Source organism: Colletes latitarsis, chromosome 7 (assembly GCF_051014445.1).
Source record: "Colletes latitarsis isolate SP2378_abdomen chromosome 7, iyColLati1, whole genome shotgun sequence".
In the NCBI taxonomy this organism is placed as follows: Eukaryota; Metazoa; Arthropoda; class Insecta; order Hymenoptera; family Colletidae; genus Colletes; species Colletes latitarsis.
This window is the reverse complement of record NC_135140.1, coordinates 2230169-2351308: the sequence shown is the minus strand read 5'-3', so window position 1 is coordinate 2351308 and position 121140 is coordinate 2230169. Positions and strand designations below refer to the sequence as shown.

Genomic DNA, 121140 nt, shown 5'->3' with positions numbered 1-121140 from the left:
AAAAAAAAATCACAAAAAGGGCCGTGAAATTGACAGTCTAGACAGCAATACCTCCTTAAGGGATGATAATATTTATTTTCTTTCAAATTAAATTGTTATTACTTACAACATTGTAAGTAACAAAAACCGCATTTTTAGAAACAAATCCAATAAAGAAAACTGATCATTCTTGGTTAACCCGAAAAATATGAGCGTTAAGGGGCTAAATGACTTGTAATATTGTGATCATCATAAAAACTGGTGTGGCATCGTTGATACTTGTCCGAATTTCATCTTACTTCAGCTTATAGTTTTATCGAACCCCGCACCCTACGTCTGACAGGTGCAGGAAAGTTCACGTTAACACTTACGGTGAACGTGTTGGCGTGCTCGGTGAAAGCACGTCACGGTTGCTGACCCAAAGGTGACGTAGGATAGTTGGGGATGACGATAGTATTCCAGTCATTGGTAGTTTCCCATTTCATTGATGCCGTGCTCCCTATCATTACGACTTCCTGCTATACAACTTATACGGTCCACAGTTCGTTTCTTTCTTATTATGTTTCAGAGAATTTTAGAGTAATATTTCTTTTTAAACGACGAATACAAGCATTTGTTAACTGACATATTGTTGTCAATGTTTGTTCTTAATTTAAGAACAATTTAATTGCATTGATGTCCAAGCAATTGCAAATCGTTATAGGCAATAAAGGTGATCCTATAAAATATTAATTCATTTGTTAGTTTGTTGTTTCGTTTATTTGTTAAAGAACGAATTTACTGTATGAATATTTGTTTCCTGCCGGATTCTGTACTCTCTAAGAATATTGTTTTATATCTTGTAATAAAATGTTTAAACTTCAATAACATGCTATATCATTTAAAAGATGTAATAATTTTCTACATTTTATTGTATTTTGTTGTTAAATTAATATTCTATAAAGAAAGTCGTCGCCGTTAAAAATAAAACATCTTCATAGGTACGAATATTTTTTTCAGATACTGTGATATCGTAGAAAAAGTCTATAAAATACAAATAGATGTATGGGAATATACATAATGACAATATACAGGTTGTTCGGCCACCCCTGGGGAAAATTATAATGGGAGATTCTATTGGCCTAAATAAGATGAAAATCAAGAATATTAATTTCTTGACTGAGGCTTCGTTAAAAAGTTATTAAAAAATCAAATTAAAAAATTCCAAATCATACTAAAAAAATTATGTTTAGTTACAGGGTCCAATTACAAGTATTTTTTGGTGAATAGACATACTCCGAATTCCACTGCACTTTCGAGAAAAAAATTCTTTACCGAAAATCTAATGTGAGGCCAGAAATGGTTCTCTGAAATTTAATGCGATCTTTAAAATGTCATAATTTTTGAAAGAATTGGAGGATTTTAATTTTTCAAAATGCAAACAACGCGTATTTTAGTGGAGAATATGTAGAAATTCTAAGAATATTGAAAAAGTTGTTCCTTGACACCGTAAAGTGAGGAAAACCCCTTAAAACTGGTCCAACTTTCAAACGGCCATAACTCCTACAATTGCAAAGGTATCTCATTGAAATTTATTTGCGAAGTAAAGCTCATAGGTATCTACAAAAAAGTATTAGTCAATTTTTCTGTAGGGCGTCAAGCAAATTTATCAAAAATGAAAAACGAATTTTTAAGAAAAATCGACAAAGGGGGTAGGTGCTTAAATTTTTCGGCGAAAAAAGAATTTCAAATCGTTCTGGAAAAATTACTTTCAGTTGCGGGGTTCAATTATAATCATTTTTGGTGAATACACATGCCCCTAAAATCCTACTCACTTTCGAGAAAAAAATTCGAGTAGGTACTGAAATTTTTAGATGAAATTAAAAAATTTAAAATCATACTAAAAAAATTATATTTTGTTACAAGACTCAATTACAAGTATTTTTTGGTGAATAGACATACCCCGAAATCCTATACACTTTCGAGAAAAAAATTCTTTACCAAAATTATAATGTAATGTTAAGAAATGCTTCCCTAAAATTTCATGCAAATATTTAATATGTCATAACTCCTGAACGGATTGGAGGATTTTAATTTTTCGAAATGCAAACGGCGCGTATTTTAGTGGGGAATATGCTAAAATTCTAACAATATTGAAAAAGTTGTTCCTTAATACCGTAAAGTGTGAAAACCCTCTAAAACTGGTCCAATTTTCAAACTGCCATAACTCATACAATAGTAAAGGTATCTCATTGAAATTTTTTTCTGAAGCAGAGCCAATGGGTATCTAGACAAGAGTATTAGACAACTTTTTTGTAGAGCGTCAAACAAATTTATTAAAAACGAAAAACAAATTTTTAAGAAAAATCGCTAAGGGGGTAGGTGCCTAATTTTTCCGACGAAAAAAAATTTCGAATCGTTCTGGAAAAATTATTTTCGGTTTCAAAGGTCGATAGCAATCATTTTTGGTCATTAGACATACCTTCGAATTCTTACGCATATCCGAGAAAAAAATTCTTTACTGAAATTCTAATGTGAGGCCAGAAATGCTTTTCTGAAATTTTATGTGAATCTTTAAAATGTCATAACTCCAGAACGAATTGGAGGATTTTAATTTTTCGAAATGCAAACAACGCGCATTTTAGTGGAGAATATGTAGAAATTCTAACAATATTGAAAAAGTTGTTCCTTGACACCGTAGAGTGAGAAAAACTCCCTAAAACTGGTCCAATTTTCAAACGATCATAACTTCTACAATAGTAAAGGTATCTCATTGAAATTTATTTGCGAAGTAAAACTCATAGGTATCTACAAAAAAGTATTAGTCAACTTTTCTGTAGGGCGTCAAGCAAATTTATCAAAAATGAAAAATGAATTTTTAAGAAAAATCGACAAAGGAGGTAGGTGCCTAAATTTTTTGACGAAAAAAACATTTCAAATCGTTCTGGAAAAATTACTTTCAGTTGCGGGGCTCAATTATAATCATTTTTGGTGAATATACATACCCCTAAAATCCTACCCACTTTCGAGAAAAAAATTGGAGGTGTGAAATTTTTCGACAAAATTAAAAAATTTCTAATCGTTCTGGAAAAATTATTTTCTGTTGCGGGAGTCAATTACAATAATTTTTGGTGAATAAACCTACCCCCGAAATCCTACTCACTTTTTAGAAAAAATTCATTATGGGCGGAACTTTAAACATTAATAACTTTTTAACGAAGCCTTCATCAACAAATTAGTATTCTTGATTTTCGCCTTATTTTGACCTCCAGAATCTCCCATTAAAATTTTTCCCAGGGGTGGCCGAACACTCGGTATTCATGTAACAATTGCGAGTCTTACATGCGATGGTGCAAAATGCAATGGAACCACGGTATATTTCCAAGGAGGAATTATTATGTTGAAACTGGTCGGTGTGCACGCCGGCTGACTCTGATCGCCGGCGCGCGACTGTGCCCGCTCCTTTCTGCCCGTGCAACCTTCAAAGGCCACAGAATGCGTCGATGAATGAAGTAGGAAAGTTGCTGAATGCCGACCGACCGGATGTGTATACTAGGTGGCTAAGAAAACGAGAGCTCCGATGTCAGTCGACGACGAATTAGTTTTGCGTCTCCTCTCGGCAATGGGAGGCCGCTAGACATTGCGTCGGCAATTATCAATCATGTTGTCTTCGTCGTGACGATTTAGATACATCTGAGTTCATTCTATGGAACGTTTTCGCCTCGGTTCGTCTATTTTAATAAACCATCGAATTTCACTTTTCTCTATATTGTCAATTTCCTTTGATAAACATCGCGGAAACAAAGAACACAGGTCAAGATTCGTTGTTCCTTTTACTCTGATCAATGTGCAAGATAATATTAATATTAATAATAAAATTACTTTTTGATCAATCCTCATATTACATAATATGAAAAAAACAGAGTTATAAATTATAAATTATATCAGCATTAATTGAAAATATCGAATGAAATGATAAGTCGAATTATAGGTTATGCACGTTCCATGCACGGTGATATCATTGGTGACAGTAATAGCGTATAATTTTGTTGGATATTTTCATGTATAATATTTCAGAATTATTTGGTATATTAAGTGGAATAGATTAGAGCAACAGTAATTGGATCTTTTACCTTAAGTGATGTTGGAAAACATAAATAAGGAAAGGAACGTGCACATACGATATACAGGGTGTTCGGCCACCCCTGGGAAAAATTTTAATGGGAGATTCTAGAGGCCAAAATAAGATGAAAATCAAGAGTATTAATTTCTTGACTGAGGTTTCGTTAAAAAGTTATTAAAAAATTACAAATTATTCTGAAAAAATTATTTTCGGTTGCAAGGGACGATTACAGTTATTTTTGTTCATTACACATACCCCCGAAATCCTGCGTATTTTCGAAAAAAAATTCTTTACCGAAAATATAATTTCAGGCCAGAAATAATGTCTCTCCGAAATTTTACCCATATCTTTAAAACGTCATAACTTCTGAACAGATTGGAGGATTTTAATTTTTCAAAATGCAATCAACGCATATTTTGGTGAAGAATATGTAGAAATTCTAACAATATTGAAAAAGTTGTTCCTTGACACTATAAAGTGAGGAAAACCCCATAAAAATGGTTCAAACAGCCATAACTCCTACAATAATGAATATATTTCAATGAAACTTTTTTCTGAAGTAGACCTCATAGGTATCTACAAAAAAGTATTAGACAACATTTCCATACAGCGTCAAACAAATTTATCAAAAATGAAAAACAAATTTTTAAGAAAAATTGACAGGGCCTAAATTCTTTGGCGAAAAAAAAAATTTCAAATTGTTTTGGAAGAATTATTTTCGGTTGCGGGGGTCAATTACAAACATTTTTGGTGAATAGACATACCCCCGAAATTGTAACCATTTTCGAGAAAAAAATTCAGTAATTGGGCAAATTTTTTGACAAGATTGAAAACTTTCAAATCGTTTTAGAAAAATTATTTTCGATTGCAGGGGTCAATTACAATCATTTTTGGTGAATAGACATACCCCCGAAATAGTAACCATTTTCGAGAAAAAAATTCAGGAAGTGGACAAGCTTTTTTGACTAAATTGAAAACTTTCAAATCGTTTTAAAAAATTATTTTTGATTGCAGGGGTTAATTACAATCATTTTTGGTGAATAGACATACGCCCGAAATTGTAACCATTTTCGAGAAAAAAATTCAGCAAGTAGACAAATTTTTTGACAAGATTGAAAACTTTTAAATCGTTTTAGAGAAATTATTTTTGATTGCAGGGGTCAATTATAACCATTTTTGGTGATTAGACATACCCCCGAAATTGTAACCATTTTCGAGAAAAAAATTCAGTAATTGGGCAAATTTTTTGACAAAATTGAAAACTTTCAAATCGTTTTAGAAAAATTATTTTCGATTGCAAGGGTCAATTATAATCATTTGTGGTGAATAGACATACCCCTGAAATTGTAACTATTTTCGAGAAAAAAATTCAGTAATTGGACAAATTTTTTGACAAGATTGAAAACTTTCAAACTGTTCTGGAAAAATTGTTTTCAGTTGCAGGGGTCAGTTACAATGATTTTTGGTCATTACACATACCCCCGAAATCCTGTGCATTTTCGAGAAAAAAATTCAGTACGTGCGGAACTTTAAAAGTTAATAACTTTTTAACGAAGCCTCCATCAACAAATTGGTATTTTTGATTTTTGTCCTATTTTGGCCTCTAGAATCTCCCATTAGAATTTTCCCCAGGGGTGGCTGAACACCCTGTATTTTATTTGGTCTCGACTGAACAGAAAATATACATATTTGCATACAAACCTTAACCGAAGATACATGTACTCGCCAATGATTAACTCTGATCCACGAATGTTCGTACTCTTTGCATTAAACGAGAACTCGTATAGAGATTCGAAATGCTTACAATGGCTGTACGTCGATTGAATAATTTCTAGTGAAAATAGAATTCGCAGGTGCAACGTCTATTAACAGTGCACGCTATCCGAGACGGTTTACCTTTCTATACCAAACACGGATAAACTATACATGTAAGGCATTAAAGCCTAGCAGCCGGACATGGATAAATTGGCAATATGACTCACGTGTAAATGACATCTAATTGGGTCATTATCTCACAGTTGCTTCTTAAAGTGGCGAGAGACGCAATAAGAAGCTTCGTTGATCGCGAACGTTTAACGCGACATATTACTTGATACGTGCGTTAAAAAAAAAATTCAATCAACGCAAGTCTATCGCATTCCTGTGTTCTACGTGAGATACTGTTCACTGTGTGTCCAGCCTCGCGTACCATGAAACAATGTACATGTTTAACCAACCTGTACGGTGTTTATCGTTACCGTTTCGTACTATGGGGTCGCGCATATCGTTCGTCTCTTTTGATAATCTACCAGTACTCGCATTACCATAGATTGGTAACAATTAATCCTTTATCTTTCTTCGTCTCGTTAAATCGTTCAGCAAAACAAAGAAACGTATCAACTGTCGCGACGTTAGTCGAGACGACCGTGATACTTGTTTTATCGTCGGGTCGATTGAAAATATCGCTTCACATTGTTTTCGCTCCGCGAAGTGGACCGTGGGAATACAACAGAGTGAGCGGCACATAGTATTTCAGGGGAACTCGTGGTAACCGGCTCTCGGTAGCTTTTCTTACCGTCATTCATGATACTATGGTACGGCAATAGGATGATTGCTTGACGGCCAGTGCTTAAAGTGGATAAAGTCTTCTATAGTAATTTAACTCGAGCAGGGTACAGGGGTGCAGAGACCGGGCCTTTCGGAGATCTCTCTTTTTCTTTTTTAACTTGGCAATATAAACGGTAACATAGAATCGTTTTTCCATCCGGTATGCGTGCTACGTTGAACGATTATTTCAAACTACTGCTCGTAATTACACAACTTCTACACCCGGGAAAATGAAATCATCGTTGCAATTGTTTCGCGTACGGTCCGCTAATTGAATCCTCGATTGTAATTTCACGCGTTCCTCTTCAACGGACTCAATCGAACAAACTGATTCGATCGTAAAAATGATAATTGTTGACAACGCACTTTACAAAATAAATTAAACACAGTTAGAGAATGTCAATTGTCGATGAAAAAAAGTACTCTACAATTTTAAAATTCCATAAAGTGTGTTATACACGTAGTAAACAAAATAATCGTAGAGACATACATACAGGGTGTTCGGCTACCTATGGTAAAAATTTTAATGGGAGATTCTAGAGGCCAAAATAAGACCAAAAGAACAATACCAATTTGTTGATGGAGGCTTCGTTAAAAAGTTATTAACAATTAAATTCAAAAATTTCAAATCGTTCTGGAAAAATTATTTTCGGTTGCGGGGGTCAATTATAAGTATTTCTGGTGAATAGACATAACTTCGAAATCCTACCCACTTTCGAGAAAAAAATTCGAGAAGATATGTCGACGAAATTAAAAATTTTCAAATCATACTAAAAAAATTATATTTAATTACAGTGGTCAATTATAAGCATTTTTGATGAATAGACATGCCCTGAAATCCTACCCACTTTCGAGAAAAAAATTCGAGAAGATATGTTCGATGAAATTAAAAATTTTCAAATCATACTAAAAAAATTATATTTAATTACAGGGGTCAATTATAAGCATTTTTGGTGAATAGACATACCCTGAAATCCTACGCACTTTCGAGAAAAAAATTCGAGAAGATATGTTCGATGAAATTAAAAAATTTCAAATCATACTAAAAAAATTATATTTAATTACAGTGGTCAATTATAAGCATTTTTTATGAATAGACATGCCCTGAAATCCTACCCACTTTCGAGAAAAAAATTCGAGAAGATATGTTCAACGAAATTAAAAAATTTCAAATCATACTAAAAAAATTATATTTAATTACAGGGGTCAATTATAAGCATTTTTGGTGAATAGACATACCCTGAAATCCTACGCACTTTCGAGAAAAAAATTCTTTACTGAAAATCTGATGTGAGGCCAGAAATGCTTCTTTGAAATTTCATGCGAATCTCTAAAATGTCATAATTCTTGTACGAATTGGAGGATTTTAATTTTTAAAAATGCAAACAACGCGTATTTTATTGGAGAAGATGCAGAAATTCTAACAATATTGAAAAAGTTGATCCTTGATTCCGCTAAATGAGAAAAACCCCCTAAAACTGGTCCAATTTTCAAACGATCATAACTCCTACAATAGTAAAAGTATCTCATTGAAATTTGTTTCTGAATCAGAGCCCAAGGGTACCTACAAAGAAGTGTTAGATAACTTTTCTGTAGAGCGTCAAATAAATTTATGAAAAATGAAAAACAAATTGTTAAGAAAAATCGATAGGAGGTGCCTAAGTTTTTCGGTGAGAAAGAAAATTTCAAATTTTCAAATCGTTCTGGAAAAATTATTTTCGGTTGCAGGGGTCAATTATAATAATTTTTGGTGAATAGACATACCCGCGAAATCCTGCCCACGTTTGAGAAAAAAAATTCGTAAAAATGAGAAAGTCGACGAAATTAAAAAATTTCAAATCATGCTAAAAAAATTATATTTAATTACGGGGGTCAATTACAATCATTTTTGGTGAATACACATACCCCTGAAATCCTATCCACTTTCGAGAAAAAAATTCAGTAGTGGCGGAACTTTAAACGTTAATAACTTCCTAACGAAGGCTCCATCAACAAATTAGTATTCTTGATTTTCGTCTTATTTTGGTTTCTAGAATCTCTCATTAAAATTTTTCCCAAGAATGGTTGAACACTCTGTATAAGGAACTACGGGAACAGTTTAAGGTGTTTCAGCGATCGTGATTCCTCCCTCGTCCATTAATCAAGTGTTTGTTGCCTTCTATAATGTTAATAGAAGATTGCAAGACTATTTTCTAGCTGGATAATGCACGTATCCAAACAGCTTTCTCGATAATATCGATAAAAAATAAATAGAATCTTCTTAGACAGATATCTCAAACGAAACTGTAAATAACTTAATTAATAGCGTCGTCCCTGATCGGCTATTACATGTAATAAGAAATAAAGAAAAATGTTCCTGATTACTGAATGAAAAGTAGTTAAAATTAATAGTGAGTCTATGTATTTTTACAGTCTAGAATGCAATTTTAAGGGAAAATTTATTTTTCAGATTTCTGAAGAAGAATATTTTTTGTTTATAGTTTCCATATTATTCTTTCATATTGTAATATATAAACGCACTGAACTGTTACTTTATCTGTATTTCAAATCTTTTTATCTTGTAACGTTTCTCTCGTAATTCGCCATGTTCCATTGGTATTAAGCTATTTGTAATTTTTTTTGGAGACGAGAAACGAAAAATGAAGACGAGCTGTGTTAATTATTTTGTATAAAAAAAATAATTTTGAAGTCCACGTATTATTAACATGTTTTCTACAGTAGATAACCTGCCGTATAGAGAGGAAAATTTAATCAGGGCGCGATCGACAAGCGGGGCCCACGACACGTTCATCGGTTGAACATTTTCTTTAGAGACTGACAACCGTGCACTTCGGTAGTTATCCTTAACCGTGAGTTTTATTACTTCCGTGAAGCTGTCAATGGTCGCCTATTATCCCCCTTCGCGCGAGAGAATAACTTTTTTCTAGCATTGCCGGGCGGAGAAGAAGTGGTAGGGGGCGGGAGGGGGCTCGCCTGGCTGATTTTGCGGTCCCGTGCGACGTCCCTGAGATGGCAGAATGTAGTACCAACAGATTGACAGATGTACTCGCCGCGAACTGACCCCTTCGTAGTGATTTAGTTATCTCTCTATCGACGTCTTGCCAAGTCGTACGTTTCGTTTGTAACCGAGAGAGACAGAAAATAAAAAAAAATAACAGTGCTGCTGGAAGTGTATTAGAAGGTAGCGTGCGCTCTCCGCTGAATGAGCTTCTGCCGGTTCGGAATCCTTTGGGGGCGAGATATTATGATTAGGTTAGTATGTTTACTTTGTGCCCACTTTATCGGTATTTCGTGAAAATTTCGCACCTTGGACAATTTACTAACGAGTTTTCGGTGATGTGTGCGACGAACAAGGTAAGATCCGAGAAAATACCGTTAGTTTGGCGAAATTATCGTTAAGTGTAACGTTTTTTTTCATTCGGTGGAAGCTGATCGGAAGAACATTGACCGAGTTCCCGGTTCGAGAGTAGAAGTTATATTCTATCGAACTTTTTTTGTATTCATAATATTGTCTTATTCTCGCAGACGAACCACGAATTCATTTTTCTAATATGTAGCTACACGGCGTGATATTATATTTTTATAATACCTGTTGGTAGCAAAATTTTCTAACTTATTACATAATGGTAATTATAAGGTAGAGAATTTTTGTTAAATATTAAAGAAGAAATTAAGTTAACAGCGTTCGTGCTTTCTAAATCTCGTAAATATTCAACAGATTGCAGGAGATAAAACGATATTCGTCGTCAAATCAGCTTACAGAGTCCGCTAATAAACCTAGTATGATTTCGACCGGAAATAGATCATACGGCCGTTCGTGACACGTACGAGCAATCAGGATAGATGTAATCGTGTTTGAAGTAGCAGTTTTGATACCAGTTCAGCTTGTACAGTGCATTGAAGCAAAGAAAGATCCCCTTTTTTTTTTGTATGCCAAAGACCTGGCAATACTCGCCATTTTTAATGCCATTTTGCTCGTTTAAGATTAATAAAGATAACAGATGTTTTCTGTGTGTATCATATACGAATCAAACGTGATATACGGGGTGTTCGACCACCCCTGGGAAAAATTTTAATGGGAGATTCTCGAGGCCAAAACTAAACTTACTTAAACTTCGTTAAAAAGTTATTAACGTTTAAAGTTCTGTCGGTACTGAATTTTTTTCTCCAAAATGCGCAGGATTACGGGGGTGTGTCTATTCACCAAAAATGATTGTAATTAACACCTGCAACTAAACATAATTTTTCTAGAACGATTTGAAATTTTTTAATTTCGTCGAAAAATTTGTCCACCTACTCGAATTTTGTTCTCAAAAATGCGTAGGATTTCGGGGGTATGTATATTCACCAAAACTGATTGTAATTGACCCCTGCAACTGAAAATAATTTTTCTAAGACGATTTGAAATTTTTTAATTTCGTCGAAAAATTTAGGCATTTAATTAGTTTTTCGGTAAGGAATTTTTTTCTCGAAATTGCGTAAGATTTCAAGGGTATGTGTAATGACCAAAAATGATTGTAATTGACCCCTGCAACTGAAAATAATTTTTCTAGGACGATTTGAAATTTTTTAATTTCGTCGAAAAATTTGTCCACCTACTCGAATTTTGTTCTCAAAAATGCGTAGGATTTCGGGGGTATGTATATTCACCAAAACTGATTGTAATTGACCCTGGCAACTGAAAATAATTTTTTTAGAATGATTCGAAATTTTTTTTTCACCGTAAAATTTAGGCACGTCGATTTTTCTTAAAAATTTATTTTTCATTTTTAATAATTTTGTTCGATACCCTACAGAAAGGTTGTGTAATACTTTTTTGTAGGTACCCAAGAGCTCTACTTCAGAAAAAAGTTTCATTGAAATATATTCACTTTTGCAGAAGTTATGGCTGTTTGAATATTGGACAATTTTTATGAAGTTTTTCTCATTTACCGGCGTTAAGGATTAACTTTTCGAATTTTTTTAGAATTTCTACATATTCTTTACCAAAATACGCGTAATTTGCTGTTTGAAACATTAAAATAATCCAATCCGTTCAGAAGTTATGATGTTTTAAAGATACACAAGAAATTTCAGGGTAGCATTTTTGGCCTCACATTAGAATTTCGCTAAGGAATTTTTTTTCTCGAAAATGGGTAAGATTTTGGGAGTATATGTAAGGACCAAAAATGATTGTAATTGGCCCCCACAACCAAAAATAATTTTTTCAGAATGATTTGTAATTTTTTAATTTAATTTTTTAATAACTTTTTAACGAAGCCTCCATTAACAAATTGCTATTCTTGATTTTCGTCTTATTTTGGCCTCTAGAATTTCCCATTAAAATTTTTCCCAGGTGTGGCCAAACACCTTATATAAAAATTTAACACGTTCTTAACACGTGGATGATACGATATAAAAATTAGTCGCGTTTCTATCCTATATAAATCAGTTCCTTTTATGCAGAGCATACGCATAAATATTATATAATGGCATTAATAAGCTGGAATTAACGATCATGTAACACATTCTGTAACTTGAATGCGGAGCATGTTCTTTCACGCGTTTTGATCGAAACGACGCAATTTTCCATCGTATGAACTTGATTTACGTTGTGGTGTAGCGATAAAAACGTGCTTACCCATCGTTGGAATGTCGCTTACACCTGTGAATTTGAAATCGCAATTTAATTATCGTCTCGGCAATGTGTACCGTTTTCAATGCTCGCAACGTTACAATGAAATTTAAAGAAATTAAAAACGGATACACATATAATATTTCAGTCATAAATATTTTACAACTACAACAAATATGGTACAATCGATGATCTAATCTTAGTGGATTAAGGAAAACTTGAGAAATAAACAATAAGGTGATAATTCATGAAATAAAAACTTATTTTTCTATCACTTAATTTTGTTTATATGTATATGTGTAGTACTTCCCCTTCGGGTTTGGATAAACTTCCGGTAATACTATTTGATATTTTTTGGTGCATCGTATAAATTAATATTTAATATTTAAAAAAAATTGCTATCTTGTTAACAAAAGTGAAATATGACAGGAATTAAAATAATTATACCTGTTATACGTATTATTACACAATTATATACGTATATTCAACTGCAGTTATCAGTAGCATGGTATATCTTTAACTAAAATTTTAAGTACACTAACTGTATATAAATTATAAACTATATATGAGTAATATAATGTCAACATAACAAAACTAATGTTCAAGATAGCAACTTTAATTAAAACTTAGATAATACGTATACATTTGTTATGTGTACATTCTTTACCCATTATACCTTCCTTTGCTGTATATTTTCAATTTTTTCGTTCCCAAACTTTGTCTTTGGTCATTCAATACTATTTCTATGCTTTTAATATTTTTTAAAATTTATTTTAATTACATGCTTTAAATATTTTTTCTTTTCTGGCCTATCCTTCCAATATTCAGTTACTTTTATCCCATTTCCACATCTGCATTCACCTAATAACTTTTTAATCTTGATTCGAATCCTCTACCCACATACCTTGGCTCTTGTTTTGTCTATATTATTCTATATGTTTTGTTATATTTTGATGTTTTATTTTTTCCTCTTTGCCTTTTTATCCTATTTTCTTCTCAGTCTCTTCGATAAACCACTGTTATTTTCTCTAATTTTCCCCAGCATTGCTCTATCTATCCTTCCCACGTTCAGCCCCATCCTTTTTCATTTTCACCCATTTTTCATTCTTCCCTCTTCCTCGTCCTCCTTCCTTGTTTCGCTCTTCCCAAAGCTTTCGGTCTTAATTCTTCGATTTTGCATCTTTTCCACGACTGTACGAAAAGAATTTTTATGTATTGTTAATGGAAAACATACAGAATTTTCGAATTTTATACGTACAATTTCTCGTAGAGGTAGAATAACGATTATACACTCCAGGACAAAAAGATAGCACACCTTATATTTTCTCACATTTTGTGTTAAGAGCTGATTAAGATACATATTTTCTTCTACTGATAACTCAGAGCATGTTTGTGTATACAATTTACGAAATATCGTCCACAACGTATACCTCGTCAGGATTCTAACACAAAAAATGTAAATATTACTGTTCACAAGCGGGAAAAAATGATAGCACATGTGGTAAATCTACGCTTTCCAGTTACACTGAAGCTTGCGAATTGCGAACATCAACCTCGGAACATAGTTAATAAAGTCCGTGATATTATTTCATGTTGTATAGTTGTTCAAAAAAGGCGAAATATTATCAAAAATGGGTCGCGGAAAGAGATTGAAGGCGTGTGAAATGGTCACTATAATAAAATTGAAAGAAGAACAATATTCAGTGACAAAAATAGTAAAAATTATGAATAGAAGTCGAAAAGTAACAATGAATTTCTTGAAAAATCCGGAAAACCATGGTAAAAAGAAGAGTTCTGGACTTCCGCAAAGTCTAACTGCCGGGGAACGACGTGCAATACTAAGAGCAGCATCAAATTCTAAGATGACTGCAAGGCAAATTGCTCAAAGTGTTGGTGTAAACACTAATATAAAGAATGTGAGTCGTGTTTTACAAAGATGCAAATACATAACACGAAGAAAATTGAAGAAAAAGTCTTGGTTAACTGTGCAACATAAAATGAATCGATTACACTTTGCGGAAAAGAATATTCGTATGCGAATGAAATGGCGAAGAATAATATTTACAGATGAAAAGAGGTTTAATTTAGATGGACCCGATGGTCTGAGTTACTATTTTCATGATATGCGAAAAGAGGAACAGTTTTTCAGTCGTCGGCAAATGGGAGGTGGTGATGTGATGATTTGGTACAGTATCGGATACTATAGTAAAATGGAAATCAAATTTATAACAGGATAAATGAATAGCAAAATGTATTTGGAAATGATTAAGGAACAAATAAACACGTACACCACCAGAATTGCTGGAGAGAAGTTTATTTTTCAACAGGATAATGTCGCAGTACACACTACAAAAGTAGTAAAAGAGTACTTTTCTCGAGAAAAAATTCGCGTTTTGGATTGGCCAGCAAGGTCACCCGACCTTAACATTATTGAAAATTGTTGGGGAAATCTTGCCCGAGCTGTATATGGAAATGACAGACAATTTGGAAATATTGCCGAATTAAAAAAGTGTATTCAAAATGAGTGGGAGCAATTAAAGCGAAAAACTATTAAAAAAATTCCATAAATCTTTGCCAAAGAGAATGATGGCTGTTATTAAATGTAAAGGAGAAGCCACAAGATATTAAGCATTAAATATCATTCGTTGATTTATTGTTATACATAATTTTAAGTTAAATGTGCTATCATTTTGTCCAACTATATTGCCTTAAAAGTTCTTTTTTTTTAAATAAAATTGTATAGACTGGAGAAATTCAATTCATTTTCATTTGTGTATGTTTATAGAGGTATTTTGCAAGAATGTATAAAAACAAAACCTTGGTTGTAATGTTAAATAAATAAAAATTACGTTAATTTTAAAGTGTGCTATCTTTTTGTCCGGGAGTGTAGTAGCTGCTCGAAAATATCATTCCACAAAAACATTTTGGCGCGACAGTCTAAAAATACCATACATTCTTCTTTCTCGTTCCGAGAAAACCGTCATAAGTCAGATAGCGACACGTTATTATTACGCATTACGTGGTGACATATAAAAAGAGCGGAATCAGATTGCGACGTTCCTTTGATAACTTTAATAACGTTGCTACTGACAACTTCCGGGGGAATTATGTAAACAAAATACATAACGTTTCGCTTTAAGACACAGCTTTACTATCCGAGGATCGATCGAAATGAAATTATTGTCGTTAACTGTTTATCGTCCGTCTTGTTGTCGGAGAAAGAGCTGAGCATGTTCATTTATTTCACGAAAGGAGCTGTGCCCATCGTTTGTGTTCTACGAAAAACAACGACTTCTGCCTTGTTGTATAATTACGAGGTCTGTTCAAAAAATAACCCAACTATTTTTAAACAATTTTTTTTATTTAATGTACAACTTATTGCTTGTTGTCTCCTTCAAAGTACGCCCCTCCTTTATTCACATACTTGTTCTAGCGATGTTTCCATACGGTGCATTCCTGGAAAGCTTCTTTTGGAACATCCTTCGATGCCTGTGACGAATTTTCTGTCCTCAATTGAGTTAAAACGGCGTCCTTTCAGCACTGATTTTAATTTTGGGAACAAGAAAAAGTTGCAGGGAGCAAGTTTTGGGGAATAGGGAGGTTGGGGGAGGACAGTCATCTGATTTTTGTCACAAAACTGGCGAATTAACAAGCATGCATGTTTAATTTTTCGGTAAAAATCTCATGATATGACCCAATTGATACTCCAACCTCTCTTGCAAGTTCTCTGATAGTCAGACGACGGTTAATACACACAAGGTATGGCAGACTTTGTACCAAATTAAATAGAAATGTTAATTAAACATTAAACATTAAACATTTTATTAACAACAAATGTATATAAGCTTGTATATTGAGAGCTCGTGACAGACTGTCTCAATACTTTTGTTTTAATTAATTCAATAAATAAATATCAAATAAAAACAAGTGAAATATATACAGGGTGTTCGACCATCCCTGGGAAAAATTTTAATGGGAGATTCTAGAGGCCAAAATAAGACGAAAATCAAGAATACCAATTTGTTGATGGTGGCTTCGTTAAGAAGTTATTAACGTTTAAAGTTCCGCCAATACTGAATTTTTTTTCTCGAAAGTGGGTAAGATTTCGGGAGTATGTCTATTCACCGAAAATGATTGTAATTGACCCCTGCAATCGAAAATAATTTTTCCAGAACGATTTGAAACTTTTCAATTTCGCCGAACAATTTAGGCACCTACCTTTGTCGATTTTCCTTAAAAATTCGTTTTTTATTTTTAATAATTTCGCTTGACGTCCTACAGAAAAGTTGTTTAATACTTTTTTGTAGGTACCTATGGGCTCTACTTCAGAAAAAAGTTTCATTGAAATATATTCACTATTATAGGAGTTATGACTGTTTGAAAACTGGACCATTTTTATGGAGGTTTTCTCATTTTAGGGGGTCAAGGAACAACTTTTCGAATATTTTTATAATTGCTACATATTCTACACTAAAATACGCGGCGTTTGGCTTTTTGAACATTAAAATCGTCCAATCTGTATAGAAGTTATGGTGTTTTAAAGATTCGCATGCAATTTACGGGAAGCATTTTTGGCCTGAAATTATATTTTCGGTAAGGAATTTTTTTCTCGAAAATGGTTAGGATTTCGAGGGTATGTCTATTGACCAAAAATTATTATAATTGGTTCCCGCAATCAAAAATAATTTTTTTAGAACGATTTAAAATTTTTTTATTTTGTTGAAAAATTTCACACCCTCTCGAATTTTTTTCTCCAAACTGGGTAGGATTTCCGGGGTATATCTATTCATCAAAGATGATTATAATCGACCCTTGCAATCGGAAATAATTTTTTTAGAACGATTTGAAAAATTTTTTTTTCGGCGAGAAATTTCACTACCTACCCGAATTTTTTGCTCGAAGGAGGGTAGGATTTCGGGGATATGTGTATCCATAAAAAATGATTGTAATTGACCCCCGCAACCGAAAATAATTTTTTCAAAACGATTCGAAATTTTTGAATTTAATTGTTAATAACTTTTTAACGAAGCCTCCATTAATAAATTGGTATTCTTAATTTTCGTCTTATTTTGGCCTCTAGAATCCCCGATTAAAATTTTTCCCAGGAGTGGCTGAACACCCTGTATACATTAATCTTCCCAGCCAACAGCAACTTGCAAATTCTTAACTCCAGCGCGTTTCCATAGATGCCTTCGCGATCATTTTCTAGCAGGCACCACAAAGGTCTTTGATTTTCTGAATGTGAATGTCATCAGTTCAAGTCGAAGGCCTTCCTAATCGAGGATCATCTTTGATTGATCGACGACCATTTTTAAATCTGGTAAACCATTCGTAACACTGCGTACGAGAAAATGCATCATTTCCGTAAGCTTGCTTCAAAAGTTCAAACGATTCCGTGAATGTTTTCCCCAGTTTTACGCAAAATTTCACGTTGGATCGTTGCTTTCGTAACTCGGACATTGCGAAAATCGCCACGAACAGTGAAGCACGTTGCACTCAAATAGCAATAACTCGGAAACTAAACAAGATGTAAACAATTTGTAAAAAAGTCAGTTACGTGGAAGATTATGACAATTGCAGTACTGTCAACTGTTCGTTGCTATGACGATATGCAAACACAGTTACCGAAGAAAGTGTCCATACACCGCAACACGTTCAGTTTAAACAATAAAAACCTTGATTATAGAAGGCTAGTTAACTATGAAAGGCACACATGCAGTTAGGGGATTAACTCAGCTTTCAGATAGTATGAATTTTATTGTAACTTAAATAAAAATACAACAGATAAATTTCAAATGCCGAATGAAGTAAGAAAATCAGCGAGAAAAAAGTATTCATACAGAATTTTGTTTGTATGTGAATCAGTCATATTTATAGTAATTAATATTTTGTAGGATATCCGATATTATCAATAATCGCCTGTAATCGCCTGGGCATGAATTCAATTAAATTATTTGTTACATTTCTCTCCATTTTTTGCCATTCCTTTTGCAAAGCATTTGTTAAATCATTTTTATTTGAAATTTTATATTTTTGCAAACGATGTTTCAATTCTTGCCATATATGCTCAATTGGATTTATATCCGGTGATTGCGGAGGAGTTTCCAGAACGTGAAGTGTATTGTATAAAAGCCATTCTCTAATTAAATGAGTCTTGTGGATGGGAGTGTTATCTTGCTGAAAATAGTAATTATCAGAAAGACCTAATTTCCGTGCGCTGTCTTTCAAATTTGATTTTAAAATATCTAAATATTTATATTGATTTACTATTCCATCAATGAGATGCAAGTTTCCCAGGCCATTTGCGGCCATACAGCCCCATACCATAAGGCTACTTCCACTATGTTTGACTGTAGGTCTAATATTTTTGGGCCTTAAAGATTCTCCCTTTTTTCTGTACACTAATTTTCGTCCATCTGAACCCCAAGTATTAAACTTGCTCTCGTCTGAAAAAATAACTTGCTTCCAAAAATCTAACGATTTATTTATGTAAATTTTTGCGAAATTAAGTCTTTTTTCTCTATTCACCTTATTGACGTAGGGGTTTTCCTCGCTACTCGTGCGAAATACCCTGATTCTTTAAGTTTGTTTGATATCGTTTTTGGACAAATTTTGTTACCAGTTCTTGCTTCTAATTCTGCTGCGATTTTAGGTGCACTTTAAAATGGATTTTCTTTTATTTTCTTTATAATAAATCTTTCATCCCTTTCAGTTAACTTACGCGGTCTCTCGGAACGACGCATATTTTCAATTAATCCTGTACTTTTGTACTTATTAACTATATATTGTACACTAGCATGACTCCTTTTTACCATTTCACCAATCTCGCGACGTGATTTCCCACTTTTCCATAATTCAATTACAATTTTTCTTTCCTCTATTGTAGTTTCCTTATTTTTAGCACTCATTATGATACAAACTATGATTCTTTAACAAACCACGTTAACAATTGACGAAATGCTATGAAACAAAAGAAACAAAAATAAAAGAAAGATGAGATTCTCCCAACATTTTGAGTTTTATTGGTATATTTCGCCAATAGATATTACGTATGAATACTTTTTTCTCGCTGATTTTCTTACTTCATTCGGTATTTGAGATTTGTCTGTTGTATTTTTATTTAAATCATAATCAAATTTATACTATCTGTAAGCTATAATCAGAGTTATTATTGTTTAACACCAGGTTTACGGACACTCGTTGCGCATATTTTTATTATAATTCGCTACGTTGATAGTTGCATTAAAATGCAGATTTTTTTTAATTAGAGTATACATCCATATCATTACATCAATTCAATTCAACATAAATTGCAAATAAATAATATTTATGAGTCCTATAATGTTAAGTTTAGAATCTGAATGCGTCAAATTGACGCGTACCGTAAACCTAGTGTTAAACTGAATATATTGCGGTGTATGGATACTTTTTTCGGTAACTGTAACTAAAAAAGTTCGGTTATTTTTTGAACAGACCTCGTATATCGTAAGATAGAGAGAAGTTTCATTTGTTATTACAGAAAGATTATAATAAAGTCTATCGTGGAAATTATTAGGAGAGGGTTAATGTCTTTTTGAGCGATGAATGTCACAAAAGCAAAACGAAAGTTTGATTTGTGCAAATAACAAACAAAAATTAGATGTAAACGTGGAAAATTAATTCAAGGCCTACAACATTATAGTTAAAACGAAATAAATGTATACGATGCTGGAAATACAGCGGATATCTGGCGCACCAACAAGTTCAAGATTTACAATCTGATTTCCAAATCCTGTTTGCCCTTAGGTTCATTAACGGGCAGATTTATTGTTGGAGGCGTACACAATTGATTTACTTAAAATTTTCTGCGTAACTGGATTCTACGAGTGGAGCACATTGATTTATATAGCCGACTCCAGTAAATTACTTCTACTTGTATTCGAATAAGACACAGACATTAAAATCTTCTAAACAAGAAACTTTCCTATATTATTCTTGTCGCGTTGTGACTTGTTTCTGTTTTTTTTAAATACAGTTATTTATTATAATTATCTTATATCGTAGTACTTTTATCTGAGGTATTACTCGCGTCTTGAAAATATTCCCCATTACGATTTTCCTTTATTCTGTTCATTTTGTTTACAAAACAGTTGACTCCTGCTTATAAATTGCACAATTCTTACATCACTCATTCACGATAAGAGTGACGTAAATCAAACAATATACATTTTTTAGGAGAGGCGTCTTACACTTGTCTTTTCGAGACGTAAATAATGATCCCAAAATTTCTCTAAATTAAGAATATAAAATATTAGATAGTTAAATATTATATGTCACAGTGAATGATAAAGTTAATCATAGCAATTTAAATTCCATATATCACCATCCATGTTTGATTTTTTATTTGCTTGGTACAGTTTCAATTTGCTACAATATTAACGATACAAGACAGGGAGAAATATTCGTCGTACGTTAAATTTTCGAGTTATAAAATACAAGATGGAGAATACTTTGTTTTGTAGTTCAAATGTAGTTCTGTGTAAATTATTTAACTATTTAAAGATTTAGTTACGAGTATAAATAGATAATTTATTAAATTGTATTTTGTTCTGGTATTTGCTCTTCTCATTTTCGAAACTTTTGGAACGATCTTCGTAACGTTGAAACTTTTTGTAACGTCAATTAACAGTTTGCGAATCGCACACATTTCGTGAACATCGTGCAATACCATGGCTTAATTTAAACTTTTAAATAATATTCATCATATACAGGGTGTTCGGCCACCCCTGGGAAAAATTTCAATGATACATTCTAGAGGCCAAAATAAGACGAAAATCAAGAATACTAATTTGTTGATGAAGGCTTCGTTAAAAAGTTATTAACAATTAAATACAAAAATTTCAAATCGTTCTGAAAAAATTATTTTCGGTTGTGGGGGTCAATTACGATCACTTTTGGTCATTACAAATACCCCCGAAATCCCACGCATTTTCGAGAACAAAATTCCTTACCGAAAATCTAATTAGGTGCCCAAATTTTTCGACGAAAAGAAAAAATTTCAAATCTTTCTGGAAAAATTATTTTCGGTTGTGAGGGTCAATTGCAATCATTTTTGGTGAATAGTCATACCCCCGAAATCCTAACGATTTACGAGAAAAAAATTCAGTAAGTGGACAAATTTTTTGACAAGACTGAAAACTTTCAAATCGTTTTAAAAAAATTATTTTTGATTGCGGGGACCAATTATAATAATTTTTGGTCAATAGACATACCCTCGAAATCCTAACCATTTTCGAGAAAAAAATTCTTTACCGAAAATATAATTTCAGGCCAAAAATGCTTCATGTAAATTGCATGCGAATCTTTAAAACACCATAACTTCTGAACGGATTGGACGATTTTAATGTTCAAAAAGCCAAACGCCGCGTATTTTAGTGTAGAATATGTAGCAATTATAAAAATATTCGAAAAGTTGTTCCTTGACCCCCTAAAATGAGAAAACCTCCATAAAAATGGTCCAGTTTTCAAACAGTCATAACTCCTATAATAGTAAATATATATTAATGAAACTTTTTTCTGAAGTAGCGCCCATAGGTACCTACAAAAAAGTATTAGACAACTTTTCTGTAGGACGTCAAACGAAATTATTAAAAATAAAAAACGAATTTTTAAGGAAAATCGACAAAGGTAGGTGCCTAAATTGTTCGGCGAAATTGAAAAGTTTCAAATCGTTCTGGAAAAATTATTTTCGATTGCAGGGGTCAATTATAATCATTTTTGGTGAATAGACATACCCCTGAAATCGTACCCACTTTCTAGAAAAAAATTCGAGTAGGTGTGAAATTTTTGGACGGAAAAAAAAATTTCAAATCGTTTTGGAAAAATTATTGTCGGTTGTGGAGGTCAATTACAATCATTTTTGGTGAATAGACATAACCCCGAAATCTTGCGCATTTTCGAGAAAAAAATTCAGTACGGGCGGAACTTTAAACGTTAATAACTTTTTAACGAAGCCTCCATCAACAAATTGGTATTCTTGACTTTTGTCTTATTTTGGCCTCTAGAATCCCCCATTAAAATTTTTACCAGGGGTGGCCGCACACCCTGTATACAACTATTGAAGAACGAATTTCTTTGGAATTTCATATTATAATTAGCTCCTTGATGGTTATAAATACTATATTTACTAATATTTCATCGATTATAGTTGTATCGTACAGTTGTTGAATTAGGCCAGGACTGTCGAACTTCATCGTTTGGCTGTTTCACTCTCATGCTTGTGACATTTTTCTGATTAAAGTAAGACTGAACACAACATTATTGAGATTATTTAATAAATGTTAGTAATTATTCGTTACGAAATAGAATTGTTAGGGCAAAATGTAAAAAAACATTGTTGTACCGGAGCTTGACAAGATCGTGTGTTTATCCGACCTCCATTCAGCTTCAAGCATCCACCCACGCAACTGTACAACCGTGCACTACGCGACGCGTGATCCGCAATATTTTTATGCTGCTTGCCGGTTGATTGCCCCTCCGAGCATGTTGGTGACGTCAGTACGCTCGATGAGTCACTACGTGCAAGCAGAGCACGCTATAGCAAACGCGCAAGACAGTGCACGAGCGTGATTCGCATTGCTTTCACGCGTATGTATTTGTTAGAACACACGCGTGCATTTACGAATGCAAAATGATGTATCGAGACGCGTGAAACGCGTTGGATGTTCGCGTGTTCGTTCTCGTGTTTCCGGAACGCTAATCAGAGCTGTTCCAGTACCTTACTCGTACGAATATTCGGAACATTTCGAGTATCTCAAATGCAGCAAGGATCAACCGGTTCGGTCGGTATTGTAGGAAGCTGAATCGATCGGGACCCAGCGGATAATCGAGAACTACGGACGGACGCGGGAAGTTATTCGTTTTAAATTAACGGAAGATTCCCCAGAGAAACGTTAATAAAAATCTTTTTTTTTCAATTGTATTATTGTTCTACTTGTTATGTATCATGTTCTTATTAATACTCTCGCTCTCATTACTGCATAATCACCTTGTTAATTTGTTTTATTTTATTCTACTTTTAGGTGTAATCTATATAGTTGTATTCAGTTGTAATCTCGTACTTTATACATTCTAAATAATTATGTATATTTCTTTATCACTTATATATTTTGTTCTAATATATCAGAATTTATTTGAAAATTGTTGTACGTTATAGTAAAATACACAAATAAATACGTAAGGTAGCCTTTTGGGGGCATTTGTAGTTGGCTGGATTGAAATAAAATCGAGATGAAAGGAAAAGCGGCGGTTTAATGTAACGTTGAATCGTTTTATCGCGAGGAGAATTCCAAAAGCCATGGTAACGAGCAAAACAGAGGCGAATCGAGACAATCATTGCGCGGCAAGACAATCGATTACATGACAGTCGTATATCATTGCGTATATTAATGCGGAGCGTTGGAATACACGCGTATCTCGGGGCGTCTGGATACATACTACGTACAATTTAATTCGTTCGCAAAGGTTCTCCGCGATAACAATGCGAGGATGCAGAAAAGTATAGGTAATCTTACGAACAGTCGACGTTGTTGAAGGAAATATAGGTTAAACAGGTTGTCGCGAGACTAATAAAATTATAAATACGATGTCGAGTTTTACAATCTCGGCATGTACTTAAAACATGGTGTAGTCATGTATGCTAGAGTAGCGTTTTCTATACTCTTAAAGAATATTATACGTAATTGTAACCAATAAAAAACTAAAGGGGACTCGATTTAATCTAAATAACAACAAAATAACACATACTTTCGTTCATCGTAAGAAAGCAATAAGGTAGAATACTACCGCAAAAAGAAATTTAACTCTGTTCTTATAGTATAAATTTCTCTCTTTTCTATAATCAAACTACTAATTAGCGGTGGTTTAGACGAGTTGCAGGTCTCTTTTCAGTGTTAATTAGAACCGAGGTGACCTTGTGGCTTCAACCCGGAAACGTACAAACGAGAAAAAATTTTATGTACCCGATGTGCAAGCCTGGAATTTCTTATATTCGTGCAGGCGCAGTATTTTTAAAATCGACTTTTAAAGACGGTGTGTACAATCAATTATACGGTCTATGCTTTCAAAGTAGATTTGCATGGTATAGTAATTTACAAAAGAATGACTCAGTTTTACCTGGAACGCACACTAAGATAAAAACTGGAGATCGTATCAATCGCAAATGATAATATTCAGTGGTTTCTCTTGATTACTCGTAATGTTCTGAATGTAAAATTTTAAATCGCTGAAAAATAACCATAAATAGAAGAAATTTTACTATCCTATTAGCGTTGCATCACCGACACACGCTGACGTCATTCTTCTCCACGGTCGCGAACAAGTCAAATTTAGTGTACCGATTCTATTCCAAGTAAACATACATACTATTTCAATTTCTTCGATATCCAACAATAAAAGCACTTAAGGAGGTATTGCTGTCTAGACTGTCAATTTCACGGCCTTTTTTGTGATTTTTTTTTTAATGATAGATAGGCTGTTTTGTACTGAGACTTTGTAGATATATTTATTCATCTTATAAGCACGTACAATATTTTTTTCATGGAAAAATATTAAAAATCGTGGGAATTATAACTTCTTATTTAATGGCTCCTTTGGAAAAGGTGCTCCAATGGCTTCCAGGATTCCAGATAATTTGAAACAGAGGGGGTTAAAGTATCTTCATAAGGAAGGTTGTAGTTATAGCAGGAACTAGGGAGAAGTCAAAATCCTGGTAAATAAAGAAATGGCGACGCTTCAAGTTTCGAATTTCTATTTGTTAATCGTTCTTTTGTCTTCAGCGTATTAAAAAAAATAGTAAAATTCAATATTTTTTTAAATCTCTAGTTCCAGCTATAAAGGCATGTCTGCTGAATATTCTCTCCAAATTTGAAGTAAATCGGTTTGCTAGATCTTGAAATATCATGTAAGCCAGTTTAAATGCGTTTTTTTAAACAAGAAGCTATAACTCTCGCAATTTTTAATATTTTTTTATGAAAAAAATACTGTACATACCTATAAGACAAATAAATATATCTGCAAAATGTCACTACAAAACAACTTACCTATCGTTAAAAAAAAATCACAAAAGTAGGCCGAAGAAATGACAGTCTGGACAGCAATACTCCCTTAACGGAAGAAATGTTTTACACACGAACACGTGGGAACAATGTTACATACATACATATTCCAGGATTTTAGAGGAATTGAGGAGAGCTACGGAAAGTTCAAAAATATATTTTTACCATTTGATTGCTGATTTCGATGCATTTTAATCTTAAGGGGTTAGGTTACTCTAGTGGTATGGAAAACAAGGCAATTTTTTAAGCTACAATGAAGAAAAAGTAAGCAGTCAATTATGCTGAGACTTTGCACTGTATTTAGGTATAAAAAATATTGAAAAAAACCTTTGGCAATGTTTAAAAAATATTTATAATTAATCCTACACAGCGCCATGTTCCCGAACCACTTCATTTTTTGATGCCTAACTGGTGTACAGGATTATGGTAAAATGGTTGCTGTCTACAACAAAAACCGAAATATTCCATTAACTATGATAAAAGTTCTTAGCATTGACGATGAAACATTTCAATTTGTATAAAAATGAACAATATGGCAGATATTTGAAACCTAAAAGCGAATTTGATCAAAAGTCGAGTTTTTATTACTAATATTTTGCAGAATTATTAGACAATTTTTAAAGAAACGGATCGTCAATGCTTAATAAATATAATAATAAAGATAACTGTAAATTTTCAAAGCAATTGATTAATTAGAACTGGAGTAATTCTGCACACCGTTTTGTAGAACGTAGTTCCGAGGAAAATGCATTTAAAGTTTGATATACGCTGATATAAGCAGATATACGTCATTGTTTGAGGCTCTAAATTTTCAGCAAAAACATTGTTCCGACACTTGGACCTTTCGCATAATGATTTTAAGGCTTCAAACTATTATTTAAGCCAAAAAACAAAATATCGAATTTTTCAAAATTTTAGTTACCTAACCCCTTAATTGAAAAAAATTTCTCAGAACTACTGTTAGATTATGCCACAAGGAATTTTTTAAAATTGTTTGACAACCGAAGCGACGAAATTAAATGGTCCAATTAACGGTTGCTCGCGCGGTTTCTTTCACGCACGAATGGAAAAGATAAACGCGAAGATACAGAAGCGTTTCGCAGCCGAAACGAAATAATGGATATCGTAAACATCGAATTTATTGGTATTTTTTTTGTTTGTTGTGTGTGGGGGATTTCCTAGGTTATTGGCGCGCAATTGCACAACGTGTGAGCAAAATTCTAGTTCCACTTTGGCGCTGGTTAAGCCGCCTTAAGATTTTCTGCAAACACTCTCTCTATTATCACGTTTCCGCCGACATGTGTCGACACACCTCTTTAAACTTGATAAATTTACACGATTGATGCTCCTGCCGTCTAATTGCCGATGTATTTTCGCTTAATTTTAACTAGCTTCGCGGCATAGATCATTATTATAATACATCAATTTACAGTCTATGTATAAGGTACGATACACAAATCGTCCCCTGTGTGGAAGGTTCTGTTTCTAAAAACCTTTAAGTAAGATAAATATTAGTACCTTGTTTACAATTCTTGGAAGTTAAACGAAGGACGAAAACAATAGAACCATCTATTAAATGTCGACATTTTATTTGTAATCAAAGAAATCCTTTTTACGCGCGAAACATGTTTTAAGGAAACATATTCTTTTACAAAACATGAATATGTCTATGGTAAATAAGTAAATACCTAAACTGAAATGCACGTAATTTGATTAAATAGGACCTCTTATCGTAGAAAGATATTAATTTGAATATTGAAAAAATACTATTGTGTTCGATGAAACGTCGCATACGTTGAGAAATGTTATCTAGTCGGCGTCCAACAACTGACTCGACTCTCTCGATATCGTTCGCGCGACGTCGTTGCATAATTCTGAATCGCGAAATTCTGCGGTCCCATGTGCTGACGTTCGCATCGGAAACACGTGGTTGTGTTGCTCAATGAAGAAACCGGAATACCGGAAGACCTCTGGGCCCAATAACGATACGCAGATCGTCGACGAAACGATTGTTTCTCGGTTTCGAGGATCCCGTTGCACATTCGCGTCGGTTCTACGTCGATCTGCTGTACAGAGACAGATGTACAAGTGCCTACGTGTGGGTTCTACAAAGCCAAGAGTGGGGGGTTATTGGTGCCTCGTGGCCTCCCCTATATAAGGTTTGCGCTCACCCGTTGCTCCTCGGTTGTTCCCCAATTCGGGCAACTTCTCAGGACTTGGCAAGCCGCACACCGTAAGTCTATGCTTTTCTTTACGTATTTAGTTTGTAGTATATTCTCTGATTACTTGTTATATCGTACTTGTATTCTATCTTCCGTTTTGCTCGATTCTATTCTTCCCCGTGTTTCGATCGCGCTTGAACGAGAACGATCCACGACATTCTGTCGTAACGCAACTCGGGGTTGCGGACCTATTACAGGGAAACGTTTGCGAATGCAATTCCAACGGATCTATTCGATTAATGGAGACAAAACTTTAGTCGAAGTTCACGTCTTATTTTTACGCGCCTGTGTTTCTTTTCTAAGAAATATGGTTTCGTAGGTGTCACGAGTCCACGAATCACGCCGCTGTATTTATAGTATTTTTATCGTCGATTTCGCTGGAATTCTTACTACCGAGCAGTTGATTTTTCTTCTTATCGCGCGCAAAGAGCAACAACTTTCGAATTCGAGAGAAACTATTCGTACAATATACATATTCTTGTAAACAATTCTGACCGCGAATCATCGCGAATTTATCCCGTTTCACTTCTTGTTATCGTGTTTGAGAAAAAAAAAAAATCTACGACTTTATTTAGTTTATTCGAGGTTCACGTCGAAACCGCTAACATTCTTACGACGATTATTCGAATATTTTACGAACGAACGGATACGTTGCCGTTTATTCTATCTTTCTATAAAGTTTCTTGTAATTAACGTACGAGAATCTCCAAATGTATTTGTAACCGTGTCTATACGTATAGTTGAAATCTGACATTCTCTCCCATTGTTTTCTGCGAATGATATAGAGAAATTGCCCCTTACCAAAGGATTTGTCGGCGTTTACCTCTGTTTTTCAATTAATTACGTTGTTTTAAGGGATGACGGCGAAAGAGGACAGACGCTGTTCTTGCTTGCCAGATCTATTCAGAATTGTCGATCGAAGGTTGCAAAGACGCCTTTGTGAACGCCGAGAAGGCAATTGTGCATTATCTTTTATGTTCTATTTTATTACATATGTAACCGATGTCTTCACGAATTAAAGACCTTGATGCTGTTCACAGTTTGTCTTTTTATTACCTTGTTGTAACGCTTGGAGGCAGAAATGAACAAACACTCGCTCGTCTTTCGTTTGCGAAACTGAGGCAATTGCTTGTCGTATCCATCGTTCCGCGTTGCTTGTTACGAGCAACGTAATTGAGCTATCGCGAATTGAACAGTTTAATGCTGGCCGCCCCGCGGCCTATTGTTTCGTTACATTCTTAAACCTTTCATCGATGTACCGAGCAAAAACTATAACCGAATCGTTCATACGGATCGGGAAATACGATCTTTGCGACGTTTAAATGTTTTATTAGCGAGTCGAGAATCGTGTCCATCGTCGCATTCAAGAACGTTGCGTTGTATAACTTAACATTGGAGAACGTTCGTTAATACAAACATGTTGTTCGGATCGCGAATGATTGTACAGAATGTTCTCAGAGATAACCGAACAAAAAATGTTATACACATTATGTGTTTGCAATGACGCGACGGTATTTTCATTTTACGTACGTTTTTCTACAGCAATGGGTGATTCTAGAAGCTAAAATAAGACGAAAATCAACAATACCAATTTGTTGATGGAGGCTTCGTTAAGAAGTTATTAACGTTTACAGTACCGCCCGTACTAAATTTTTTTCTCGAAAATGGGTAGGATTTTAGGGTTATGTCTATTGACCAAAAATGATTGTAATTGACCTCCACAATTGAAAATAATTTTTCCAGAACGATTTGAAATTTTTTTTTCGTCGAAAAATTTAGGCATCCAACCCCCGTCGATTTTTTTTAAAAATTCGTTTTTGATTTTTAGTAATTTCGCTTGACATCCTACAGAAAAGTTGTCTAATATGTTTTTGTAGATACCTATGAGCTTTACTTCGCAAATAAATTTCAATGAGATACCTTTACTATTGTGGGAGTTATGGCTGTTTGAAAATTGGACCATTTTTATGCGGTTTTTCCCATTTTCCGTCATTAAGGACCAACTTTTCGAATTTTTTTACAATTTCTACGTATTCTTTACTTAAATACGCGTAGTTTGCCGTTTGAAGCATTAAAATCATCCAATCCGTTCAGAAGTTATGACGTTTTAAAGATACACAAGAAATTTTCATAGTGACATTTCTGGCCTGAAATTATATTTTCAGTAAGGAATTTTTTCCTCGAAACTGAGTAAGATTTCGAGGGTATGTCTATTGACGAAAAATGATTACAATTGACCCCTGCAGCCGAAAATAATTTTTCCAAAAGGATGTGAAAGTTTTTAATTTCGTTGAAAAATTTGTCCACCTTTCTGAATTTTTTCTCTCGAAAGTGAGTAGCATTTCGAGGCTATATGTATTCACCAAAAATAATTGTAATTGACTCCTACAACTGAAAATAATTTTTCCAGAACGATTCGAAATTTTTGTTTTCGCCGAAAAATTTACCCCCTGTCGACTTTTGTTAAAAATTCGTTTTTGATTTTTAGTAATTTTGTATGACGCCCTACAGAAAAGTTGTTTACTACTTTTTTATAGGTACCTATGAGCTCTACTTCAGAAAAAAGTTTCATTGAACTATATTCACTATTGTAGGAGTTATGGCTGTTTGAAAAATTGAACCATTTTTGTGGGGTTTTTCTCACTTTACGGGGTTAAGAGACAACTTTTTGAATATTCTTTGAATTTCTACATATTCTTCGCCAAAATACGCGTTGTTTGCCGTTTGAAGCATTAAAATCCTCCAATCCATTCAGAAGTTATGACGTTTTAAAGATTTGCATGAAATTTCAGGGAAGCATTTCTGGCCTCACATTAGAATTTCACTAAAGAATTTTTTTCTCGAAAATGGGTAGGATTTTGGGGGTATATGTAATGACCAAAAATGATTGTAATTGACCTCCACAACCAAAAATAATTTTTTTAGAATGATTTGTAATTTTTTAATAACTTTTTAACGAAGTCTCAGCCAAGAAATTGATATTCTCGATTTTCGTCTTATTTTGACCTCTAGAATCTCCCATTAAAATTTTTCCCAGTGGTGACCGAGCACTTCGTATATACCCCAAGACGACGTTCCAATCACATCGTTGAAATTATTATAATTCTTGATATATCTATACATAAAATCTACAGAAATTTATTTTTATTTTCTAATATTTGAATTACATTAAATTTATTAGATAGATAATGTTAGTATCCATTAGAACGCATCTTTAATTTAAGAAAATATGAGAACTCATTTCTGGAGATAGTTTATGCCTGATTTTCTTTTCTTCTGTTTGTTTTGTTGCTGAATAAAAGCGTTGGCACAAATCGTGTTTTGTTTTTCTAATATAATCGCGTGTAAATCGGAAACAGGAAACGATATTTCATAGGGAAGGGACTCGTTCGAAACTCTTCAAAATTTGTTGTCTCTTTTTTGCTTCGAATGACCTGGCAAACGTGTATGTAAGATTAATCGGTTAAGTTCTGGCACACCCAGTATATTGACGATAATTTTTCCGCGCATCGAGCAAAGCGGTCCGCGCGAATTCAAAGTAATTAAAGATCCAGGATCGCCATGCGTGGACATCGGATCTAGAGCATCGTATTATTCTCGGAGTCTTCGCGACGTAACTGGTTGAAACCACTTTTAATCGAATGAAACGGTAAACTTTTTTAAATAAAAGTTATTCAGTAAACTTCTAACTTGTACATTATTTTCTGTTCAGAGTTCAGTCTCCATATTAACGCTTTAATTCTGCTACGAAAGTTCAATTTCACCGGTGATTCGATTATGAAAGATTCTGGACGAACTTGTATCCCTTAATAAATATTTTAAGGGGTAAAATATACAAATTTCGAGGGTGAACGCAAACGTTTGACCACTTTTTCAATCGATGTGAATGTTTAAATTACATCTTTCTCCCGCGAGATTGTTTTTTTTTTTTATACGTATATTATAATCGTTGCTAATAAAGTTTGTACGGCAACCATTAAGTGTTTAGAAGGAAAAGATAGTGGTAGAAATTGTCACGGTCCTTCGAGCACAGATGGAATAAGCCTTGCTCCAGTGACGCCGAGGTCGTCATATATGTATTTCCATTTTTCATATTACCTTACACGAGGAATCTCAGTTTCCCGCCATCGTCGGTCACACTTTGTCTCTTGTCTCGCAAATTAATAGGTCAAGTAACGACGAATCCGCTGCCGGGTATCTGTCTTAATACTTCGACGTCTTAGCGACTGGCAATAAAAGATTACAACGGTCGTGCAAGTTCCTTTTTCTTTTTTATCGCTGCCGATTATGGAAATAATAACGACGCGATCAAAGTTTCATCGATTCCGTTTAAATTACAGCACACTTGTTTATCTCGTGCGTACATGTATCGTAGTTCCGAGTAACAAACGATTTGCTTCATTTGTCGGGCATTTTGCAATTATCTTTGTATACAAACAGAGGATTATGGCAGATAATAAAAAATGAATATTTCATTGGTTTCAAATGTAGCATAAAATATATCTGCGAGAAACCGTTCCTCTCGTTAATTGACCGTAGTAGTAGCTTCATTAATTATTATATCGTTGTGTACGATCGTAATTACAAGATCATAAATCAATCGCGGACTCTCGTAGAATGAGTTAGAAACGTAATTCATTTCTACGCGACCAACAGAAGGAAGAGAGTCGGCGATTCGTAAGAAACACCGATTTAGCACTTTGAGCACGGACGATTATGATATTACTACGCCATTTATATTTTCTGACTGCCGGCAGTGGCAACTGGTAATACGGCCATTACGATATATGTAGAATGTCCCAGTAAAAGATGGTCTACGTAAGCGGTGATTTGTGTGGTAAGACGTGCGGTAATTCACGTAATTCTAAATTTCTATCTATAAAGAATATGATTTATTCAACGAGGTCTTCGATCGGACATTCCATCGCTTAAGAAGATATAGCTGTCTAGACTGTCAATTTCACGGCCCTTTTTGTGATTTTTTTTTAATGATAAGTAGGCTGTTTTGTACTGAGACTTTGTAGATATATTCATTCATCTTATAAGTATGTACAATATTTTTTTTATGGAAAAATATTAAAAATCGTGGGAATTATAACTTCTTATTTAATGGCTCTTTTGGAAAAGGTGCTCCAATGGCTTCCAGGATTCCAGATAATTTGAAACAGAGGGGGTTAAAGTATCTTCATAAGGAAGGTTGTAGTTATAGCAGGAACTAGGGAGAAGTCAAAATCCTGGTAAATAAAGAAATGGCGACGCTTCAAGTTTCGAATTTCTATTTGTTAATTGTTCTTTTGTCTTCGGCGTATCAAAAAAAATAGTAAAATTCAATATTTTTTAAAATCTCTAGTTCCAGCTATAAAGGCATGTCTGCTGAATATTCTCTCCAAATTTGAAGTCAATCGGTTTGCTAGATCTTGAAATATCATGTAAGCCAGTTTAAATGCGTTTTTTAAAACAAGAAGCTATAACTCTTGCAATTTTTAATATTTTTTAATGAAAAAAATACTGTACATACCTATAAGACGAATAAATATATCTGCAAAATGTCACTACAAAGCAACCTACCTGTCGTTAAAAAAAAAATCACAAAGAAAGGCCGATGATATTACAGTCTGGACAGCAATACTCCCTTAAAGGGCTATTTTACTCTATTATCTATTCTATCGCAAATCTTCGATAAAATCGATTGTTTGTTACATTTCCTTGAAGAATATGATTTGTGCATGATTGTGGAAATCCAATTTCCAAAAATCTTTTAACAATTAAATTTCAAAATGTTCTCATTTTTTTGTCATTATTGACTTTTTATTTTTATTTTCGTAACTGCTACAGTCAAACAATTGAGAATGTATTTTCATTTTTCATTTCATATCTGTAGAATGGCTGAAACTATGGAAACCATAAAACGACATTTTTTTTGTTTTACTACGTTCCAGAACGCGCAAAAATTATTATTAATATCTTACATTGAAAAAGTTTATACATATTTCACAAATGTCAATGAATATGTGTAAAGAATTGTCAAACAGGACCTAAAATCACGTTAACAATAGAATACCTCCTTAACAAGCATGGAATTATATTAATTCATTTTCCATATGAAATACTTCATGAAATAATGGTGTTATTTCGAAATCGTATCGAAGTATCGTATATGAGCAGTTTATTTTGAAAGTGGCGTAAGTCCATTTATGTTCGACTCGAGATATTGAAGGGTTTGCGTTGGATTAAATTTAAAAATATGGGTAACAGATGATATAGTAGAATAATGTTTTTGGGTTTCTAAGAGTGTCAAATTTATCATCACAATTGGCATAATTAACATTGTTTAAGAAATAATATGTTTTTGATGGCTATGATTGGACTTACGCCACTTTCAAAATCAATGAAATGACGTTTTCAGTTCTTAAGAAAGCACAATTCCATAGGAAAATAAACCCTTGAAATAAAAATAAATGTGTACACTTTTATGGTATAAAATCAAAAAAATATTCAACTTTTATTCTTGGTTAAATAATTTTTACATTAAAAATTAATATTGTTTTATTAATTATTACTCAGCCTTCTCCAGTTCTGGAAAAATTATTTTCGGTTGCTGGCGTCAATTACAATCATTTTTGGTCATCACACATACCTTCGAAATCCCATTCACTTTCGAAAAAAAAAATCGAGTAGGTGCTGAAATTTCTCGGTGAAAAAAAAAATTGTCAAATTATTCTAAAAAAATTATTTTCGTTTGCGGGGGTCAATTACAAGCATTTTTGGTCGTTACACATACCCTTGAAATCTTACGCAATTTCGAGAAAAAAATTCCTTACCGAAATACTAATTAGATGCCTAAATTTTTCGACGAAAAAAAAAATTTCAAATCGTTCTGGAAAAATTATTTTCGGTTGTGGGGGTCAATTACAATCATTTTTGGTGAATAGACATACCCGAGAAATCCTACCCACTTTTTAGAAAAAAATTCGGGAAGGTGTGAAATTTTTCGACGGAAAAAAAAAATTTCAAATCATTTTGGAAAAATTATATTCGGTTGCGGGAGTCAATTACAATCATTTTTGGTGAATAGACATACCCCCGAAATCTTAGCGCATTTTCGAGAAAAAAATTCAGTACTGGCGGATCTTTAAACGTTAATAACTTTTTAACGAAGCTTCCATCAACAAATTGGTATTCTTGATTTTCGTCTTATTTTGGCCTCCAGAAGCCCCCATTACAATTTTTCCCAGGGGTGGTCGAACACCCTGTATAATGTAATAAATCCATTAAGTCCTTGTATTTTAGGCTTGTGAGTGGTCTCGTTTTTTTTGTATAGTGGTGTCAACTTGATATTATTAAAGTTTTTCGGGCTTCCCCGTTGCAATAGTAAATGTTTTGAATGGTGCATCCTCGTTTGTTGTTGTTTTGTAGAATAACTTATATGGACCTTTTCAAAAATCTCATCCAACATATTTTAAACCAATTTACTCATTCACCGTCAGTATTTTTTAGTCTTTAAAAAGTCGCGTTTCTGTCTTTCTGTGGACAGGCGCTGTTCTGCATTTACAACAAATTCATTGCTCATTGATAATTCAACTGCTACTTTGATAACACTATTCAACAAAATAAAAAATATTTTCTATATCCATTTGAAACTCTCACAATGGGACTTACGCCACTTTTAAAATAAACTTTTTCATCACTTCCTTAACCAGCAAATTTTCGTGTTACAAAATCTTAATGATTTTAAATATATTAGTAAGAAGTTGCTTCAGAATGAAACGATCATACAAAAATGTAATTATTAAGGTAGCTAACTCGATTTTTTTGGAAAATGCACTTACGCCACTATCAAAATAAACGGCTCATATGTATAAAGTGTTAACAACTTGTTTTTCTATTTTGCGAATACTTTTTACTTCAAATTGGTTCATATAACGGAAGGTTTACTGTAAATTACTTTTCGTATCTTTCAACACGCAATATTGCCTTAGGTGTACATCCACCTGTGTCATGTTTGGAAATATGATTTAATTTCCGATATCGATCAGTCTAGGTTATCCGTCAACGAATCCGTTTTAATTTAATCACCTGTACATTTATTATGCCAACTGATTTTTCACCATCGCGATACAAATATTTTTAATCGTGAATCGTTGATTTGTTTTTCTGTAAGTTTCGTTGTTTCGTTCCGTTGAAACCCTTTCTTGAATATTTTATTATCAGTCCCGATTCGTCGCTCAAATATACATATATTTTTTGAAAGCTTGATTTTTTTTTTTGCCAGAAATTGCAAAAAAAAATCTATATTCAGTAAAAAGTAACTCGAACTTGTTAATTTCTCGCGGAGAAAATAAAAATTATTTGAGAGTGGATCTATAAGTGGGGAAAATTTAGGATAGAAATCCATATGTTTTGGGCGAAAACAGATGGTTTTTGAAGAACCGAACCCTGTTTAGAAGCTATGCAGCATACTTGTTCCTCCGTTGATTATACGAAGAACGGCAGAATGCGAGGTGCGCCATCGCGTTCTCCCGCGCAGTAACACGTTTATAGTATCATAATAATATTATCGGTGCAATTGAAATAACACTGGCGTTAAAGTGTTAAAGGATCGCGTGTCCTTAACGGCGACTCGAGCGGAGTAACGAGGGCATCCCCCTTCACGGTCGTCGTCATCAATAGACTAGGAAACGTACGGGAACGTTTATAGTCGACGAGCAACTACCGTGATAGTTAGTGGGAGGTGGCAGGTAGCTTTTAGCGCTTCGATGCTCCGACACTCGTTTCATTTCCACGCACCGTCTCTCGCGGGTTAAATCATTAAATGTTGACTGGCAACGTACGACACGTAACGATTTAAACGAGAACCGCGCGTCGAACTACCAACCGAACGATACCAACGACGTCGCGTGACCGCGAGGTGATCCAACCCTCTATCGATCAACGAAATCGACGCGAAGAGATTCTTCTCCGCGGCGTTGACTAAAACTTATCACCGTTTTACCAGCCGGCAACATTTTCGTTTCGATATCTTTCGTGTCGAGAAGTCGCAGCAAGACACTAAAACATTCCGCCGTTCACCGTTTCGAAATTCTTGCGAGGGTGCTTTAAAGCTCCAAGTATCGTCAAGAATCGTGCATTAGTGGATTGGAATTTAGTCGAGAGAGCAAGTCGATGTGTTTGAAAATTGTCCGTAAAAGTGTTCGTGTCCTTGGTCGATTTCGAATTTCGAATTTTTCTCACAGAAGCATTAACATCGAACCGACGAGTATCCTTATCGAACGTTTCGCGCTGTTTTCCATTACTTCCTCGGACAAACGAGTCGGCATCTGTGAAAATGCGCTTGCGTTGAAAAAGCTATTCTTTTCTTGATAACTTTTACGATAGTTTCCCGCGCTCTTCCAAAGTACGGGCTGGCTCTATGACATTTACGATCTTCGCGTGTTTACAACGTGCGATCGACGCTTCGAAACTCGGAGAAGACCGGTCGACCAGTTGATCGATTTTATCGCAGTGACTCAGAAGTAAGTAAAATACGATTTTTCAATGCAGTTTCTTCCCCGATCGAATGAACTTTTAAATGTTTTTCAACATTCTTTGTCAACGATAACAAACGATACGCAACAACGTGAATCTATTCAGTCGAATCACGGTTCGGTCATAATCCGTTAAAACGTTACTTTAAAATAAATACTATATCGCAGCGGCACGTTTAAATTTTAACCCCTTAACGCTCATATTTTTCGGGTTAACCAAGAACGATCAGTTTTCTTTATTGGATTTGTTTCTAAAAATGCGGTTTTTGTTACTTACAATGTTGTATTCAACGTATAATTTGAAAGAAAACAAATATTATCATCCCTTAAACCATTAGATTAAACAAATATCGTTTTTCAAAGCAGTCAGACTCGAGCATGAACGTTAAGGGGTTAATTTCCATGTTTGGCCAGGAAATAATATTTGAAATTGCGATCGAATTGTAACTGCGCGAAATTTCAACCGACGGTCAAGGAAACATTTTTTCTTAACAATTTTTCAATGTACTATTTAAATATATTTCCACGAAGGCACTAAACACCGATCTGCGTTATGAAAAGTGGTGGTGCATTAGAATTTTCTTACGAAGAACAACGTTTGTTTAGTGTGCCAAGTAAAACAACACATTTCATCGTTTCTTACGAATATTAGCACGATTAGTCTTCCATCACGAAAACTAACATATTAGGTACACAGTTTCGTCACGAGTACGGTTTAAATATTACGGTGGAAAACTATCATGTTTCGGCGTATGGTCGTTTCAAATCATTGAAATACACTTTGCGTCGAATAATTGAATTTTTGAAAATATTAATAAAAAATAATTTCATCTAATTTCCAAAAGAAAAAAAGAATATTTCTTTCTTTCTAAATATATACTGAAAGCTAGTATTTAAATTTTATATCTATTTTCGAAAAATTATACACTTCCATTCCCATTCGTTCATTTACTGAATTGCAAAATTATTTATGACTCCGCGCTTTACTTTCCTTCTCCTATGCGCGCAGTTTCCATAATTAAAAACAAGCCGCAGGTATGCAATTAGATATTCAAATCGTAGATATATTATACAATCAATCGACATATCTATTTACTATTCAAAAACAAATTGCTATTAGTTTCTTGTATTCAGCTTTGCTTCTTTTTAAATAAAACTACATCAATCGCTACTTTTAGAACATACAATTATTGTTTGTATTTGCAGTTTTCTTGCAAATATTTTCTGATTAAATTCGTTTAGCTTAAAGCAATGAAAAATGATGGAATTATTTTTTAAATATAGTATATGTAGAATATTGTTTTCTTTTCTTAAAAGGTGGTAGTTGAAATTATGAATAATTGAATATATGTATATTAGGTACGTGTTCGTCGACGGAACGCATAGATGTGTGATCAGAAGTTGGCGTCCTTCGAATTCATATCATATTGGATCAAAAGTATGTTGATTAAATTAATTTTAAATACAGCATAATACGCTATAATTTCTTGGCTTAGATTAAAGAAATAATTTTTATTTTATCAAAGTGTATGCTTGCAAACTCTGAAAGATTTGCTGTTAGTTATTTCTGAAAAAAAATATAATAGTATCTAGAACTTTTTACCATAGATCGAAAAGATTGTCGAAAACGATGACCCGACGTCCTTTAAATGCAGTGGAACGACACTAGTAATTAGTCTATGTAAACTTTCATTTCTAATGAAAAACATCCATCGTTTTCATAAATGATAATTTTAATGTTGTAGTTGTTGTTTAGATATTTTCAAGGATACAAGGGAGATAACTTTTCCAGGAGCACATACGAGAAGTAGGTGAAATATCAGTCAAGTAGATAACGATCATTTACGTTTCGAAAGTTATGTACGCTTTTGTGAAAAATATTTTTCTAGTTCCTTCTTTTCGAAGACCATTGAAATGATGATTTTACACGGTAAAATCAATATACAGGGTGTTCGGCCACCCCTGAGAAACATTTTAATGGGAGATTCTAGAGGCCAAAATAAGACGAAAATCAAGTATACCAATTTGTTGATTGAGGCTTCAATAAAAAGTTATTAACAATTGAATTCAAAAATTTCAAATCGTTCTGGAAAAATTATTTTCGGTTGCGGGGGTCAATTACAATCATTTTTGGTGGATACACATACCCCGAAATCCTACGCACTTTCAAGAAAAAAATTCTTAACCGAAAATCTAATGTGAGGCCAGAAATGCTTCCCTGAAAATACGTATCTTTAAAACGTCATAACTTCTGAACAGATTGAAGGATTTTAATGTTTAAACAAGCAATCAACGCATATTTTAGTAGAGAATATGTAGAAATTCTAAAAATATTGGAAAAGTTGCTCCTTGATCCCGTAAAATGTGAAAAACCCCATAAAAGTGGTTTAATTTGTAAACGGCCATAACTCCTACAATAGTAAAGGTATCTTATTGAAATTTTTTCTGTAGCAGAGCCTACGAACACCTACAAAAGTATTAGGCAATTTTTCTGTAGGGCGTCAAACAAAATTATTAAAAACTAAAAACGAATATTTAAGAAAAATCGACGAAGGGAAGGTGCCTAAATTTTTTAGCGAAAAAAAAGATTTCAAATTGTACTGGAAAAATGATATTTGGATGCGGGGGGCAATTACAATATTTTTTGGTCGTTATGCATACCCCCGAAATCCTACGCATATTCGAGACAAAAATTCCTTACCGAAAATCTAATTAGGTGCCTTTTTTCGACGAAAAAAAAAATTTCAAATCGTTTTGGAAAAATTAATTTCGGTTGCGGGGGTCAATTACAATCATTTTTGGTGAATAGACATACCCCCGAAATCCTGCGCATTTTCGAGAAAAAAATTCAGAACGGGCGGAACTTTAAACATTAATAACTTTTTAACGAAGCCTCCATCAACAAATTGATATTCTTGACTTTCGGCTTATTTTGGCCTCTACAATTTCCTATTAAAATTTTTCCCAGGGGTGGTCGAACACACTGCATAACGAAGAAACTGTAAATAGAGAATAGCAATTAACAAAAACGTCACTGAAATTTTTGTACGGAATAATATGTTTTAGGATCTCCCGATCGCGTTTTGAGAATTAAATTTGGGATAAAAGAAAGGTTGAGTAAACTCTTCGATAACGAAGAAAAGAATTGATTAAATTTTCGTCTTATTTTAAGTTGAAGAATCGCTTTCTAAAAGTATTACAATCGCTGAGTATTTTCTATAAAAGTTGCTCGTTCTTTGCTCTTGGAAAGATATAAAGAACCCAGCTTTGAATTATCTCATTATCCAAAAGTAGATATTTAGATTATTTGTTCGGTGACAGAAGGTTGACAATACACGCAGAACACGAAAGCAGTGGTGTTTAAAAGAATCAAGTCCAGGACACGCGTAGCGATCGTGATAACAAAATGATCGGCGAAACGTTTGTCGAAAACACGTCAATTAGTCGCGGTAGTCGCTCGTAGTGCGAACCAATCTTAACGAGTGTGATGACACCGCTTTTCAGCGATGGCACCGCTTCCCCCTCTTCCCGCCCTTCTCGGCAAATTTGTCGGCAACGAGATTGATTATTATGTCCTTGCGAGACTGACGATAATTACACAAACCGCTTTACTTTCAGTGCCACATGCCTGACACGCCGATTAGAGCTTTCGAGAGCAGCTTGACCTCGTTTCCTCTTGCACCGTTCGATCCGCGATCGGGAACGATACTCGACGCTCGATCAAAAGACACGACCGCTTCCTATCCTGGCGAACGAACACGCACGCGCTAGGGCCAGAATTGGCAAATTTTATTCACCAACAGAGACCAATCTACCCTCTCGAACAAAAAGATATCGCGCTGACCTTCTTCAAACTCCAGCTAATTCTACGCGGGAAAATATAAAACACACGCGCGCGCGTACAGTGACTCGAATTAATATTCGGACGTTACACAATTTCGGGACATTATTACTCTATACAGGGTGTTTGGCCACCCCAGGAAAAAATTTTAATGGAAGATTCTAGAGGCCAAAATAACACGACAATCAAGAAAACCAATTTTTCGATTGAGGCTTCGTTAAAAAGTTATTAAAAAATTAAATTAAAAAGTTTCAAATCGTTCTAAAAAAATTATTTTTGGTTAATAGACATACTTCCGAAATCCTACTCATTTTCGAGAAAAAATTCTTTACCGAAAATCTAACGTGAGGCCAAAAGTGCTTCCCTGTTTCATCTTTAAAATGTCGTAACTTCTGAACGGATTGGGGGATTTTAATGTTTCAAACGGCACACTACGCGTATTTTGGTAAAGAATATGTAGAAATTCTAGGAAAATTCGAAAAGTTGATCCTTAATGCCGGAAAATGAGAAAAACCCCATAAAAATGGTCCAATTTTCAAGCAGCCATAACTCCTATAATAATGAATATATTTCAATGAAACTTTTTTCTGAAGTAGAGCTCATAGGTGCCTACAAAAAATGTTAGACAACTTTTCTGTAGGGCGTCAAACAAAATTACTAAAAATCAAAAATAAATTTTTTAGAAAAGTCGACAGGGGGTAAAGTATTCGGAGAAAAAAAAAAATTTTGAATCGTTCTGAAAAAATTATTTTCACTTGTGGGGATCAATTGCAATTATTTTTTGTGAATACATATACCCTCGAAATCCTACGCATTTTCGAGAAAAAAATTCATTACTGAAAATATCATGTCTGACAATAACTGTCTGTTACCCTGAACATTGAAAAGTTTCAAATCATTCTGAAAAAATTATTTTCACTTGCGGGGGTCAATTGCAATTATTTTTGGTGAATAAACATACCCTTAAAATTTACGCACTTTCAAGAAAAAAATTCGAGGTGTGAAATTTTTCGACAAAATTATAAAATTTCAGATCGTTTTGGAAAAATTATTTTCTGTTGCGTGGGTAAATTGCAATTATTTTTTGTAAATACATATACCCTCGAAATCCTACGTATTTTCGAGAAAAAAATTCATTACTGAAAATATCATGTCTGACAATAACTGTCTGTTACCCTGAAAATTGAAAAGTTTCAAATTATTCTGGAAAAATTATCTTCGGTTGCAGGGGTCAATTACAATCGTTTTTGGTGAATAGACATACCCTCGAAATTCACGCACTTTCAATAAAAAAATTCGAGTAGGTGCTGAAAGTTTTTGACAAAAAAAGAAACTTTCAAATTGTTCTGGAAAAGTTATTTTCGGTTGCAGGGGTCAATTACAATCGTTTTTGGTGAATAGATATACCCCCGAAATCCTGTGCATTTTCGAGAAAAAAGTTCAGTACGGGCGGAACTTTAAACGTTAATAACTTTTTAGCGAAACTTCCATCAAGAAATTGGTATTCTTGATTTTCGTCTTATTTGGGCTTCTAGAATCTTTCATTAAAATTTTTCCGAGGGATGGCTGAACACCCTGTATATTTCTTTATATAAAAACTGATCGAACGGATTCTTATTCAATATATTGTAACGCTTGTTCTAGTTGGTAAATATATAAATTTTATCAGGCAATGGGCATCAAGTATTGACACACGTTTAAAAATCTTTAACACTAGATTTATTTTTACTGAAATGGGCCAATTTGACTCATAAAACAAAATTCAAGTTGTTTGCAAAAAAAATAGTTCCAAATCAATTTAAATGAAAGATTTATTATTAAAAATTTCATTGAAAACATTTTCTACGTACACACTGTGTTTTTAAAATACATTTAGCAAAAGAAATTTTTTCTGATTTTTTCCATCGATGGGAACCCTACGTAATTAGATGTAAAATAAATATCAATTGAAATACCTTTTACAAATAAATATTGAAATTAACTTGGTGAACCAAATTATTTGACAAAAAATTGATTTTATAAAATTATATTATTCCACTAAAAATGCTCTGTTTACGCGCGACGTATTAGTCGGAATTATGAAAGAGTTTTTTTTGGCCTCAGCTAACTAATAAATTGACAAGATTGAACATGAATGTTTACGCGTAATTGGCGTTAGAATTCTGATTCTTTATGTAAGCTAGAAATTTCATTTGCAAAGCAATTAACTGTTAAATCATTTTATGAGTGAAATTGGCTCACAACCGTAAAAATAGGTATACCACATTCGACAATACGAAATGAGGGGGTAAGTCGAGGGGAGGAATTCATATTTATGTATAATTCCAAAAAATATATATATAAAAAATAATATTCAAGTTTTTTTATATATATGGCAACAAAATTCTAAATGAGTCAAATTGGCTCAATCCGTAAATCTAGTGTTAATTACCGACACTTTTGTAAAAATATAGTGTTAGTCTATTGTTTAAACAAGCGATGATGTCGTTTCCATCAGTAATTTCGATGGTATTCTGTGGGAAGGAGAAGGGAGTACGCCAGATGAAAGGAAAATAATTGAAGCATAATTAAAATTTTGCAAACGTGTCAAGTAGTAGTAACCACATACGACGTGGTCACTCTCCGAAATTATCAGAAACAGAGAAGTGGAAAATAATAAACGGTCAACAACACAGGAACAGCCCTATTTCGAATGATTCGTTTTTATTTCTTAATTTGTCGTTCCAACAATAAAAGTAAAAATAGAGTTGTCCAACAATATGTTTCCGGGTTTAATAAAATTCTATGGAGAAAACATGCTAAGAATGATGCCTCGAAGAGCGTACGTGATATTTTTCACACGTTTCTGTTCCGACGTCAGCTGGCTCTCGCTTATAGCCGTAAAATGTTCACACTAGCTCGTCAATATAATGTGTTCATAGAAATCAAACTAATTATGAAAGCATGCTATGTATTGTCATACTTTATATAGATATTCGTAAAGAATGATGGCATTCTTTGCTTTCTGCCCTAAGGTGATCTTCTACTTTGAATTCTATTTGAGAGTCGAAACATTTAATGCGGATTACACAAAGGCGACTGGCCTTTGCATCCGTTTATAGTTAATGCAAGAACACTCAGGTTGTTAAATTAGATTCCGTGTTCTTGATACGATCGACCTTTACGATACCATTTTGAAAGTATCGAGTTTCGACATTCCTAACAGATTGTTTCGCTCGAATTAGTACTTTTCAGTTGTTGCGAACTATTACAATAAAAATAGATACAACATAGACTACGCAACTAATAACAACTATTCGCTAATAATGAATATAAATGTTAATGCGACTTTAAATCTAAACGAAGACAAAATAATTTTTTTCTTTTTGTAAGAAAGAAAATTTTTTTTGAAATTATACAGGGTGTTCGACCTTCCCTGGGAAAAATTTTAATGGGGGATTCTACAGGCCAAAATATGACGAAAAACAAAAATACCAATTTGTTGATGGAGGCTTCGTTAAAAAGTTATTAAAGTTTAAAGTTTCACCAGTACTGAATTTTTTTCTCCAATCTGGGTAGGATTTCCGGGGTATATCTATTCATAAAAAATGATTATAATCGACCCTTGCAATCAGAAATAATTTTTTTAGAACGATTTGAAAAATTTTTTTTTCGCAGAAAAATTTCAACAATTATCTGATTTTTTTCCTCGAAAGTGGGTAGGATTTTGGAGGTATGTGTATTCACCAAAAATGATTGTAATTGACCCCCGCAACCGAAAATAATTTTTCCAGAATGATTTGAAATTTTTTAATTTAATTGTTAATAACTTTTTAACGAGGGCTCAGTCAAGAAATTGATATTCTTGATTTTCGTCTTATTTTGGCCTCTAGAATCTCCCATTAAAATTTTGTGAATGTGAATGTTTCCTAATACGCCTGAAATGATTGTGTCGAAAAGTTGAAATGCAGATTAAATGGTCTCGAAACTTTGTTTTAATCTTCTATTTGACAAATTTTCTCTTTTACGTATGCTAGTGAGTCATTACTCTTCGATATGAACTTTCTAAAGAACAGTTCACGAAAAAGAATATCAGACGAATCTCTTGTAGTTCAGTATGTGTACTATTAAACGTAAAGCGTTTTGCAACCAACGTGCAACAGCAAAAATCCCATTAATAAAAGGTCCTAACAGAAATGCTGAATTAATTAATGACATTCGATGAGTGAAATTAATGCGCGTGAGATTCTAGTGGCTGCTCTAGCAAAGTTGTTCGCATTGTCGTTGCACCTGCGTTACCCATCATTCGAGATCACGATTACATTGGCCGGATCGTTGAACTAAATTTCACAACGGATAATTGACAATTTAACCGATGTAGTTAATTACACTGTGCCGTACAACGACCTCAATGCGCCGCACCGTCGCAAACTATTTATACCTTTTAAAAGGTGCTGGAATTGTACGCATTGTCGTTGTATCGCGACCGATTTTATTTTATTGGCTCGCTGCAAATAAGAAAGAGCTACGTTTCCCAAAGTTACTTTTAATTCTGCGCGTATCTACAAAAGAAGTTCCTACAGAGGTACCTGTTTACCTTCCATAATTTAAAATAAACATTTTTTAAATACTTTTATTCAATCTGTTTCTCGTCTATCGCCATGTCATTTTCCACAAAAAGATCCATTCAATACCTTGACCAGTTATGTTACAGACCCTGAAGGCTCAACGACATAATTGCAAGGCAGGCGTGTCGTGGCTTAATGCCGTTCTAGAAAACGACTGAATATTAGCAGACATTGACGGACATCCTGTACCAAATACTCGCTAAATAGACGATATCACGCGCGTCTGTTGAAAACTTTCCGCAGATTACGCGAAATCGCGATCTCATGGAACACTTTATGCAACTTGACCTCCTTGTTCCCTATAAAAGCCTTTCGCCCATTTTATTACCTCAAGAACGTTAATCCTTGTATTCGAATAGCATTTTCCATTTTCAATTATCGTTCAGAAAGATTTATTCAAACGGTTCGTTTCTATTTATCATTTTTTTCTTTTGTTTTGAATAATGTTAAATATGTCCATGTATGGACCGTTTGGTTTGAAAGTCCCTGTTTACAATTTACGAGTTTATTATACGAATTATATTATCTTCAACTCTGATGCAATAAATCGTATTATTATTTTATTGCTCGATTACTGAATAAGAAACTCTTCGAAATAATAAGAATACCTACTAACATTCTTCGAATTATCTTTAAAAGCATAAGCGTAAGCGTAAATTAACATATATACTGTAAAAACGACTACCTAACATCAAGTTACTTTTGTTTCACTAGAATATGTATAGGTATATGTATGATAATTGCCCGTAAAAAGTAATACGTATATTACGTATTTAGTTGCGCAAGGTAATATTGTTAATTAAAAGTTGAAATATTTACACGATAATCTTGTTTTGTAAGAGATAAAAGCAAGGGTGACAATTTGTATACTATTGAAATACTAATTTCAGAAAACCACCCTTCAACGACCGTGTGGCCTAACGGATAAGGCGTCGGACTTCGGATCCGAAGATTGCAGGTTCGAGTCCTGTCACGGTCGAAAGCTAATTTTTTTCTTTAAAATTTCGTTTTCTACACTCGACTCCCTTTTAATATTATTTTCTATAAAAATAAATTTTTATTTTCAATTATAACCTAAAATATTTTATTGCAAAATATAATATTTTGCCAATTTCTTTTCGGCTTCCGAAAAATCAGTAATTTATTTTTTCCATCGTACATCATCGAATGATAAAGTGCACAACAATTATAACACATTTATTCTAAACAATAAATGTCATACCGGAGTACAGGACTGTATTAAAACTCTCGTAAGCATTTGTTCTTGTAGGACCTCCATAAACAAAATAATTTCTCTTTTTTGTTTGATATATGTAATTATCGACATATTCGATGTATGTACATAATATATGTATGATGTACTAAATGCATGTATGTATGTACTATACAGGGTGTTCAACCACCCAGGGAAAAATTTTAATAGGAGATTCTAGAAGCCAAAATAAGACGAAAATCAAGAATATCAATTTCTTGAATGAGGCATCGTTAAAAAGTTATTAAAATATTAAATTAAAAAATTTTAAATCATTGTGAAAAAATTATTTTTGGTTACGGAGGTCAATTACCATTATTTTTGGTGAATACATGTACCCCGAAATTCTACTCCCTTTCGAAAAAAAAATTTCGGTGAAAAAAAAGTTTTTCAAATCGTTTTAAAAAAATTATTTTCGGTTACAAAGGTTGATTATAATAATTTTTGGTCATTACACATACCCTCGAAATTCTACCCACTTTCGAGAAAAAAATACCTTAGCGAAAATCTAATCTGAGACCAGAAGTGCTTCCCTGAAATTTCATGCAAATCTTTAAAACGTCATAACTTCTGAATGGATTGGAGGATTTTAATGCTTCAAACGGCAAACAACGCGTATTTTGGCGAAGAATATGTAGAAATTCAAAGAATATTCAAAAAGTTGTCTCTTAACCCCGTAAAGTGAGAAAAACTCCACAAAAATGGTCCAATTTTTCAAACAGCCATAACTCCTACAATAGTGAATAGAGTTCAATGAAACTTTTTTCTGAAGTAGAGCTCATAGGTACCTATAAAAAAGTAGTAAACAACTTTTCTCTAGGGCGTCATACAAAATTACTAAAAATCAAAAACGAATTTTTAACAAAAGTCGACGGGGTAAATTTTTCGGCGAAAAAAAAAATTTCGAATCGTTCTGGAAAAATTATTTTCAGTTGTGGGGGTCAATTACAATTATTTTTGGTGAATACATATACCCTCGAAATGCTACTCACTTTCGAGAGAAAAAATTCAGAAAGGTGGACAAATTTTTCAACGAAATTAAAAACTTTCACATCCTTTTGGAAAAATTATTTTCGGCTGCAGGGGTCAATTGTAATCATTTTTCGTCAACAGACATACTCTCGAAATCCTACTCAGTTTCGAGGAAAAAATTCCTTACTGAAAATATAATTTCAGGCCAGAAATGTCACTCGAAAATTTCTTGTGTATCTTTAAAACGTCATAACTTCTGAACGGATTGGATGATTTTAATGCTTCAAACGGCAAACTACGCGTATTTCGGTAAAGAATATGTAGAAATTCTAGAAAAATTCGAAAAGTTGATCCTTAACGCCTGAAAATGAGAAAAACTCCATAAAAATGGTCCAACTTTCAAACAGCTATAGCTCCTGCAAAAGTGAATATATTTCAATGAAACTTTTTTCTGAAGTAGAGCTCATAGGTATCTACAAAAACATATTAGACAACTTTTCTGTAGGGCGTCAAACAAAATTACTAAAAATCAAAAACGAATTTGTAAGAAAAGTCGACAGGGGCTGGGTGCCTAAATTTTTCGATGAAATTGAAAAGTTTCAAATTGTTCTGGAAAAATTATTTTCGATTGCGGGGGTCAATTATAATCATTTTTGGTGAATAGACGAACGCCCGATATCCTGCGCATTTTCGAGAAAAAAATTCCTTAGCGAAAATCTAATGTGACGACAGAAATATCACTCGGAAATTTCTTGCGTATCTTTAAAATGTCATAACTTCTGAACGGATTGGACGATTTTAATGTTTCAAACTGCAAACTATGCGTATTTTGATAAAGCATATGCAGAAATTCTAACAATATTGAAAAAGTTGTTCCTTGATCCCGTAAAGTGAGAAAACCCCCATAAAAATGGTCCAATTTTCAAACAGCCATAACTCCTACAAAAGTGAATATATTTCAGTGAAACTTTTTTCTAAAGTAGAGTTCATAGGTACTTACAAAAAAGTAGTAGACAACTTTTCTGTAGAGCGTTACACAAAATTATTAAAAATCAAAAACGAATTTTTAAGAAAAATCGACAGGGGTACCTAAGTTTTACGGCGAAAGAGAAAAATTTCAAATTAATCTGGAAAAATTATTTTCGGTTGCGGAGGTTAATTATGGTTTTTTTTGGTGAATGCATGTACCCCCGATATCCTGCGCATCTTCGAGAAAAAAAATTCAGTGCGGGTGGAACTTTAAATGTTAATAACTTTTTAACGAAGCCTCCATCAACAAATTGATATTCTTTATTTTCGTTGTATTTTGGTCTCTAGAATCTCCCATTAAAATTTTTACCAGGGGTGGCCGAACACCCTGTATATGTATGATGTGCATTGACAAACAAGTATTTTGCTTTCGTCATGGAGTATATCGAATCGTTATGGTCATTGTGTGAATATGCCCATAACTTAATATTTTCATATATGACAATGTTCTGCTTAAGGTTTACAAGATTTTGCTCAATCAAAGGTAGCGAGAAAACTGTGCACAACATCGACTGTTACGTACGACGGTTCGTTACGTCGAACATAATAGAATTGTGGGAACACGCAATAATTAAAGCGATCACAGTGTGCTTCGTTTATGTGTTAAACGGGTGCAGTCATCTGTGAATCAAGGTTGTGCGTTCGTAATTTCATGTAAAATCGAAATTTCAATCGAGCATCGCAACCGTTATAAGATACATTTTAAACGATACAAGGATTAATATGTATGTAGTTAAATGATTTCGGTTACTAACCACTATAAATGATTAAATTTCTTTTCTTACCCCGTCTCGTTGAACAAAGTATAGAAATAAATGCGACGTTAAACTCCGAAGTAGAATAAGAATAAGAAGTTAATCAATCGTTAATTTACGTGATGCAAGAGCTCGGATTGGCAATAGAATAATCTTTTTGAAAAATGATGATCAATGAATCTGAAAAGAGTTGTAAATGCTCTGGAATAATATAATTTTAAATACTTCTTCTTCGAGACCGTCTTATAATCAATAAATTTTCGATTTTCAAAAATATCGTTTTCGATCGATGACCGTGCGAGCGAGGAATTATGATTGTTCGTTAGTGATTTCATATTTTGTCGAAACGAATATTTGCTCTTGACTTGGTTCCCTTCGTGTCACGATGTTGCAATAACAATCTTATTAACCCGAGAAGGAAGATAAAATTCTCGTCGATGCGAATCACGTACCGCTTTTAAATCGCTTTGTAAGCAGACTCTATTGTCATCTCCATCGTCGGGAAGCTTCCAAATCGTTGTCTTTCAGTACGTTACGACCCACGCCCATTATCAGTGCAATTACAAATTGGCCCTACTTAACCTCTGGATATTGATTTCAAAGCACGTGATCCCGTCCCGTTATAGGATCGTGCATTTCGATGGAAAAAACAGAAGAACGTTCCCTCGCGGGCTCTCGATCTTCTTCGAATCAAGATCAACGACTATTCTCGATTCACGATCGATCGTTCGTATGCCTCGTAGAAGATCGTTGAATGACAATTGATCGTCAAAGCAACATGCAATAAATACGATGCAACGCGGTTAATCGTTCGATTAGTTTCTTTCAAAGAAATTACAATAATTCTTTCGTAGAATAAAATGGCGAAACGTTACAAAATACACGCAAGGGTTTCGTTATTCGTTATTTTACGTGACTCTCTATCTTTAAATATTAGCATATTTGTTATTCAATCAATAATAATGGTTTTCTGGCGATAGTGCTCGAGAAACGTTTAAAAGGTTTCACTTATAATTATATACAATCATTTCTAGTTACATATTTATTATTTGCGATATAGTAGTTCAGTATCGCTTTAACATTAACATTTATACAAAGAAAATGATAGCTTGCTTGAGTCTGTCACATTTAACTCGATACGGGAGAAACTAATGACGATGTATAAGCGGCGAACGATTGTCAAAAAGGGCATTTTCATTCGCACGGTTCGCCATCTAATAGTATATTTGTTCGCTTTCGTCGCTTTCAAATCACGCGTGTCTGTGAAAAGAAAAATCGATCTCTATTTAACCACTTTAATAAACAATAACGCGTTACATAGGCATACTGGTTTTTTTGCTTATGTAACTATAAATCTGTTTTTGCGACGTGTTTCAGTTCGCAAGTGAGCGCAGAACCTAGTCCCGCCGACGAACAGCAGCAGATCAGCGCAGATTCAGCAGGAAGAGTTCGCCGAGATCCAGCAATCCGCAAGAATAAGATCAATTTAATATCGATTGAAGCCCATCGTCGAGCACGAAGATTTCTCATCTGACCCTATCACCAAGCCAGATTCACCCAACTGCGTCGATATCGTAGAATGGTAGAGAGTGAACCTGGCTCAAAGCACAATCATAGTACGTATCCTTCGATTTTTACTGCTCGATTGTTCGAAACAATTTCGAAAACCACAATTCGAAAGAAAGAAACTACACATCCATTATAACGCGCATTTTGTCATCCAGAGAAACATGTTTTAAGATCACACGACCATATTTTTCATTGAGACTTTATACATATTTAAGTCTTATAAGCCCGCGGATGATAATTTCGATTTCGATTTCGCTTTAGTTTTCCCCTGCATTATTCGAGATAAAAATAAATACAATACTCTTGAATATTGAACAAAGATATTGCATGCCAGATTGCATATTTATGAATAGAGGGAGATAAAATGGTATATGCGTCATATAGCCGTGAAATTTTCAAGTGTGGTAATTTCAAATACAAGTTTCTTCCAACCCGTTAATTACTGGAAGAACGGGTCTGGATCAGTAGTTTTCAATCGATGTTTTGCAAGTTTACGAATTTTTTTAAATAAGTGATAAATTAATGATAAAGTAAAAAGCAAAGAGGAATGAGCAGAAAAACATCTTGATTGATATACATACATACATATACAGGGTGTTCGGCTATCCCTGGGAAAAATTTTAATCGGAGATTCTAGAGGCCAAAATAAGACGAAAATCAAGAATACCAATTTGTTGATGGAGGCTTCGTTAAAAAGTTATTAACAATTAAATTCAAACATTTCAAATCGTTCTGAAAAAATTATTTTCGGTTGCGGGGGTCAATTACAATCATTTTTGGTGAACACACATGTCCCCGAAATCCTAACCATTTTCGAGACCTAACCTTACCGAAAATATAATTTCTGGCCCAAAATGATTCCCTGAAATTTCATGCGTATCTTCAAAACGTCATAACTTCTGAACGGATTAAAGGATTTTAATGTTTAAAAAAGCAAACCATGCGTATTTTGATGGAGAATATGTAGAGATTCCAAAAATATTCGAAAAGTTACTCTTTAATCAGGCAAAATGAGAAAACCCCCATAAAAATGGTTCAGTTTTCAAACAGCCATAACTCCCATAATAGTGAATATATTTCAATGAAACTTTTTTCTGAAGTAGAGCCCATAGGTACCTACAAAAAGGTAGTAAACAACTTTTCTGTTGGATGTCAAACGAATTTATTAAAAATCAAAAACGAATTTTTAAGAAAAATCTATAGGAGGTAGGTTTTTTCAGTGAAATTGAAAAGTTTCAAATCGTTCTGGAAAAATTATTTTCAATTGCGGGGGTCAATTATAATCATTTTTGGTCATTAAACATACCCCCGAAATCCGACCCACTTTCTAGAAAAAAATTCAGTACGGGCGGAACTTTAAACGTTAATAACTTTCTAACGAAGCCTTCATCAACAAATTGATATTCTTGATTTTCGTCTTATTTTGGCTTCTAGAATCTTCCATTAAAATTTTTCCCAGGGGTGGCCGAACACCCTGTATATTTTACCCCATTCGACGACCACTTTTCTTTAGCGTTTTTCGCGACAATAGATAACACGATGATACCTAGTTAGATCCTTGAATAAAAACAATTTTTGAAACGACAATTTATACAAGTTATGATAAGAAACAATTAAAATTGACGAGATAAACTAATTATAGAATTCTTGAATCGTAATTCTATTTTGATTTCCATCGATTCAAATGCTTTGCAAATTTATGATAATTTATTGATAATTTATGCTGCAATAATGAGACGATAGCGTTAGAATTGCTTTTTTAATCCTGTATAAACATGCACAGATCTTAAAATATACAATCCTGCTAAAAAAAATCATATTTACCTTTCATTCTAAAAAAAAAAACGCATACTGGTTTCACACGGAAAGTATTTGCAAACATACCTGTAATAATATTCTAGAAAGAAAACTTGCACGTGTCTGTAAACAATATGTTGGTGAAGTTATTGAAAAACTACCTCATCGTGGATTTGAGAATGAGATCTTTTTTAATTGAAAACAATAAAATGTCAGTCTGCGTGGAACCAGATAAATTTATTTTGCAAATTCGTCCTTAAAATTTTGATAGCTTGTTCTTGAAATGCCGAACATTGGGTTAATTTTTTTAATCCGTTACACGAAAATCTCCCCTTAAATTCTTGCCGAAAGGTTAATAACTTCCATCGATTTTCGTGCCCCCTTCTATTATATGATCCGAGTGTTAATTTTCGCGCATTGCGAGTTCCGTGTAATTTTAATTCGAACGGTGTCGCACGGTTGAAACGGAACTATACGTGTTTGAACTTTTCTATTATAGAGTGTGATGTAAAAGACGAGCGGCTAAACGGCTGTGGCTCCAAGGATCTCGAACTTGCCCGTAGGTAGAAATTTTCTAATATTTCCAACAGAACTTCTGACCAATTTGTTCAACACTTTGTACTTTTTTGCAACAGGTATTGGAACTAAGGGCAAGACCCTAGATCCCGAGAAAGGATCCTGTGTTAAAGCAGACTTTGAGAAGGCCATTGAGCTTACCGGTAATCAGATTCTTAATGTATTTCCAACATGGAAACTTATATTCTTATTTTTTAACTCTCTTTATCCTAACCAGTTTTTCCACGTACATATCTGCAACCAGTAACAGACATATTTAAGTATTTTCGTGTAATTTCAGACTATGGGAAATTCCACTACTTCCTCCTCACGGTATGTGGTTTCGTCAGCACCAGCGAGGAGATGGATGTAATTTCCATGTCCTTCATCCTACCGAGTGCACAATGTGATCTAAAGCTCGACACACAAGCCAAGGGATGGCTCAATTCCATCATCTTCATCGGCATGATGGCCGGCGCGTACGCTTGGGGCTCTGTCGCGGACGCCCTAGGTCGTCGAAAGGTTCTCATCGCCATCTCATTCACGAACGCGCTATGCATCGTAGCCTCCAGCTTCAGCCAATCCTATGAACTCTTCATGTTCTTTCGCTTTCTCAACGGCGCTGCGTAAGCAACTCAGTCTAAGAATCTATTTCTAATATTATACAATAGACAAAAGAACAATGTTGAAAATCGTTCCTGTGTTTCCTGAAAATATTTACTTTAGTGACTTGCTCCATACAGGGTGTCCGGCCACCCCTGGGAAAAATTTTAATGGGAGATTCTGGAGGCCAAAATAAGATGAAAATCAAGAACATCAATTTCTCGATTGAGATTTCATTAAAAAGTTATTAAAAAATTAAATTAAAAAATTTCAAATCATTCTGGAGAAATTATTTTTGGTTGCGGAGGTCAGTTACAATAATTTTTGGTTTGATAGGTGCTGTATTTTGTCGATAAAATTAAAAAATTCCAAATCGCTCTAAAAAAAATTATCTTTGGTTGTAGGGGTCGATTACAATCATTTTTGGTGAATTGATATACCTCAGAAATCTTATGCACTTTCCAGAAAAAATTCGAGAAGGTGTGAAATTTTTCGACAAAATTTAAAAATTTCAAATCGTTCTGGAAAAATTATTTTCGGTTGCGGAGGTCAGTTACAATAATTTTTGGTGAGTATACATACTTCCGAAATTTTATCCACTTTCGAGAAAAAAATTCAGTACGAGCGGAACTTTAAATGTTAATAACTTTTTAACGAAGCCTCCATCAACAAATTAGTATTCCTGATTTTCATTTTATTTTGGCCTCAAGAATCTCCCATTAAAATTTTTTTCCAGGGGTAACCGAACACCCTGTATAACGGGTGAACTAAAAGATTTAACCAATTTTAAGAATATGCTAGCCCAAACGCCGGACCTAAACTAATTATTAAAACTAATTGTCGAAATACTGATTAAATTAACTAATTTGTTTTAGCGATTAAATCAGGTTTGGCTATATTTTATATCGACAATATGCATAACTTTGTCAGCGTGTTCTACAAACAAATATAAAAGAAAAATGTTATATGAACTTAAGAAGTTATAACTAATAACACAAAATGATAAAAAACTGGCGTGAACGTGTCACCTAGTTGTTGATGAATTCTCACAAACACTGACCTACAGTGCTGGACATAAGTATGGCAGAGCATAGTTGTTGTGATACAAATGCTTATAACTACTAAACAAATTGATTTGAAGAAAAAACTTTTTGACATATTCATTTATTATCTATTTTAGTTTATTACATAATAGAAGCAATAATATAAATACATTGATTCACAAAACAATAACAAAAATATATTTTGTTACGAACGCGAGCGCGAAATCCTGGATTCGGTCGAGGGCAGTACTCGATCGATGGTTTTAGGTATGGTTGGGAGAGAGAAAGGAGTTCCAGGGGCTCTATACCCTGAGAGCCGCAGGAGTAGGTTACGTGGACGAACCAGGAGCTCTATACCCTGGGAGCCACGAGGTTAGATTTAGAAGGAAAATGTATGGTTTTACGAACGAAGCAGGGGCTCTATACCCTGGGAGCCGCTAGAAGGAGTGGACGAACCAGGGGTTTTATACTCTGGGAGCCACGTAGGTTTTTAGGAAGTTTAGGATCTTGCTCTGCCTTGCACTGGTACACCTCGAGCGGTAAAGGTGTACCGGGTTCGTGAGATACCCCTAGTCTTACTATTAATAGGGTTCAGGGTTGTATTAAGTGAATAATGCAAGTGAAGAAACTACTTGAATATATTCTAGACGATGCTCAAGTACAGTGGTATATTAACAGAACTATTGCTAGGATGCCACGATGGCGGAAGTTCTATATCGGCTTTTACACGGCGCGTTCGCGGAAGCTACTACTCGATTAGTCCATTTAACTGTTACATATCATTCATGTATGGGACTGAAACGTTTAGTGGCTTGGGCGTTGGCCCGATTATCTAGCACACAACCCCTCGAACGGGGTTGACTCATGCCGTATGTGCACACCCGGCCCAGTTTCATTGCCTTATATGGTAATGCCCCGCCACCGTACCCAGTAATTTTCCAGTATATAAGGGCCGCATTTTCCTACTCGTGGAGCTCAGTTTTCATAAAACTCTCGAGACGACGTCACTTTGATATTCGAAGCAAGATCGGGCTATAATCCCCTTCGAGCAACATCCTACCTTAGTGGATTTAACCGTGAGTTTCAATCGTCTAAACCGAGTAGTAGCTCCCACGAACGCGCCGCGTAAAAGCCGATTTAAAACTCTCGCCGTCAAGGCAACCTAGCGATAGTACTGGTTTTGTTAATACACCTTTTGTACTTGAGCACCTAACAGAATATATACTAGTAGTTACACTGATTTGCATTATTCAATCAATACAACCCTGAACCATATTAACGGTAAGACGGGGGAGTATCTCACGGACCCGGTACACCTTTACCGCTCGAGGTGTACCATTACGATAGAGCAAAGATCCTAAAACTTCCTAAAAACCTACGTGGCTCCCAGGGTATAAAGCCCCTGGTTCGTCCACTCCTTTCTAGCGGCTCCCAGGGTATAGAGCCCCTGGTTCGTCCGTGAAACCATACATTTCTCCTTATAAATTTAACCCCGTGGCTCCCAGGGTATAGAGCCCCTGGTTCGTTCGGAACTCCTGTCTCTTTCCTAACCATACCTAAAACCACCGGTCGAGTACTACCCCTCGACCGAATCCAGGATCTCGCGCTCGCGCTCGTAACATAACACTCACAATTAAAACCGCTAAGGTACTATCCAGTGATGACTTGATGGCTAGGCACGCTGATTGGTCGTAGCGTAATAGCGACGCCTGTTCTCAAACGCATTGTCATTATTGGCTGAGCCGCTCAGAACTACAATTCCATCACGTGACAAAGGACGCGAACGAAACGTATAGGGACAAAGTAGGATAGAACAAGACTGAGAGGCATTGGCGTAACCGTACGCTCAAAATACTAGCCGTGAATAAGAGAAAAATGTATCTCTCGTGGTTATGGAGACCCTACTACCTCCAGTAGAGCCTCTTCAATGGGAATAAGGCGGCGCGAAGATCTTCTCTCCTTGCCCTTGCCCCGTTTAGTTTGCTGGTGCCTAGCCAACAAGTCATCACTGGATAATACTATACAGAGATGATTTGTTGGCTAGGCACGCTGATTGGCCGCTCACAACTACAATTCCATTGTGTGACAAAGGACGCGAACGAAACGTATAGGGACAGAGTAGGATAGAACAAGACTGAGAGGCATTGGCGTAACCGTACGCTCAAAATACTAGCCGTGAATAGGACAAAAATGTATCCTCTCGTGGTTATGGAGACCCTACTACCTCCAGTAGAGCCTCTTCAATGGGAATAAGGCGACGCGAAGACCTTCTCTCCTTGCCCTTGCCCCGTTTAGTTTGTTGGTGCCTAGCCAACAAGTCATCACTGGACAGTAGACAGTTGCTCGAAGGGGATTATAGCCCGATCTTGCTTCGAATATCAAAGTGACGTCGTCTCGAGAGTTTTAAGAAAACTGAACTCCACGAATGAGAAAACGCGGCCCTTAACGGTATACTAGAAATTGAGCCCTTACAGTGGCAGGGCATTACCATATAAGGCAATGAAAATTGACCCGGGTGTTCACATACAGCATGAGTCAACCCTGTTCAAGGGGTTGTACGCTAGATGATCGGGCCAACGCCCAAGCTACCAAACGTTTCGGTCCCATACATGAGTGATATGTAACAATTTATTGAACATTTTATGAGTGGACAAAAGTATTGGCACATGATGCTAAATGTAGTAAATCCGCATTTGTTTGAAAAATTTCCGATCATCGTTTTAAAATGTAGGTAGGGGACTTCCCGGTTATCATTTCTAACAACTATCATCCTAAAGTTCAGTCATCTAGCAACAGAGAAAATAAGAAAAAGTAATAATGTCAAGAAAAGCGGAAGAAATCATAAATGAAGAGAGAGAAATAATACTAAATTTATATAAAATGCAAAAATCTTATAGTAAAATGTCACAAATTGTTAACAGAAGTCGTTTTACTATTAGAAGCATTGTAAAACGATTTATAAATCAATCAGATTTTGGTAATGCGAATCAAAGTGGTCGTCCTCCTAAGTTATCTATTAGAGGAAAACGTAAAATTGTAAACGAAGTGAAGAAAAATCCTAAATTAAACTCCTCAGAACTTAGAATGATATTAAATAAAGAGTATCGAAAAGAAGTAAGTTTGAAAACTGTGCGGAGGGTAATAAAAACTGTCGGATATTCTGCGTGTGTTACACGAAGAAAACCATACATATCGGAAAAAAATCGAAAGATGAGGGTTGAATTTGCGAAAGAATTTACAACGAAGGATTCTACATTTTGGAAAAACATACTGTTTTTAGATGAAAGAAAATTTAATATATGTATTTAAATCGGATGATAGAATATTAGTTTGGAGAAAGCCAAATACTGAACTGAATCTACAAAATTTACAATCGTATGTAAAATATGGAGTTGGTGAAGTTATGATGTGGGATTCTATGGCAGCGTCTAGGGTTGACGAATTAATTTGTATAGATAATATTATGAACAAATACACATATTTAAATATATTAAAACAAAATTCACTCAAAAGTGCGGAGAAATTAATCCTTCCACGGAATTTCTATTTCCAACAAGATCGCGATCCAAAGCACACCACTTACACCGTACACCATTGGATCATTTATAATATTTCTCATTCCCTAAATACACCTCCCCAGAGTCCAGACATGAAATCTATCGAACATGTCTGAAACGAATTAGAAAAAAGGATTAGAAAGCATCATATAACAAACAAAGCAGAATTGAAGAATGATCTTTTAAAAAAATGGAACAAAATCGAGCTGGATTATACAAAAAAGTTAGTTGATTCAATGCCCAAACGATTAAAGAAAGTCCTTCAAAAGAAAGGAGGGCTAGCTAAATATTAATATTTAATTTCAAATTATTTTTAAATGTTTTTATTCGAGTGTGGCAATACTTTCGTCCACCCATAAAATGTTCAATAAATACAGTTTTGTTATTGTTTTGTGAAGCAATGTATACAGGGTGTTCGGCCACCCATGGGAAAAATTTTAAGGGGGGATTCTAGAGTCCAAAATAAGACGAAAATCAAGAATACTACTTTGTTGATTGAAGCTTCGTTAAAAAATTATTAAAAAATTAAATTAAAAAATTTCAAATTATTCTGAAAAAATTATTTTCGGTTGCAGGGGTCAATTACAATCACTTTTGGTCATTACACATACCCCCGAAATCCTACGCATTTTCGAGAAAAAAATTCCTTACCGAAAATCTAATTTGAGGCCAAATGGATCCCCGAAATTTCATGCAAATCTTTAAAACGTCATAACTCCTGAACGGATTGGACGATTTTAATGTTTAAAAAAGCAAATTACGCGTATTTTGGTGGAAAATATGTATAAATCGCAAAAATCACCGAAAAGTTGATTCTTGACCCCGAAAAACGAGAAAAACCCCATAAAAATGGTTCAATTTTCAAACAGCCATAACTCCTACAATAGTGAATATATTTCAATGAAACTTTTTCCTGAAGTAGAGTTCATGGGTACCTACAAAAAAGTATTAGACAAAATTTCCGTAGGACGTCAAACAAATTTATGCAAAATAGAAAACGAATTTGTATGAAAAATCGACAATATGTGCCTAAATTTTTCGGCGAAAAACAAAAATTTCAAATCATTCTGGAAAAATAATTTTCGGTTGCGGGGGTCAATTGCAATCATTTTTGGTCATTAAACATATCCCCGAAATCCTACCCACTTTTGAGAAAAAAATTGGAATAGGTGTGAAATTTTTCCACAAAATTAAAAAATTTCACATCATTATAAAAAAATTATTTTTAGCTATAGGGTTAAATTATAATAATTTTTGCTCATTAGACATACCTCCGAAATCTTAACCATTTTCGAGAAAAAAAATTGAGTAAGTGGACAAATTTTTCGACAAAATTAAAAAATTTCAAATCGTTCTGGAAAAATTATTTTCGGTTGCATGAGTCGATTACAATCATTTTTGGTAATTACACATACCCTCAAAATACTATGCATTTTCAAGAAAAAAATTCAAGAAGGTGTGAAATTTCTCAACGGAAAAAAAAAATTTCAAATCGTTCTGGAAAAATTATTTTCGGTTGCGAGGGTCAATTACAATCATTTGGGGTGAATAGACATACCCCCGAAATCTTGCGCATTTTCGAGAAAAAAATTCAGTACAAGTGGAACTTTAAACGTTAATAACTTTTTAACGAAGCTTCAATCAACAAAGTAGTGTAGGATTTAACGAAGAGAATATATTTGAGGAACAAATATACAAAGAATATAATTTTAATAAACGAATTAGGGACACACAAATTAGCAATTAACAATTAACAACACAAATTCAAATCACATTAATTGGCAACACAACTTATAATCACGTCTCTCTTTCACAATCACTCGTTTTCAACTCCCCGTTTTCTCGCTGTCCCTGGTTATCCATTCCTTCTCGAACAAAACACTCACAAACCTTTTGCACATAAATTAACATTTAACAAAACTACAGCGTGGCACAAATATTCAATACAAATCTCCTACAGTAGTATTCTTGATTTTCGTCTTATTTTGGCCTCTAGAATCCCCCATTAAAATTTTTCCCAGTGATGGCCGAACACCCTGTATATATATTATTGCTTTTGCTATCTAATAAACTAAAATAAATAGTAAATGACTATGTCAAAAAGTTTTTCCTTCAAATCAATTTGTTTAGTAGTTATAAGCATTTGTACTATCACAACCATGCTGTGCCAATATGATATTCCCTTACAGCAGTTGGGGCATTTCCATTACAAAATCCATAAATTAAATATATATCAGCGTATTCACGATTGGAAAATTCTGGCGGCATCTCAATCGTACAGTGTACAGCGTATTATGCATTATTAATTCAGCAGAAATTAATGACGATATCAACTACTTCGCCAAGTAAACATTAGAGTTTATGTAAACACAAATAGATATTCATAATACGTTCCTACGTTGTATCGACGAAATGCCAGTTCCTTATCATTTTGTATTATTAGTTATAACTCCTTAATAAAACATTTAAGAGCAGATGTTCATGTAACATTTTTTTTTACCTTTGTTTGTAGAACACACCGGCAAAATTATACCGGAAAAAACTAGGACACTGTGTCTGTATGAGTTAGGTTTGGACTAATATAATTGGTTAAATTAAATCTTTTTGTCCTCCCGTTATACATACATATACGTTCGCCTGAATATTCTAGAGAACAAAATAAGACGAAAATCAAGAATACCAATTTGTTGATGGAGGCTTCGTTAAAAAGTTATTAACGTTTAAAGTTCCACCTGTGGAGCGGCAATCTGCGAAGAGTTGCGTACGCGTGATAGTGGTTCCCATTCACAAAACTGTAAGACTGTCGATACTCAGTAAATAGCGTTTCTCGTGCTGAATGAGAACCGTTAATAATTTTATAACGAGCCTCGATCAACAAATTGGTATTCTTGATTTTCGTCTTATTTTGGCTCCTAGAAGCTCTCATTAAAATTTTTCCCAGGGGTGACCAAACAACTTGTATACTTACGAACATGCTAATAATAACATTTTCATTGTTGTTATTTTGTTATAAAAACCTTTATTACTTAAATCGTTGTATTTTTATTATACAGGGTGTTCGGCCACTCCTGGGAAAAATTTTAATGGGAGATTATAGTGGATAGGATTTCAGAGGTATGTGTATTTACCAAAAATGATTGTAATTGACCCTCGCAACCGAAAATAATTTTTCCAAAACGATTTGAAATTTTTGAATTTAATTGTCAATAACTTTTTAACGAAGCCTTCATCAACAAATTGGTATTCTTGATTTTCGTCTTATTTTGGCTCCTAAAATCTCCCATTAAAATTTTTCCCAAGGGTGGTCGAACACCTTGTATACCAACAATACTTTTTTTTTTTTTTTTGTCGTGGGGAAAATCTTCGAAAGACTCCCTCACACCTCCTTGGGGAGAGGTGGGAGGGGTGTGTGGGATTCCCCGCGCCCGTACAACGACAGGCGCGGGACCTACCCACTAAAAAACCCCACGGTGACCCTTCGGCACGCTTTGGGAGGATACCGGGAATCGCTCGAAGCATTCTTCCGGTATCCTCCCCGTGCCCGCGCTTTCGCGCCCATCCCCCGGATACCACCAATACTTGCAAATATCTTGGAAATTGAGACCGAGTAACAATTGAGCCGTTCACAGGAAAAATTGATTAACTCTACTTTTTTAAATATTTTAAACTTAAGTATTAAAATGCTTGGTTCAGTTATAACTTTTTACTGTTGAGTAATAAATAATTTATTTCAGATTCTGTTCTGTGATAACGGTAAATTTTTTAGTCGCGTCTTATCAGAATTAAAATAAAATAAATTAGTCAGTCAGAGTCTAACTGCCTTACTTATGAAGTGTAATCTTATACAGGGTGCGCCGTTAGAATCCGGACAATAGAAGTTGTGTGTAAAAAGTTGTTTATTTAAGCTAATATACAAAAATACAAAAAAAAAAAAAAAAAAAAAAAAAAAAAATGCTTTTATATCTCATTTAAAGGCTCCTTGCTGAGAACTTTTATTCTATATAGCCTCCCTGCGCCTCTATAACCTGCTCGATTCTTGCTCTAAAACGCGAGCACGCTGACTTCAATTGGTCGCGTTTCATAACCGTGAATTCTGACTCGATAGCAGCTCGCAGGGAGTTGATGTTGGGGTGCCTGCACTTGTTAGTGTGTCTCTCGATTACGCCCCACACGTAGTAGTCCAGGGGGTTAAGGTCGGGACTGTTAGGAGGCCAGAAATCCTTCGACCAAAACATGTCGACATTATCAGAGAGCCAATTTTTAACAAGATGACTCGTGTGAGCTGGTGCGCCATCTTGTTGAAATACGTACGGCCTTCCAGAAGCCATAGTCTCCATCCACGGCTTTATTACAGTCTTCAGGACCTCCAAATAAACCTCCTTTGTCACTCTTTCGCCTTTTTGGAAGAAGTGCGGCGGCATGACATCGCCCTCATTTGAGACGACGCTCAAAACGTGAACACTGGCTGGAAATTTAGTTTTGCCCACAACAGGGACATCCTCGGGATTGTGGGCAAGCCAACGGTCGTTCCTCCGGTTCACTTTGGCATCCACAGTGAAAATTTTTTCATCAGAAAAAAACCTAATGTGGCCAGCAGCTTCGTGTTTTAATGAACACAGAAGCAAATTACAACGGGCAAGTCTTTTAAGCTTGGCGGCCTCGGACAGCATCTGACGGACTTTGAGAACGTAGGAGACATATCTAAGATCCTCTTGAGCGATTCGACGGACGACCGTTTCACTCACCCCCAAGAGGGAGGCCAATTTTCGAAGTGAAGTCCCCGGATCTTCCAAAATCATGTCTTGCACCCTTTGAATGATTTCTGGAGTCCTTGTCGATTTTTCCCTAACCTGAACTTTTCTCGCCGGAGAAGGAGAACCCTTTTCGAAACTCTCTGAGGCTGCGTATCTCTTCGCAACGTCGTATACCGTCAATCTCGGGTACCCAAAGAACTTTATAATTTCGACCGGCGTCCTCCCGGCGCAAAGGCTTTCTATAATCGCCGCTCTTCTATTGTATTCTGCGCTTGGCATGACGAGCTCTGTCATTTTAAGGTTATAGAATCCTTATTGACATATTTAACTAACTTCAGAGCCAATTAGCACCAACCTATGAATTCTAATATGGTGGGAAATTCAAATTCAATTCTGTTCGGATTCTAACGGCGCACCCTGTACTTGTTAAGTCTAATGAATTATTATTAAGCATAAATTATCGGATATATTTTAACTTGTGCTACATTCTTTATCAATCTTACATAGATTACATATGTTTTCAACCTTTTCAGCACCACTCTCAGATCGTATCTGTGTGTTGAATTATTAAACATTTAAGAATAAATAAAGACGGAAATATAATTATTAGCAATAAGCTGATTTTTTTTGCTGATACAGCGATATGTCGCACGGGTGATCTTGAACGAGACTCTCTCCGGGCGATCGGTAGCCCTAGCCTTCTACATACAGGGTGTTCGGCCACCCCTGGGAAAAATATTAATGGGAGATTCTAGAGGCCAAAATGAGACGAAAATCAAGAATACCAATTTGTTGATGGAGGCTTCGTTAAAAAGTTATTAACAATTAAATACAAAAATTTCAAATCGTTCTGAAAAAATTATTTTCAGTTGCAGGGGATAATTACAATCATTTTTGGTGAATACACATACCTCCGAAATCCTATCTACTGTCGGGAAAAAAATTCGAATAGGTACTGAAATTTGTATACGAAATTAAAAAATGTCAAATCGTACTAAAAAAATTATATTTAGTTACAGGGGTAAATTACAAACATTTTTGGCGAATAGACATACCCCACTCATCCTACGCACTTTCGAGAAAAAAATTCTTTACCGAAAAACTAATGCGAGGCCAGTAATGCTTCGCCGAAATTTCATGCGAATCTTTAAAATGTCATAACTCCTGAACGGATTGGAGGATTTTATTTTTCAAAATGCAAGCAACGCGTATTTTAGTGGAGAATATGTAGAAATTCTAACAATATTGAAAAAGTTGTTCCTTGACATTGGAAAGTGTGAAAACCCCCCTAAACTGGTCCCATTTTCAAACGGCCATAACTCTTACAATAGTAAAGATATCTCCTCGAAATTTTTTTCTGAAGCAGAGCCCATGGGTACCTACAAAAACGTATTAGACAACATTTCCGTAGAACGTCAAACAAATTTATTAAAAATGAAAAACAAATTTTTAAGAAAAATCGACCCCAGGGGTAGGTGCTGAAATTTTAGGCGAAAAAAAAATTTCAAATCGTTCTAAAAAAATTATTTTCGGTTGCGGGGTTCAATTACAATAATTTTTGGTGAATAGACATACCCTCGAAATCCTACGCACTTTCGAGAAAAAAATTCAGTACGGGCGGAACTTTAAACGTTAATAGTTTTTTAACGAAGCCTCCATCAACAAATTGGTATTCTTGATTTTCGTCTTATTTTGGCCTCTAGAATCCCCCAGTAAAATTTTTCCCAAGGGTGACCGAACACCCTGTATGTAGGCGTTACCAATCGTCCTTTTTTGTGCCTTCTGCCGAGTGCACGTGCAGAACAATAAAAATATATAATAATTAACTTCTTCTCTAATAAAAAATATAAAAATTTGAACACTGAATTTAATTTTATTAGTTATTTCACTTGCTAAACCGATTACAGTTCCCTAGTCACATGAAAATTTTAACATTACTGACGATTACTCTAAAGCTATTCTATTTTATATACCGTTAGATGAAAGCTACATTTGTATTTATGCATGTTACAAAGTTTATTTGAATTTATATTATGAAGGGAGTTTTAAATAACAATGTACATTATTTCATCACATTCCTTCATTTTTTGTTTTATAGAGTTAATCGATTTGTCTTGTGAACTGCTCAATTATTGTTCAGATAAAAGTTGTTCACAATGTCATCCTCAATAATACACTAAAAAATAATTTCTTAAAATTTTAAGTCTTTTCTTTAAAAAAAAATGCTAATGCACGTTACTTTTTCAACCAACCCCATCTATATTTATTTATAAAGATCAGATACAGTCTATTGTGAAAAGAACACAAAAAAAAATATACAGATTTAGGGCAAATACACTAAAGCAAATATGGGAAAGTTATGGTTTTTTTGTTTAAGATTGCTTCTTAATTTTCAAATTTCCACGGTATTTATATTACAATCATAATAAAGAAATCAAAATGAGACATCAGTTAACTTTTTCGTTTTAGGTTTGGGGGTTCATTATATTGGAGTTGAATCTTTTGTGAAATTAATACTTGTAACGATTCTAATTGTCATTTATTTCCTTTGGGGAATCATATTGTACACACTATCACTTAAAATCATACATCTAGCGGTTCAGCCGATAATTTTTCAATAAAATATCAAAATTGTTCTAAATTATTGAAACTTGTATAAAGGTACATAGAATAATGTTTCTTTATTTGATACATAACAACAATACAAAACAATCTTTAGTTGTACTCAGTAAATTAAATAAAATTTGAGGTTGCGTATGAAACATAATTGTCAGTAAAAATCGTACATTGTTGGTTACATTGGAAATCCGGTGAATTCCCAATTGTCTTCTGTGTAACAATGCTTAGCTACAATCGAATCTAGCTAATTTAGCAGCATTCTGAGTACTATATGCGTTGTTCTGCCAAAAAATCAATATAAAAGACTTAAAATGCGACAAACTACAGTAGCGGAGAGTGAATTAGTTTTTTATCACTATAAAAACAAAACAAATTATTATAAAATTGGTAAAATTATTAATCGAAGTAGAAGCACAGTCCAATGTATAATAAAACGATAGAAAGCAGAGGACCGTGAAGTGAATAAATTAAAAGAGAGATAGAAAAACTGAATATCAGGTATGAACGATGGATTGTTAGAAAAATTAAGGATGATCCGAGGATTAGTGCTCCAAAATCAGCGTCGGAAGTTGAAAAATATTTAAATAAGAAAGTAAGTGATTCAACCATTAGAAGAGTATTAAGAAAACAGAAATATCATGGTAGAGTTTCTCGAGGGAAGCTGTTCATAAGTTTGCAAAATAGGAAGAAGAGGTACGAGTTTGCTAAGAAATATACAGGGTATTCGGCCACCCCTGGGAAAAATTTTAATGGGAGATTATAGAAGCACAAATAAGACGCAAATCAAGAATACCAATTTGTTGATGAAGGCTTCGATAAAAAGTTATTAACAATTAAATTCAAAAATTTCAAATAGTTCTGGAAAACTTATTTTCGGTTGCGGTGGTCAATTACAATCATTTTTGGTGAATACACATACCTACGAAATCCTATCCACTTTCGAGAAAAAAAATCGGGTAGATGCTGGTCGACGAAAAAAAAATTTTTCAAATCATTCTAAAAAAATTATTTTCAATTGCGGGGGTCAATTACAATCATTTTTGGTCATTACACATACCCCAGAAATCCTACGCAATTTCGAGAAAAAAATTCCTTACCGAAAATCTAATTAGGTACCTTTTTTCGACGAAAAAAAAAAAATTTCAAATCATTTTGGTAAAATTATTTTCGGTTGCGGGGGTCAATTACAATCATTTTTGGTGAGTACATATACCTCCGAAATCCTAACCACTTGCAAGAAAAAAATTCCTCACCGAAAATATAATGTGAGGCCAGAAATGTCACATGAAAATTCCTTGCGTATCTTTAAACAGCCATAACTCCTGCAATAGTGAATATATTTCATTGAAACTTTTTTCTGCAGTAGAACTCATGGGTACCTACAGAAAAGTATTCGACAACTTTTTTATACGGCGTCAAACAAAATGACTAAAAATCAAAAACGTTTTTTTAAGGAAAATCGACAGATGGTAGCTGGCTAAATTTTTTGGCAAAATTGAAATCTTTCAAATCGTTCTGAAAAAATTATTTTCGGTTGCGGGGGTCAATTACAATCATTTTTGGTGGATAGACATACCCCCGAAATCTTACGCATTTTCGAGAAAAAAATTCAGTACGTGTGGAACTTTAAACTTTAATAACATTTTAACGAAGCCCCCATCAACAAATTTGTATTCTTGATTTTCGTGTTATTTTGGCCTCTAAAATCCCCCATTAAAATTTTTCCCAGAGGTGGCCGAACACCCTGTATAAAGGAATCGAAATTTAATATCTTCGGTTCGGATGAAAGAAAAATTCTATGGACAAAACCAAATACAACTATGGATATTAAAAATCTCCGAGCGACAGTTAAATTAGACGGTGGGTTTCAAATGGTCCGGGGCTGCATGTCAGCATCTGGCGTTGAAAATCTAGTATTTATTGATAATATAATGAATAAGTGGTCGTATTTCAGTATATTGAAAAATAATTTAAAAGAAAGTGCCGAAAAAATGGGAATTTTAAACAATTTTAAATTTTACGCCGACAACGATCCGATGCACAATTCTTACGTAGCGAAGAGTTGGCTATTGCATAACTGCTCTAAAGTTCTTCAAACGCCCTGATAATCTCCTGATGTCAATGTCATAGAACATATTTGGAACGAATTGGACAAAGAAGTAAGATTACACAATATTACAAGCAAGGAAAGCCTTAAAAAAGCTTTGCAAGAAGAATGGTCGAAAATAACACCTGAATTTTGTGAGAATTTAGTAAAATCAATTCCTCGTCGACTGCAGTGTGTTCAAAATACATTTGGTTACCCAACTAAATATTAATATAAACAATCTTTATTATATATTATTCTAAAACTGTATCTTATTTCTTCTGTACGATTTTTATTGACAGCTAAGTTTCATACGCAACCTCAAATTTTATGTAATTTACCGAGTACTACTATAGGTTTTTTTATATTGTTGTTATGTATCAAATAAAGAAACATTACACTATATGCTTCTACATATAGTGACTGTCACTTAAAATCATATACCTAGTGGTTCAGTCGATATTTCTTCAATAAAACATGAAAATTGTACTAAATTATTGAAACTCATATGTATGTATATTTTTCTTTGTTTTAGGCTCGGAGGAAGCGGACCTGTCATCTGGTCATACTTCGCTGAGTTTCAACCAAAGTCTAAACGAGGCTCGATGCTGTCTTTCATGGCTGCCTTCTGGACACTTGGGAACCTCTTTGTTGCTGGTGAGTTTACAGTATTTTCCATTTCGGTATAAGTCTCTGGTTAAAATGCATGTGATTTTTCATTTTTTTCAGGCTTGGCATGGTCGATCATCCCTAACGACATCGGCATCGCGAGTTCGGCGTTCACATACAATTCTTGGCGAATCTTCCTGCTGATCTGCGCTGCTCCGTCGTTTATCGTCGCGGGGCTGCTTCTGCTGCTCCCTGAATCCCCTAAATACCTCTTGTCTTGCGGAAGATACGAGGAGGCACTCGACATCTTCCGCGGGATATACGCCATTAATACTGGCAAACCGCGTGATAGTTACACGGTAAATACTTCTTTCTTATACCTATGTGTCAAACTATTAGATTGGCCAAAATGTTCGTGCGGTTCTTGTCAACGGTTGTCTTTATGTAGTTTGAAATGCAACTTACTTCAGTCCAAGCCTTTAAAACAAAAGGTGGCTTAACAACTAGCAGTTAGCCTTGCATTTTAACCATAGCTTTGTAACAATTATTCTGATTTGCAAATTTTATATAGTATTAAAGATGGGCATGCAAAAGGAGCATTTCCGACACATAATGCTTTTTTACTTTAAAAAAGGAAAGAACGCAGCTGAAACGTGCAGAAAAATATGCAATGTGTACGGGGAAAGTGTCATCAAGGATCGTGCATGTCAAAAGTGGTTTGCGAGATTTCGGAATGGAGATTTTTCCCTTAACGACACACCACGCTCTGGCCGACCGCAGGAGATTGACGACGATCAAATAAAACGTTTAACCGATGCTAATCCGCGTTATACAACACGAGATATTGTAGATATTCTTAAAATATCAAAGTCGAGCGTCGAAAATCATTCGCACCGACTTGGATACATCAGCCGATTGGACGTTTGGGTCCCGCACGAATTGAGCGAAGCAAATCTCATTGCTCGAATTTCTCTGTGTAGTTCGCTTATGAAACGTGAAGAAAGCGACCCATTTCTTAAGCGAATGGTTACAGGGTACGAAAAGTGGATTGTCTATAACAATATTAAGCGCAAAAGGTCATGGAGAATGAGTGACAAACCACCAAACACCATTTCAAAAGCAGGACTCCATCCAAAAAAAATCATGCTTTCGATGTGGTGGGATTATAAGGGTGTGCTATTCTATGAGCTGCTTGCAAGCAATACAACCATCAATTCGAACGTATACTGCAGCCAGCTTGACAAATTATACAACACGATTCGTGAGAAACGGTCAGAATTGGTAAATCGCAAAGGAGTGGTCTTCCACCATGATAATGCCCGATCGCATACGTCTTTGCAGACTCGGCAAAAGTTAGAGGAGCTGGGCTGGGATGTTTTACCACATCCTCCATATTCGCCAGATATTGCTCCGACAGATTTCTATATGTTTCGTTCATTACAGAATTCCTTAAGTGGAAAGAAATTTAATTCTGAGGAGGATATCAAGCAGCACCTGAACCACTTCTTTGCGGAGAAAGACGAGAAGTTTTGCAAACGCGGGATTCTAAAATTACCTGAAAGATGGGAAAAGATTGTAAAACAAAATGGACAATACATTGTTCAATAAAGACAACACCTTTTATTTAAAATATCGTTCTTTATTGACAAGCTAAAAACCGCACGAACTTTTTGGCCAACCTAATATTTTTAACCCATTCAGTCGGCATTTGCTCTGGTAAACCTGCACATTAGTGAATTTGCCCTAAGCCAACCTATTTTTATCCGGTATTTTTCAGAAAAGGGTGTATTATAACGTTCAACAAAAATGTAGATCGAGAGAGCTTAAAACAGTAATGTGTATTTACTATTCTTTTTAACAAAAAAAGCTGAAGAATGCAGGTACCGATATCAAAGTATGTTATACAGAACGAGATTCTGAACAACTTTTATTAGAAGCAATAATTATCGCTCGGTCTTATTTTTAGAGATACTTCCAAAAATTGATGGTATTATCGCATTTTTTAACGATGAGACTGGTCTTTTTTTAAGCAGCTTTATTTTTTCACTAAAATTTAACGGATTAGTAGAAGACAATCTTAATTCTTTAACACTAGGTTTACGGACACTCGTTGTGCATATTTTTATTATAATTCGCTACGTTAACAGTTGCATTGAAATGCAGTTTTTTCTTTTAATTAGAGTATACATCCATATCGTTACATCAATTCAATTCAACATAAATTGCTAACAAATAATATTTATGAGTCCTATAACGTTAAGTTTAGAATCTGAATGCGTCAAATTGACGCGTACCGTAAACCTAGTGTTAACAATGTTACGAATAAAAAATATTTTTGTTCAAATGTATACTTTTTGTAGTATGTTAAAATGTTGTTAAAATGTAATTTTAACAAGTTTGATAAAATAATCATTTTTAATGGCTATATTCCACAGGTTAAAGAATTGATTCTCGACGACTTTCAAGAGCCGGAACCGGCGAAGATTGGCGTCGAAAAAAACAAATGCAAAACAATGCTCAGCGATATCGTAGACAACAGTAAACAACTCTTCATATCACCGATTCTTCGCTTCACCATCATCTCGATCATTATCAACTTCACCTTTCACATCGGTTATTATGGTCTGATGATGTGGTTCCCGGAGCTGTTCAATCGTTTCGACGAATTTCATCGCGATCATCCCGGAGAGATAGCTTCGATATGTCAGGTCACCGAATACGTGGTTCAAAAGGGGTCTCACAATGTTGAGAATCTTTGTTCGGACAAAATCGGCGCCTCTGTCTTTTTAGAGTCGTTGATCACAGTGGCATCCGCCATTCCTGCAAATATTGTCGCCGTTTTAGGAATGGATCGTCTCGGTCGTAAATTCTTCCTTGGTACGTATCGTATTCGCTTCTAATCTTTTTGTAACATTATATCATCGTATAAGGTTTGAAGTCGCACCTAAAACTAAAAAATAGTTTACTTTTGCGCAGATCACAGGTTTTTTGCTCTTCGAACAACGTACACGGTTGTTCACAAATACCGCGCTAACTGACAGAACGATCTTATATGATTTCGTGAACGAGATCATTATTTTTGTCACGTACTTTCATTGAGTAGAATAAACAGAAGTAATTAAATTTAATCTTGAACTTCAAGGTCAAATTGTATTTTCCTATATGTTTTCAGCTAATCTCTGTCACTCAAAATACTGTGACTGTCACTTAAAATCGTACACCTAGCGGTTCAGTCGATATTTTTTCAATAAAACATGAAAATTGTACTAAATTATTGAAACTCATATAGAGGCATATAGTGTAATGTTTCTTTATTTGATACATAACAACAATATAAAAAAACCTATAGTAGTACTCGGTAAATTACATAAAATTTGAGGTTGCGTATGAAACTTAGCTATCAGTAAAAATTGTACAGAGGAAATAAAATACAGTTTTAGAATAATATATAATAAAAATAGTTTGTATTAATATTTAAATGAGTACCCAAATGTATTTTGAACACACTGCAGTCGACGAGGAATTGATTTTACTAAATTCTCACAAAGTTCAAGTGTTATTTTCGACCATTCTTCTTGCAAAGCTTTTTTAAGGCTTTCCTTGCTTGTAATATTGTGTAATCTTACTTCTTTGTCCAATTCGTTCCAAATATGAACTTTAGAGCAGTTATGCAATAGCCAACTCTTCGCTACGTAAGAATTGTGCATCGGATCGTTGTCGGCGTAAAATTTAAAATTGTTTAAAATTCCCATTTTTTCGGCACTATCTATTAAATTATTTTTTAATATACTGAAATACGACCACTTATACATTATATTATCAATAAATACTAGATTTCCAACGCCAGATGCTGACATGCAGCCCCAGACCATTTGAAACCCCCCGTCTAATTTAACTGTCGCTCGGAGATTTTTAATACCCATAGTTGTATTTGGTTTTGTCCATAGAATTTTTCTTTCATCCGAACCGAAGATATTAAATTTCGATTCCTTTATTCCTTTATTAATGGGGGATTCTAGAGGCCAAAATAAGACGAAAATCAAGAATACCAATTTGTTGATGGAGGCTTCGTTAAAAAGTTATTAACGTTTAAAATTCCGCCCGTATTAAATTTTTTTCTCGAAAATGCGCAAGATTTCAGGAGTATGTCTATTCACCCAAAATGATTGTAATTGACCCTCGCAACCGAAAATAATTTTTTCAGGACGATTTAAAAGATTTCAGTTTCGCCAAAAAATTTAGGCACCTACCCTCTGTCGATTTTCCTTAAAAATTCGTTTTTGATTTTTAGTCATTTTGTTTGGCGTCGTATAAAAAAGTTGTCCAATACTTTTCTGTAAGTAACCATGAGCTCTACTGCAAAAAAAAGTTTCAATAAAATATATTCACTATAGCAGGAGTTATGGCTGTTTAAAGATACGCAAGAAATTTTCATGTGACATTTCTGGCCTCAAATTATATTTTCGGTGAGGAATTTTTTTCTCGAAAGTGTTTAGAATTCCGGGGTTATATCTATTCACCAAAAATGATTGTAATTGACCCCCACAACCGAAAATAATTTTTCCAAAACGATTTGAAATTTTTTTTATCCGTCGAAAAATTTCACACTTTCTCGAATTTTTTTCTCCAAAGTGGATAGGATTTCAGAGGTATGTGTATTCACCAAAAATGATTGTAATTGACTCCCGCAATCGAAAATAATTTTTCCAAAACGATTTGAAATTTTTTTTTTTTCATCGAAAATTTAGGCGCCTAATTAGATTTTTGGTAAGGAATTTTTTTCTTGAAAGTGCGTGAGATTTCAGGGGTATGTGTAATGACCAAAAATGTTTGTAATTGACCCCCGCCACTGAAAATAATTTTTTTAGAATGATTTGAAAAATTTTTTTTTCGTCGAAAAATTTCAGCATCTACTCGATTTTTTTTCTCCAAAGTGGATAGGATTTCATAGGTATGTATATTCACCAAAAATGATTGTAATTGACCACCGCAACCGAAAATAAGTTTTCCAGAACTATTTGAAATTTTTGAATTTAATTGTTAATAACTTTTTATCGAAGCCTTCATCAACAAATTGGTATTCTTGATTTTCGTCTTATTTGTGCTTCTATAATCTCACATTCAAATTTTTCCCAGGGGTGGCCGAATGCCCTGTATACTTCTTAGCAAACTCGTACCTCTTCTTCCTATTTTGCAAACTTATGAACAGCTTCCCTCGAGAAACTCTACCATGATACTTCTGTTTTCTTAATACTCTTCTAATTGTTGAATCACTTACTTTCTTATTTAAATATTTTTCAACTTCCGACGCTGATTTTGGAGCACTAATCCTCGGATCATCCTTAATTTTTCTAACAATCCATCGTTCATACCTGATATTCAGTTTTTCTATCTCTCTTTTAATTTATTCACTTCACGGTCCTCTGCTTTCTATCGTTTTATTATACATTGAACTGTGCTTCTACTTCGATTAATAATTTTACCAACTTTATAATAATTTGTTTTGTTTTTATAGTGATAAATAACTAATTCACGCTCCGCTACTGTAGTTTATCGCATTTTAAGTCTTTTATATTGATTTTTTGGCAGAACAACGCATATAGTAATCAGAATGCTGCTAAATCAGCTAGATTCGATCGTTGCTAAGCATTGTTACACAAAAAACAATTGGGGATTCACCGGATTTCCAATGTCACCAACAATGTACGATTTTTACTGATAGTTATGTTTCATACGCAACCTCAAATTTTATTTAATTTACTGACAAGAAACCTTCGCGAACGGTCCGGCTTCGATTTTGATGAAACTTCGTACACTTATAAAGCAGCCAAAAATAATCGGCATGTATTTTTTTTAGTTGCGGTAACTCCTGTTTAAGGGGTGAAACCACCCCTTGCAGTATTGACTCGAAACGGCTATCTCGAAAACGGAAAGACATACGAAAAAATTGTTAATGGGCGAGGTTAATGGTTTCTTATGTACAATAACGTGGCGTTAAAAAATTTAACAAAATACAATTTGTTTATAACAAAAAAAACATTTGTTAACTTAATTTTTCATTTTATTGAAATTTTCATAATGATAAAAAATGACGAGCATTTTATTCCAAATCTATTGGTATGTAACATTTTAAAATTGCCTCTTACAGTTTTGCAGATTTTGATGATTTACATCTTGCGCGTACATCCACTATGGTAGTAGCCGTTCTAACTTTGATTTTAATGAAGCACTGTAGGCTTGCACTAAATTATACAATATAATTTTAAACTTAAATTTTAAATTTTAAACCGAAAATAATTTTTCCAGAACGATTTGAAATTTTTTAATTTTGTCGAAAAATTTCACATTTTCTCGAATTTTTTTCTCCAAAGTGGGTAGGAATTTGAGAGTATGTCTATTCACCAAAAATGATTGTAATTGACCCCTGCAACCGAAAATAATTTTTCCAGTACAATTTGAAATCTTTTTTTTCGCTAAAAAATTTAGGCACCTTCCCTTCGTCGATTTTTCTTAAATATTCGTTTTTAGTTTTTAATAATTTTGTTTGACGCACTACAGAAAAATTGCCTAATAATTTTGTAGGTGTTCGTAGGCTCTGCTACAGAAAAAATTTCAATAAGATACCTTTACTATTGTAGGAGTTATGGCCGTTTACAAATTAAACCACTTTTATGGGGTTTTTCACATTTTACGGGATCAAGGAGCAACTTTTCCAATATTTTTAGAATTTCTACATATTCTCTACTAAAATATGCGTTGATTGCTTTTTTAAACATTAAATTCCTTCAATCCGTTCAGAAGTTATGACGTTTTAAAGATACGTATTTTCAGGGAAGCATTTCTGGCCTCACATTAGATTTTCGGTTAAGAATTTTTTTCTTGAAAGTGCGTAGGATTTCGGGGTATGTGTATCCACCAAAAATGATTGTAATTGACCCCCGCAACCGAAAATAATTTTTCCAGAACGATTTGAAATTTTTGAATTCAATTGTTAATAACTTTTTAATGAAGCCTCAATCAACAAATTGGTATTCTTGATTTTCGTCTCATTTTGGCCTCTAGAATCTCCCATTAAAATTTTTCCCAGGGGTGGCCGAACACCCTGTATGTAGAAGGCTAGGGCTACCGATCGCCATATTTGTGGTGACGTGGCAATAATTAAATCCGCATGGTGTAAGAAATCTTTATGTTTCAAACAATTTTTCGACGAGTACCACTATTATCGAAACTACATAGAGTAATTGCTATACACACTGTATGTATTTATAATTTATAAATCGCTCCACCTTTGCGACGATGTCATAGGTGGGTAATAAAAACAATTAATCTTTTCATTGCTGTTAAGAAACTTGTTACTGTTATTGTTACTTGTTACTTGTTACTGTATAACTTAGTGCAAGCTTGCAGTGCTTCATTAAAATCAAAGTTAGAACCGGCTACTACCATAATGGATGTACGCGTAAGATGTAAATCATCAAAATCTGCAAAACTGTAGGAGGCAATTTAAAAATATTCCATACTAATAGATTTGGAATAAAATGCTCGTCTTTTTTTGTCATTATGAAAATTTCAATAAAATAAAAAATTAAGTTAACAAATTTCTTTTTGTTATAAACAAATTGTATTTTGTTAAATTTTTTAACACCATGTTATTGTACATAAGAAACCATTAACCTCACCCATTAACAATTTTTTCGTGTGTCTTTCCGTTTTCGAGATAGCCGTTTCGAGCCAAAACTTCAAGGGGTGGTTTCACCCCTTAAATTCGAGCTACCGCAGCTAAAAAAAATACATGTCGATTATTTTTGGCTGCTTTATAAGTGTACGAAGTTTCATCAAAATCGAAGCCGGACCGTTCGCGAAGATTCCTTGTGAGTACTACTAAAGGTTTTTTTGTATTGTTGTTACGTATCAAATAAAGAAACATTATAGTATACAGGGTGTTCGGTCACTCCTGGGAAAAATTTTAATGGGGGTTTCCAGAGGCCAAAATAACATGAAAATCAAGAATAAAAATTTGTTGATGGAGGCTTCGTTAAAAAGTTATTAACAATTAAATTAAAAAATTTCAAATCATTCTGGAAAAATTATTTTCATTTACGGGGGTCAATTACAATCATTTTTGGTGAATAGACATATCCCCGAAATCCTACGCACTTTCGAGAAAAAAATTCTAGTAGGTGGACAAATTTTTCGACAAAATTAAAAAATTTCAAATCGTTCTGGAAAAATTATATTTGGATGCGGGGGTCAATTACAATCATTTTTGGTCATTACACATACCCCCGAATTCCTACGCACTTTCGAGAAAAAAATTCCTTACCGAAAATGTAATTAGGTGCCTAAATTTTTCGACGAAAAAAAAAAATTTCAAATCGTTCTGAAAAAAATATTGTTAGCTGTGGAGGTCAATTACAATAATTTTTGATGAATAGACATACCCCCGAAATCCTATCCACTTTCTAGAAAAAAATTCGAGTGTGTGAAATTTTACGACGAAAAAAAAAAATTTTCGTTTTGGAATAATTATTTTTGGTTACGGGGGTCAATTACAATCATTTTTGGTGAATAGACATATCCTCGAAATCTTGCGCATTTTCGAGAAAAAGTCAGTACTGGCTGAACTTTAAACGTTAATAACTTTTTAATGAAGCCTTCATCAACAAATTGGTATTCTTGATTTTCGTCTTATTTTGGCCTCTAGAATCTCCTATTAAAATTTTTCCCAGGGATGGTTGATCATCCTATATACTTCTATACGAGTTTCAATAATTTAGAACAATTTTCATGTTTTATTGAAAAAATATCTGCTGAATCGCTAGATATATGATTTTACTGTATGTAGATTCTTTATCTAGCCTGTATAAATTCATCTTACAGCATCAAAAAGTGATAAAATGCAGTTATAAAGAATTATAAATATTTGTAATCAACTTAGAGTTAATCCAATTAAAAGAAAGTAATGTTTAATTATCTTTTAAATTTTATGAAAAACTTGTTTGCAGTGTTTAGTACGCTTTCATCAGGACTGTGTTCAATAGGGTTATACTTTGTGTATAATAAACACCATAATCTGATTGTTTCGGCTATCTTCAGCGGTGTGATAAGTTGTGGAAACGCAGCGTTGGACTGTCTAATAACCGAGGTTTTCCCAACGCATCTTCGCGCGACCGGAATAGCCATTTCTATGGTTGCAGCACGTCTAGGTGGAATTATTGGAAACATCGTAATAGCTCAACTTTTGGATATGTACTGTCCAGCACCAACTTTTATAGTTGCTGCCCTCTTAATTGGTTGGTTCTGTATTAAATATTCTACTCTCTTCTTTATCATCATGTATCACTCTGCAAAGAATAAAAATGTAATTTTTTTTTTTTATTTTACAGGAGGAGGATTATTGTGCTTATTCTTACCAAACACAACGCGGGAACCACTTTCTTGACACCGGTGGGGAATTACATCAGACCTAAATCGATGTACAGTCATATACGCATTTTTAAAGAAATTTGACGTTTTAAAATAGCATATGTACACACATACATCTGCTCATATTTAGTTCATAAACGAACGATCATTGTAAACAGCATATTCCTGTAATCGAGCTTCACATTCTTATTTTACATATCAAATTTAAATGACAATAAAGAAGTAATATTAGCAGTCAGGCTCCATAATAGATAGCAAACTAAATTTAAAAAAAAAAATATGATACGAATGCGAATTGGTATGACATTCTCAAAGTGTTTGAAATTTATATACTGATTCTGAATCCGAAATGTAGATACAGCACCTATACAATGGAATTTACGTAACATTTAACTATGTACTTTTTTATGTCTCATCGTTCGTTCACATTTCCAACACAGCCATTGTTGTCGTACATTGTCTTTTACATTGTAATTTAAAATGTAACAGATGCAAGATATTTAAAATATAAAAAAAAAAAAATGTAACAACGAAAGAAAGTAAAATTTTATTAAAAATACTAGTTCTACGTAATTTACTATGTCTTCCAAAAGAAATCTTTTTTAAAATTGTTGCAACCATACTTTAGTACTTGATATTTCAAACAATTTTTAACATTAGTAAATTTTAATTTCAATATAAAGCTTAACCCTAATCAAACTTGTTTTTTATTATAAAAAACAGAATAACACGGCAAAGGAGGTAAAAAATAAAATAGAAAAGTTATAGAACAATGTTATCTTCATTTTTCACAGTACAGTCAATATCCAGCTTATATGTAAAATTATTCCCTCAACATCTTTTCCTTTTGTCTGGCAAGCTTCTTCTTACTAAGTTTCTTTTTCGAAGGTTCTTCTTCTGGGCTCTTTATCACGAAATCTTCTTTTTCGGTTAAAATGACTTCGATGTGACATGGGGAACTCATGTAAGCTATGAAAATGTACAAGCATAATTAAATGCAGATCTACCACCAAAGATTGGATGTTTTAAAGAATAGTAATTGTAAATACTAACGGTTGATACGACCATGAGCTCTGTAGGTTCTTCTACGCAACGAAGGAGCATGATTTACTTGAATGTGATTAATTACAAGGCGGTCAATTTCTAATCCCTTGACATCTGCATTACTTTCTGCATTTTTTAAAAGCTGCAGCAAAAATTCTGCCGATTTCTTGGGCCAACGACCTGAAATTGAATACAACAAATATATTAACGGCAAACATACACTTTGAACATTATAAACAGAAATTATTTACTGAATCTTACCTTGGGTAGTGCCAAATTGTTTTGCTTGAGCACATCTGCCGACACCGCCATTAAATCTGCGGAACGGAACGCACTCCTTGTATTCAATAACATTTTTCAAATATTTCTGCGCCCTTCGCAAAGGCATGTTTTTGATGGCACGCGCTGTTTCATGAGTATTCTAAAATACAGAATAACAATCAATCGCATATTTTGATAAGCAAACCGCACCATCACCACGTTGCATTTTGTAAATACAACTATCTTGTTACTTTGAGGTTAGGTCTTTCGATATACAGTAATTGATTTATTTACCTTAAAATGAACTCGTAAGTTGGAACCTCGTGCTTTGCACGACTTGGTCGCGTTCACCGGCTCGTGAGAATAACGTCCCATTGCGTTCTGAAATCACAAAACTTCAGTGACAGTTTTTCACAACGGCACTTAGAACGTAGGTGTCGTAAACGACCCGCCGTCACACGATTTCGAAACTCGACAATCATCGTTTACCGAATCTTCTATCTCGCACTTTTTGAACGAAACAATTATTTGGAATCACTTATTTACGAATCGCATAGTATCGACGCAATTATCAATGCAAAATCGTAGATGCAAGTAGATTAAAAAATTATTTCGGATCGATCTGTACGTACCTCCTCAACAGCACGATTTTAAAGGAAAAGACGTCACGTGTCTAACTAGAAAGAGACTTCCTGAATACGCAGCGCTACCAATATTAAAACATTTGCAACAAACGATACGAAGAGTATCGCTTACAAATCAGATTACAATTAAAATATTTGTTTTCTTATAATTGTTAAACAATGTGCAAGAACAATTTACTATAATTTTATCATTTGTTCTTCACTTTAATTCATGTAATTGTTCATTTATCAATTAATTTTAAACTTTCACTAAATACTTAGTTATCTTTATTAAATAAAGTAATGATACAGATTTAATAATTATTAAAAAATTTGTGTAATCTACGGCGAAATTATTATAAAGTACATATAATCGCCTATGTTTGAAAGGAATCTTACCCTAGGAACATTTTAAACGAACATCGTGCGTGAGTCTGACGTTGTTCCCGGGAAGATTCGTATAACCTCATTCTATTCGCGCAATATTTGCAAATAATATACATGTTTGCGCGATTTCATGGTCGTTGCTGACAAATTAACGATTGTTCGAAACAAAATTTATGTTTTCTTGTGGCTTATCGAAAAGTGTTTTTCAGCAAGTAATTTGACAATTCGAAGCTTGACAGTTCAGCTCAACGACATTCTGAATTAAGAATATCCCTTTGTATTTTTGAACGAATCTTGCAATGAGAACGATTTCGATAGTCGTACGTGTACTGTGATTTAAACGAATATACTTAGAAATATAACATAAATTCTCAGTTTATTAATATATGTATCTTACTTTCCATAAGTATTAACAAGTGATATCTTTGTGCTTAAAAATTGTGTATTAGTGGTGCTCATTTGACTTTACATACCAAATGTCAAAAAACAAATTAAATTTGACACTACCTCCTGGCTCGATAGAACCGGTTCCAGCCGTGTCTCCTTCGCCACCTGTACCTCCCTTGCCTATTTATTCAGAGCCACCAGTAATTCCAGAGTAATTGAATTTTAATATTAAATTTGATTTTACATTATGTGAAATACAAATTATCTTTATTTATATTTGTCTCTTGATTTTACATTTGTTACAACTATAGCGGAGTTATGGGTAAAATGAGTATAGATGCTATTCAAGAAAGGTTAGAGGAATTAGAAATGGACGAGGAACAAAGGAAGAGATTGGAAAGCTTCTTGGGACAGAAGGAAAAGGTCGGAGAATTATGCGCAGAGGACTTTGAAAAGCTTGGTGAACTTGGTGCTGGTAACGGTGGTGTAGTTATGAAAGTGAGGCACAAAAAATATGGATTAATAATGGCAAGAAAGGTATAACTTGAATTCATTGTACTTATTTAGAATAACTTGACAATCAGTGTATCGAACAAAGATTATTAACAATAAATATAACGTTTTAGCTAATACATTTAGAAGTTAAACCTGCTATAAAAAAACAGATAATTAGAGAACTGAAAGTTCTTCATGAATGCAACTTTGCGCATATAGTTGGATTCTATGGTGCTTTTTATAGGTAAATATTTGTTTTATGTAGAACTTTAACTTATTAAACTGTGCTTTTATTTTACATTAAGTATAAAATATTTAATTTGTTACAGCGATGGAGAAATTAGTATATGCATGGAATACATGGATGGTGGGTCGTTAGATTTAATACTAAAAAAAGCTGGAAGAATTCCAGAACCAATATTAAGCACAATTACTTCTGCTGTAAGTATTAAAGACAACTCTACTTATGAAAGTTTTTAATTAGCTTATATTATTTTATTTAAGAATTGCAACTTATCCTCTTGTAATTATAACTATAAATAACAATATGAAACTACTAAGTTAGAAACACAGTACTATCAACTGAGAATAATTAAATGCTAATTATGATTTGTAATACCAAGGAATAATCAGTAGTAAGTTTCACGTTCTATGATTCCACCTGGAAATTTACGAATGCATAGCCTTCTTAACTCATCGTATGTCCACAAAAATGCGCCAAGAGGTAAACTTGGCCAATACCAATAAGCGCTTAAAGGCATAGTCTTTAATACTTTTTCAGTTCCTGGCACATACAACAAGATGCCAGTTAAAATAATTTCAAAAATAAAAGAAAAATTTAGAAACCAATTATCCATTCCTTGTTGGAAGATTGAATTAACTCTTGTTTTACACATTACTAAATCTATAAGTTGTGTTATAACAATAGATATAAAATATCCAGTACGAGCTTCATTTAGTAAATCCATTCTAGTATCGTATGTCCATGTTTGGCCGTAAGAATCTCGTAAATCGTTAATAGATTTGTTGTCCCAATCGTACCTTAAACCTAACAAACGATCGGGTAAAAACCCATTTAACATAAGAATCATAAAATAGGTATAAAAAGCGGCTAGAGCCTGTGTCATTCCAATTTGACCATACGCAACAGATATTAAACGTTTGTTTACAAGTTTATCATACTGTGGATTTCTTGGTGCACGATGCATTATATCTAACTCTGCTTTTTCATATGCCAGTGCTATTGCTGGAAGTAAATCTGTTCCGATATCTACGCAAAGGATCATTTCAAGAATAAATGGTAAAGGTATAGCAAATACGATACTACTTAGCATCGGCAACATTTCTGGTATACTTGAGGTTAATGTGTACGCGATAGATTTTTTAAGGTTGTCAAATATTAATCTACCTTCTTCGATGCCAGTTACGATTGAAGCGAAATTATCGTCCATGAGGATCATGTCTGCCGCATTTTTTGTAACGTCTGAACCAGTGATGCCCATGGCCACTCCAATGTCTGCTTGCCTCAACGCTGGTGAATCGTTGACCCCGTCACCAGTCACAGCAACAATTTCTCCCAGTCTTTGGCAACTTTCTACGATTAGTAATTTTTGCTGTGGAGACGTTCTTGCGAAAACGATTTCTTCATAGTTCCGTATAATAGTATCCAATTCAGTGTTGTCCATATTCCTCAGTTCGGCGCCAGTGATAATTATCGCATGCGTATCAGTGTCCGTTATTTGGGAATACGATTTGTTTTGTAATATCGCTCTTTCGTACCTGGTTTCGTGTCCCTCGCTTATGATACCGACTTTCTTCGCAATTGCCATTGCCGTTACCGGATGGTCACCCGTTACCATTATTACTTTGATACCCGCTGTACGACATTTTCTTACAGCTTCGGGTACAGCTGGTCTCGGAGGATCCAATAGACTTATTAGCCCAACGAATCTGTAACCCGTTGTTGGAAAATTGTATCTTTTTGGGGAGTCGGTGTTGAATTTAAACTCTGGGCCATATAGAGTATCGGGTAATTGAAGATCGCAATAAGCCAATACACGTTCTCCTAAGTACCCTAACTCTGCACAGGCTCGTCGAGATATCGTATGATCCAGTGGTGTCATTTCTTCAGTTTCTCCTTCGGTAGTTAGTATATGCGTGCAGTTCTCCAGTATCACTTCCGGTGCACCCTTCAGTATCATTATATGCCCATTTTCTTCTCTGTGTATCGACATTTGATACTTGGTTATTGAGCTGAACGGTATTTCTGCAACTTTCGGATATGCTTCGCGGAATATTTCTGTTGGGTGTATGTGCTCACAAAATCTGAGGATACCCGTTTCAGAGGCATCGCCAATTACTTCTCGTTCATCGATAGACTTCAAAAGTGTAAATTCCGCAACAAACTCGGCGCGCAAACAAAGAGTAGCATTCTTAATCATGATATTAAATGCCGGTTTCTCCATTAGCAAATCCTGTTCAACGCCCAACCTTTCTCCTGGTGGAAAATTGTACCTCGTGTGGCCAAACCACAAGTTGGATACGGTCATCTTATTTTGCGTGAGAGTTCCCGTTTTGTCAGAGCAGATTGTCGAGGTGGATCCAAGCGTTTCAACTGCCTCTAAATTCTTCACCAAACAGTTTTTTGTCGCCATCTTTTGAGCTGTCAGCGTTAAGCTCGTAGTAACGGTTACTAGTAAGACGCTGGGCACATTTGCTATCACGATGCCAAGTAAATAAGTAAACGCTTTCATTATATTTGGATCGATTATTAAGGATAGTATGAAAAATAGTACACCAAAGAGTACGGAAACAGCGACGATTATTTGGACGAAGTGCCCGATCTCTTTGGCTATTGGCGTTTCGGTTTTCACAAGCTGCGACGTGAGACCAGCAAGTCGCCCGATCATTGTTTGATCACCGGTAGCTATTACTATACCTTTCCCTTTGCCATCCACGGCAAAAGATGAAAAAAAAGCAACATTGGAGGATTCTAAAGGATTGATATCGGTAGGGTAATTTGTTCGAGCTACCGGTTCACTTTCACCGGTGATACTTGAATTTTCAACTCTGAGTCCATTGCATTCGGTGATCCTGATGTCGGCCGGTATTTTATCACCAAATTTGATGTACACCAAATCGCCCGGGACTAAATCCTCGGTTGCCACTCGTAATCTAACACCGTTACGTATTACTGTTGCAAAAGTGGGTACCATTTTTTTGAACGACTCCATCACCTGTAGGTATTATAAAAAAAGAAGTGGTAAACCTTAAGTTTAGGGGAGGCAGCTACGATGACCTTGACCTTGACATATGTTGCCAAGGCCTCCCCCCCCCCCCCCTCGGTTTTAGCTGTCACTCGTTTTTTATTAAAAAGTTATTAATAAAAATGTATTATTAGTATTACACTAAAATCTGCGTATACGTATACTTAATGTGACCTTGACGTTCACACAGTTTATAAAGGTTACACTCTTGAGCATCCTCCAAAAAGTTATAGCTACCTCTCGTTTTTTATTAAAAAGTTATTAGTATACAGGGTGTTCGGCCATCCCTGAGGAAAATTTTAATGGGAGATTCTAGAGGCCAGAATAAGACGAAAATCAAGAATACTAATTTGTTGATGGAGGCTTCGATAAAAAGTTATTAACGTTTAAAGTTCCGCCCGTACTGAATTTTTGTCTAAAAAGTGAGTAGGATTTCGGGGGTAGGTCTATTCACCAAAAATGATTGTAATTGACCCCCGCAACCGAAAATAATTTTTCCAGAACGATTTGAAATTTTTTAATTTTGGCGAAAAATTTCACACCTCGAATTTCTTTTCTAAAAGTGAGTAAGATTTCGAGGTTATGTCTAATGACCAAAAATGATTGTAATTGACTCCCGCAACCGAAAATAATTTTTCTAGAACGATTTAAAATTTTTTTTTTCGCCGAGAAATTTAGGCAAACCTCCTGTCGATTTTTCTTAATAATTTGTTTTTCATTTTTAATAAATTTGTTTGACGCTCTACAGAAAAGTTGTCTAATACTTTTTTGTATGGACCCAGGGGCTCTGCTTCAGAAAAAAAGTTTCATTGAAATATATTCACTATTATAGAAGTTATGGCTGATTGAAAATTAGACCAGTTTTAGGGGGTTTTCCTCACTTTAGGGTGTCAAGGAACAACTTTTTCAATATTGTTAGAATTTTTACATATTCTTCACTAAAATACGCGTCGTTTGCATTTTGAAAAATTAAAATCCTCCACTCTATTCAGAAGTTATGACATTTTAAAGATTCGCATGAAATTTCAGGGAAACATTTCTGGCCTCACATTAGATTTTCGGTAAAGAATTTTTTTCTCGAAAATGTGTAGGATTTCAGGTAATGTTTATTCGTCAAAAATGCTTGTAATTGACGCCTGTAACTAAATATAATTTTTTTAGTATGATTTGAAATTTTTTAATTTCGTTTAAAAATTTCAGTACCTAATCGAATTTTTTTCTCGAAAGTGGGTAGGATTTCAAGGGTATGTGTATTCACCAAAAATGATTGTAATTGAGCCCCGTAATCAAAAATAATTTTTTCAGAGTGATTTGAAATTTTGTAATTTAATTTTTTAATAACTTTTTAACGAAGCCTCAGTCAAGAAATTAATATTTTTGATTTTCGTCTTACTTTGGCCTCCAGAATCTCCCATTGAAATTTTTCCTAGGTGTGGCCGAACGCCCTGTATAAAAATTACCGGGAAAAAAAACAAGAATTTGGAATTTCGTTCCATGAGCCCTGCGGAGCGTGAAATAAAACATCTCGCATGAGTGGAACAGTATCATATTAAATTCATTTTGCTGACTGGAGAGCTGCGCCTCCAAACCTCCCCTAAAAACTACATTAACTAATACCGGCACCCATTTTTAATAAAATATACGATGTCTTGCGCAATAAAAATTATACAAGGTGTTCGGCCACCCCTGAGAAAAATTTTAATGTGATATTCTAGGATCCAAAATAAGACGAAAATCAAGAATACCAATTTGTTGATCAAGGCTTCGTTAAAAAGTCATTAACGTTTAAAGTTGCACCTATAGAACAGTAATCTGCTAACAGCTGCGTGCATGTGACAGTGGTTCTCACTTAACATGAGAAACTCAACGTAGTGACGTATCGACACCCGTACAGTTTCGTGAGTGAGAACCACTATCGCATGCACGCAGCTGTACTATACAGAGATGACTTGTTGGCTAGGCACGCCAATTGGCCGTAGCGTAATAGCGACGCCTGCTTTCACACGCATTGTCATTATTGGCTGGGCCGCTCACAACTACAATTCCATCGCGTGACAAAGGACGCGAACGTAACCTACAGGGACAGAGTAGGATAGAACAAGACTGACAAGGAACCTTCGTGAACGGTCCGGCTTCGATTTTGATGAAACTTCGTAGACTTATAAAGTAGCCAAAAATAATCGACACGGATTTTTTTTAGCTGCGATAACTCGAGTTTAAGGGGTGAAACCACCCCTTGAAGTTTTGGCACGAAACGGCTATCTCGAAAACGAAAAGACACACGAAAAAATTGTTAATGGACGAGGTTAATGGTTTCTTATGTACAATAACATGGTGTTAAAAAATTTAACAAAATACAATTTGTTTATAACAAAAAAAAATTTATTATCTTAATTTTTCGGTTTATTGAAATTTTCATAATGACAAAAAATGACGAGCATTTTATTCCAAATCCATTGGTATGTAACATTTTAAAATTGCCTCTTACAGTTTTGTAGATTTTTATGATTTACATCTTGCGCGTACATCCACTATGATAGTAGTCGTTCTAACTTTGATTTTATGAAGCACTGTAGGCTTGCATTAAATTATACAGTAACAAGTAACAAGTAACAATAACAGTAACAAGTTTCTTAACAGCAATGAAAAGATTAATTGTTTTTATTACCCACCATTGACATCGTGGCAAAGGTGGAGCGATTTATAAATTATAAATACATACAGTGTGTATAGCAATTACTCTATGTAGTTTCGATAATAGTGGTACTCGTCAAAAATATATTTGAAACATAAAGATTTCTTATACCATGCACATTTAATTATTGCGACGTCACCACAAATATGGCATCTTGATTCATTTTCAACAGAATAGCAGTACTCAACAGGATTCTGGAATGCATTTGGTTTTTCATCTATACAGGGTATTCGACCACCCTTGGGAAAAATTTTAATGGGAGATTCTAGAGGCCGAAATAAGATGGAAATCAAGAATACTAATTTGTTGATGGAGGTTTCGTTAAAAAGTTATTAATGTTTAAAGTTTCGCCTGTACTGAATTTTTTTTTAGACAGTGGGTAGGATTTCGCGAGTAGGTCTATTTACCAAACATTGTCGTAATTGATCCCCGCAACCGAAAATAATTTTTCCAGAACGATTTGAAATTTTTTAATTTTGTCAAAAATTTCACACTTTCTCGGATTTTTTTCTCCAAAGTGGGTAGAAATTTGAGGGCATGTCTATTCACCAAAAATGATTGTAATTGACTCCTGCAACCGAAAATAATTTTTCCAGAACATTTTGAAATCTTTTTTTTCGCTGAAAAATTTAGGCACCTTCCTCTCGTCGATTTTTCTTAAAACTTCGTTTTTAATTTTTAATAATTTTGTTTGACACCCTACAGAAAAATTGTCTAATACTTTTTTTGTAGATGCTCATGGGCTCTGCTTCAGAAAAAAATTTCAATGAGATACCTTTACTATTGTAGGACTTATGGCTGTTTAAAAATTGGACTACTTTTATGAGGTTTTTCACATGTTACGGGATCAAGGAGCAATTTTTCTAATATTTTTAGAATTTCTACATATTCTTTACTAAAATACGCGTTGATTGCTTTTTTAAACATTAAAATCCTTTAATCCGTTCAGAAGTTATGACGTTTTAAAGATACGTATTTTCAGGGAAGCATTTCTGGCCTCACATTAGATTTTCGGTTAAGAATTTTTTTCTTGAAAGTGCGTAGCATTTCGGGGTATGTGCATCCACCAAAAATGATTGTAATTGAGCCCAGCAACCAAAAATAATTTTTTCAGAATCATTTGAAATTTTCTAATTTAATTTGTTAACTTTTTAACGAAACCTCCATCAACAAATTAGTATTCTTGATTTCCATCTTATTTCGGCCTCTAGAATCTCCCATTAAAATTTTTCCCAAGGGTGGTCGAATACCCTGTATAGATGAAAAACCAAATGCATTCCAGAATCCTGTTGAGTACTGCTATTCTGTTGAAAATGAACCAAGATGCCATATTTGTGGTGACGTGGCAATAATTAAATGTGCATGGTGTAAGAAATCTTTATGTTTCAAATATATTTTTGACGAGTACCACTATTATCGAAACTACATAGAGTAATTGCTATACACACTGTATGTATTTATAATTTATAAATCGCTCCACCTTTGCGACGATGTCGTAGGTGGGTAATAAAAACAATTAATCTTTTCATTGCTGTTAAGAAACTTGTTACTGTTATTGTTACTTGTTACTTGTTACTGTATAACTTAGTGCAAGCTTGCAGTGCTTCATTAAAATCAAAGTTAGAACCGGCTACTACCATAGTGGATGTACGCGTAAGATGTAAATCATCAAAATCTGCAAAACTGTAGGAGGCAATTTAAAAATATTCCATACCAATAGATTTGGAATAAAATGCTCGTCATTTTTTGTCATCATGAAAATTTCAATAAAATGAAAAATTAAGTTAAAAAATTTTTTTTGTTATAAACAAATTGTATTTTGTTAAATTTTTTAACACCATGTTATTGTACATAAGAAACCATTAACCTCGCCCATTAACAATTTTTTCCTATGTCTTTCCGTTTTCGAGATAGCCGTTTCGAGCCAAAACTTCAAGGGGTGGTTTCAGTCCTTAAATTCGAGTTACCACAGCTAAAAAAAATACATGTTGATTATTTGTGGCTGCTTTATAAGTCTACGAAGTTTCATCAAAATCGAAGCCGGACTGTTCGCGAAGGTTCCTTGTGAGAGGCATTGGCGTAACCATACGCTCAAAATACTAGCCATAAATAGAACAAGAATGTATCTCTCGAGATTATGGAGACTACAACTATGTAGCTAGACGTCAGTGCGGGCCTCTGTAGCGGGAATAAGGCGGCGCGAAGATCTTCTCTCCTTGCCCTTGCCCCGTTTAGTTTGCCGATGTCTAGCCAACAAGTCATCACTGTATAGTACGTAGATTGTCGTTCTACAGGCGGAACTTAAAAAAAAAATTCACTACGGGCGGAACTTTAAACGGTAATAACTTTTTAGCGAGGTCTCAATCAACAAATTGGCTTTCTTGATTTTCGTCTTATTTCGACCTCTAGAATCTCCCATTAAAATTTTTCCCAGGGGTGGCCGAACACTCTGTACATATCGAACAATAAACCATTCGAATAATTTGTAGATCCTCAAGCTGGTGTTCACACACAAAATATAGAAATATTGTGGAGGGATATGGGAGCAAATATTCCTCGCTATGGCACTCGTGAACATCATTATACGAATTACGTGAATATCATTATACAGAAGTTTTATTTAAAAGAATTTGTAATTTTGACAAATGCATTCAGAGTTTCTTTGAAATAATGAGTTCCGTATATCCATTAGATCATTTAAATACTGATTAAATTTTCATTTTATATACTCATCAACTGTTTCTTATATTATACCACAGTAATCGTCTATGCATTATCGATCTATTATATTATTTTTCTATGCTGATAACTTTTTAATAAGAAACGTGCGACGGCTAAAACCTCTTGGATGTTACTCAAGAGGGCGACCTTGACAACATATGTCAAGGTCAAGGTCATCGGAGATGGCTCTCTTAAACGTAAAGTTTACCAAAGAAGCTACATTTGAAATTCAATTTTTAAAACCATATGCTTAGAGTAACCAATTTCTCGTTTATAAAATTAACACTTGTACATTTACCTACCTTTGTATTCTTACTCTCTTGTATATAAGCGAACACGCCAGAGATTATGCAGATTAAGGCTATGATAAGGCCTAACCATTCATTGCCACCGCCCGTACCTTCAACCAGGATACTAATACCATATAAAAGAAAGCACAATGCTGAGCACGCCCATAGCAGAGTAGCGAATCCGTGAAACATGCATTTTATAAACTTTATATATTCTGGAGTTACTTTAGGAGGAGTTAAAGCATTTGGTCCCACTCTAAGGAAAACGTTATTTGCTTCTTCTTCGGTCAATCCCTTAGCCAAATTGGTGTTTAATTTTTCGCACAATTGTTCTAACGAAATCATATGATCTTTGGTACTTAGCTCTTGATGAAGATCTTTTATTTCATCGTCGGTAAGCCTTTTCTTAACAAGTTGACTAGAAGTTGCTTGCGACACTACCGACATTTTAGATGTTAATTGAATTGTGTTTAAACGAATCTCGCGGAAACTATAACGTGGGCACATCTGAATATTGCTTTTAAGATTCAACTATTTAATGTTTTTAAGTCATGGCCTACTTGCTCGATTTCATGATCTTCCGAAGAACTAAGAATTTGATGCTTTTATCAAATTCAAAACTTTCGGGAAATTTATTTTTTGCGTATCATATTTGGGAGAAGAATAAATTAACGTTCGACTTCGTTATAGGTTTTGAAGGGTTTGAGTTATCTACGAGATAAACATGCAATTATGCATCGAGACGTAAAGCCGAGCAACATTTTAGTAAATAGCGCCGGAGAGATCAAGATTTGTGATTTCGGCGTTTCGGGACAATTAATCGATTCCATGGCCAATTCATTCGTTGGAACAAGAAGTTATATGTCGGTAAGAAATTATTAGGGTTAATTAACGTTTTTAGTTTTCATGTGATATCTCAATCGTGCTTTTTTTTAAAAAAATTTCGTGTTTTTCAAAAACTAAGGATGAGAGAATAATTCTGCTTCTGGATTCGTGTTTGAGATACGGAATTGGACAACGTTATTATTATTAAAGATTTCAATGAGATAGACTTCATAAGTCATGTTGTTACTAAGTGTAATTTATTTGGTTTTCTCGTTTTCAGCCAGAAAGGCTTCAAGGTACACATTATTCGGTACAAAGTGATATTTGGTCCCTAGGATTGTCACTTGTCGAAATGGCCATTGGAATGTACCCAATTCCACCTCCAGATGAAAAAACTTTAGCTGTGATATTTAACACTCCACCAGGTCAACCACCAGCAGATAGTACTACTACGAACAATGCTTCTACTCCAACAACGCAATCACCTGGACATAGTTAGTTTCTCTTTTTCTTGTACAGTAGAACTCCATTTATTGGAACGAAATTTTCGTCAATGTCCGATTTAGTGAATTTCTGCTAGACTCTTATTATCTAAACATCAGTTACATAAACATTTATTACGCACGAAAATGTGCCCAAACACATTCTTTAACTCTTTGCGGTACAGGATTTCAGATAATAAAATAGACCCATGTTGCATAGAAATTTTATTGCGTTTTAAATTAAACAAAATTTGTATATTTTTAAACACTAGATTTACCAGCTATTTAAGTATATCTATTTCTACCAAAACCAGTCAGAATGACTGGTCTTTAGAAAAAGTGCTTAGTGGGATTTTCAGTCTTTATTTACTTTTAAAAAATGACAAAAAAAGATTAAAAATATTAATTATAACACATAAATAGATTTATTGACATTATCAATTAATCAAACGCTTCAATGTTTATAGTTCATTGATCACAATTTTTACATATGCTGATTTTGCTCTGTGTGCACTTTCCGCATATATTGCAAATAGTTGTGGTCTTATTATTATTGCAATATCCTATTTGACACCATTTACGTACAAGAATGGTGCCACTTGTACTTGGTATAATTAGCTTCTTGTGGTTTTTCCCTTGAAGTTTGATATTCAGAAGCAAGTTTTTCAACTAGACGAAACAAAAAGTCTTTCCTTGATATATTTTCATCTGTCGTGTTTTTCTACAATATCCAGCAAATTATTACAGCTAAATCTAAAACATTGAAAAAAACTTGACCACCTTCTGGAACTTGATTTTACAATATATTTTCGTGCCATTTGGTTAATGACATCGACGCCAAATTTTGTGTTATTATAAAAAGACACAGTTTCGAGTAATTTCTTGTTAGTTTTGTCAATTTTTATGCGTTTGTGTTTTGTACTTAATACAAGTACTTTCTTATTCGGTTTACTCTTATAAACTGTAAGCGTACATCCATTTGATTCGCACAGCAACGTTGAAAAACGAACCATGTTATCTTTCTTCTGTTTGCAAATTTTCGGGATTTCCATTTTGTTTGCATGTATTGTTCCAAGCAACAAAATATTTTTAAATAATAATTTCAATGCCAGAGGCAAACTGGTAAAGAAATTGTCCATTGTTATGGTTCTACCTTTCAAAGTATATAGTTCTACAAGTTTCAGTACAACATTCATTTAGTAGAGTCGATGAATCTCGAGCCTTATCTTTTCCTAAATAAGGCAAGTCATTCATTACATATTTAGTTTCAACGTCAGACGTCAGCCGAAATTTGATGCCAAAATGAGGTTTGTTTGGCATATATTGTGTGAATCTGCATCTGGCCTTCATTGGAAAGAGTTGCTCATCCACCGTGATATAAGCTCCTGGTTTGAAGCAATTTTGGCTATTTTCAATAAATTTATCCCAAACTGTTGAAACTAAAGCGAATTTGTCTCTTTGTAAACGTTGACTCAACTGATTTCTTTTGTCGAAATGAAAGTAATGTAAAATTTTGATCCCCACTTGTTATTCCATAAATATTCAAGTCTCAAAGTGTTTCCTTCGAACGCCCCACGTTCATACAATATCGCAATAAACGCCTTCAATTTTGCTTGCGAGGAGAACCTTATGTGTGGCCTAAAACCCTAAGTAAATATACAATTCCAAGAGCCGCTACACGTACTGCATCAGAATCATGATTTTCCTGGAATCATATATTCTGTTCCAAAAAAATGTTGCAGTACTTATCAATTGTTGTAGCTGCCCTAATGTCATTTCATCGCATGGAAACATGCATCAGTCATTTTGACTGGTACTGGTATAAGTGTCAATAACAAAAAATATATTTGTTATGAATATATATGAAATAATATACAGTTCATAAAACTGATTCTTTAGTTATAGCTACAAAAGTCATGACATAATTTCAGAAAGGAAATGTTACATGCAATAGGAATTTTGAATTAAAATTGCAAGACTAGTCAAAATGACTGGTCTGGTAAATGTAGTGTTAATAAAGGTATCACATAATGTAAAAACGTAAAAAACATAAAAAAAGATTGTCGCAATAAACCTTTCGCATTGCAACAATTGATAAACCTGTATTGGCACGTTGAATGTTGCCAACACAAGTGAATACATTTGTAATATTTGTTGAAGATATTACCAACTGCTTTACGTAAATAAGACAAAATATAAACCTATGGCGCATACAGCTATCGCAATATTTCAAGGTGGGACTAAAAATGTCCCACCATGCATTACGGTGCATCAAAAAGGTGGGACACTTTTAATCCCAGCGTGTCCCAAAGAGTTAAACGAGCACATTTATGCTGTGTTGTAGTTGTCGATACACGTTCCATTATTAGCTAACAAGCAATGTTCGGAAAAAGTAGTCCTTCGCTTATAGTAGTAGTAAAATATACAGGGTGTTCCATCTTTCTCGTTTGTTTCTTATGATAGAAAAAATATCAAAAAGAAAAATTAATTGGTTCGGAGAGGGAAATATCGTCAAAGCAAAAAATATTTTGAATGTAAATTTATCTTTCAGATACAGGTAGTCCACGACCAATGGCTATTTTTGAATTATTAGATTATATTGTTAACGAACCACCCCCAAAACTGCCAGCTGGAATTTTCAGCGATAATTTCACAGATTTCGTTGACCGTTGTCTGAAGAAAAATCCTGCTGAAAGGGCAGATTTAAAGACATTAATGGTATGTACTTTACCTGTGCAACAAATATTCTATTTCTTCTAATCGTTTTACATTAATTTTTAGAATCACGAATGGATAAAGAAGGCTGAATCCGAAAACGTGGATATTGCTGGTTGGGTATGCCGCACAATGGATCTACAACCGACTACTCCAACACGTTTAGCAAACGTACAATCCTGAATAAATGTCACTCTTACATACTTGACTACCTGTATACGCGTTCAGTACTCTTAAATGGGTTTCAGTTTCTTTTCGTTCAATTGGTATAAACAGTGGCGTTTGTAAATTCTCTTTTTTTTTTTTCTCCCTATTATGATACTCTCTGAAACAGAAAGTGCTTCGCGATTTTGAAAATGGACTTGGCATACTAGAATCTGCCATTGTTTATCCATTATATTTTATACAACATTGCTCAGTTATTCATTAACGTTTGAGCAAAAGCATTTATTACATAGAATTTTAAGATATTAAGATTTTAATATTGATATTACGGATTTATTCCCTTTAAAATAACAGAATTTAATTATTTAAAGGTATAAGCTGTTAGTGTTTAATTTTATCCCATTATTATATTCTAATTAATCGTAGAATTTAAATGTAGGGCATTATACAACATTATTTTAATAATATACTACAGTCTGATTTCAAAGTCGCGATGAAAATCATGTAGAATTTAATATACACGATTGAAATGTAAGTACTTTCAATGTATATACGATATTATAAAATTATACAAATCTATTTTGACATAGTTGCATGAAATACGTCACTGTGCTTGAATTTTATTTCATTTCATGTATTTTGTGTTTTTATCTTCTGCTTTTGTTGAAAGTATGTAAGATAAACGATTATCGTTATAAGTTTAACGTTATTGTACACTCATGGGCAAATTGTGTTCTCTATGATGATACCAGGATACATAAATGGGCATCGGATTTATGAGAACATAATTCGAGAAAAAGAAGTGTTAACTAGAGATCAAGTTACTAGTATAACATTTGTACCTGACATTCGTAGAGCATTATTTACATCATTGAAAAAAGACTTTTGTTCAATCATTGTCAATGTCATACTATTTTTTATCAAATATTGATCCACAATTAAACATAATTTTAAACTGTATTTGAATAAAACAGTATTTCAAGTAGTGGATATTATAAGTATTTAAAGAAATGAATCATATAATTGCAATAGTACTGCTTATAATATTATTATATAAACTAGTACTATTAACAGTATTGTTTAATGTAACGGACATATAACAATGTTGTGAGCAGTACTCTATTGTAATCTGTATAATTGGGCAATGTCCTTTGAAGTACTATTTTATTTAACATCAGTTAATATGAAACTTCCATGTCATAGATAAAAATATTTTAAAATAATATCAAAAATGTTTTATCTAAATAATTAATCTCTTTTTAAAAAGATACATTAAAGTAGTATGATGTCTTTGCAAATATGTTGATTTGTCATATTATATCATGCATTGTGGTCTGAAACATGACATTTCATAGGTGCAAATGACAAAATAATTTTGATGTGTATTCATATGTTTACACAACATTGAATACAAACAATATTGTATGTACTGTATAGCTAGTTGTGCATCAAGTCTTTCTTGTGCAATTTTTGTCACCTGTATTTAGAAAATAAGTCACTCGTTTGGCTATCATCATATTTACACATACTTGAGTAATTAAGTGTAAGTAGAAGATGTTAATAATTTTTAATATAACCAGAAGTAAAAAAAAGTAGCTTAATAAGGTTTACATTTTTTAAATCTTTATTGAAAAAATTAAATATTACAAATGTAGAAATTGATGATTTCGTTGTTGCAGTCCAGCAATTGCCGATTTTTTATAGTCAAATAACATTTGGTCTGTACTGATAGTAAGGTGTTTAATATTGTACAATCTAGTAAACATAGTTGCTTATCATTGTAATGTACTGGCAAAGAATGTCTATATGTATATAGTGTACCAATTAATCTAAACATCCTTACTCCGTTTATGCAAACATTCTAATTTTCGTTTATTTTATTTAAAAAAAATGCCGCAATGGAATTATCAATTGAGAATGGTAGAGATGGATTTATCATTACACATATATGATGTTATAGTAAATTACCCCGAGTTATACTTACTCGTGTTTGCTTAGTCACTACCTTTTTGTAGAAGCTATTGCAGGTGTAATAATATTAGCCTTTTCCGATGTGGCTAAAAAAATATCGGAATGTACTACGAGCATATTGTGATGTTTGCAAGCACAGTGAGAATACTCACTTATGTGCCTCAGCGTAAGACGCCCAAGAACTGACCTTTCGTATTATGTTTATATGTCTGATAACAATGTGCGTAACGCTATTTACTATAACATGACTTTCATGGTATATTGTAAACTAAAAACATTTTCAATAGTGAAGTTCTGTTACAAAAAAGATGTAAGATATGATAATATACAGTTAAAAATTCTATTCATAAAGCAGTGAATCTTAACTGCCAAATGAATGATTACTTCTGGCACTTATTAAAAATATATGGATATTCCTTGTTGCAAATTTATGCATAATAATTGCCGTTGTATCTATTCACTGTCTAAATGTTGTAATTATTCAAAGAATAAATTTATCGTACATTGAAATAGGATTTTTGTATTTTGAAACCCGAATGATGAAAGATAAGACGTATCAAAATATTTATGAAACTACATTAGTTTCATTAAACAAAACACGCTAAAAGTTGAGTTTTGTTAATAATATTTTGAGCATATCGATACAGGGTGTTCGGCTACCTCTGGGAAAAATTTTAATAGGAGATTCTAGAGGCCAAAATAAGACGAATACCAAGAATATCAATATCTTGAATGAGGCTTCATTAAAGTTATTAAAAAATTAAATTAAAAATTTAAAATCATTTTGAAAAAATTATATTTAGTTACAGGGGTCAATTACAAACATTTTTGGTGAATAAACATACCCCGAAATCCTACGTACTTTCGAGAAAAAAATTCTTTACCGAAAATCTAATGTGAGGCCAGAAATGCTTCCCCGAAATTTCATGCGAATCTTTAAAATGTCATAACTCCTGAACGGATTGAAGGATTTTAATTTTTCAAAATGCAAACAACGCGTATTTTAGTGGAGAATATGTAAAAATTCTAACAATATTGGAAAAGTTCTTTGACACCGTAAAGTGAGAAAAAACCCCTAAAACTGGTCCAATTTTCAAACGGCCATAGCTCCTTACCAATAATAAAGGTATCTCATTGAAATTTTGTTCTGACGCAGAGCTCATGGGTGTATACAAAAAAGTATTAGACAACTTTTCTGTAGAGTGTCAAACAAATTTTTAAGAAAAATCGACAAGAGGTATGCCTAAATTTTTCGGCAAAAAAAAAATTTCAAATCGTTCTAGAAAAATTATTTTCGGTTGCGAGGGTCAATTACACGTGATTTTCGTCTTATTTTGGCCTCTAGAATCTCCGATTAAAATTTTTCCCAGGGGTGGCCGAACACCCTGTATAAGTTAAAATACTGTGATATAAATGAAGTTTAATATTTCTTATGCAAAACATTATTTTTATACAAATCTTAAACATTACGTGTTTTATTGCAATACAAACTGTGTACAAAAAGTATTATGTCTATTAGGATGTCCCAGTCAATATTGCGTAGTTTTAGTCACTGTTTTTTGTTATTTTTTAAATATTTACCAAAATAAAGTATAAAGTATGTTTTAATACTATCTTTGTAATCATTTGGTTGTAGGTACGAAATCTACATTAACTATGTGTAAAAACGGCGAAATTTTGTCGAACTTTTCTAGGTTCACAGAAGTCCTCCCAACGAATATTTTCAAAATTGTATTGTTAGTTCGATTAAGAGTAACTGCAGCAGCTTTTTCTAATGTAAGATTCGTGACACCGCTGCACTCTGACAAATCCAATAATTCTAACAGAGGTGCAGATGCAATAAGTTCAATAAATGTGTTATCTGTTAAATTGCATTGACGACATTCTAATTTTTTCAGATTATACATATCTCGCAAACTAATGTCCGTCGACGTCAACAACGTCAAGTAATTCATTATCAATGTTTCTAATTTTGGTAATGTTGCTACAACAGTTATTCCAATATCGTTGATATAATAACAATCTGCAATACATAAGAAATTACATATACATGAAATATTTTGAAAGAACATTCAACTTACCAGTAATATCTATGTAAGTAAGGTGTTGGCATTTTGGTATCAATTTACACAAAAATTCGTCTGTAATGCCTTCATTTTCATAGATTTTTAGAACTTCAAGATTAGTTAGTTCCGTGATATATAACATATCACTTGATTCGATTGAACAAGAAATGTTAGAAAGTCCTAATGTTTTTAAATTCGTACAGCATGTGCCAATAGTTTGGACAGCATTACTAGAAATATCAAAACAACTATCTATCGTAAGACTTTCCAGGTTCTGTAATTTTTTGATTGCCTATAAAAGTATAAATGATACATTTTAAACAAGATCTCCAAAAGATAAGTAAAATAAAGTACAAAAATGGTTTGTTTACCTGAGATAAATAGCTTTCTTGCAGATACTCACATTTTATTAAAACAATTTCAATTGTTTCCAATGGTAAATGTAATAAACACCATCCACATATTTTACTAGCGATTATATTCAAATATCGTAACTTTTTATTTACTTTAAAAAGCTTTTGTAAGTCTTTATCGCAGATATACTTAGTAGGACCAAGACTAAGTTTTGTAATATTATGACAATTATTTGTTAATGAATTTATACCAGCTGCAGAAACAGTCAAAGAAGTAAAATTGATTCTTTGTAAATTGGGACAAAATTTCCCAACAATGGTCACTGTGCTTTCATGTAATGAATAAGGTGCTAAGGATAAATCTATTTCATTTAAAAATCTACCACACCGCAACAATACTTTGCGAAGACCATTCTTATTAAGTTTTGATCTCTCAATGTATGATGCCGAGCTCCGCATACACGATATATCCAGTTTCTTTACTTTACACCAAGACTCTTGGATCACTGCTCTCCATCTTTTGCACACTATAATCATTCAAAAATAAACAAAATGAATTGGTTCTTTATAAATCTGTTCCTCATTAACTTATTTAATTTATTAAAACAATACACATATATTTTAAAAAAATCTTATATCCTTGCCTCTTTCAATTCTAATTCTGTCCACAATTGGTAACTGAAGAAAAACATGCATCAAACAGTCATCATTTAATATTTGGATGCTATTATTTGTAATGTCGTTTTGTACAAAATCTTGACTGCATTGTTCATTTGACTGTTTTTTGTCAGATTTTTGCCAATTTTTATTATAGTACTGATTTTCTATATTATCTGGTTGATGCCAAGAATCAGCTGGTACAATTCTCAAATTTCTGTTATGTAGTATTATGTATCTGCATCTAGCTCTACGGATTATTGTACTCTATCAACACTGCAGTCTCTTGATATGAAATTTCATCTTCGTTTTTTATTCTACGATTACCTTGCAGCAGATTCGACACTGTCAAAAGTAATAAATGCATAGTTACTTATTCCTTCGTTTCTTCGTAAAAAGCAATTCTCAACATGCCCATATTCAGAAAACAATTTAGTGAGATCTTTGTACGTGGTCTAAAAAGAAACACTGATATTATTTATACATTTCTCGCAATATTCATAAATGTTTTACTGAATTAAATCATAGTACAAGAGATATAAATACAAACCCTTTCTGCTAAGTTACTAATGAATAGTTTTCGAATTGGTGTACCGTCTTCTGTCTCTGTAGAATTGTCTGTACGCATAAGTGGGTCTGTATCATAAGAAATTCAAACTTTGATAAAACTTCAAGTCATGAAATAATTTTATAAAATTGCCAAATAATTTATAGTTTTAATTACCATTCTCAATATAGTTACAGTAATCGTAAAGAAAGCAAACGCACAATGATAGTGATGATGTCTTTACATAACTTTCCATTGTCATTGTTAACAATGTTTCTCTGTTGCAAGTTATTTATTTTTCCTTTTATTCTTAATTTATCATCTATAAATCAATATTATGATTAAAAAATGAAGACATATTTAGCACTAGACTTATGGGCACTCGTTGCGCATATTTTTATTGTAATTTGCTGTGCTGACAGTTACATTAAAATGCAGTTTTTCTTTTAATTGGAGTATATATTCATATCATTGCATCAAGTAAATTCAACACAAATTGCTAACAAATAATATTTATGAGTTCTGTAATGTTAGGTTTAAAATTTGAATGCGTCGAATTAACACATTACATAAACCATAGTATTAATCATAAATATATGATACTTGATTGAATTCAATATTATGGCACAATCTCTATATAAATCTTTGTTAAAAATAATATATAAATAAACAGAAAATACTTTGAGTATTTTACGTTTTTCAATGACACAAACTACAATAAAGAATAAAATCAGTAAAATCAAAAATCAATTTGGAATTCCACAGTTATTAAGAATTTGCTTCTCTTATTTTGTGAGTTTTGAATAACAGAGTTTACAGTTTTACACACTCATAGTGTTTCACGCGATACTTTGGACCAGTTAAAATCATTTTCATAAGTAAAATTACAATTATCATATTACAAGATAAAAGTAAATAGAAAACAATTAAAATTACTAGAGAATTACATTATGCAATTATTTATGTCAAACATAAAATCATTGTTTAAAATCTTAATTCAAAGTAATTAAGTAATTTTATAAACAATTTTGCGAAATATTATAAACAGGCATACAGATACAAGATTGTAGTAAAATGCAAGGCACCATGAGATACGAAGATTAAACTAATATAATATCCAAAATTATTTTTATTTGATAAAAATATCACTAACTACATTCGAATCATATACCACGACAAGTGCTTTTAACAATAACGATGAACTAAACCATCAGATTAGTAAAATGTAGATAGATAAATACTCACATAGAGATGCCAGTGTCGCGTCGGGATTTCGTTGGCGGAGATAAAAAGGAATTCCCTAGACTTACCTGTGTTGCGTCCCGTTGACGGTGGTTTCGAGAAATAAGGAGGTGGGTTGATACCCGTGGAGCGTTGAACCGTTCTGCTCGGCGAGGCGCGCAAAAAATCAAACTACTCGATACGTTTAAAATACTTGAACAAAATTTATTCGTTACTTGTCGGTTCAGTGTGTGCTCTTTAGATATTTCTCGATTGAGATTGAAAATCGTTCTTTATTGCGGGACGACAGATCGAATAGACTAAGCGTCCTGGGCGATCGGGGCCCTGTCTTATATCCCCAGGTCCCGATCGTCCTTTGGTTCTTTCCTTCGTGCCGGGTGCAAGAGTTCTCGGCGCGTGCCACGGAACATTCTCGATCCTTCGAGCGAGGTTCCGCGACACGTGCAGTCGATCGATTTTTGCACCCGGCCCGAATCTGTTGCCCACGGCACCGTTTGCCCAGGCCTCAAGCCATGCGACACATACGTACAACCTACCTCTAACGGTCTAAACTACATTGTATACACAAAGTAACTGCAACGGTCTACAAATGCTCGGTTTTCGGCTGGATTTGCCCGCGTTAAATTTCCTAAAATAGTAATATGTATTACAATACGCGAGTTCGTTTGAATCTCGCTCGCTCGAATCGCGGACCCGATGGTAATCAAACCAGTTCTAATAAATTCCCGTCGCGCCGCTATATGTACATCAAACCTACGTCACGCGAATGCGTAACAGTTAAATCAGAGATGACAGAAAGGCACCGAAAGTGCTCTCTCACACTATGCCAGATCACGCGTACGTGAACTCGTGGAGTTTCGGAAAGCCGACAAAGTAATTTCGGACCGCCTTGTGAGAGTCGAGAGAGAAAGGCTCACATTTGCCTTCTCGCTCTTAACAACTGAAATCCAACCTCGCGTCTACGGCATACGATTTGGTATCTCGAGCCGAGATTCTCGACTGCCCAGGCATTTTTACTTTCCGACCTACGTAGGCGCACATAAGCAAAGTACCCATAATGGAAAAAAAATTTTGTAAAATTTATTTTACGGAAATACACGTTTTAAGACCCCCTGATCATATTTTAATTATTGAAAAAAAAGAAATTTTTTTTATTATTATTCCTATGTGTGAGCGAACATATGTATATTATTAATACGATTTTTCAAAATCAAAATACTTTAAGATTGAAAATTAATAAATTAAAATGAGAGTCCACTCTTTGACAGTATCGTGCACGCTGTGGCATTTTTCAATAAGAAGAGTTCTTATTTTTATAACATAAACACAACAGTAGAATTAATAGTTACAGAAATTAATTAATAATGATTTTTCTCGATACGTGTTGAGATAATTATATCAATTTGTTATAACGAACTAAATATTATATGTTTGATTTGGCTTAACTTTTGCCAGGAGTCACGAGATCCCCACCATCAAACCCTTTGAAACAAAGGAAAAGTGATCCTATTTGCCAGTTTAATACAAAGTAAATTTTACAAGGACATAGTCGAATATTGTTAAAGGTACAAAACATAGTGTTTCATTTTAGAACCGTAACATGAGTTAGCAGGTAATGTCATAAAACTGTTTTATCTAGTTGTATCCCTTTTTAACTAAAGTATAAGGTAAAAAGTACGAGGTATATACAAGGTACAACTGTCCGAAAATCGTTCACATTTTATCAATGTAAATGAAGCATTATAAAAAAATATTCGGTAATTATTTAGATTACGGACGGTACTTCCGATTTCAATGATTTTTGAATATGTTATAGAAATGAACATTTTGAACAACTTTTTCCTATACATATAACCGCCGCTCGGCCTTAGTTTTCGAGATATTATCGAAAAACTGTCGGAACTAATCCATTAAATTCTGCCTGATCGTGTGCATCCGTGTTACACTTCACGCGTTAGGATGCGATTGCCACTTTTCTACTGTTTTGCAGGCAGCAGCACACCGGCGGACACCAATACATATACACATATAATGGGTGGGCTTAAAAATCAAATTTAACTAATTTTAATGATTTTGAATCGAAGTTTATGTCTGGTCGCCGTTAGGCCTAACCTAATTCATTGATTAGGAATATTAGATTAGGTTAGGTTAGGCTATTTTCCATTCTCGGCACACGCAGGTTCAAATAAAAAATCGTAAAATCTAAAATTAGTTAAATTTGATTATTAAGTCCACCCGTTATATATGTGTATATGAATTGGTGTCCGCCGGTGTGCTGCTTCCTGCAAAACAGTAGAAAAACTGCGATCGCATCCTAACGCGTGAAGTGTAACACGGATGCACACGATCAGGCAGAATTTAATGGATTAGTTCCGACAGTTTTTCGATAATATCTCGAAAACTAAGGCCGAGCGGCGGTTATATGTATAGGAAAAAGTTGTTCAAAATGTTGATTTCTACAACATATTCAAAAATCATTGAAATCGGAAGTATCGTCCGTAATCTAAATAATTACCAAATATTCGAAGGTCAGAAAAAAATATAATGTCACATTTGTAAGACAAACACAATGGTAAAAATACAATAAAGACGTTGCCAAGCTGCGGAGCTGAGCACGATGCGTCACTGTTAATTGCTCGATAGCAAGTGTGTTTCCCGGTCTCGCCCAAGTCGCCATGCAGCCCTCTTGACGAAGGCCTTTCAAGGGCCTTCGGGGGTGGTTTATGGCGGGGCCTGGCGTTCGTCGCTGGGGTCCGCTTGCCTGCGCGACGCCTTGCCCGTTGTCATGCCTCATGTGTACAGGAAAGTGTCGGAATTTCCAACACTCAGTCAGCCTGCAATTCCGCTTGTCCTTATGCGGCCTCCCTTCACGATCCGCTCGTCGTCTAAGCCGCTTTCTGTAACAAGAGAATCAAAAACCTGGCCTGAGTATCTAGCCAATATAACGTGGTTGGCCCAAAGTTTTCAACGGAGCCCTTTCTCCAAGTGACAAAAGGTTCGTCCTTCGACGATACTCCCCTTTTTCGGAAAACCCCACGGTTATCCGGCGTTTTCTCCTTTTTCCCTTTTTCTTTCGACGGCGTAGATCAACTCCGGTTAACTGCCGACGATTCGAAGCGGTGCCTCGTCGCGAGACATTCGTCGACGTCCTTGAATTTCCGACGACGTTGACTGCTCCGATCCTCCTTGTCGCACAACTGCAACTCTACTCGTGGTCATGTTGGCTCGGTACAACCACGTAATAGTCCTCACTATTACTGTGGTATCGAATTCATCGTCATCCGATGGCGGCTAGACATCACCATCAGCATGACGGCGCAGTACAGTCATACCACCGTCGTCATGACATCGAGATTTTAACCCATTCGATAGTGGCTAGACATCACTATCATCTGAATGGTACGGTACAATCACGTAATAGCGGCTAGGTCATCGCTATTACCGTGATATCGAATTCATCGTTATCCGGTAGCGGCTAGACATCACTACCGGCCTGACGGCACAGTACAGTCATACAACGGCGGCAACAACATCTATCGGCGTGATGGCTCAAACGGTCGCACAACAAATTGTGACGACATCGGGATCCCGTCGGCGGAGCTCGTACATCAGCACCACTGCACTCAGCTCGGGGACCCTTCGTTGACCTCGTTTCCGCCAGCGACGGCACCGATCATCCATGGTCGCGGACCCGTCCGTATCCGAAACCCGTCAACTATCTGAAACATATCTGTGAACAGTCTGGCAATAATCATTCAATGGCCGCGACCTAAGGTTTCAGCCGTTCGGCTGCAACCACCGTCTTGGCCCCTCTACCTCCCTGCCTTAAATCCTCGACCTCGTATCGGTCGTTCCCGAGTACCCGGTGGATCTTGAGGGGTCCTTTGAATTTTGAGGAAAGCTTCCTGCTTTCTCCCGTAACCTGCTCGTTGGTGATCTCCACCATCACCCGATCCTCCTCTCGATACTGCGTCGCTTCCCGCCGAGTTTTATCGTAGCGCCTTTTCTGCTGCTTCTGGTCTTCCGTGATGTGCCTTGTAATCCTATCCCGCAAATTGCCGAGATCCAATCGTTGCATTTCGGTCTGCACTTCCTGCAGAAGTCGGGCCTCCGCAACCGTCCTTGCGTTGTATCCCATTAGTGCTTCGGTGGGCGTCGCCGCGATACCTTTATTATACGTGGTATTCATGGCGCCCTGCACTTGCTTGACGTACTCGTCCCATCTATTCGCTTCTCTGCCGGCCGCGGTCGCGGCTAGTGGTGCAACGATCGTCCGATTGTACCTCTCGCACTGTCCGTTGGCGCGTGGCGTAGCAACCGCATTCAAAATGTGGCGGATCCCGTAGGTCGTGCAAAATATTTTAAATGTCCGTGCTGTGAAAGCGGTATCCCTATCGCTGATAATCCGCGCCGGTACGCCGAACAGGTAGATGACGCTCAACAGCACCTTTACCGCACGCTTCGCTTTTGTGTCCTTCACAGGTTCGATGATAGCAGGTACTATTTTTTTTAGCACTCGTCTCGAATGGGCCGACGTGGTCGACATGCAGCGTGTGGAAGGGTATCGGGGTCTTTTCAATAGGGTGGAGCTTCCCCTGTTTCTTCCCTGCTGTCCGTTTATAATAGGCGCAACTCAAACACGATCTAATGTACTTCTTTACGAATTGTGCCCTTTCCGCGAACCAATAATTCTCGCGGATCCGTCGCAGTCTTTTCCAATCCTAGGTGCCCCGCGTCGTCGTGGCACAATCGACAAACTTGAAAACGCGCCGCGCGCGGTACAACCCACACAGTGTGTCTGTCCTTCAAGCGTCGGTAAATCTTACCTCCTTTTAATACGTAATTCGAGAAGTACTGCTTCGTACCAGCATTCCGTACATTCTCTCTAAGTATCTTGCGGACTCGGCCTAACTGCTCATCCTGCAATTGAGCCGACAAAATCCAGTCCGCCTCCGTCACATCCACCGGATAAATTTCCACTCCTCGCACAGGGTTCCCACTGAGGGCGTCGACGTGTTGCATTCGTGTCCCCGTTCGATATTCGACGGCAAAGTTGAAGTCTTGTACCTCCAACCACCATCGTCCGATACGTGGTATCAAGTCTTTCTTGGTGAATGTCGTACGGAGCGCGTTGCAATCCGTGACGACCGTGAAATTCAACCCGAGCAGGTATACGCGAAAATGTCGGAGAGCAAGCACCACAGCCATTGTTTCCAACTCGTAAGAGTGGTATTTACTCTGGTCATGGGTCGTTTGCTTACTGAAGTATCCTACTACCTGCCACTCACCCTTTGCTGTAAACTGGAACAGGATAGCACCTAATCCCAATGAGCTGGCGTCGGTATGCAGTTCCGTCTTGAGCGCGCTATTGAAAATCGCGAGAATGGGCCGCGTCGTGAGCGCTTCCTTAATCGCCACGACCACGTCCTCCTGTGGCGCTCCCCAGGTCCACGCCGCATCTTTTCGCGTCAATCTTGTTAATGGCGTCTCCAGGGTCGCATAGTCCCTGATGAACTTACGGAAATATCCCGCCAAACCGAGAAATTGGCGAACTTCTCGGACGCAGGTTGGTCTTGACATGGCCATCACGGCTTCCACCTTTCTACGTCCTGGTTTAACACCATCCGCGCTTATCTCTCGCCCGAGATAGTCAATCGTCGTCATCAGGAACGAACACTTGTCCAGGTTCAGGGTTAAATGGTGGTCTCGCAATTTGTCCAGCACCAATTTCAGCCGCTGCAGTCCTTCCGAGATGGTGGTCGACGGTATGATAATGTCGTCGATGTACGGGAAGGCTACAGAGTTCTTCAACGGCCCCAGAACTGCGTTGATCAGTCGTTGGAAAACGGCGGGGGCATTCGTGAGCCCGAATGACATTCGTAGAAATTCGTAATGCCCATTCGGGGTAATAAAGGCCGTCTTTTCTACTGAGTCGGCGCTCATCGGTACCTGATAGTATCCGGACGCCAAGTCTAGAGCAGTGAAATATTTATTATCTCCTAATCGATCGATCTAGTCCTCTATTAAGGGTAACGGATACCGATCCCTGGCAGTTACCGCGTTCAAGCGTCGATAATCCACGCATAACCGATAATCGCCCGTCTTCTTCTTGACTAGGGTAATCGGGCTCGCGTACGGTGATACGGATTCCCTCACGATATCGTTGTCCATCAGCTCCTCGATAATTTTCCGCACAATTCCGCGTTCGATCTCCGCCATACGGTACGGGTTGTAACAAACCGGAATATCTGTCGTGCAACGAATCTCCATCTGTACGGCGTTAGTTTTCCCAAGCGTTTGCATCGACGTTGAGACTCGGTCCGCATACCTCCTTATCAAATCTTCGCATAATCGTTTCCCGTCCTCGCCGACATCTCCGAAAACGAGTTCTTGCATTCCGTCAGGTTCCGTCGCGTAGACGTCCACAGTATCCCGCTGAATATTTTCGATTCGCGACAGCTCCCGTATTGTGACGCCGTCTCGATTCTTGATCAGCATCACGTGCGTCTGATCTAAGAAGTCCCGGCCGATAATCGCCTCGTAGTGCATCGCTTCTGAGTCGATAACGATGGCTCGCACCTTCGCCGAGGCTTCTATGATTCGAATAATAATGTTAGCGAACGAATCGCTAATGGCCCCCGATCCGGAGAAACCTCGCAATTCCAATTTGCCGTCTTTAATTATGTCGACATTTAATCGAATCGCTACCGGTCGTTGGATAAGCGTGCACGAATTTTCCGTGTCCACGAGACACGTCATTTTATGGCCATTGATCGTGGCCGGTAATAAGTACATATTGTTTGGACTCACCCGTATCGAGTTCACCCGCTTAGCTCGCGCGCAGAACCGCTCCAGATGTTCTCGTTTGTTGCATTGTCGACAAATCGTGGCTCCCTTAGGGCACCTGGAGGAGAAGTGGCCGACCTCGCCGCAATTAAAACAGGTAACTGCTTGCCGTGGATTTGCCTCCCCCGTCGCAGGCGTCGTCGTCTTTGCTACCGGCGTAGGAGTCGTTGGCTCGGGCTGTCTACCCCCAAGCCCATGGTGGACCATCGCTAGTCGTGACGCCACCGTTTTCTGAGCCGTTGCTCGTGGCATCGTTCCCATCTCCTTCATGACGGCATATAGTTCGTTCGCGTCCTCATATCGGTTGGATCGAATCGTCCGCTCGATTGTCTCGTCCCCGATATCGCCGATGATCGCGTCCTCCAAGCACGCGTCCGGGATGCTCAGTTTTAAAGCCCGCAGCTTGGACAGCTTCTCGAAACAATAGTGTCCCAATTTCTGTCCGGGGCTCGCCGTATAGTTTGCCGCTTCCCTTAACAATCACGCGAATGGCAGCGGTCGTACAAAGCGCCAAATCAATGTACGTTTTACCGTTTCCCATGGTCGTCCCTCATTTCTTTGTCGTATATACGACGCGCGTGCCCTTTTAGTCCACGGGCAACGGTAATGGCCGTATAGTCATCGCTCCACCGATATCGTCGCGCGAGTCGGTCGACCTGGCGCACCCACTGCTCGATGTCGGCGTCGTCCCGCGACGGATCGAACTTCGGGACCGCGAACTCGTCCCCCAACGGTCTATGCCGCACGCTTTCCAGTACCTGTTGGAGGCGTTTTACTGTGGCCCGCAGGTCTTCGGACGACGAACCGTCCCATCGACGCGAGCGATCTCGCACGCGGTCACGAGAGCGACTACGGCTTTCTTCCGCCCTTCGTCTGTTACGTATGCCGAACGTTTCGTTCCCCAATTTTTCTGTACCACTTGCGTGCATTAGGAAAACGCCCTGCTACTTATCTACCCTTTGGAATGTAGAGTCAGTTCTCACAAGATGCAGCTGCTCGGTGACTAACGCAATTCGGAGATTACCAAATATGGTAATGTCTAACGTGCATTTGAATCCTCCCCCACGGATTTTTGGGTATATAAACCCCTTGATTTTCTTACTCTGGGGATCATAATCGTACCATCACGTTAGAGTCAACGTCACGTCTCTTGTCACGCGTATACGATTTGATAGTCAGTTGTATCTTGCGAGATCGGGCTACCGTACCCTTTCGTATCAAACCATATAAAATCCGTGAACCGGCATAAATTCTATTGCGGCCTTTATTTCCAACTGACATACCCCCGCATCGCCAATGCGTCAACACCGTGCAAGGTCATTTTAGGTAAATATAATCATTCTTTGATCGCGACACAAGATACACGAAACACTTGTATTTTATTTGTTGATTTAAGAATATATCTACTTTTATTATCAAATCAGAGTTATCCAACTTCTTTAACCCATAATTATATAAAGCGATTATTATTAGTTAAACGTTCCCATAATAATATAACCTTACCGCTCGGGTTATATTATACTTAATAATTCATAGTTACGAGTTGAATTAACACATCCCCAAATTCAAATACAACCTCTTACAACCTAGTGGCTCCTCGATTACGCATCGAGTTTGTCCACGCAATCTATTACCATCCCAGCGGCTCCCTGATTACGCATCAGGTTCGTCCGCATCCTACAGCTCCCTGATTTCGCATCAGGTTCGTCTGTGATTTATCCAACCTCCCAGCAGCTCCTCGATTACGCATCGAGTTCGTCTGCGTTTCTTCCAACCTCCTAGCAGCTCCCCGATTTCGCATCGGGTTCGTTCCCGACGTTTCACCCTCCTACGGCTCCCTGGTTTCGTACCAGGTTCGTCCGTACGTGACTCCATCCCAGAGGCTCCCTGATTTCGCATCAGGTTCGTCCTCGTTATCAACTATCCTAGCGGCTCCCCAATTTCGCATTGGGTTCGTCCGTGTACCTAACTAACAAATTGATACCATATTCCATACTCTCTCTCGCACTCGCAGGCCACGCGCGCTGCACGGCCCTGGCTCGTAACACGTCCATGGCTCGATCCGCGGTGTCGGTCTCGTGATCGACCCTTTCTCGACCCGCGTTGTCCATGCCGAGAGCGATCTCGCGAGCGGTCTCGCGAATAGTCTTGCGAACGGATCCGCGAATGGTCTCGCGAACGGTCTCGCGAACTATCTCGCGAATAGTTTTCTACGTGGTCCTTCGCGTAGTCTCGAGAGCGATTCCGCGAGCAATCTCGAGAGCGGTCGCGCACCTTCGCACTCGATTTCTCACTACCTCGATTCTTGGATTGTTCACGTTCGCGCGAATGTTCCCATGAACAATCCCGCGAGCACTGTCGCTTCCCTTTCGATCGGCCCATTGTTCGGTTTTTAACCGGACACAAAATCGATCACTTCACTCAGATACGCACTGCCACAATCGCGTGAAAACGTGTAAAATTGTGCACTGTCGTAAATCTGCGATATCGCGAGCGAATGGGGGGAAAAGAAAAACCCGTGGTTTATCCCACTTCTGATATCTAAGAAACAAGGCTAAAATACAATAATGCTTTTATTCCGTCGCTGTGCTCTGCACGATGTATCGCAGCTAGTCGCTCAGAAAGAAGTGTCCTTTTTCCCGTCTCGTCCAAGTCGCCATGCAGCCCTCTAGACGAAGGCCTTTCAAGGGCCTTCGGGGGTGGTTTATGGCGGGGCCTGGCGTTCGTCGCTAGGGTCCGCTTGCCTGTCGTCGTGCCTCATGTGTACGGGAAAGTGTCGGAATTTCCAACATACGCATTCTTATGTAACGTCCGCGTGGCGTACGTCTCCCCCACCCTGACTTTTTTCTCCCCATATTTTGTATAGTAAGTTACTATATAGTAAGTAGCTGGATCGTGGAGACCGGGATATCTAATTCAGGTTATGTATCAGTTGATATGTTCATATTCATTTCGGTTTTATGAAAAGCTATGGGGAATGATTAATTAATGTTATGAATTGAATACGCATAGGATTAGGGGATATATAATGGAGTGGGCATTTTCGACGCGAGCTATTAGCCGAGCTCGATCAATGAGTGGAAGAATGTTATCTGTATTCGGTGTAAGGTAACCTGAGAAATATGGGAATTTTATACCTTCAGAACGAACTGTTAGCTGAGGCCGATCGATAAGTAAATGAATGATATCTGCATGTGGTGTAGGGTAACGGGGAATATGGGAACGCTTCTAGGCGCGAAGTCTGAGCCAGGGATATCGGGATCGCCGGGTATCGCAAGGAATTCGGACCACCGGGAAGGGCTCCCACCCCGTTTGTCTGAAAGTAATAAAAGGGGGCATCGGCTTCCAGGAAAATAGAGTGAGAGTCGGAACGGAACGAGTGAACGTAATTATTGTACGGTTCGGCTAATAAATAGCAAAGATCGTTTCATAACTAATATAACTTATTACACGCTGGAGCCGCGCAAAGGCTTCTATTTTTTTTGTAAACAATAAAGTACAGTGTTTGAATTTAGCCGCGAGTGGTTTATTTCGTTCCCTGAATCTGCCTCCTTCAAAATCGCTGCTTGAATTCAGTCACCGAAGTTAAACCTCCCGCCACCAACCCGCAACGCCGCCTAGCCGCAGACCGCTACGCCGCCACCCAGGTGTCCTGACTCGCCAACATTTCCAAAGCATAGATGCCAGATTCAGCACCCGGTGCGACACTCACGCATGGCAGATCACGCGTACGTGAGCTCGTGGAGTTTCGGAAAGTCGACAAAGGCAAACTGACACATGTTCTCTTTCTCGATTATTCCGAAGCTGCCCGAAGTAATTTCGGACCGCCTCGTGAGAGTCGAGAGAGAAAGGCTTACATTTGCCTTCTCGTTCTTAACAATTGAAATCCGACCTCCTGTCTACGGCATACGATTTGGAATCTCGAGCCGTGATTCTCGACTGCCCAGGCATTTTTACTTTCCGACCTATGTAGGCGTACATAAGCAAAGTACCCATAATGGGAAAAAAATTTTGTAAAATTTATTTTACGGAAATACACGTTTTAAGACCCCCTGATCATATTTTAATTATTGAAAAAGAAGAAATTTTTTTTATTATTCCCATGTATGAGCGTACATATGTATATTAATAATACGATTTTTTAAAATCAAAATTCTTTAAGATTGAAAATTAATAAATTAAAATGAGAGTCCACTCTTTGCCAGTATCGTGCACGCTGTGGCATTTTTCAATAAGAAGAGTTCTTATTTTTATAACATAAACAAAAAAGTAGAATTAATAGTTGCGGAAATTAATTAATAATGATTTTCCTCGATATATTTTGAGTTATCCGTATCAATTTGTTATGACGAACTAAATAGTATATGTTTGATTTGGCTTAATTTTGCATAAAAAAATGATTGTATCGATCCATCAAAATTAATAACGTGCACGATACCGCTCAATGGAAACCACGGCAAGGTGGTGGTCTCTTCCATCAGGAGGGAAATGTAAAAAACTGTTATTTAATTATGCAATGTGCAATATTGAAATGTTTAAACTAATGTAATGAAAAAAGAGCTCGTAGATACATTAATTTTTGATTAATGTACATACCAGCTATAGTCACGAGATCCCCACCATCAAACCGTTTAAAAACAAAGGAATAGTGATCCCGTTTGCCAGTGTGATACAAAGTATGGGTTGGATTTTAAATTTGAAACAGACATAGTCGAATATTTTTAAAGGTACAAAACATAGCGTTTCATTTTAGAACAGTAACATGAGTTAGCAGGTACTATCATAAAACTGTTTTAGCCAGTTATATCCCTTTTTACCTGAAGTATAAGGTAAAAAGTACGAGGTACAAGTAAATCGAAATCCGAAAATCATTCACATTATATCAATGTAAATGAAGCGGCCTTTCCATCAGAGTTAAATACAAAATTTTGTAATTTCTGTGAGAACAGAATTTTCATTAGATGTACGTGGTGTTTAAAATTTTTATGTTTTGACTGATTTTATGAAAAATACCATCCAGATTCATGTACTTCATATATTGAACATAACACATGTTAAATGTAATTGGTAAATTCAACTTTAAAAAAATATATTGGAAGATCAGATAAAAATATAATGTCACATTTAGTGTACGATTAAAATATAATTAAGAAAAAAAAGATTTCTTTTAGCAGGGTTCGAATCTGCAGAGCAAAAGAAGCTCGAACTTGCAGCCAAACACCTCATCCTTCACGATACGCTGGTTGTTGGTGAATTTGGTTCTATTTTGGAAGATAAGTAGCTGTAATAACTTTAATAATATCTTGCAGTAAAACTTAACCCAAAACCGGGTACCATTCCAACTTTCCCTTGTTAGAACCGAGTTTTCAATTTGTTTTAGCGAAAATCCTAGCCGGTTAAACTGCTTACTGCTGTTTTTAATTACCAAGCATTTATTTCCCAATTAACCCCTTGCGAGTAAAACCATTTTGCACATTATTCTAAAACATTTGTGGTATTCGTTTTCAATGCGATTTAAGTAAACATATATAGGGTGTTCGGCCACCTCTTGTAAAAATTTTAATGGGAGATTCTAGAAGCCAAAATAAGATGAAAATCAAGAATACTAATTTGTTGATGGAGATTTCGTTAAAAAATTATTAACGTTTAAAGTTTCGTCCGTACTGAATTTTTTTCTCGAAAGTGCGTAGGATTTTGGGAATATGTCTATTCACAAAAAATGATTGTAATTGACCCCCGCAACCGAAAATAATTTTTTCAGAACGATTTGAAATTTTTTTTTTTCTTCGAAAAATTTAGGCACCTACACCCTGTCGATTTTTCTTAAAAATTCGTTTTTGATTTTTAGTAATTTTATTTGACGTCCTACAAAAAAATTGTTTAATACTTTTTTGTAGGTACCCTTGAGCTCTGCTTCAGAAAAAAGTTTCATTGAAATGTATTCACTATTGTAGGAGTTAAGGGTGTTTGAAAATTGGACCATTTTTATGGGGTTTTTCCCATTTTGCGTGGTCAAGGACCAACTTTTCGAATATTTTTGCGATTTGTACATATTCTCCACCAAAATACGCGTAGTTTGCTTTTTTAAACATTAAAATCGTCCAATCCGTTCAGAAATTATGACGTTTTAAAGATTCGCATGAAAATTCGGGCAGACATTTCTGGCCAGAAATTAGATTTTCGGTAAGGAATTTTTTTCTTGAAAATGCGTAGGATTTCGGGGGTATGTGTAATGACCAAAAATGATTGCGATCGACTCTTGCAACCGAAAATAATTTTTTTAAAACGATTTGTAAAATTTTTTTTTCTGCCAAAAAGTTTCAACACTTACCTGATTTTTTGTCTCGAAAATGAGTAGGATTTCAGGGATATGTCTATTCACCGAAAGTGCTTATAATTGACCCCTGCAACCAAAAATAATTTTTCCAGAACTATTTGAAATTTTTGAATTTAATTGTTAATAACTTTTTAACGGAACCTCCATCAATAAATTGGTATTCTTGATTTTCGTCTTATTTTGGCCTCTAGAATCCCCAATTAAAATTTTTCCCAGAGGTGGCCAAACACCCTGTAATGTATACGATTTCATTTAAGTTTTTCTTTTCTAGAGAAGATAAAGAAAAAGTTTATTTAATTTTTTTTACATAAAATTGAATTCTTCCCAAGATTTATATGAAATATTTAAAAGATCTTTTATAAATTACGCCTATGTATCGGAACAACTATGAAACGAGATATAATCATTATTATCCATGGGCTGATTATAATCAAAGACTAATCGGACTTTGAAATGAGAACATAAAACTTAAATGTAAAGTTCCATTTAAATTCATTCAGCCATTTATACTCAATCGTATTAATAATATACATATGTACGCTCATACATAGAAATAATAAAAAAAAAATTTCTTTTTTTTCAATAATTAAAATATGATCAGGGGGTCTTAAAACGTGTATTTCCGTAAAATAAATTTTACAAAATTTTTTTCCCATTATGGGTACTTTGCTTATGTGCGCCTACGTAGGTCGGAAAGTAAAAATGCCTGGGCAGTCGAGAATCTCGGCTCGAGATACCAAATCGTATGCCGTAGACGGGAGGTTGGATTTCAGTTGTTAAGAGCGAGAAGGCAAATGTAAGCCTTTCTCTCTCGACTCTCACGAGGCAGTCCGAAATTACTTCGGGCAACTTCGGAGAATCGAGAAAGAGGGCATGTGTCATTTTGCCTTTGTCGACTTTCCGAAACTCCACGAGCTCACGTACGCGTGATCTGGCATAGTGTAAGAAAGCACCTTCGGTGCTTTTCTGGCATCTCTGTTCCAAAGGGGATCCATGACGTCAGCACTGGGGGAAAGTTCGCCGCCGGAGCAGCGACTATACTCAGAGGGGAAGGTGACCGGGTAAGCCTAGGGGAATCTTTTCTTGCTAATACCGACGGGGATCCGACGCAACAAATTGGTGACAGCGGTGGGATTCTCGTTATTTTCGTTATTTTTGTCGTAGAATTTTGAATTAAGGGATTCACCGCGTTGGGGGATTTCGCGTTAAAGGGGCTTCTAGGAAGTCGCAATAGCGTTGAGTTGTAACGGTAGATATAAAGATCGTCAAAAATGGCAATGACACGTAGCAAAACCGCGGCCACGGAGAGCGAATTGCTGGAACTCCAGGAGTCGCTAATAAAAAGAAACCGTAGGAATCGTGAAGCGGAGGAGCGTCTAAGAGTAGCGAAGGAGCAGATGAGTAGCGTGCGGGCGGAATTAAAGGCGAAGGCGGGGGAGCTTCTGGAAAAAGAGGATAGGGTGCGCGAATTAGAGACGCAGTTAGAGTGCACAGGCAGCTGGTGGTAATCAGCAGCCGAATTTGGGTTATGACGGCACGGGAGTGCGAACGCGGGCTGCGGCCAGCATCGCGAGTATTCGGAGCCGGGGAGCTTAAATGCTCAAAATTTTTTTTATAATGGTGGTGAAAATCAGGCCGCGGTGAATTACTCTCTCCGCGATGAGGTAGAGTCGATTCCGCGTTTTAACGGAAGGAATATTCCAGTGTTGCAATTTATGCGAGCCTGTAGAAGGGCACGGGACGTATTATCACCGCAAATGGAACCGGCATTAGTCAGGTTGATGAAAAATCGTTTAGAAGGGCAGGCGTACCTCGCCGTGGAGGATCAACCGTGTTCTACGGTATTGCAGCTGACGGATCGGTTGAGGGAGGTCTTCGATCCTTTAAAAACAATAGGTCATTATCGCGAGGAATTAGCAAGCGTGAGTCAATTTGCAAAGGAGCATATTATTGAATACATAGGGCGTGTAAAAGATTTGAAGGCCGCGATTTTGGATTGTGATCGAGTCCAACAGGGGACGCAGAATTCTATTGACGAAATAAATGATTTAACGATACGGACTTTCATCGGCGGCCTGATACCCGAAGTTAGGGGACGCATGAATTGGGAGGTGTTCACGAATCTAGGGGAGGTTTTCAGCAAAGCCGTGGTGGTTTTCACCGAGTATGAACGTGATAAAGCGGAGTGTCAGAAACGTAGAAATAGATAAATGCCCGAAGCGGGCCATGTGCTTCTCTTTGGCGCGTTTCCCCCTCTTAAAGGAGGATCGGCCAGGACACTTAGATAAAGGAGGGCCGTACTGTCAAGAGTGCCCTCACGACCCTGGTTCTCTGTCAGGGTACAGATTTGTATTGGCTCTTGCCGCGAGCAGACATCAAATACAGTTTTCAAAATGTCCATCGTGCCTTTATTTCTTTATTTAAAACGCCCGACCGCTATCCTGATCGAGATAACAAACTTTCTTACAAATCAGAAGCGGGATAGACCGTGGTACGCTAAACGCGAATACATTTTATTAGTGATATTGTTAAATACACCGTAAAAAGACATTAAGTGCGAAGTGCCGTGTATAGACAATAGGAATATCACTTGTGGACAATAAGTGTATTTTAGTTCGACTTTTGTTATTAATCTAGTGACTCTAAGTATATATTATGAGTAATATGGACCGTGCATCGTGCAGCCGAGATATGGATGCGGCATCGAATGGCGCCGGTGTCATAAATCGTGCCTCCAAAAGCTCGAAAGCATGATGGAGAAATTTTTGCGATCATCGCGCGCGCGATCGCAGGCGTCCCGTCGCACAGTGGTCCCAAATCGTGAAATTGTGGCCAAAACCCCAAAAAATAATTTTTCGCTACGGAGGTTTGACCTGTCGGAATCGTTAGTTTAATGATGTCCCTTTAGGGTAGGGAAAATGAAATGTGTCATATTTTTATAGCTAGATGGCAATTGCGATCCAAACTTCGGCTTCTTTAGTCAGTCGTTCGGCGAGAGCGTAAGCGTGAATACGTGCGACCAAGTGAAAAGTGAATAAGTTTTTTTAGAAGACATCAATATCAATTCTGCAAAATGGATGCTGTTCCTGGAAGTAGATACAACATTTCTGAGTAGTCATATATTGAAAATTGTTATCCAGTAAGTTTGTAAACCAGTATATTTATTACTGAAAATAGAACGTGAAATTTCATGCATGCATCGCAAACATGTAAGCAAAAAGTTGCATATCCCACAATATTACGGTACAATTCCTCTTCAGACTTGTATTTGATACTTTGATCTTATAGAATTTGCAAAAATTAGCTGCCACTTTTTGCCCCTTTTGATTGTACAGCCCTATTTTATAATGCAGGGTGGCCGCGTTACTAAATCAAGCGGTTTTTTCTTGGAAGCTGTGGCAGATGCAACAAATTTTTTCAAATAAATAATGTATAATTTTGGGTGGACTTATTATTAGGTTTAATAAATCTTGAAACTAATGCATAAATAACTTTTTATTATTAAAAATTGTATATTTTTTAATGAACCAGTTGATTTAGTTTATTATTGACTATAAATCTGTATTAAACTAATTATATGAAAAATTATTTATTTAGAAAACAATTAATAAAATCTGAGAATTCCTAACTAAAACTTTTTGTCGCATTTGTCATGTAAAAGCACTAAGAATCAAAAAATACGAAGGCCCTGCTGCAAGTTGTAAATTGTACCTTATACCTGCCTTACTTTATGACGGTCACGAAATATCTGTGCGGTATCACCTTTCGTTTTCATGTAGATTTTTTACTTATACAGAGTGTTCGGCAACCCCTGGTAAAAATTTTAATAGGAGCTTCTAGAGGCCAAAACAAGACGAAAATGAAGAGTATCAATTTCTTAACTTAGGTTTCATTAAAATGTTATTAACAAATTAATTTAAAAAATTTCAAATCATTCTGAAAAAATTATTTTTGGTTGCGGGCGTCATTTACAATAATTTTTGGTCAATACACATACCCTTGAAATCCTACCTATTTTCTAGAAAAAAATTCAGTACGGGCGGTACTTTAAACGGTAATAACTTTTTAACGAAGTCTCCATCAACAAATTTGTATTCTTGATTTTCGTTTTATTTTTGCCTCTGGAATCTCCCATTAGAATTTTTCCCAGAGGTGGCCGAACACCCTGTATAGCAAACCAATACAGAGCGAGCAAAAAATAGCGTACAATCAATAATCTTAAGACCTTTGCTTTAATTCTTGAACAGTGTGTTTTAAATATATTATAACTTATGTATAATTATGTATTGTAATTTTCACGTGATTCCTACATTTCCTTCGCATACGCGTGAGCTCTATTGGAGACGCCATTTTGTTTTTTCCAATTATGACTTTTGATTCGTAATCAGCGACCTCGATAACACCTATGTATCAAATTTCACGTGATTCCTACATTTCCTTCGCATATGCGTGAGCTCTATTGGAGACGCCATTTTGTTTTTTCTAATTGTGACTTTTGATTCATAATCAGCGACCTCGATAACAGCTATCTACAAATTTTTAGCTAAATCGAAGAACTCCTTCATATTTTGGCCATCTTTTCGGCATTTGGGACCACTGTGCGACGGTGGGAATCGCGTTCGCGTTCAGTCCGCGAAGAAGCGAGTCGGAGTCGCAGAATACCCGTCTCGATCGCGTGGAACGAGAACGTTCCCAAACGCGAAGTTCTGCGTCGCGTGTGAAATCGCCGGTATATGTTCGCCTGGGGGACGAACAACTGATCCCCATCTACGATCCGGCGAAAGAAGATGTGTCAATCGAAAATTGGGTCCGACACGTAAGTGACCTGGCGGCAAGATTTTCGTGGGACGATCTCTGCGTAATGCGGTTGATCGCATCGAGATTGCGGGGGCATGCACGGCAGTGGTACGACACTCGCATGCACGTTGCCACAACATGGGCAGAAACGAAGGTACTTCTCGTCGCGCAGTTCCGACGGGCGATGTCGTTTTCACGATTGCTGCGAGAGGCGGACCTCTACAAAGCGAAGGCAGGGCAACCGCTGGGAGACTATTGTTTCCAGAAACTGAATATGATTAGGAAGTTAAACATAAATTTATCAGACGAAAAACTAATCGATATGGTGATTTTCGGAATACCGGATGAGGCGATCGACGAAGTATTCGGATCCCAATGAATTGTACGCGTCGATGTGTGCAATGGGCACCATGCCGAAAAGAGAGGAGAAAAAGAAAACGGAGCCGCGGAGCGACGGTAGGAAAGCTGTGGAACGAACAACATCCAACCGGCCTACCTGTTATAATTGCAAACGAATTGGCCACATAGCACGGGACTGAAAAAAACCGAAGCAGGAATGCAGTCTGTGCAAGAAGCTGGGCCATACGAGGGAATATTGCAAGCAGAAAGAGGTAAATATAATACGGAATCCTAAGAATATTCCAAATATTTATCAGATTCGTATCCATGTCAACGGACACAAAGTAGAAAGTCTAGTGGATACGGGTAGTGCATGCACTGTAGTACATTCATCGATTGTCAAAAAGTTCCTCATCATTACGAAGACGGTAGACAATACGATGTTTAAAGGGTTTGCTGGCTCGTTGGTAGTAATTAACCAGGTTGCAACAATTACGGTGAAGGTACAAAATGTAACCGCTAACGTAGAATCGTTTGTAATTCCGGACGAGTATACCGCGTACGATGTAATACTTGGCAGAGACTTCCTGCAACAAGATCACGTCATTATGTTAAAACGAGGAAATCGGTTAACATATAACGACGCGAGGAATGCGAAACGACCGCAAATAACGTCAGCGATGGACATATACGTCATCGAAGAAGACGCGACTTTGCATGTAGGAAACATCGGTGGAAATCACGAAGATTATGCATCGCGTTACTTGAGAAATTTCGCGATTGCATATCGACATCGATGCGAGACCTCGGAAAGACAAATACGGTGTCGATGGATATTAAATGTCTCACGAACGAACCATCGCGTATCGCCCGAATCGTCTAGCGGAATCGAAAAAAGGGGTTGTTCGTAAAATCATCGAAGATTTATTGGCCAACGGGATAATCAGAGAATCTGACTCGCTATATGCAAGCCCGATTACGCTTGTAAAGAAGAAAACCGGAGACGTTAGAATGTGCGTCGACTACCGTAAATTAATCGTCGTGACGATAAAGAACAAGTCACCGTTGCCGCTCATCGAGGACCAAATCGATCAGCTGGGAGGTTATCGATATTATACGGGTCTTGATTTAGCATCGGGTTATTACCAAGTTCCGGTCGCTGAAAATTCCATCGAAAAGACTGCGTTTATAACACCAGAGGGGCACTACGAATTTTTAAGAATACCTTTCGGTTTAACGAATGCGCCAGTTGTTTTTTTAAGGCTAATGGACAAGGTCTTGGGACCCTTGAAGAATAATGTGGGTGATGAAAGAATCGCAAAACTAAACACTGCCGAAAGGCAAGCGACCGCGAGAGCGAGAGTGAGAGAGAGAGTGAGAGCGTACGCGCGAGCGAGAGAAGTGTAAAGGGCAATAGACGCCGAAATCGATGTG

The 121140-nt window shown here is 35.5% G+C and overlaps 6 protein-coding genes and 1 non-coding gene across 17 annotated transcripts; 3 read left to right on the top strand and 4 right to left on the bottom strand.

The window, feature by feature from the left end:
• Window positions 1-9697: 9697 nt before the first annotated feature.
• Window positions 9698-78754, top strand: LOC143344138 (synaptic vesicle glycoprotein 2B). Of its 4 annotated transcripts, none has more exons than XM_076769875.1 (10): window positions 9698-9919; window positions 50955-51193; window positions 53443-53502; window positions 53579-53662; window positions 53800-54124; window positions 68696-68817; window positions 68890-69128; window positions 71205-71646; window positions 77775-78062; window positions 78156-78754. In XM_076769875.1, the coding sequence occupies exons 2-10, from the start codon at window positions 51157-51159 to the stop codon at window positions 78209-78211; spliced, it is 1653 nt and encodes a 550-aa protein (XP_076625990.1). In that variant the 5' UTR covers window positions 9698-9919; window positions 50955-51156; the 3' UTR covers window positions 78212-78754. The 4 variants fall into 4 exon arrangements, with proteins under 4 accessions (XP_076625990.1, XP_076625991.1, XP_076625988.1 ...); XM_076769876.1 differs by lacking the exon at window positions 9698-9919 and adding an exon at window positions 20508-20526; XM_076769873.1 differs by lacking the exon at window positions 9698-9919 and adding an exon at window positions 27483-27608.
• Window positions 46476-46548, top strand: Trnar-ucg (transfer RNA arginine (anticodon UCG)). Its single transcript has one exon. It is a non-coding gene; the product is annotated as a tRNA-Arg (tRNA).
• On the bottom strand, window positions 62057-63645 carry LOC143344146 (uncharacterized). The gene has a single exon (XM_076769902.1). It carries the CDS (start codon window positions 63498-63500, stop codon window positions 62694-62696), a length of 807 nt encoding a protein of 268 aa, XP_076626017.1. The 5' UTR covers window positions 63501-63645; the 3' UTR covers window positions 62057-62693.
• A 203-nt stretch (window positions 78755-78957) lies between the features above and the next one.
• On the bottom strand, window positions 78958-80162 carry Rpl17 (ribosomal protein L17). 2 transcript variants are annotated; one of them, XM_076769903.1, is made up of 5 exons: window positions 80133-80162; window positions 79795-79881; window positions 79501-79660; window positions 79249-79419; window positions 78958-79164 (listed from the first exon to the last, which is right to left on the bottom strand). In XM_076769903.1, the coding sequence occupies exons 2-5, from the start codon at window positions 79873-79875 to the stop codon at window positions 79019-79021; spliced, it is 558 nt and encodes a 185-aa protein (XP_076626018.1). In that variant the 5' UTR covers window positions 79876-79881; window positions 80133-80162; the 3' UTR covers window positions 78958-79018. The 2 variants fall into 2 exon arrangements, with proteins under 2 accessions (XP_076626018.1, XP_076626019.1); XM_076769904.1 differs by lacking the exon at window positions 80133-80162 and adding an exon at window positions 79990-80096.
• Window positions 80163-80556: 394 nt separating this feature from the next.
• On the top strand, window positions 80557-96289 carry Dsor1 (mitogen-activated protein kinase kinase 1). Its single transcript, XM_076770075.1, has 8 exons — window positions 80557-81108; window positions 81209-81434; window positions 81524-81636; window positions 81722-81833; window positions 91055-91231; window positions 91470-91683; window positions 94223-94389; window positions 94453-96289. The coding sequence occupies exons 1-8, from the start codon at window positions 80987-80989 to the stop codon at window positions 94567-94569; spliced, it is 1248 nt and encodes a 415-aa protein (XP_076626190.1). The 5' UTR covers window positions 80557-80986; the 3' UTR covers window positions 94570-96289.
• LOC143344218 (sodium/potassium-transporting ATPase subunit alpha-B) lies at window positions 81806-90912 on the bottom strand. Its single transcript, XM_076770066.1, has 2 exons — window positions 90377-90912; window positions 81806-84628 (listed from the first exon to the last, which is right to left on the bottom strand). The coding sequence occupies exons 1-2, from the start codon at window positions 90869-90871 to the stop codon at window positions 82022-82024; spliced, it is 3102 nt and encodes a 1033-aa protein (XP_076626181.1). The 5' UTR covers window positions 90872-90912; the 3' UTR covers window positions 81806-82021.
• Window positions 96290-96437: 148 nt separating the features above from the next.
• LOC143344219 (putative RNA-binding protein EEED8.10) lies at window positions 96438-101589 on the bottom strand. 7 transcript variants are annotated; one of them, XM_076770074.1, is made up of 8 exons: window positions 101391-101589; window positions 100323-100467; window positions 100149-100234; window positions 99926-100053; window positions 99586-99848; window positions 98960-99468; window positions 98604-98880; window positions 96438-98545 (listed from the first exon to the last, which is right to left on the bottom strand). In XM_076770074.1, the coding sequence occupies exons 2-8, from the start codon at window positions 100405-100407 to the stop codon at window positions 98145-98147; spliced, it is 1749 nt and encodes a 582-aa protein (XP_076626189.1). In that variant the 5' UTR covers window positions 100408-100467; window positions 101391-101589; the 3' UTR covers window positions 96438-98144. The 7 variants fall into 7 exon arrangements, with proteins under 7 accessions (XP_076626189.1, XP_076626184.1, XP_076626186.1 ...); XM_076770069.1 differs by lacking the exon at window positions 101391-101589 and adding an exon at window positions 101299-101369; XM_076770071.1 differs by lacking the exon at window positions 101391-101589 and adding an exon at window positions 101302-101359.
• Window positions 101590-121140: the final 19551 nt, after the last annotated feature.

Excerpts from the sequence above, each read along its gene's own strand:
- LOC143344138 (XM_076769875.1), top strand. The coding sequence starts at position 51,157 with ATGGTAGAGAGTGAACCTGGCTCAAAGCACAATCATA. Across the intron at positions 51,194-53,442 it reads TGGCTCAAAGCACAATCATA|AGTGTGATGTAAAAGACGAG; the intron begins GTACGTATCCTT and ends TTTCTATTATAG. Across the intron at positions 68,818-68,889 it reads TGGGAACCTCTTTGTTGCTG|GCTTGGCATGGTCGATCATC; the intron begins GTGAGTTTACAG and ends CATTTTTTTCAG.
- LOC143344146 (XM_076769902.1), bottom strand. The coding sequence starts at position 63,500 with ATGATTTTGGAAGATCCGGGGACTTCACTTCGAAAATTGGCCTCCCTC.
- Rpl17 (XM_076769903.1), bottom strand. The coding sequence starts at position 79,875 with ATGGGACGTTATTCTCACGAGCCGGTGAACGCGACCAAGTCGTGCAAA. Across the intron at positions 79,661-79,794 it reads ACTTACGAGTTCATTTTAAG|AATACTCATGAAACAGCGCG; the intron begins GTAAATAAATCA and ends TCTGTATTTTAG. Across the intron at positions 79,165-79,248 it reads AGCTCATGGTCGTATCAACC|CTTACATGAGTTCCCCATGT; the intron begins GTTAGTATTTAC and ends ACATTTTCATAG.
- Dsor1 (XM_076770075.1), top strand. The coding sequence starts at position 80,987 with ATGTCAAAAAACAAATTAAATTTGACACTACCTCCTGGCTCGATAGAA. Across the intron at positions 81,834-91,054 it reads TAAGCACAATTACTTCTGCT|GTTTTGAAGGGTTTGAGTTA; the intron begins GTAAGTATTAAA and ends ACTTCGTTATAG. Across the intron at positions 94,390-94,452 it reads CAGATTTAAAGACATTAATG|AATCACGAATGGATAAAGAA; the intron begins GTATGTACTTTA and ends ATTAATTTTTAG.
- LOC143344218 (XM_076770066.1), bottom strand. The coding sequence starts at position 90,871 with ATGTGCCCACGTTATAGTTTCCGCGAGATTCGTTTAAACACAATTCAA. Across the intron at positions 84,629-90,376 it reads AAGAGAGTAAGAATACAAAG|GTGATGGAGTCGTTCAAAAA; the intron begins GTAGGTAAATGT and ends TAATACCTACAG.
- LOC143344219 (XM_076770074.1), bottom strand. The coding sequence starts at position 100,407 with ATGACAATGGAAAGTTATGTAAAGACATCATCACTATCATTGTGCGTT. Across the intron at positions 100,235-100,322 it reads CTGTAACTATATTGAGAATG|ACCCACTTATGCGTACAGAC; the intron begins GTAATTAAAACT and ends CTTATGATACAG. Across the intron at positions 99,849-99,925 it reads AGTGTCGAATCTGCTGCAAG|AGCTAGATGCAGATACATAA; the intron begins GTAATCGTAGAA and ends AATAATCCGTAG.